The sequence below is a fragment of the Mytilus trossulus genome, chromosome 14, assembly GCF_036588685.1.
Source record: "Mytilus trossulus isolate FHL-02 chromosome 14, PNRI_Mtr1.1.1.hap1, whole genome shotgun sequence".
In the NCBI taxonomy this organism is placed as follows: Eukaryota; Metazoa; Mollusca; class Bivalvia; order Mytilida; family Mytilidae; genus Mytilus; species Mytilus trossulus.
The window spans coordinates 78,330,033-78,474,211 of NC_086386.1; the positions used below are offsets into that span (position 1 = coordinate 78,330,033).

Sequence of the window (144,179 nt, forward strand, 5' to 3'; positions counted from 1 at the left end):
GTTTGTTTACATTGTATCAGAACGGCAATAAAACGACTGTTTTGTTGCTTAAGTTTTCTCTGATGTGTCATAAGTACCATGCAAAGAATATTACAACAATATTATATTGCAAAAGTCGTGCAAGTTCGTTAAACGGAATTGTCCTGACGCTGTGCTGGTGATAAGAAAAACGGTCCTGGTTCTGTGCTCCTATGTCCTGGTTCTGTGCTTTTATATTTTAGTTAAAAGTGGCATATATTCAAGATCATTGATGCTGTACTGTTATTGACTTATTAGCTGTTGTCTGCTTTCTTGAAATTCCCATTGTTGTGAATCTGTTTACTGTTATTATGAGACAAAAATTCCCCTATTTTTTAATATTTTTGTTAAACTAACTGTAATCTTATTTATTGGCCTGTTAATGGAACCCTTCTTGCCCCCTTTTAAAATAAGAAAATATGTTTACGATTTTCAGGATTACGATCATTTTGCAAGATCACCAAAATACGTTGTAATTTATACATTACTTATATAAAGTAGATGATGTGGTATGTTTGTTGTCAATGGACAAATTTCCATAAGAAACCAAAGGAAGTATGTGTCAACAACCATACGTCATCATACGACCTTCAACAATAACCCATAAAAATAAAAATGTAAAAGGTTTTGCATAAAAATGGAGAGCAAAAATATAGAACAAAGGACTTTCTGAGCGTTTGAAACATGTCTTTAGCAGCTTTAAAAAACACATTTGTTTGTGAATGTTGACTATAAGAATGACAATAGTATTGCGGGTTTGTTTGTTTTGGTGTTTTTTTTTGGGGGGAGGGGGAGGGGGGATAAGTTAGAGCGGGGTTACAGTGAAAGCTTGGAATAGTTTCCCGTAAGATTTAAAAGTTGTATTGTAAGAGAAAAATGTATCTTATAGCTATTAAGAATCACTTGCTGTAAGATTTTTCCAACACATTTTTTTTTGGTCTAAGCGGTTATCAGGTGGTTTTTTTTTTTCGAAAGTTCGATATAGAACACTAAAAAAATCACTTTTTTATGAAAAGGGCAGGTTAGAATATGTCAGTGAATGAAGACGAGATACCCTAGAGAACACTAATAAAATTAAGATTTCTTAGCTTTTTTCATTTTAAAATAAATATTTTTGATAAAAATAAAATGTGCCTTGATTATAATTAAAAATGAGTATATGGAAAAAATACCCAACTAAAATACACTTTTATTTTAATATTGGTAATATCACTAAGCTTTTAAGTTTTGTGTGTCAAACACACCATCTCTGTAGTAATGACTCCTTACTAAGATATTTCACTTCATTCATTTTTTTTCTGCATTTTTTTTATATTGTAAATTCATAGAATTATTATATTAAAATGTAGTCTTAATTTATATTTAAAAAAACCTGAATCTAAAGCCAGATATTTCAAACATTTTTGTTTCCATTTATCCGTTTTCAGGACTTTAACAATCAACAATAACACGCCTGGAAGGTAAAATGCGTACTCGACTGTCTGTAATCGACCATTTTAGACACCCCAGGCTCCTAAAAAAAACAAGCCGTGGTGGGGGTTCAAAGATGCAAATTAAGTACTTATATCAATATTTTATCTTTTCGTGTACGGTTTATGACCCTTCCTGTGGCCTGTCAATTCCGAAATGTACAAACTGCAATAGTATCAAAACAGCACAGACAATGAATAATAGATATATAATTTTGTACATATATCAAGGGGAAACTTCTTGCTTCAGCATTATTATTCATAATTCATTATTGTATTTAATAGAAAAAGAGAATTAAGTGAAAATAAAACCACTATTTTTGTAGAAAATTCACAGACCTTTGTACAGAGATTTTTGTTATGTTTAGCATGGGATCAACACAATGGTTCCTTACCGACGGTAAAAAAAATCAAAATGTCTATCTACCTTGCACATTTCAATAAATTCAGATCAGATAACGGAACTGGTTCCAGCAACATTTATATGCAATTTAAGATTGTGACCCTCACAGTTTCCATTCACCACAAATATTCTCGTTACAACGAATCATTTTAAATACAAAAATACGTGTTGCATGCAGCCTTTTGTTTATCTATTAATATGTGTATACGGATAAATTTATGAAAGGCAGCAGGGTCATCAGGGTGAGAAGTCCATGTCATCTGAAATAAATGCTAAGCATAGATTTAGAAAGCGACATATAATCATGACATTAAAAAAAGTCTCTTCTTTTCGACTTTTTTCGAACAAATTGACACATAAAACGAATTATATAGTATTGTTGAATTTTTAACTTAGTTTAGATACTATATAGTAATTGTTATCTGATATTGGACGAAAGATGTTGCCCTTTTATGTTATCATGTAATACACGTTCAGATCATTTGAAAACACATATTAAACAGCCAAATGGATGCACAAGAGCTAAAATAGGAGTCATAGATCCTGTTGGCAACAATTATCTGGCTAATTTTATTGATTTTGTAACATTTGTTTCAAATATGACCAACTTCTTATCCAAAATTACTAGCACCGTATCAGGACCTACCAGCACAATGACAGGACCCACCAGCACAGTATCAGGACATGAACAAATTGAGAACATGCTAAATTTTAATAAATTGCAATGTTTTTTCGCAAAATTGTTTTGTCGTGTGGATTGCGGTATAGAAAGCGGACTCTATGAGCATTTTTGTTTTATTTTTTCAGTTCGAGATTTTCTGAAAATGAGCATTTTTGTGTTACGCTTACTGAAACAGTTTAGAGGGACATTTTTTTAATGGTTTATATATGAACCCCTAAGAAACGAAATTGAAAAATCTCAACTGTTTTCTTCCATTTTGTATGAGTGAAAACGTCAAAAATCATCATTTTCGTCTTTGTTAACATTTTTTCATTGATCACCAGCACCCGTCAGGACCAAATCACCAGCACAGTACGTTCTCTCGCAGGACAACCATACCCACTGTGAATTAAAAGGCCCATGAAGACCAAATTAATGTATTACAATGATTTAGATTTGTAAATGTATCATACACAGGAAACAACGTTCATGCAACAAAAGATCACTTTTTGCACACTTTTCTTTGTCCGTTGAATATGAATCAGTTTATAAATAATCAAAGTTATTTAAAAACAATACAGATATTCCAAAAAGGTATGCACAGTGATATGTAAAGTAGATGCTGCGTAACTATTTCATCACATTTCTTGATTCTGAACAGTTTTTAATTATGATAACATAAAACCACTTTTACTCTAATGCACCAGAAACAATAGTTGTAAATCTACTTATGAATAAACATAATGTGGGAAGGAGGAGGGAGTTAAGATCAACTAACTGCCGAATATCTATGTGCCTGTCAAAATGCATGATCCTTGTCAATAGTTGTTTTAAATTATTTCAAGAATGTGTTTTGATAGAAGATCTTTGTTTTCGATTTATTCACATTGTTGATGTGTCCAGACAATTAGAACGAGATGATAGTAAATATCAGAATTATTTTTTCGTTTTTGTTTCCTTTGTATGAATGATAGTGTAGGCCTTTTAAGCACTTTTTAATATAATCATGGTAATATTTATAGAGCTATATGTAAGATGTATATTATATGTATACATGTATTACGACTTTCAATTTGATGAATGTTTTGAATGGTTTTAATAGTTTTTACACATTCAACATTCCTATATTAAGTTATTATGATTCTTTTGCGAGTCTTGTTTGATATGTTGTTATGTCTCACATGATCTGTGGTTTCGTATTGATATATCCGGCTTTCGGGCCTTTTGCTGTTTCTTCCGTATATGTGTCTATCCGGTGGGACATTTTGTGCTGAAATGTTGCCTTTTTATTTCGTTTTTTTGGTTTGAACTCTGTATTTTCAACAATTGTTTCATTGTTTTATCTGTCACTATAGTCGAGTTACTCTAAGTTTGTCTACATGGTTTTGTTTTATTTTGTTTGCTTTCATATGTGTTTAATGTTTTAACTACCAAGATCTTGCAGGTTTTTTTTCATTTCTATGTGCATGTAAAAGTTAAGATAAACTATAATTTAAATCACCATTATCACAATCACAATTTAATATTCTGGTATGTCTATAAATAAAACAGATCAATAATTTTATTTTGTGATCAACGTAAGGTGCAACGATCATTTTGGGAAGCAGTATATTTCTCGCTATCACAGTCGTGTCCTTGTGTGCTGTCATAAATTCATGGTAGGTGTCTATCTATTCATGTTAATATTTATGCTGTCTGTTCTGAGGTTTTTGTGTACTGTAATCATGTCACATATTGTTGTATTTCAAGGGTATATTTAACATTGCAAAATAAGCAGGACGTTTGGTAAACCAAAAAAACTAGATTTAACCCGCAATTATTTTTTTTCTTAAAATGTTATATACCAAGTCATGAATATAGCAGTTGTTAGTGTCAGTGTTTGTGGTCTAGTGTTTTTTGTATTCACGCTGTTTATCCCTTATAGTTGATATGTTTCTCTCAGTTTTAATTTTTGTCACGGATTTATTTTTGCTGATTCGAATTACAACTATTGAACAGCGGTATAGTACTGTTACCTTTATCTTTTCGTTCTGATCACCAAATATTCTTCTCGTTGGGGTGAGTTTGTATTTTAAAAATATATATTTTTTATTGAGAATTTTGCTGTTACAAATATCCGCTTTTGGAATTGTAGGTATTATCTGTGTGGATTAGGTATGTAATTGTCAAATTTTAGATAGAGTATGGAGGCTACTCTTACGGTGATAGTCGTTTAGATTTCTTGGCATGATTATGTACAGATCGAAAATAACTGCAAACTATATTGTGCATTTTAAACTCATAAAGACATGTTTAATGTGGAAGCCTTAATTCAAACCTAAAGATGAAATTATCCAAAGTATAATTAAAAATATTGTGTTTTTAGAAAATACAACCGTAAACATGATAAAAAACATATAGTTTTTTCTCTTATCATAGAAAGTCTTACACATGACTGTGTTGTTAAGGTATGGTATTTTCTGCACATAATCATGCCAAGAAACCGAAATGACTCTTACCGTAAGAATAGTCTGCAAACTTATATCTATAATTTTGAAATATGTTGTTCGGTGTGAGCCAAGGCTCCGTGTTGAAGGCCGTACTTTAACCTACAATGATTTACTTTTTAAATTGTTATTTGGATGGAGAGTTGTCTCATTTGGCACTCACACCATATCTTCCTATATCTATTCTCATATTTGCATAAATTATTTCATTAATGATCTCTACCAATTGCTACATTGTATCTGCTATTTCAAAATCTAAGATGGAGGAAAACACTTATGTCAGTTTCAGTAGAATCCAAGTACTCATATTTTCTTCTTAACACTCTCGTAATTTCACACTCCCTTTTTTATTACCAATATATTTTTATCATTGATTTTGCTCTCTGCAGACATTGACAAAATAAAATCACCGAAACCTATTCGTTCATAAAAGGGTCTTCAAAAAAATCTTTAGAACACAATACAATTATAGTATTAGTGTTTTGAACAGCCTGCGAAGAAAGATTAAATCAAGATATGCCGGCTTTAAAATCACGTTCTGGCATGCACACGCTGTAACCCCTGTCTTCAAGAGAACTTATGATTCCGTTTTCAGTTATAAAATAGTTATCATTTTCGGTAGACAATATAAACAAATCATACTTGCAATGAAATATGCAATTTTTCCATGAGAAGCATTGCCACTTTTGGCAGAACAATTTGCTTGCCCGATACAGTATCTGAATATTTCCGTTAACATGTGTTTATCTAACAGACAGGTAAAGCAATTACACAGTTTAAAAAGATACAAAAAATCACCGCTAACTGTGCTACTTCAATGTTTTGCCTAATTAACAATACCCTTACCTCGACTAACACATCTGACATTTCAACGTTGTCCTTTAAACGTGTAGTTTGATATTTGTCATATGTTATATTATGAATATTATTATATGACTCAGCCGGAAATAAATTTAACACAGAACCGTAGTAGATTTGTTACATTTTGAATCTGTTGTTGCTTTGTTATACAATTTGCGTGTAATCGTGTAATGTAAATTGAATGTCTCCCATATAGCAATTCAGAGGTACATATAAACATGATAAAAGACTGTAATTCTATTTTTGTATTTGACATCATTGTTAATTTTGGCTTGTTAATATCATAGTTCGGATTAACAAATGCCACTGCTGTTGTCAATAAAATGCATCCATTGAACAATATTTCTGATTTTTTTTCTAATGACGTTGGTCCAACGAGTTTGTTTTTGACTTTATTTTTCCAAACTTATACATCAGTTTCAAACAAATAATTAACTTCGTAAATCACAATAAACCCAATTCAGGCTGGAGCGTAAATTTTACTTACAAAATCGTCTAGATAATAGACATTAATGCTACTATATAACTAGTTTTGTGTCATTTTGAGGCATGATCGTCAGCTGTAATGCTTGAGATCCACAGCTGGTATTCTCCAAAGTCGTTTTCATCGATAAAAAAAATTCAAAGAGTTTCAACATAAATGTTTTTGTCCCGAGTAGAAGAAATTTTGGTTTAGTCAGAATTCACTATTGCTTGACCATTTAATGTCGAATTTGATTCATTATATATCATGTACATAGCGTAGTCATTTGTATGCCATTTGCATTGGATTTCTACGTCTTCACCAATGTATCGTTCAAAGGTACGTCGACATATTCGAAATTTTCTATCATTTATCGATACACGTCTATCGTCACCGAGGTCACATTGAACGGTATTTATCACATATTCATTCTGTGTTTGTTTTAAATCAATATCCGACTTGAACCTGGATAGTTTTGCATCGTTTTTATCAACGCTAGAGATTAAACCCTGATGGTTATATAATTCAACGGTTCTAAGAAAACGTGAATGCACCCTCCTAACAGACAGAAAATCATAAGCCAAATACATGATAGCAGAACACGTCGAAATAATTTAATATGCTTACGATTAAGGTATACGGAAATATTTCTCCAAGAGTTATCGTAGAAATTCCAAAATTTGGTCCATGAAACGACAAATGCAAAGAATCTGAGATCGTTGTTACTTGGTAGGACGCCAGGGATATATACGAACAAAATGGCAACTGAAATGCATACAACATTTTGGATTCTAGCAATTGAGATTATCTTGTGAACGTTCACTCCAAATATAACAGAGACAATCGATGCAAATGTTTTTATTGCATTTGATATGTTGCAGTTATCCCTACATACGGCGCTTTCTCCAATGAAATTAAATACAAACGGAATGAAATATTGAAATACAAAAACACCTTTAACTGACATTTCAAAAATGGTAGTAAAATATCGTTAACAGAGTGTTCAGTGTTAATCAATTCACAAGATACAATCGATTGTATATGCAAAACAATTCCAAACAATAGGGAAAGCTATGCAAAGCATTAATTGAACCGATGCATACTAGTCCTATATACTGACGTGTTCGATGTCGATTTAAATGTTTATATTGTTTATATGAAGTTAACAACCGCTTCATTTTAGCCGTGTTTTTTTTAATCACTTGACCTTCAAATTGTTTTAGTCAAATAATAAGAAATAAGAAAAGTGTGAATAGTAGATATAATTAAAAAGCAGTACAGCAGAGGTTACCATAAACATGAGAAAAAGAGATGCAGGTGATTATTTGCGACCTTACAAATTATGTAAATTCTTGTTCACAATTTTCACTTTATAATTAATAGGTTTTTGTCGAATGGATCAGATAAACTTTTTAAACGTACAACCTTGCTGTCAAACATATACAACACATATCTATAACCATGTACATATTATAATATACATAATAATGTTCAATCGACTTACATTGGTAGGTACTTTTAATTTTAGTCGTGGATTTGTACAAAATGTATTGGTGTTTGTACGCCTTAATAAAATGTTTATGTTATGTGGTTGCGATTCAAATGCACCTATATATAAATTATAAGTTCACAGCATAAAAAACATGGCCTAGGATATCAAGAGTTTCAAATCCTATCAAAAGATTTTCAGATATGTTGACGTGTAACTTAAAGTGTCCCTGTTCAAAAACAAAAGGTAAAAGAATAGACGGTGTTGGCTAGACATTCCTGATCATTCAATTTTTATAGAATTAGACAAATCGGTCTAAAGAGAAAAACAATTTACCGAGATGGACATTTATCTTTGATGTATTCAGAATTATCTATGTTTTTTTTTAATTACTTGACCTTCAAATTGTTTTAGTCAAAATAAGAAAAGTTTAAATAGTAGATATAATGATAAAAAAAGAATATGTACAGCAAAAGTAAAAATGAGAAAAAAAAGAAATGTAGGTAATCATTTTGACACAATCATTTAATAATTTAAAGGTCGTTACGAATAACATCAGATCTATTTTGAAAACGTATAATCTTGCTGTAAAAACATATACAAAACATATATATGTATATATTACTATGTACATATCATGATATACATTATAAGGTTCAATCGACTTACATTTGTAGGTAATTTTGATTGTAGTCGTGTATTGGTACAGGTGTTTGTACGCTCAAATAGAATGTTTATGTTATGTGTTTGCGATTCATATGCACGTATATATAATTTTAGAGTTCACAGCGTAAACAACAGAGGATATTTAGATTTTCAAATCCTATCATAAGATTTTTAGATATGTTCACGTGTAACTTAAAGTGTCCCTGTTCAAAAACGAAAGGTAAAAGAATAGACGGTGTTGGCTATACATTCCTGATCTATCAATTTTCGCAGAATTAGACAAATAAGTCTAAATAGAAAAACAACGCATTGAGATGGACATTTACCTTTGATGTATTCAGAATTATGTGTGTGTCAGTTTGATATTCAAAGTATACCCCGAAAGACGATAGGAGATCACTAAAATGACTGTGTAGCTTTCTTTGTTTATCAAATTTAAATTGGTTTACAGATAGACTATTTAAATTCCACTTGATGGCACTCCAAATGCGTCTAATTATAAAACCATTTCAATGGCGATGAAAATATCAGATTTGTCCTTTGACCTTTACAGTTTATTTATTATATCCATTACACTATTATAAGACCTTTGTTTCCACGAAACGATTTTAATAGATTCTGAATTTATACATAGCCTTTATCAAACACCAAATTTTAAGGAGATTGAAAGACAATACATACATCACTAAAACGATCGAAATTAATATTTTGCAATATATATATTGAATATCAAGCCGGTACTTTGATTCATCCTTTCAAACCGAATACGTAAAATTTCCAAATATTCCTATTAACAGTATGTGTATGTTTGTATTATGTAGCTCTAGGACACATGTAATGACGATTAAGATATCAGGAAGGACTAGCAAAGGCCGTAAGCCTTTTACCTAGATGTTTGGAGATTTATAATGACAAACAGACACTTCCATTCTGAATTCTACTTGAACATCAGGAAGTTTTCTAGTTTTGTTTTAAATACTTCGATTACTAAGGAGAATTTAAAACATTCATTTATGGTAAGGTGTGTTTCACTTGTACCGCATTATCCAAGTTGTTTTGTGTCATTAGGAAGTATGTGTTGAAACATGTTTAATAACAATAAAGTTGACAACAGAGTTTAGAAGAATTACTTTTACGAATGATATAATGACTAACCTGAAAAGTCGATGCTGCGAGAACAACGAAAACAATTATCAGTTTGATAAACGTTGGTAAGATATAACTTATATCAATCAATATTGTGTAATAATTATATATATGTCGTGTTTCATACAAGTGAGAGGTTTAGCTAGCAATAAACCAGGTTAAATCCACCATTTTTACTATAAGCAAAATGCCAAGTCAGGGGCATCTGGCCTTGGCTATTCTTGTATTATTTTTAATTTTAGTTTCTTGTATACAATTTGGAGTTAAGTATGGCGTTCATTATCACTGTACTAGTATATATATTTGTTCAGGAGCAAGTTAACATTGAAAACCTGTTGGTGACTTTCTGTTGGTGTCTGTTCTATGGTTGGGTTGTTGCCTCTATGACAGATTTCCCATTTCCATTCTCAATTTTATTGTAACAAGTCAGAAATATGACAGTTTTTATCCTTCAGTTGGATGTGTTTGAGCTTTTGATTAGGCATTTTCCTTTTGAATTTTCATTTGCAGCAGTGGCATCAACCCAGTGGTGTAAATATATATTGAAAGTAGCAGGATTATAATTTAGGACGCCAGACGCGCGTTTCGTAAGACTCATCAGTGACACTCATATCAAAATGTTTAGAAAGCCAAACAAGTACTCATGGTTGATATTTCATAAAAAAACGTTTTTAAAATCTTTTGATAAGTAGTCTGGATCAGTCATTTTTGTTTGATATAAATTCATTCATTTTTATATCTTGTTATCTGTATCCGAGATGTCCATCGTTTCATATTTTATTGTGAAATTTTCCGTTTTTGTTTTGATGATTTTTTTTAAATCAAGAATTTGAGGCTTTAAAATCACAAAGAAAATTCTGGAAAAAAAATTGTTTGCATTTACTAAATAAAGGCAACAGTAGTATACTGCTGTTCAAAACTCATAAATCCATGAACCAAAAACAAAATCGGGGTAACAAACTAAAACCGAGGGAAACGCATTGAATATAAGAGGAGAACAACGACACAACACCGAAACGCTACACACACAGAAACGGACAAAGCATCAGACAAAACACCACGAGACTAACAAATATAACATGAAAACCAAATACATGAATTTGGGATAGACAAGTACCGTGCCACGTCTTATCTCAATATCTCAAAAATAAGAGAAAACACAAACGACTCAACGCTAAAATGCAACACACACATAAACGAACAATAATGTAACAATGGCCATCTTCCTGACTTGGTACAGGACACTTTTAAAGGGGAATAAAAGTGGTGGGTTGAACCTGGTTGTGTGGCATGCCAAACCTCGCACTTTAATGGCAAAGTTAAATATAACATTGAAATGACAACATAATATTACAGGATTACCGATAACACTCAAAAAATTTGCTTAGCTTTACAAGTATATACTTTCTGATGATACAACAATACATTTGCAAGTAATAAGGTATCTAAGATATAAGAAAAAGAAGAATGTTTGTTTCCCATCTAAGAAATTATTGTCCTTGAATACCTGAATAAACATTCTAATCGTCATTCGTATGTTCAGTTTTTATATATACTATATATACTAAATACAAGAGAAACAGTCAAATTCATAAATAAAAAAAAACTGACAACACCATGGCTTAAAATAAAAAAGACAAAAAGACAATGTTGATACAAAAGAACACTAAAGACACATCAACACAAACCCCACTAATATTGGAGGTGATATCAGGTGCTCTGGAAGGGTAAGCAGTTCCTGCTACACATGTGGCATCTGTCGTGTATAAAATAAAATCACAAAAAAAAACTGAATTCCCGATTCAAAGTCAAAACGAAAGTCCCTAATTCAAAACCAAAACCAAAAGCTCAAACACATAGATAGGATTAATAACAACTGTCATATTGCTGACTTGGTACATACATTTTACTACGTAGAGAATGGTTGAAGAAACCCTAAAATTGTCACTTGTACGACAGTGATATCAAATTCCGTTATATCGACAACGATGCATAAACAAAATAAACAGCCCAAATAGGTAAAATTGTCACAAATAGCGGTACAACCGCAACATTAAACCCACAAAAAAACTGCGGGAATGCAGGTGCACCTGAAGGGTACATGTATAATGTAGTTCATTGTATATCCACAGTATAGAAACACTGTTTTTAACCCTGAATGGAATAAATATCATAAACTTGAACATTATCCGTGCAGGCGTATAACGAATATCATATTATAACATACTTGTTTTTTGGTAAATGCAGTCCTCAAATTTAGAGAAAAATACATTTGACCTCTATAAGAGTCAATATAAGGCGCTCAAATTAACCCACATATACCCCAAAGTTTACCTGGGAATTTAAATAGTCCATATTTAATATATATCCAGACAGAATATTTTGAACCTATCTCGCTGTAGTCATTATTGTTGAACATGTTTGACATTTAAGATAAACATCTTTACTATACACGAAGTACTACTACTTTAGAGAAAAATACATTTGACCTCTATAAGAGTCAATATAAGGCGCTCAAATTAACCCACATATACCCCAAAGTTTACCTGGGAATTTAAATAGTCCATATTTAATATATATCCAGACAGAATATTTTGAACCTATCTCGCTGTAGTCATTATTGTTGAACATGTTTGACATTTAAGATAAACATCTTTACTATACACGAAGTACTACTACTTTATTCTTCATAATCCCCATTTAATTTTAAACTATACATTGATGGTTTTCATTTTAAATCAGCTTAAATAAAACACATATTAAAGATCATGTAAGATACATATCGTCACAATAAATGAAGTTCTGATGAAAGAAGGAGACATTTTTTTGTGTCATATTAATTAATTTGACCTGAACATACACAGCATGAATTACCAATCACAAAAGTAAAAAAAGGAATAAAAAAATATATTAAAATTTTAAAAAAAATGAATTTCCAAGTAAGCATTAGTAATTTAACATGATGTGTTTCTGTATTAACATCATCTTATTCTTTTTTGGTACTTTTATGAGCTCTATACTTCAGACTTAAGATATACATAAAAATATCCAAGACAGTTATGCTATCTTCGAATTTAAAAAAATTATAAAAATGATCATTATATTTGAAATAACACAATGTTTACAATTTGTAAATACCTTCCAAATATTAAGTAAAAGACTCCTGTTTCGGTTGCATTTTTTTATTTTTTTATGGAAACATTCGCATTTACTGCATTTCCTGATACGTTCATAATACCTAAAATGTCAATAGAACATTACGAGATAAGCATAATGAATTAAATGTGTAGTGGTACTTCTATATTGCCAAAGAAGCAACCAATCAAGGAAAATATCAAACACAAACTGTGTGTAAAATTAATTTAATAGAATTGAGAATGGATATAGGGTATGTGTCAAAGAGACAATCACCCGACCAGACAACAGCAGAAGGCCACCAATGGATCTTCAATGCCGCGAGAATTCCCGCACCCGGAATGAATATCTCAATGTATTATGCACTGTCATTCTGGTGATTTATACATATATAAATTAATGCTTTGATAAAAACAAATCAATACATTCCTATATTGTTCAGCATGTTCAAATTTATCATTTATTCGTATAAATTGCGGTCCAATAAAACGAACATCGATTAAACAAATAATATGTTATAAATCACGACCATGTTTTTCTTTTTAGATTACATTTAAAATGTTGTTATCTTTGAATGAGAAAATATATTTTCAACTTATGTTCAAAATGGCGACGACAAACGTTTTTCTATTTCAAGTGTTTATTCCATTTGTGTTATTTTTGATTGGAGAATGGATTGGTTGCAGAGAACACTTAAAGATATTAACATCTATAAAAACTTTCGGATGGATTTTTAGTATTATAATTGCATTGTATATACACAGACAAATCACACGTAATGAAATCAAAACATGTACGTTCATCACTTTCGCTATTTGTGTCATGTATAAATCTTGTTTGACAGCAAGCACAGACGATTATAAAACTTCATTAAATAGTTATGTCAACATTTGTGTTTGTATATTATGGACTCAGTTTTGGAACTTTTTTAATAACTCTTGGCTAAAATTTAGCATATACTTTAAACGTAAATGGATTTCAGTATTTGTGATGTTCTATTTATGGTGCATGTGTTTTATAGGTCTTTTTGTTTTAGGATGTTTCATCCTAATTATTTTCAAAGCTCACAGTACCGTTATTTTACAGAGTAAACATACTTATGTAACTTTCAATGAAGCAGAATTTATACCACTAAACTTAAATGTTGAACTAAAACAAGCAAATCCTGGAGATTCAATTCGAATCAACACAGAATATAATCAAAGTTTGTATAAAAATGACAAAAGATTTCCGATATGCAAGCGTTTATTTCGAAGATATTTTGGAGAAGACGTGAAAATGGAATGCAACTGGCCCATCGAATTTGTAAAGATACTGAACTATGAAACAAAATGGACACATAATGGCAAAGACATTGCCCATTCAAACAGAAAGAAAACAACATCTTTAAGTGGAAACAATAGATCTGATACTCTAAGTATATTTATCATTTCCAAAAGCGACTATGGTAAATATCAGTTTTGGGTTTCTGGCCAATCGAATGAAAACTATATACAGAAATATAGGAAGATTAATTACATGATAGCGTTCATGGTTCTGACCCCAATTTACAAAATAATAAGCTATGTTTATGTTCCTGTTGGCAATGGACTTGTTTTGGATTATCAAGTTGATTATTCGTTTGAGACCAATGTAACAGGTTGGGAGTACAAAATCGAAAACAGTCTTACAGGGACTTCGGCATTTAGAGAAAAATATGACAGATTGTTTGATGGATGTAGCCTACTTTCATATTTACTTATGCAATTATTAATAGCAATGGTTGGTCGCAATGATACCATAAACAAGCCTACAATATCACAGATGACTAATACAGAAATCAATGTGATTGCAATTCTCTGCACCACTGAAGTGTTATATGGAAAACATTATATTCAGATATCAAGGGAATTTTATAATGAAACGTCAAATACTAAACAAAATGTTACAACGGCATTAAATTTTGTTTATATAGTACTACCGGCGGAATCGATTAATATCTATAATATGAATTACGATAAATATAATACTACGTTAAAAGTAGAAGACATTGAAAGTTCCGATATATTATACGAGGGTAGAATGTGGTTAATAAGACAAATCATTGAAGTCATATTGTTTTCTTTGAGTGCTTATTATATTTTACAACTTTGTAAATATTATACTAATCAATTCGACAGGCAATGGCTATCGACAGTATTGCTTAAAAGCTGCGGTGTGAAATATTCAAGCCGTAATAGTCTTGGAAATATATTCAATGAAAACGAATGGCATATTTATGAATATGATGTTTTGTTAATATCAACCGAAAACGACAATGACTTTGCAAAATCGATTATAACGTGTCTTGAAGATAAAAGATACAAAGTGTGCGTTCCTGACCGGGATTTCAAAGCTGGAATGTCTATCTTTAGTCTTCATTCCACAGCCGTCCAAACTAGTTATACAATAGTAGTTGTATGTTCTGAAGACTTTTTAAAAGACTCTTTCCTTAATGGAATAGTTTTCGGTGACTTCATTATGTCAATGTCGATGGATGGTAAAATTAATGACAAAAATATACTGCTTGTTATCAAAGATAACTGCTCTATTCCTAATGCGTTCAAGAGAAAATATGAATTCCTAGATACTTTACGAACTTTTCCCTTATCAAGAAGCATTAAAAGGCAATTATATAACTGGATCGAAAGTAGAATACCTCTTATTAGATATAAAACTACATTTGTTATTTTCTGTGTTATTAGCTTATTCTTGAACAGATTTTCACTTGTATTACTTGCAAATATTATAGTTCTACTCATTTTAGAAAAATATTCAGAATTAACATTACTTTCGTCAGAATTTATGTCAAATGCCTTTTATTTCGTTTTGTTCAGTATTTTTTGTTCACAATGGGCAGTCATGAAATATGGCCGTCGAATAAAACTTTAAATGCACGTTATTTTAAAATAGTTACAAAATGTACATATTGTAGTAAAACTTTACAACTATATATCATAAAACAGTAATTTATTGCAGCTTACTTGTATTGAACTGTGTCTCTTTGCTTTAAAAACACGTACATCACTAAACATATCAAATCGCGTACAGCAAAACTTTTTAAATATGTATTACTCTACCTATTGTGTCTAATATATTTGATTTTAATATTTAGTACCATATTAATAACTGTTTATAAACATTTATAGATTCATAAAAAGTGCAAATTGGATAACGCTATTTATCAATTCCAGTTATTTAATTTCATTAAACCATGTTATTATTTCAAATAAGCTTTTGACTAGTACATGAGTTTTTAAATTGATTTATCCTCTGGTTGTTAATTTTATTGTGTAAAAAATACATTTTTCGGGACTTATTGATTTAGTCATTTGCATAAACCATTTTAAAATCATCTGTCCTGTCATCGTCAATTTTTAGCATTCGACATGATTCATACGCCTCAGAATGTAATAAACTATGACAAAACGAAACAAAGTGAAACTGTTTTGTGCATCATTAAATACATATATCCGTTGCCATGGGCATAATGTACATCGTCGTAAACAATGATTGCTTTGTCTTCCGTTTTCTTTGTTGTGTATTGTGTATTTTTATTTGTTTCTTTAAAATTGAGAATGGAAATAGGGAATGTGTCAAAGAGACCAAATAAAAAACTTTGTCTTTTTTTCCTAGCCATTGTGTTGTCAGTTTATTTTCTATCTATGATTTTGATTGTCCCGCTGGTATCTTTTGTTCCTTTTTTGAATTACAATAATGACCTAGCGAATAGCCAATGTAAATGTTGGTTTATAATTGCAGGATAATGGATTAACTAATGAAATCTACGCAGATTCCATAAACGGCTTTGTATCACAATCCGTGCAGTGTGAAACAAGAAATGTTTCTTCATGCCAAACATTTATAACATGCTGCAACTATAGAAGAAACAGAAAAACACACCAATAACGTACTTGATAAAAAACTTTATATTCCGTAGTAAGATCGTGATCCTGTATAAGTAATGTCAGTTAATATTTTATATTCTATAACGTGATGAACATGGAACACTGTGCAAGTATGGATAAACAACGTATCAGCTATTTGATAAAATTGAAGACAGAAGAACTGATGATGGCTAGCGATTGTATTAATTTAATCTAATTTTGAATGAATCAAATCTTCTTAATGGTTGAGGAAATTTTGTTAATTATGTTGTCATGTTACTGTGACTGCATCGACATTTGTTTTTATAATTTTCTCCTTGCAAATCGAATTTAGAATTAAAATAGAGGGACGAAAGATACCAGAGGGACAGTCAAACTCATTAATCGAAAATAAACTGACAACACCTGGCTAAAAATAAAAGAAGACAAACAGACCAACAATAGAACACATGACACAACATAGAAAACTAAAGAATAAGCAACACGAACGCCAACAATTATTTTAGTATAAGAAATCATTGCAATGTTTTGAATTGCCTATACGAAATAAAAAAACGTGCGTTATTCATTTTGTACCAAATTGCTCGTGCTATTTCTTCACACACAGACAAAATAACACAGTCGTTTCTAAGTTAAATACAGTTTGAAAACTAGTGAGGGTAATGTAAATATATTATATCAATCGACATTGAATATGACACTCCTTAATATATAAATATTGCTATCAGGGAAAAGCTACGAAATCCTTTAGTAATTCATATGACCTCCCCCTTGACAAAATCGGGCTGCTCCCAACCTTATGCAGTAATTCATTTATTACACACTCAAAAAATTAGTACTTATTGTGAGTCAAACAGGTACACATTACTGAGTAAAAAGAACATAAAACAGCACTCATTATATAGTGTATGTTCGAAGCGCTTTTTTGGATTAACCTTCATACGGAATGCTCATTGTCGAATATTTAAGAGTAGTAAAGGATCAAGAACCAAAACCTTTGAAGATATGAGGGTCAACAAAAGCCTAAAATAAAACCCATATCCATCTAGGTTTAATTTTGATAGAGGGAGTTGACACCTTAGTCTCCTGATTATTGATATTTTTACAATATGTGTCAGGAAATGCAGTGGAACTACAAAGAACTGTCATATACGTGGAAAATAATGCTAGCTATAAAACTAGGGTTATCCAACTACTATCTTTGTATTTTTGTTCGAAAAGTGTTACTTTTGAACCTGTCTTTTCATTAATGATTATACCTTGCATCTTTTTTTTTTTAAAGAAACTCATAATACTACTACTTTAATTACATAAAATGATTTTCAGAATGTATATCAAACACGGTGACTGCAATCGTACAATGTATAGCCTAATTTTTCCAACAGTTAAATTTTCTTTCTATGATGTTGACATAGATATAGGAAGATGTGGTGTGAGTGCCAATGAGACAACTCTCCATCCAAATAACAATTTAAAAGTAAACCATTATAGGTTAAAGTACGGCCTTCAACACGGAACATTGGCTCACACCGAACAACAAGCTATAAAGGGCCCCAAAATTACTGGTGTAAAACCATTCAAACGGGAAAACCAACGGTCTAATCTATATAAACAAAACGAGAAACGAGAAACACGTATATATTACATAAACAAACGACAACTACTGTACATCAGATTCCTGACTTAGGATACCTGTATCAATGTATATATTCCACATTTGCATGATCACACTTCAAGAAACTCATGGCTCATTTAAAAACAACTTGATAAAGAAAAAATAGCTTGTCAATGAATAGTTTGTTTATAATTATTGTAATGGTATAACTAACACGTTTTGTTTACCATGTTATATATGTTAACGTCATTATCATTTTGTCTTTAGCGAAGAGTTGTTTGATTAGCACCGTATCGTCTTTTTTATTATATATATTTTGTCCTATTATGTTTTATTCAAATGTCATTTGCCAGACTTTCCAAACATCACATTTCCTGCTTTAAATCAATACCAATTATACCACATCTTCTGATCCTCATATATTAAATTCTCCCCCGCCCTGCTCGTCCGACTTTAAAGTATTTAATCTCTAAATTCGATAGGCTATTAACAAGACAAACACTGATATATGATTAGTTGCTCGCATTAACATCTTATTTTCTCTTGCAATACAATTTTATTTTTATTTTATTGTACATATCTCTTCGATCGAAACAGTATATAAATACATGACATACAACATTGTTCCTTTTTCGCAGCGTTTCCTTTTGCTCGACTAATACCTCCAACACCTGTACATACAATAAACACAGCAGCAACTGCATATATACCTATGTGACCAACTTCAATTCGACGTAACTGCGAGCACCTTCAATAATAATACATTTAGATTCCAAACTTTATGTAGTATCATTAAACCCCACCCGTAAAAATCGCCAAGACTTTCCTCGTACCTTATGCACCTAACATCAAATTTATAAATAGTACATACTGTTACAAAACCAGTATCCCAACTAGTTCAAGTTAAACTAGTTTCCATCTGTAAATAATTACTACAATTGTATAATGGAAATGTAAAGCAAAATTCACGACTTTTTATTTGCAGTTTATATAAGCTTTTATACCATGAAAAAGGAATAGAAGCAGAACATATTTAATGCATTAGAAAACTCATATATGAAGGTTCCACTAAAGTCAATATATAGGACACTTCATAAACATCTAAACTTTGCCTGTATTTTTCAACCTATAATGAATAAAGTCATAAACTATGAGAACATATGTTCATTTAAACATACTTTACATATACACATTGTGTTTACAAATTGTAAATAAACTTGAAATTGTTATGTTGTGGCCAAACCGGTTCTTGGGGTGAACACTAAATTTTCAAAAAAATCTGCAGGCCTGAAAGACGACTTAATTTGCTTAAAATTGGTATGGACGAATACTGTTACATGTAATGCAGGGCAAGCCAATGCTGATTTGTCACATACATATGTGTTAATGGCATATTTGTCCAATTTCTGTATTGTACCTTCGATTTTCGTTCACTTAGATACATGAAATTAACTGAAACTCGAAAATCAATACATTTTATAAAAAATCAACATTCGCTTGCCCTGCATTATATGTAATAGTATTCGTCCATACCAATTTTAAGCAAATAAGTCGTCTTGCAGGCCTGCAGATTTTTTTGAAAATTAAGTGTTCACCCCAAGAACCGGTTTGGCCACAACATAACAATTTCAAGTTTATTTACAATTTACACAATGTGTATATGTAAAGTATGTTTATTCATTATAGGTTGAAAAATACAGGCAAAGTTTAGATGTTTATGAAGTGTCCTATATTTTGACTTTAGTGGAACCTTAACGGGAATGTAAAGATTTAGCCATGTGTGTGGCTACTGGCGAACAAGGTTCTACTGGAGTGATACGAGATAGTCTTGCGATAGATCGAAGTGGCGCGATACGAGGTACTTCTGGAGTGACGTGATGTACAACTCGCGTGATAAGAGATACTCGTGGATTGAATCAACCTGACGTGTAGTGACGTACATCATGTGGCACCTGGTACTAAAAAGGTTCATTTGGAAGGATTCAAAGTACTACTGCATTTGAACTTGGTACTACTGGAGTAAGAAAATACCGATATATTGTTCAGTCAATTTAAAGTAGTGATTAGGTCCAGCTGAAAAAGGTAAAAAATTAGCACTTCGGAAGCTGTCAAAAGATTGCAAGACCCCCTTAACATAAAATTGTCCATATTTTGAGTTAGAGCTGATGAAGTTTTCTATAATTTTGATATAATTTGTCCCAAAAGTAGTACAACACACTGTAAAAATATTATTGAGAAAGCGCAGGTGGGATTTTTTTTTATTTTCATTTATTGTCTAAAAGAAATGCTATACGAAATAACTGTGTACTCGGACCTAAGAGGTGAAATCAGGAAATATAGAATTTGTACTTTGGCAACTTCCCTGAATGTTTGGATGGTGTCAATTTGTCAAATAGCATAAAACTAAAGGATTTAAACTTTTATTTGATAGAATTTCTGCAAAAATGACCAATTTTGGCATTATATGGTCAATATAAGCATTTCATAGCTTTTTCAATGTAAATGCATAAGTGGTATTCTGACTTTTTATCTGACATGTTTTCATGTGTCAATTTTTGTGTTTCTATGCTTTAATCCAGTTGTATCACTCATTTGTGAACTCTGAATCTATAAAAAAGAAGTTTATCTCAGACAATATGATCAAAATGTGTTGCATAAATGACCCTCGTCTAACGCCCTGTTTGGATCAGGTTAAATGTGAGGAGCATAACACATAAAAGTTGAAGTCCATAATAAAGACCTCATTCAATTTGTATAAAAAGCACTTAACAATGTCTTTTGCACCTGTTTCATTTCACATAATATGTTTCTTTACTTCTGTAGGGTAGCATGTTGTTCAAATATAAGCCTGTTGAGACTAAAATTGCATACAAGTTTTTCACTAAAAAGTGAAAAATATTTGTATCAGACCATACTGTCTTTAAAAAAGTTGACTGTAAGAGTCTCTTTGTGCTCAGATTTATTGTATCATGTCACCTGAGTATAGAAAAGATAGAAAAGACGCAATTTTTTATTTCCTATAGCTTCAATATGCATTTTTAAATGTAAATATGTGCTACGGCCTAAATCGACCCATAATTATTCTCAGTCTTACTTGGCCTAAGACCCTTTTAAACTAATATGATATGTTATTTGTAAGTTTTCTTTCCATTTAAAGTACATTAAATATATATGTAGGGATTATTTTTAATCAAAAAGCTTCACAAATTTAAAATTGCTGGAAAATATTACATCTTCATGTAAGGCCCACCTTCATTTGAAAACCTCCATTTTTAGGCACAGGCTCAGATAAATTTGACTTTTGATTAATTATGCTAAGTCTGATATATCAAATGAGTACTCCATTTCTTTTAATACATGATATAGTATATATCAAGGCATTTTAAAAGTATTTTTTTGCAATGTTCTAATTTTTAAAGCCCTAAATGTTGATAGTTGAAATTTCTTAATTTTAACGTCTAAATTTAACACGCAAAGTTGAAAATAGAATTAATCATATTGTCTATAATATATATCCTATTGCTATGAAACTTTGTAAGCAGTCTTATATTATATTAAGCTTTAGTCATATCAAGTTTTATTAAGATTGGTCAACTTTTTCTATCCTATTAGGTCCGAGTACACAGTTATCGTCCTTTGATTTTCGTTGTCCACGAATATAGTCCTTAGTGTGGACAGTGTGTTACTTGCCAATTTATTTTATACCCCTTTCAAAGTTATTTCTCCCTGTTTAATGCCTCATATAGCAAGTAGGGGGTGAAATGACACTGTAAAAACATTTTGGTCATAAATATCAATTTAAAGTAGTGATTAGGTCCAGCTGAAAAAGGTAAAAAATTAGCACTTCGGAAGCTGTCATTTCAAGACCCCCTTAACAGAAAATTGTCCATATTTTGAGTTAGAGCTGATGAAGTTTTCTATAATTTTTATATAGTTTGTCCCAAAAGTAGTACAACACACTGTAAAAATATTATTGAGAAAGCGCAGGTGGGATTTTTTTAATTTTCATTTATTGTCTAAAAGAAATGCGATACGAAATAACTGTGTACTCGGACCTTATATCTAATAGATTCTCGACGTTTACACTGAAATCACTAGTTTAATTAGTTGCTGTCTTAGTTGCGCACTCAACATAATTAATATAGGAAATAAAAACAACTGAGGAACAAATGAAAGCTTAGCTAAGCATTGACATGCCTGTACCGAGCTAGGAGTATGACATTTTTTTTTCTTTTTTCATTGGTTGATGCCGGTTTCTTTTTTTCAAATTCTTCTTTAATTTTAAAATAATTGTTACATTTTTGGACTTTATCTTTTCTATGTTTTTCTTCTGTTTCAATACCCATATTATTTTAAATATCTGTTTTGTTTGCCGAAACTATCAATTTATTAATCCGGATACCAATCAATTAAGAATTTAGACAATAGTAAACTGTTCTTTGAATCAACTCAAACAAAAGCGTTAAGGAGACAAGCGGGCTTAAATAAAAAAAAAATAATTTAATATAAGATTTCGCTATATTTTACTATAAATGAACTTAATATTATACTTAATAGAAAAATGAAATAAAATAATGGGATCAACGGTTATTTAAGCTCACAATCTGCCTTCGAAAAAGCATACATTTTTGTAAGTGTCCTTTTTTTCTGTTGAACTAATGGGAGAAAAAGCGGTAATATCGAAATAAAAAGAACTAAATTACAGAAATCGCTTACATTATACAATTATTTAGTTTATGTACAGCTTATTCGAAAACAACAATAAAAAATATAGGTCACCGATAAGTTAAAAAAGATATTTCAATTTTAATGCCAAAAATGTTTTTTTTTCATCAAAGGGAGATCATTTGGAGCTTTTTCAAAGGTGTCTACATTTTAAACAGTCTTCTGGGGCCAACACGAATTGCTTTTCGGAACTCTTTGTGTATCATATGATAAAGTAACAACTTCTTAAGGTACTTTATAAAATTTGTAATGAAAAATAGATGTTTTTTTCTCTCCGAAAATCTTAAACCCGCGAGCCTCTTTAAGTATCTGTCTTGTTTTACGAATTTAACTTTCATTATCTAGTGACATAAAAAATATATAATTTCAAAATTGAGTATTTATTTACAATTATAACATTGTATCGCTTTAGAAAATATAGGAGTATGTATTTCTATCTGGTAACCATAAGTGATAGAAACCAAGGATCCTATGATTTGAGGTCCTTGATCTCCCAAAAAAGAAAATTTCATCAAGGTCAGAGATGAGGGTCATATTTTAAGTTTTGATTTTGGCTCAATTTTACTTTTTTTCAAACACCGTAAAAGATCATGAAGATATCGACAAATATTTTTACCAAAAAATAAGTTGCGACATGTCGTAACACATGATGTTTGGTTGAAAGGATACGCTTACATAAACATGATAAATTGGAGTTTTCTTCCTTCTTATATTAAAAATTAGGCATAAAGTGATATAACTCATTAACTATATACATGTACAATTAAGACATATGGTCTTTTAATTTAAGGCCCTTGGTTAATGACCATAAAATTGAACCCAATGTCATAAGTTAAATTGACGATCTAGATATTGACCTTGATTTTACCTCATATGTATTCGTAATAAATCCAGGGTATTTTTGCATTACGTTGCAAGACACTTGACAAAGGAAAAACCAATCTGAAATGACCTTTTGTTAACCAGAGGTAGCTATGTTTTGTACTTATTTAATCTTAAGTATATTAAACAATATGATTTTGAAATCATTATCAAGTAACCTATCAAATAAACCAGAAGTGACATAGTTCAAACCGGAAGTAGCAATTTATCTCCCTTTATTTAGAAAAAAATGTATAGAAACCATATATTTTTGGGAATCAGTGTTTAATAAGCTAACATTTGACACTGGATATGATAATTCAAACTGATTTTTATAAGTTCTATATCAAAATTGATTTTTATGGTTGTAAAGACCTTTAATTAGTTTTTAAATTTTTGTTTCGCAATATGACGCTTAAATATTCCATATAAAGTATCATACAATTTATGCGCTTTTTATTTTTAACCATTCTTATACGATTTGTTGTTGTAAGAATTATTTCCCTATTCATTGCAAATTTTAACAATTGTGTGCATCTTCTTCGTAACAAAAATTAAAAAAAAAGTTATCGACAAAATCCTGTTTCTAAATCGCTCGTTACATCCTATGTAATGTTTGACTTATTTGGATCGAATTGTCGGTATGTTTTTTAACTCATAAACTGTTAACCGTCAAACCCTAGAATTTTTGTATTTGAAGTTCTTATGTCCTAACTTAAAAAAGGAAACAAACTTTCCTTGTTTTTGCACTTTTTGCAACACTTTCAAAGATTTATAAGAAATTAAAAATTGTTAGCTTGATTGTAATGAAGCTATGTTACATTTGGTCTTGTTTAATGGCATCTTATAGGAGTTATTGCCTTTGAACTGTTTAGTTATAAGGTAAAATGATTATTTCTTCAACTTGGTTCGTTATATAGCCTTATGACCTTTAACAAAGGCGTGGGATGACATATGACATTGAAAAGAGATAATCGAAAGTGACTTTGAGTAATACTGATGAAGCAATATTTTCATTTTATCATCTAACAAGACTCGGAATCCATATATTTTGTAAAAAAGATTAATTAACTTTTCTAAAGACAAGAAGTGACCTTCTTGAACCGCAAGTGACCAATAATCTCCTTGTTTACAGGCAAACGTATATAAACATTAAATAATTTTTGAATCAGTTTTTTTTAAGAAGCTATGATATGAGACCAGAACTGACATTTTCGTAACCGGAAGTAGCACAGTATCTCCCTTTTTCACACAAAAGTATGTAAAAACTTTTAATTTATCGCATCAGTATGAAGAAACTTATCATTGGGTGCCAGTTTTAACTTTGAACAAACCAGAACTATCTACTTTCACTAACTTTTTAATCATTATTTTTTTGATTTATTTTAATAAAAAATATCATTGAATTTATCAAACAAGAAACAAGACAAAGGTAACATAATGAAGGAATCGGATACGGATTCAACTGCTACAAATTCAGTATACCGTGGTTCAAAGTGACTTTTTTTTTTAGGAAATATCATCTTTAACATTAAAAGTTCTTTTAAAATAGAATGTTATTTTTTTCACTTATATCCTATAAAATAGATATGAATGATATCTATTGCAGTACATTGCAAACAACGGCGTCTAATCAACAATAGCTTGGCATGTTGTGTTTTTTGTAACAATTTCCGAAAATTGACAATTAATTGAAATATATCACTTATTAAGTTCAGATTTAGATTTGGCTGTGTATATAATTGCAATAAGTATACGGAAGATATGATAACATAAATTGTTTTCCCTATTTTGATATTCGGTGTGAGCCAAGGCTCCGTGTTGAAGGCCTTATACTGACCTATAATGGTTAACTTACATAAATTGTTACTTGGATGGAGAGTTGTCTACTACCACATCTTCCTATATCTATAACCGACATACACCAACGACAACCACTGAATTGAATGCTCCTGGCTTGGGATCGATAGATATATACTGACCTTTATAAGAAACGCAAGATTATTTTGTGTTATTTTTGAATGAATGTGTCACCGTCAAAAGCGATGACTGCCCGTTACAAACGCCAAAATATTTGTCAAAAAGGTCAACAAATTTGTCTGACATGTTTTTGGGTTCTGATTTACACCTTCTGATTTTAAAATTGAGAATGGAAATGCAAAATTGCATTTGTTCAACCTATTAATTGTGTTTGGCAATTATGCGGTTAGAATTTGAGGGCTTTAAAGGTTTCCTTCAGTCGACTTTTTTGGCAATTCGAATGATGGAAAACATTTATGGCATGAATCTGTACTCAATGGCATTCGGTTATTTGATAAGAAGTTGACGATGCGGCCGAAAACATGTATGGCAAATGACTTGGTAAAATCAAATTCTGTTGACGTTTCATTGTCACTACACGTTGATCTGTTTATTGATGGCTAGCAACACATCTTGTCTACACGCATGACTTGTATCGTTGTCGGAAGGACAGTGAGATGAGTTTCTGGAGCCATAGAGTATGGTTGCAGCACGTTTATGTTTTCATTTTTTGCAGTATTCTTAAGGGCTTATTCAGTTGTGTTTTTTTTTCTCAGTCTTGGTAAAATGGAGATGCAACATTTTAAAACTGATAAAAGTAACTGTTTCACAAAGCAAAAAAAAAACTGAAACAATCTGTCATTGGTCCAAAATTTTGCTTTAAGAAATCCATGCGACTTCCAAAATTCGGAATGTTCAATAATCACAGGTAGTTCAGCTTTTGTTTTTTTGGTAAGGAGAAAGAAGCATGATAAACATGAAAAGTAGTTGTAAGTGAATCAAACAATATTTGAAAAAAAAATCAACAAAAATTATTGTTGCGTTGATAGAGTCGTTTAGTATATTATTGATATACAACACTTTCATTTCATTTACAACTGACTATCCTGAAACTTTTAAGAATTGTATAAGTAGAACAACTTCTATAATATACTTTCTGCTGTTGAAAAATCTGAGAAAAAAGTATCGACACTGGTATTTGATATCTGCAAATTGTACAACCCGAATTAGGTTCTCTCACTTTATTTCACGGTTCATTCTGAGGACCTAAATGAGTTTTGTTTGCAACACTTTTAGGAAATGTTATCCTCAATGCTCATCATCTTCGTACTTTGTTTGGTCTTTTTTACTTTTTTCTTATTTGAGCGTTTCTAGTGGGTCGTATGTAGACGACACATGAGTGAAAAAAACAATCCTGGTATCTAAGATGAGTTTATGTATATATATATACCTAAGGTACATCTAAAAATGGCATTCCCAAGACAGTATACGCGGAATTCACAATTGACGAGCGTGACATGGCCCTGAGGTGTGTTCTTTAATGTCTTACTTTGATGATAGAATGTTGCAATACAATGGGAGGTTTGCTTTGTCAATATAAGACATTAAACCTTTTTGATTTCATAAATATAAATGTTTGTATTATAATAAATTATTGCATATATTATATATAAGACATAATTATATCAATATGCAGATTTTTTTCTTAACTTTTGTTTATTATGTTTTAATTTTGTCGGCTATAGTAAACAAAGCGACTAATATTCAGTTAATTTTGTAATGTACGAGTTAGTTGAACAAATTCTCCTCAACCCTTTCCAACCTTACAAATTTGATAAAAGGCCAAAACACAAAACCACTTTAGCAAACTGAACTGTTCATCCGAAACTTAACGATACCGATATATTATAGATTAAATTACAAATGTATATACAGGTAAATAAATGTAATGCTAAAGAAATCAATACACCTGCTTGTAATATAAATCTCATACATGTCGTATTTAAAAAGACGTCTTTCGTGTTTTTGTCATATGAATCGTTTTGATCCGTTTACATGTGGATAATTACCAAAAAAAAATGTGTTTTATTCATCTGGGATGCAGTTAACCAAAAATAATATTTTACAAAGTTTCCTACAAATGTCTTTCCACAATGTACACAGGCATTTTCGTGTTTCAATTGTTAATTCCGTTCGTTTTCAATTGGATGTTCGTCTACGGAAATGTTTCTACCGTTTCAACTTCAATGATGATATCCGGTTGGATGTCAAGTATTTTGCTTGTATTAAATGTTCACAAGAGGATAACGGCGGCTAGTAACAGAATAGTTGCAATCATATTCTTCATTTTGTTTATAATCTTTGCGACTGGTTTAATTCGTAATATTGACAGAAAGATAGCTTTCCAATGTATTTTGAACACTTTCTGTGTTGTACTATGGATTAAGTTGAGGATTTTTTTCGATAATTCTTGGAAATACATTTTTATTTTCCTAAAACGTAAGTTGAAAAAAATATTTCTTAAATTCTTCCATTTATGTTTAATGTGCGTGCGTTTTTTTATATTTGCTATATATAGTTATAACATTCTAGCACTGGCTTACAGAACCTTACCACTTCTACTTCCGGATTACATTACTGAACTCAATGAAACATTTCCTAGGTCAAAGGCTAATGGTAATCTAGACCAAAGAGTGGATATAGATTGGATGCATACTGTTCGACTTGACACAAAAGGCAATCAAAGTATGTATGAACATAACAGAAAAATTCCGTTCTGCCAACGATCATTTCACAGATTTATCGGCGAAGATGTCAAAATGGAATGCAAATGGCCCAAAAAACAGGTTCCAGTAATAGATTATGAAATTAAATGGACGCTCAATGACAATGAAATACATAATTCAGGAAAGAGGAACATAACCTCAACTCATGGAGACTTCAATGTTGAAACGCTTAGCGTTTTCCTTATTGATAAAAAGGACTATGGTAAATACGAGTGTTGGGTCTCGATAAATCCTACTAAAAAACATATTGGAAGATATAGCAGAATAAGTTACATGATAGCATCGATGGTTATAATTCAAATTGACGATATTGAAAAGTTAATTTATAGTCCTGTTGGAAATGTTTTAGATTTGGATTATCAAATTGAGATTTCGTTTCAAACTAAAGTCTTAAGGTGGGATTATCAAATCAAGAGTAAACTCATAGGGACAACAACATTGGAGAAAATTTCAAAAACATTGTTCAATGGATGCAGCTTCTTTTCATGTATAGCATTTATGGGTCGTAATTATACTATTAACAATATAACTTTAACGTGGATATCAAACACAACAATAAATGTACATGTTACCCTTTGCACCTTTGCAGCTATGTACGGAAAACATTCATTTTCCATTAAGAGGGAGTTCTATAACGAAACAACAAGTCAAATCCAACATGTAACAACGCCATTACGACTCTATTATACAGTATTACCGACTGGTTATAAGATTTATGATAAAAGATACGACACATATGAAAATATACGTTTAAAAGACATAAAAAAGTCCAATTTAGTAGAAGAGGTTATCGAGTTGGTGATGAGACAAATAATGGAAGTCTTTCTGATTACTTTTGCTCTTTATATATTTTGGAAACTTTGCAAATATTCTTTTTATCTATTTGACAAACACGTGTTATCAACAATATGTAAGTGTATCATGAAACTAGTAAGCCTTGGCACTGACTGATTTAATATTGCTAGTCTCATTGATACGTTCATGGCCTACTCGTTTGACTATGAATATGATGTTTTAATACTGTCAACAGAAAACGACAATGATTTTATAACAGAACATTTGATTATCACTAGCCTTGAGGAAAGAGAATATACAGTATGCTTTCCAGATCGTGATTTTGATGCAGGCCAACCCGTATTTGCTCTCTTTTCGAAGGCCCTTCAAAGCAGTCACACTATAATCGTAGTGTGTTCGAAACAGTTCTTTGAAGATCACATTATGAATGCAGTAGTATTCGAAATTTCGAATATGTCATCTGAAGACGGAAAACTCAAAAACAAAAACATACTGTTTATAAAAACTGATGCATGTGAAGTTTCTATGGTGAAGAAAAGATACGAGGTACTTGATATACCACAGTTATGTGCAACAAGCTGTTTGAACAAAAAGTTATGTGCATGGCTTCAAGCTAGAATCCCTCGATTGGATATCAAATATTTAAAAGTGAAGTTCGTAGTTTACGTTTTCTCTATTTTTCTTTTAACGATAGGTTTAATAACCACTGGAATTGTTAAAAATGTCGAAATATTTTCTGATTCACCACTTTCGACATATGAACCGTTTATTTTATTCTGTTATCAATGTTGTCTAATATTCATAATCAATAGTCTTTTTCTAATCGGCAGACTATTGAATGATAAACTAAAACGTAGGCAGAGAAAACTGTTGTCAGTGAATTAAACTAAATGACATTAAATTCAATTTAAATGTTAACATTTTTCACATATAACAGTTGCTCATGATAATGGCAAATGTATTAATATGATCACGGTACTCAGATAGTGTGTATATCTATTATACATCTAATACTGTAAAGTAGTTTCTGTCATGTAGTTTAAGATTTCCAAAAGCAACAATGTGTCCTCTTTTTTTATTTTTGTTTTAAATTTGATGAGTTATCTTTTAATTTTTTTTTTTAATTCTTTATTTCAAAGCAGGCGAAAACAAATAATCAAATTTTATTATACTGTACCGTAAATATTTGCCTGTGAAACTGTGTTTCTTATTTTCATTAGAAGTTTCTAGTAAAATAGAGAAGCATTATTGTACATTGTTGTATTGATACTTTGAGTGGGAAAACCATTGGTAAAAAACAACATAAGTTGAACATAGTTTACATGTATGTTATGAATCTCCTCTTTAAAGAATTGATTTGTGTTATTGCTGGAAAAGGCTGATTCGGACTTTCAACTTATATTTGTATTCACTGTGATATTATTTTGTCTAAAATCGAATAGAAAGAAATCTATAGTATTTCTTTTTTTATGAGATATTCAAGTCTTGTCTGAAAAGAAAAAAATGGTGTTATAAGGCAAACTAATGTACACTATATCGTAGAACAACAACCAAAGATATACACATCTAAACCTGACCGAGGTTCATCCTTAAGTAGACTTAGGAATATATTTTTTTAAAATAGATTGTCAATCTGTTTAAATAAAGCTTTATTAGAAACTTGAATTACAAGACACATTATCATGTACCTGAAAAATGCGTTCTCTTTTTGGTTATTATTATAGTAATTTCTTTCTTTTAGATCAAGCGAGATTGAAATAATGTTTGATCTTTTTAAACTTTCTGTCCGTACTTCATTATATTAATATTTCAAAATATTGCTTGAAGTGACTTGTCTATTATGAACGATAGTTTGATAAGATTATATTGTCTTTTTGATATCCATGATAATAATTCATTATCGAATATCAGTACGCAAATTTTAGATAACGTATGTAAGGTTTATATGTTACAGGTAGATCATGGTTAAATCATATTGGTAAATGCAAAGTAACAGACACAAGAATACAACACGAAAGAATACAATTATTACATGTTTCGTCATGTTAACAATTTTACTTGATATTAACTCGAGATATTCATACAAAAAAAAACATATGAATCTGTCAGGACGCATTAAATAGTTATCAAAGGTACCAGGATTAAAATTTAGTATGCCAGACGCGCGTGTCGTCTATTTGTCTATATAAGATTCATTAGTGACGCTCAAAATAGTCATGAAGCCAAACAAGAACAAAGTTAAAGAGCATTGATGATCTAAATTCCTATACTGTGTCAAATACGGCTAAGGTAATACTTGCCTGGGATAAGAAAATCGTCAGTTTTTCGATAAATTCAAAGTTGTGTAAACCGGATATTTTTTTACAAAATGACCACATTGTTGATATTCTGGTCAACACCGCAGTGATGACTACTGGGCTGGTGATACCCTTGGGGACGAAACGTTCACCAGCAGTGGAATCAACCCAGTGTTGTAAATAGTCATCAAAGGCACCAGAATTATAATTTAGTACAACAGACGCCCGTTTCGTCAACATAAGACTCATCAGTTACGCTCATATCAGAATACTTATAAAGCCAAACTAGTAAAAAGTTGAAGAGTATTGAGGATCCAAAATTCCTAAAAGTTGTGCCAAACTATAAGTCACCGTACGACCTTCAACAAGGAGTAACGCATATACCACATAGTCAGCTACAAAAGATTCCGATATCACAAATGTAAAACAACTCAAAACGAGAAAATTAACGATTTCAACAACGAACTATAAAGGCCAATTGAAAAGGGCTTAACTCAACAAGATGATCAAATAGAAATACATATAACATACCATGATGAAGTGACAGGGAACTAGTGCATCCAAACAAAAAAAAAGATTATTTACATTAATTATTGATTGGCTTGCATTACAAAGGAGTTCTTTCTCTAAGTAGTTAAAATATGTACGCTTCTTTCGGATTTTTAAAACAATTGTTCTGTCTATGTGTCTTTTGTTTTTAATAGATTGCCTGAATATAGTACGACTAATATCTAATGTAATTTATGAGAAAAAAAGTTCTGAAAAAAGAGAAATTAAAGATCCTATGTATCATGGTTATTTTTTATACTACAGCTGAACAAAATTATACGCAAAGAACACCTTTGGTAAGTTTTCATCATGGTTAGGTCGATCAATATTGTACAGATAATAACATCGAATAGATCAATTGTTTGATGGAATTTTGTTTCCCTCCTCATATCCCTTATAATCAATTTTAGCCTTACCAAGATACCAAAAATGTTTACCTTGAATTATAAACACCCAAAAACTAAGACTAAGGTATCTTAGAATATATCCCTGGTAAGGTTAACATCGAGATATCAAGAGTGGACTAGTACTTTGAATATCAACACAGAAACTTGTACTGACTTGCGATAGGTACACGAAGTTTCGTCATGCAAAACTATTCGTCTTATTTAATATAGCTAAATTAAGACAACAATATTTTAAAGGGTACAAAAACTGTAAATTAATTAGAAAGATATGAAGGTAATCAAAAACATCGCAATCGATTACATTATAGATTAGACGGATTTTCTGGAATCTATAGTTTTTGGACCGTGAAAACAATTAAAATGTAAACACGCTTTTAAAAAACATTGCGAGCAGAATGTGTTAAATACATTATGCATTGTATCCAAGATTAATAGTACGCCATTTTGAATAATATACAAAAATTAAATTAATTTTATTTATTTTATATTCAATGATGTGTATATTTTGTCGTGTATTAAAATGTGTATTACTTATGTCCTTTACTGCTTTAGTCCGTATAGTTGCTCCAGAACTCATTAGACTCAGTTCATTGGTGTTTTGTTAAGCATATCATGCATGAATGGTAATTTTCTACCTTTTCATCCACATCATTAAAAAAAAATGTTCTTCAGATAATGTTTTGGTGGTGTCAAACATGTACATGTTTGACACCACCAAAACATTAAACTGAAGAACTTACTGGATCTGTCTGCATCATTCTCGAGGCCAAATGTAAACAACATAAATGATTGATCACTGTTTAATCAACTGTTATGTTAAAACGCACTAATGACTTTCAAAACATTCTGTTTCACAGCAAAAATCAAATTAACGTACCTTTCAAAAATATCAATCAACTCGTGATTGTGTAAGTATTATTAACGAAGGGATGGTTCTAACGTCAGCTCTGGAAAAACTTGATTTGATAGCATTCTGTTGTGCAGCACCCCACTACCAAGAAAAAATTACAGGAACAGAAAAATCAGGAATTGCTTAAACACCAATTTGAGAGAATCGGGATCGTTGACAGAATTGTGATTGTCCTACTGCTGACCACAATGACTCAAGCAGAACGACATGTTACAGAAAGAGACAAACTATACAACAATATAAATCAAATACATATGATTTTATTTTAAATTGTGAACAATCTTCAATTTTTGGATGATAAGACATATAACTGTCAGTGTTGTTGCACTTGTCCTCATCTGTAGTCGAAAAATACATATGATACAAATTGTCTTCTTTTCAAAACATGTTTTTCAAAAATAACATCAAATATTGAGTGTATCATAATCAGGCAATCTTTTGAAAATAAAAGACAAACAGACAAAACAACTGTTCGATGAATATACAAAAAACAATAATTTACTTAAATTACAAAGTAAAAGAATTATGATGTCATGCTGTCCTAAGTAATTATTAATGGAAATGAACAGGTATACATTGAAAACGATTTATTTTTATTTATCGCATTTGATTCATATCATTATTGACAGCTATTATTCCCGATTTGCGACCGCTTAAAAAGTGCATGAATATGCGTCTTGCATTTACAATGTTTGATATAGCTTTTGAAAAACAGATTACAAATATATTAAAACTGTATTCCCAATAGATGTACTTAAGGGTGCACTTGGGTCAGGTTGAGAAATTTGTTTCAGATGTTCAGACTCATTGAATATTACTATACACGGTAAAATATTTCACCTCATAACTCCCATTCATTTTACATATCATCACAAAAGCTCATTTATAAAAATTTACAAATCAACAGTATATGTTAACATATACGCCATCATCATTACTCACGAAAAAAATACAGAACAATGTTATCAACTTTATTAATCTGAGAGTAACTGAATTTATTCTACATTTTAGTTACTCTAAAATTATAACATTCTTCTTCACACGATGATTCGTCATTCATCACTATGAAGATATGATTTATTTTTTTAAGACATTAAATTCATTTATTGAAAATCACCTGAATATAACTTACCTTGTATAATCAAGAAAAGTATACACAAGGGGCCCTGTGTTAATACAAAAAAGCTTATCTATCAGAAAAAATAAACAACATGTACGGTAGAAGAAAATATATTGCCTATATGGCGTCATTGGTGAATCAGAAAACCTGTCAACATTTTCCAGAATTCCAGCTGTTATACAACCTATTATTGAAATACAACTCATAAAAAAGTTTAAAAAAAAACAAGCTTCAAATAAAAATATTTTCTATCAATTCGAGGGATTCTAGCTTGAAGCCAAGCACATAATTCCTTATGCAACGTTTCATTGCTAATAATTTTGATATATCCAGTACCTCGTATCTTTGTTTGAACCTAGAAATTTCACATGCATCAGTTTTCATTAACAGTATATTTTTGTTTTGAAGTTTACCGTCTTCAGATGACAAATTCGAAATTTCAAATACTACTGCATTCATAATGTGATCTTCAATGAAATCTCGCGAACACAGTACGATTATAGTGTGACTGCTTTGGAGGGCCTGCGAATACAGATTAAAGACGGGTATGCCTGCATCAAAATCACGTTCTAAAAAGCACACTTTGTATTCTCTATCTTCGAGGCATAATCGATTTTTTTACTTTAAAATCTTTGTCGTTTTCTGTTGACTGTATTAAGACATCATATTCATAGTCAAACGAGAATGCCAAGAACGTATTAATTAGACAAGCAATAATAAAACTGTCTGCTCCAAGGTTTACTAGCTTTATGAAACATTTACATATTGGTGATAACATGTGCTTGTCAAAAAGATAAAAAGAATGTTTGCAAAGTTTCCAAAAAAAAATAAAATGCCAAAAAAATCTGAAAGACTTCAAATATTTGTGTGATCAGTAAATTGATAACATCATCTACTAAATTGAAATTGTTTAGGTCTTTTACACGTATATTCAGATATTTTGCGTATATGTTTTCCAAAGAATAATCGATAAAATTCTTCAACTTAATCCATATTACAACACAAGTAGTATTCAAACTACATTGGAAAGATATATCTTTGTCAATATTTCGAATTAAACCAGTGGCAAAGATTATAAACCAAAATGAAAAATATGATTGCAACTATTTTGTTACTAGCCGCCGTTATCCTCTTGTGAACATATAATACAAACCACATACTGAAAATCCAACCGGATATCATCATTGAAGTTGAAACGGTAGAACAACTTCTGTAGACAAAAATCATATTGCAAACGAAAGGAATTAACAATTGAAACACAAAAATGCCTTTGTACAATGTTGCAAGACATTTGGAGGAGACTTGTTAAATAATTTTACATATTTAACTGCATTCTCAATGAATTTTAAATTAGATATCCCCCTTTATAACGGATCAACACGATTCAATTGACTTAATTGCTACAAATATAAGACGTCATTTTAAAAACGACATGTTTTAGGTTGATATTACAAGCAAGTTTATTGATATTTTATCTTTTCATATAGTAACATGTACCTACATAATTTATACATTTGTAATTGAATCTGGTCTATCGATACAGTTTGTTTGAACATTTCAGTTTGCTAAAATAAAGTGGTTGTAGGCCGTACTTTGACATGTTTGAACTAAAATTGTTTACTTTTTATACATTGTGAGTTTTTTCATTGGCATTCATACCACATCTTCGTATTTAGAAGAAAGTTTTCTACACCAAAACAGATATAAAATTCTAATATGAAACGAAATCCGTAAAATTTACATGTAATAAACGCGAACCTCGAGGAAAACGCCTTTACCCGATAATTTGTTATCACATAGGTCGCACTAAGATATGAAAAAAAACATATGTAAATTACTTTTAACTCATCATGTTCTCTTAATACTTTACTGTGATTAATTTAGGATCATGTAAAACACTACTAACAATGTTCGTTTTGGGAGGGAAATTTCAGGAACTCAATTTTCGGCTCTCCCTTGACACCATCTGCGAGTATGGTCTAAGGAAACAATGATAGTCCATCGGAAGGGAACGATAATGGCTGACCCGTATTAAGAGAGAGCCATATCTCTTGCACGTAAAAGACTTCCTTGTAGATTTCGAAAAAGAGGAGGCTTATGCCGCTACAAGGCAGCACTCGCACCCGCAAAGTGGAAAGGGATTAATATAAGTTGCAAAACTTGTTTCCCAATCCACTATAAATAAATATGTTTAAACTAGTGTTCGTTTTTTTAACAGGTAAAAATAAATCGTATGAGAAGTTGCCAGTATCTATACCAGTGAATAAACATGTTATTGATGATGATTAAGATAAACTCAATGACAGATAACGAAACAGTTCGTCGAATCAAACCGTTTCAACATATGTTTAAGATATATCAAACACTGTAAAATTATCATTCTAATGCAATTAGTTTGTAACGATAATTTTCATTGGACGTTGATAAATATTTTGAGGGGTTAGATTCCACGTTCTACCAGTCCGTAACTAAGAAAGCCACCATTTTGAATTCTGGGATATGTAATTTCTCAAAAATTAAAAAAAGATATTCACATTTTGAGCCTCAAAATCTTTTAGTCTATATTGAAACCATTTTGAAGCGTACGAAAAGTAAAAATATGTTTAGAATTCATGTTTGACATCCAGAGTAAACACATGACGTCACATTGTTTAGATGCTAAAGACAATGCAACAGTTTTGCGGGCTTTTTCATTTATGCCATTCTTTAATAAGCCAAAATATTTATTTAATGACATTTATTTTAATATGTGGCATTAGACAATGTTAGAATGGAGATAACGCGTCGCTAGGTAAACTCAATTTGCGACAGTAAAATCTACGTTTTACGAAGGCCAAGCTTAAAATACAATACAGTTATCTCCTAATTCAAAATTTAATATGAAAAAAAAGCCAACAACAGAGGAATATTCTGAAACTCATTAAAAAACAAATGCACATCAGCAATTAATTTCTAAAATAATTTCTAAATTAGTATCGTATCACCCCGTATATAATGTAATAAAAAAAAACGGTAGAGGAAGGACATAGTTCAAGTTCAATCATCTATATATAGTAAGAAATCTCATATTAAAAATGCTGACAACTAAAATGTGTCCTGTTGTTCATCACTTAATGTTAATATATTTTTTTTATATAGGTAACACGTACTGAGTAAATTTAGGTCGTGTTTCTCAACAATAATGAAATTTCAATGTTATTAAACTTGACTATTTACCAATAATAGAATCAAAGAATATAAAATTATTTTCTTATTCAATGTTTTTATTTATTTTTTTTAATTTGAACAAAAAAGCTTTACCACAATTGTCTTGCGATTTGTTTAATATGTTAGAAAATGCATAGCATTTCAAACTATTTTTTACTTTACTTAATGACTACGACGACAACATGAATAATGAAGATATAAAAAACAATAACTATCATGCACATATAAAGCTGATATCATGGGTTCACGTAATGCATATCTAGCAGAGCGGGGATCGAAAAAAATATTAGCACTTCGGACATCTTTATTGCTGACAGAATGAAAGATAAAATGAATTTAGTAGACAGGTTCTCAAAGGTAGTTTAGTCAAAATCTAAGGACTAGAAATTTAAACACCACTATACAAACGGATGAAGCCCAATAGTTAGCTTTAAATATGGCCACTAATATACGCTGCATTTTTTTTTAAACAAAAGAGTATTTCCCCACCGGACATCGTATTTTTCATCGTAAAGTTTCAATTGAACCGAATGCAGTTTATGTTACTATGATAGGAAAATGGTTTTATATTCTTAGATTTTCAGTCGCATTTTCATTTTCCTTCTCCTGTAAAACATTTTGAAGATTTGAACTCCAAATTGATTACGCATGTTTCGGAAAGAATATTATTTTTTTAACAACTAGACTATAATGGTAAACAAGACTTTCCTATTGGTTTATGACATATATGAAATGCTATAAAAACTTCTTTGATGTATTATCTATCGCAAAACACTACTTTTTTATCTATATTGTTAGTCTACATCGATCATTACATGTTAGCTTGCATTAACACTGGTATCAATAACCTACCCATGACAAATTATATTTTTAAAGCTTCCTTCCCTAATTCGAATTATCATATTTCATGACCTCATACCAAACATTGGCATACATTGAATACTGATCAATATCGTTTTAATTGTGTGTACGACGAAGGTTTTGTATTTGGCTGGGTACTAAAAGACTCAATACATAGATATAGTTTATCACTTCCTATTTCCCGTCATACGACTGATTTTATTTTCGTATAAATTAGAAAACATTTAAACAGAAACGAAAGTGGGTGTTCCGAATTGTCAATGAACATATCCGGGTAGATTAAATCAAACGCTACAGAAAAATGACAGGTAATGATAATTTAATGACAATATTGATATGTTCCTCACGTTATACTAAACAACGTTTATTTTGTAAATGAAATACAAGAAATATTTTGAAAATATATACATAGTTGTACATGTTTTAGTCAAACAAGACGATTTAATAGGTATCTCTAACATAACAAATACTGTCATCAATATATTTTTGGTAATTTATTACAGCTTCTATATTGAATAACTAAAAGACATTTTCCTTATCTAAGTGATTATCGACACCATTTAACCTGACTACGGTTGCAATAAAACTAATTTTAGCCTCCCCAAAATACCTTGAAAACAATTTAGATCCTATTGACGGAAACCTTTAGACGGTTTGTCAATAACAAAAATTAAAAAAGAACAACACTATCTTTTAAAAACTATTATTCTAATGGTTGCAAATTTACTAAACTTCATCCATAAATGTACTTAATAAAAACAAGCTTCAAAGATTTTCATTTAAGTTTTTTGAACGACCCATGTTGTGTTTTTTTATTAGTCCTTAACGATTGTATACATTAGTTCCATGAGTGTTTTACCAATACCATAGCGCACGATAACAGCTATATGAGTCTTAATTTTTTTGCAAGTTCTGAAAGATTTAAACATTGTTTTGAATTTTTCTGGTGATGTTTTTGATTTTTTTGTGATACCGATTTAATTATTATTTACTTTTGAAGGGGCATCGGCTGTCAAATTTGAGTTTACTGATTAGACTCAAATTCTGATATTCCATTTATAACATTACAAAACGTATATTCAAATTATAGAAAAAGTATGAAATAAACAATTTACAATAGATAAACTCGTTTCGTCGTTTCGTGTGTATTTCAGTCTAGACGCAAAATAATTAATCATCGAGTCGACCTACGAAATATACCGGCTTTCTTATACATTTTTAAGTAATATAAACATAGATAGATAGATAAAAATAGATAATAGATAAATCATGCATTTGGATATTGATAGGTTTGTTTAATTTCATTTCATAGGTAAAAATAAATGTTAATCGTCGTTTATGAGTTTTTTTGTGGATCCAATCATTCAAACAAATGATTTACCTTTATTTTACTTTTAATGTTGACATTCTTTTCATTTGATTAACTGGACACGCCCAATGCATGCGTAATTCATCTCTATTTAATGGGTTAAATTAAAATTCACATGAATACGGATCCTATGAGGTCAATCATCAGCGATGTGTTTTTAGCTTATTTTTTTCCAAATTGAACAATACTGGCTGCTTAAATCGACTAAGTATTTCACCATTTAACTTTCATTAATGATTGCACAGAAACATATTCTATGTTAGGTTATATATCTCGTAGTAAGTGATTGAGATTACGTTGATTGTCTGTTTAAAAAAAAAGGTTCAGAAACGAAAATCCGTGGATATGTGTTTTAATTGTTATTAAACAAAATAAATATTGTAAATGTTCAGAATTGTCAAGGTATTTGCATTTTATGATACATTGCTCACATAAAACTTCTTATACAAGTGTTAATAAAGGCAACTCATTATTTGTTTATTTTACAATATATTATTTTTATCAGGAGGTTGTAAGGTATTCGAAACCCTTTTATGTACAAAGGATTGAACATTTCTCTAAACACGACAAAATAATAAGTAATTAGAGAATTATCAAAAGTAAGAAACCACGCCTACAACGTTTGTAGCACAAACTGCAACCAAAACCATATAGTAATAATATTACGTATTCATTTTGTGGTTTTGTTACGCATACTCAGAGCTATTTATATTCAAAATTGTAAGTTTCATTTAATGGCCAATATTGAAGTTGTATTGATATAAAGTACGATATGTAGCGTAGCCAGGTCACAAACATATAGGTTATACAAAAATGGCAGGAAATAATTATCAAATAACTATATTTTGTTTCCTTTTTCTTTTCAATCGAAACTCTTTTCTATATGAAATAAAAAAAAAATTGATTTCTTTGTTTGAACGAAACAAATTATGATTTTAAATACCTGTAACAATTTGAGATAACAGCTATTCCATTGCACTAGCAATGTTTTAAAGTTAATTTTACCCTTTATCAAAAATAAAAAAAAATCTAAAAAATTAAACCAACCGTTTTATCAGAAAAATTACACTGGCTACATATCATTTTGACCAAAACTTATTATGATCAATGAGTAGCTTAATATTCTCTCAACAACACAACGTAATTAAAACGTTAAGCTGATTTTACAAACTTATCTCCCTGTGGTGTAAGGTACCACCTTAAGCATAACTATGGTTAAAGATTCCACCCGTAAAACATTAAGTTAAGGATACGATATACAGAATTTGTTTTTTTTTATTTTATTCTTCATTTATACAATCAATTAAAATCATTAAATTTAATATATTACAGAATCAGCAACACAAAATGCTTCAGTAGACTTATACCAGTATTTGTGTTCGATTGCTGGAACGGAAGAGCACGTAAAAACAATAAGATTCATGAATACCATCAGAGATAATTTATCGAGCGACACTAATTTCGTAGAAATCACTAGCGGCAGTTTTGGTGAAGGACTTGAGATGCAAGGCAGTGATTTCGATTTAATGAAAATAATCAAATCAATAGAAATTTGTGAAAACCCAAACATTCCTTTTTTTAGTGATAAAACATATTTTGCAATTGACAGAGATGATACACAGCCAGGCTTCACACAGTTGCGTCTACTGTACAGTAATGATGAAGCTATTTTTGACCTCTGCATAGAAAGACAACGTGAGTTGTTCTTCTCAAGCAGCGCATTCAAACCTCAATTTTCTTCCAATATTCTACCAATTGTTCACGGACCTTGCTTGAGTGATAAACAAGGACTTTTCGACTTAGCATTATGCTGTCATAGTAAGTCATGGATAACACCTGCGACACAATGGATAACACGATCGAATAACTCATGGCCTGATGAAGTTGTTAAACAGTATATTGTTGAACACGGCACTCTCTTCGTACCCATAGGGGTTAAAGGGTCCACAAATGAAGAAGTAGAATGGCGAATATCGTTTTCTGTTGGCGAAAAGTTTTTGATCTATACCTTTACACATACACAAATACTTTGCTATGCTCTACTGAAAATCCTTTTAAAAGACGTTATACAAATGAAATTAGAATGTGAAGAATTGCTATGTTCATATTTTATGAAAACAATTTTATTTTGGATTTCTGAGGAATATCCGCCGTCAGTATGGAGACCAGAAAACTTGATATGTAACTTTATGAGATGTTTTAGGAGACTTATTTATTGTGTCGAAAACTCAGTTTGTCCGCATTACTTTATTCCTGACAATAATCTATTTGAGAACAAGATTAAAGGACGCGAAAAGCAAATACTCTTGAATAGGCTGTATGTGTTAAACAGTTGTAATTGGCAATGTGTTTTATTTTCCCACCAGCTGTCGCATTTTCGTAGAGAAGTATTACTTTCGCCCATTGAACCAACTTTTTTACATATCTACGAAATTGAAAAATTCTTATTTTCAATGATAAATGTGTCAGGTTGTACGACTCTATATCTTACAACGAAACAGAGAATTTGCATGGCATTGTCGTTTGAAAATTCTAAAATAAAACAGATTTACTGGTATTATATATCAAAATTTTGTCGTCAAAGTGTGCAATATCTACCATTTGAGGATCCGTTTATTTCCTGTAATAAATCTAATTACAAACACTACAAGATCTGCATAAGTACTCTGTTAGAAAATTTACGTCATGATGCTGTATCTGGGTGGCTGTTGTTAGCATCATTTTTCTATAAATCAAAACTGTATAGTTCTGCTGTTCACATACTCAAATATTCTTTATCAAAATGTACATCAGACAAAATGCTTCCTTTACAGATTTTATCAATTGAGAATTATAAATTATTAAACTTGAAATTATTTAGGAAGATGACTATTGTTCAGTTGTGGAAATTTCTGCTGTTAGATTGCGTGATTTTTTATCCAAACTCTACGTTGATACCACATGAATTACAAATTGAGGTTATGTCGAACATACGCAGAATACCACCATTGGTGTATGCTCATTTCCTTCTTGTTCTGTGTCATCATCGTCTCAACAATGTACACTTATGTCGTGATTCTCTTCAGGATCTGAATTTAACTATTGAAGAAAACTATTTAATTCCGCAGCCCATGGGCAAATTTTTCTCTTATGAAATTCTTGGTATAGCTTTCCAGTTAACAGGAGACATAGAATCAGCCAAGTCAGCATTTATTCAATCTATAGCATTAGAACCAAATACTGCCAAAAACAATTCTTTATGGAGATTGTCATCGATGTGCTCGAGGTTTCTATAAAAATAAATCATATCAGAAGGAGATTCCAGTGTGTTGATGTTTTCCCTATGTTTGCTCATATTGTATTGTGTATTTTTATATATATTTTTATTTTTATAAATAAATTTACAATCACTGTGTAAAATGTATAGTTCACTCTTAATGTTGATGTACTGTCAATATTTTATCTGTTAGATATAATGAACAAGGTTTCTTAATCAATTGGTTTACAATTTATGACAAATAAAGTTATAAAATATATGTCAAACAATTAAGTTACACTTGTGTTTGTTTCCTATACATTGATTTAGTGGTCTGAGACGTTGCAACTAATCATCTTGATACTCATCTCAAAACTTTTCATGCATCAACAGCTGAATTTCCAATTTTTAGAAATGATCAGTGTATACATGTTAATTTAACATTAACTGTTGCGCTGAAGTAAAGAAGTAAATTGAACAAATTATTGAGCTGTTATTCCACATGTATGCCAACCATATGTTATTTTAGCCTTACTGGTGTACCTAGGTGAGGTTTAGGAATTTGTATCAGATGTTCGGACTATTTTTCTGCAATACAGGGTAACTGGTTTTGCCAACATAGACATGATAGAGAAATCGCACTTTTCTCTGAAAGGGTTACAACTTTCGTACTGTACACGCAAATGTAGACTTTATCAGAACCAGGAAATCAAATATCCACGACAATAACCCTCAGTCGAAGAGTATTTGTCCTCTGAATCACAAGTATTACCTGTTGTGCTGCGACTATAGACGTAGCATCTTAACCTACAACAAAGTACAATCAAACCGAGTGCTATACGAATCAATGCGACTGAGATAATTCCATTTTGTGTTTTACTTGTAATGCTGACACATTGTTCATTACGCCTTTATCTCTGAAACAACTTCAACTGGAGTCTTGTTCAAAACTGTTTGCTGACATAAACGACAAAAACACCTTATTATCTGATTTAGTCTATATTTTAATTGATAAATGTATAGCCTTGGTTCTCAAATGTTTGGGTTTAAGCATTTCTGACAAAGGTAAAAAAAAAGGGCTATTTGGAAAGGTGTATGTATTCAAATAAACTTTTCTACTTAGTAAGAATGTTGTCAAATTGATGTGATCAAAGTATTAACATGAAACGTTCTACACAGCAACCTACTACTCGAACACATATGATTCTTCACTGAAATGAATCATTTCATTGTCGTGTTCCGTCATTATTGCTCAGTCGCATATATTAATACATGTAGTAACATGCCAATAGCCGTATCACATAAATATATATTCTTTAAAATTACGTTACCACATATCTGATGTCTTTTTTCCAAACAATAATTTTAATAGTATTATCAACATTTGTTGTATGTTTTTGCGAATCATAACCATTTATTGGTAATTCGTATGTTTTCCCTTTCATCTTACTGCCTAATATTTTCGAGAATCAACGCACTGGCTGTATCACTGAAAATATGAGGCAATACATTGCGTGACGTCATAATTACCGATAAACAGAATAATAGGTAGTTGAGTTTTTGATACTGACTACATCATGCTGAATATCTTTACTCGCCCTAATGGGCTCGTCTAGATATTCCACATGATATAGTCGATATCAAAAACACAACTACCTATTATTCTATATATATCTAAGTTAGGTAAATTTTATATTTACACTAATTATAGATACATTTCTATTCAATTAAAGACAGGTCGATTATTGATTTAGAAACAATATCATATATAATACAAAAAAGGAGGATTATAAAAATCAGACATTTACACACAGAATCACATAAATTGAAGAAGAAGAATGCGGGTTCATAAATTTCCGTTGAATACTAATTTTCGTGGATTTCGTAGGTACATGGGAAACCGCGAATCTAAATGTTCCAAGAATAACAAAGGAGTAGGTCCGGTAAGACCCCTTTTCGGCCCCAAAATATGGCAGTTTTACAAAATTGTTAAAATGTAAACTTTTAGTTATTTATTGGACAGTTGAATGCTTCTGCTACATACATATGGGCTGCTTTTGACAATACAATGCACACATATCGGGTTGTAGCACCATTAAGTCATGCTAAATTACTGAAATCTTCAAAATTCTATCATTTTAGTTAAAATTTTAGACGGTTTCCGTGTAAAACGAAAGTGGCCGCATTCTTGTTCATCAATAATATTGAAATGTAAGTTGTATTTCATAATAATACATAACATATATAAAATTTGTGGATGAACACGGATGCGGCCACTTTCATTTTAGACAAAAAACATCTGAAAAGTGTCGTTTTTTGGAATATTTGAGAGATTTTTCATATTTGAGCTTGAATCGGATCGTTTTTAATGACTTAATTAGTTAAAATCTTTCACAAAAACTAATTGAATCAAGTGAAATAGACATTTAAGTGTTTAAAATGTGGTAAAAATCTTACGTCAGATGAAATTGAAATTTGAGGCCAAAATGAGTCCTTACCGGACCTACTCCTTTGTGAAAGGAATGTATGCAGAATATACCAAAATAACACCATTAAATATCCACAAAAGTGCAAGTTTTACTCAATCCAAGAAAATATGTACCCTCGATAGTTGTCTGATTGACATTTATACCAAATATCTATTTTCTTATATCATATCTATTGTCTTATTTTTTCCAAGGATCACACAATCAGTAAATACATTCAAGAAGTTTCTCATTAAGTTAACTTTTCTTAACGAAAAGAAAAGGCAATTGGCCAGGTACTTTGCGGAAAATTATAATGTACTTGTTCACAGGCACGTAATTAAAAACAAACGGAAAGTAAAACTGCAGATTTATACAATATGCGCAAATGTAAAACATCCTTCTATTTAAATCAGATCAAATAGTAATACAAGTCAATATGTAAGTGACAGAGTAGGGCTGTCACTTCGACTTGATGACAACTACTGAGACCGCTACTGCTTTAACCTCTGATTTGATTTCAGCTTACCTGATGCTTTTCAAATGGATCTTCATTTATTTTTACTTTGTGAATATATAATTATATTCATATTTTCTGTAATTCATATTGTATTTCGAACTGTTTGTATTAATGATATCAAGTCCAAATTAAGAAATAATTCGTATCTTTATAAAACAAGAGCTATAAAATTTTATCTATAGATGTCATTAAAGTAAAACAGGAAACATTTTTTTCTTTAAGTCTTCATGTGTATTTGGGCTAAGGTCTTCATGCGTATTTGGGCTTATACAATTTCAATATATGTTAAAAATCACAATTATTAGAAACAAATCGCATTTACTTTAAATCGTGCAAACATTTATGTCGTTATATAGTATATATTAAAAAAACGTTTTAACTGTTCGAAATAAATGGAATTACTTGTTGTATATAATACTCAGAAATCAACTGTTTCACTGGTTCATAACACTATGATAATTTAGATTAAATGATATTTATCACCTATTTTCTCCGTTATCATGTATACAAAAAGTATCTACAAAACTACCTGAAAAAAAGTAAAAACACAAAAATACTGAACTCCGAGGATAATTCAAAAAGGAAAATCCAAAATCAAAAGTCCAAACACATCAAACGAATGGATAACAACTGTCATATTCCTGACTTGGTACAGGCATTTTCTAAAGTAGAAAATGGTGGATTGAACCTGGTTTTATAACTAGCTAAACCTCTCACTTGTATGACAGTCGTATCAAATTCCATTACATTGTCAACGGTGTATAAACAAAACAAACATACTCAGAGAGTAAAAATGTCAAAAATAGGGGTACAGCAGTCAAAATTGTGTATCATCTTAATATCACTTTAAAAAAGAGGGACGAAAGATACCAGAAGGACAATCAACCTCAAAAGGCGAAAATAAACTAACAACAGCATGGCTGAAAAGGAAAAGACAAACAGACAACCAATAGTACACACGACACAACATAGAAAACTAAAGAATGAGCAACACGAACCCCATCACAAACTAGGGGTAATCTCATGTACTCCGGAAGGGAAAGCAGATCCTGCTTCACATGTGGCACCCGTCGTGTTACTCGTGTTATAACAAATCCTGTAAATACTCTTATTCGGTAGGTCACATTCATGAAAGGGAAGGAGATTGTAGTTACGACGTAGGGAAAAAATCCACTCTCATCTGTGAAACGGTTATTCCATAACGGTCAACCAACTCGTGATGGCGTCCGTAAAATTTACGAAGGCATGATTTTAACTATACAGACTATAACAACCTATGAAAACAAATGGAAACAACTGACATATTTCTGACTTGTGAATTGTGACGTGTGACTGTATATCATTATCGTTGTATATACATATTGTCTCTATATATTGTGTCTATATATATATATGTCATAAGTTGATGAGAATGAAATTCATTCATTCACTTCTAAAAATGTTAAGCTCGGATTCCTTGCCAAACTTTGGCCAAACGTTTTGACAAAAATTGGGTGAGCACCCAAAACGGCCATGATAAGGTATTTGACATAATTGGTATATGCATCAGCCAAAACTATGATAAAATACGTCACAGACATACAACACGACTGAGTAACGACAAACAAACATACAAATTAATCTGACAAAGATTTTTTTTAAATTATTGATGAAAATAAATCTGATAGAGACGCTTACTAGATGTAGTACATACAGTATATCCAAACATAACGCTGTACTACTTTTAACTTTCCAGAAAAGTATAACATAAGTTAAATAATTACAACGGTTGACACAATCAACACTGTAAGATTATCTTATGTCCGACTCGTACCACTGCCACCAACTGTAACAGGAACGTACAAAGTCAAACAATTGATTACTTGATGCAGATACAGGTCAAGAATTATACGATCCAAAGAAACACAATAACTCAAAGACAAAAAAGAGACAACTATAAAGTAAGTAAAAAAGATACTCTCCAGAAACTATGATCTATAAGTCATCACTAAAGACCATCTTGTTTAATTTGTGAGGGAGAGACTGACTAGATATCTATTTGGTATTGGTAAGTTGAATTAATTCTTTTGAAAAGAATGCAACGTTTTTGTGTTTTTTCAATATAAAAACCTGCCTCATCAATTATTTGCTAAGACACCAACGACGATTTAACTTAAGTTACTAACTGGTGCAATCTCTTGAACAGGTGAAAACAGATAACGAAGTAGTAACTTGGAGTTAATCGACGAAGATTGGAGTCTGATTAAATGTTTACACTCTATTATTTTTTTAGTTTTCGTAACTTGTATAATCATAACTCAGACTGATAGATATTTAAGTAAGTCAAGTCATTTGTTTTTCAGCAAGTCCAGCAATATGTAATATTTGACGATGGGAGAGTACTTCGGCCTGAAATTAATTGTATGAAACGAATTCCCAACACTTTAATAAACGGACTACTGGCGCTGAAAAAACAGACAATACAAATTGTAAAAAGAATATAGAATATTTATTTCTAATAATACAACAAGTATATGTACAGAATATGTATGTGTAGATATTTAATAGGCCGCAGATATAATGTTTAACCAGTTCCAGGGAGACAAACAAACGGATAGCCAAAGGATTGAAAAGATCATATCGGTGACCCTATAACATAAGTGTCAAAACATCTATCCTACGTGCAAGAGTGGACTGGACGGAGAACCCCCCTCTGTTTACACAGACCACTGAAAACAACAGTCTCTCCGATTTTTTAAATGCAAACAACCTGAATTACGTGTACTGCGGATATGACACCTCCCTTCTGATACCAGAAGTGGAGGGGATTCCTCTTGATGACAAGAGTGAACCCTAGGAAATTAATTGTATAAAACGAATTCCCAACACTTTACATGCGATAAACGCGATCCTCGACAAAGAAATCTTTACCAGATAATTTCCATTCATTTCGGTCGCATTGACATAGAAAAATAAATATAAATCACTTTTAACTTAATACCTGATACTTTTATCTTATAATTTATAAATAATATCACTGTAGCATTATGACACGCCTGAAACATCTGCATCACTTAAAAGCAACAATTCGTTATCAGGAACAGAACACTTTCGCTGCATTTTACAAACCGATATGAATTCGAGGTCCTAAATGCTCTTTAACTTTTTTTGTCCTTTTAACCTAAGAACGTCACCGTAGAGTCTTTTGTAGATTAGCTCAATCGTAGGCATATTATCTATGATGTGTTTAAGATCATTCAAAGTCATTACATTTTCGTTTTTTTTTAATACTGACCTTTCTTAGTCTTGTATGATTTTTAATTTTACTTTCTTGTGTATAATTCGGAGTTATGTATAACGTCCATTATCACTGAACTAGTATATATATTTTTTTAAGGGCCAGCTGAAGGACACCTCTGGTTGCGGGAGTTTCTCGCTCCATTGAAGACCCATCGGTGGCCTTTTGGCTGTTGTCTGCTCTATGGTCGGGTTGTTGTCTACTTTTTAAGCGAGAAAAGCAGCGGCTTGATTAATGTATAGAATAATGAACAAAAAACAAATATGAATTACAGCAACAAACGACAACTACTGAATTATAGGCTCCTGACTTGAAACAAGCTCACATAAATTATTAAGAGTGGGACGACAAGAGCGTAAAATTAAAAAAAGGATTTAAAATAAAAATTTCACTTCATAAGAAACAGTTATTTTTGTCATCATCATCATCATCTTCAATGCAAGGAATTATCAGATGATATGTGATCGTCGACAGTTATGCGAAAAATTTTAAGAAATCACTTGTGAACATTATAAGATTATAATGTTTACACGTAAAAGGAAAGGATGTCGTAGTTTGAAGTGTGACACACGAATATCTAATCAAACGGAAGAACCACATATGACTAAAATTATGATACCTGTGAAAGGGAAATCTGGATTATAATATGAAGTCGCACTTTTAGTTTCGTATGTTGGCAGGAAGTGTAAAGAAAAAGAAATACATCTTCCTGCTTTCGTTTACATTAAAAGGAGATCGAAGTAACTGATTATACATGCAGACTTCTTGTTTTCTATACATGACCATGCATGAGAAAGTATAACAAATCCCAACATACCCGACTTTAAATTTAAAAATCACAAAGTATAACTCATCAATTTCATCATATTCGTCAAATTTCCATAATACATTTGTGTGATAAGTATCAGTTTCGACAGTTATCACTTTTGTGTTACATATTTGGATTGAAACTTTAAATCAGTAAAATTAAATGCCAAATAGCAATCACTAATAAGATTCTATTGTTTTCTTTGTGAGTCTTATTTCATTAAGAACGAATTGGCAAATTTACTAATTTCTTTTCACTAATGGAATTATTTTAAAAACTTACACTTATTTTTTGTAAATTCTGTATGCCTTCACTGGGAATCAAACCCGTCAATGAATTCTGTCACGTGTGACTAACATCAACATATCGACGAAACCTCTCGGCCATCAATAGATTACGATTCAAACGTCTGATTTATATATATAAATGAATATATGATATACATCGGTACAACGGACACACAGGGGTTGTACGTTTATTTATACAATAATATGCAATCGTATAGTATGAGTTGGTAGCCGCGAGGTTTCATAGTTAAGCTCACTGAGTTAGAACTTTTCGGTTTAGGTTCGAATCCTTGTGTTCTTTCTGTTGTCTCTTTTCTCTAGTTTTCCTGTTATTGTTTCTTATTTTGTAAGTTATTGTGGCTATTTTGTTTAATAAAAGCGAGTTTGGTCGTTTATTATCGGATCATTGTTGGCTATTCCACGTGTTTAAAACAAAAATGTTTACATTCTAGGTGTCCAGTTTTGTTTTATAAATTAATATAGTATGATTTTATCTGTTTATCTGTAAATTCCTATGCTAGAAAATCGTGATGTGCCTAGAATAAGGCTTCTTGTTAGAAAATTCGGACAAATGCTTTAAATGTATAATTATATCATGTATATACTAATACATTTGTTCTTCGTCAAGTTGTTGTCTTAGAAATAAGATCGAGTATGCTGAAGGACACCTACGGGTGCGGGAATTCTCGCTACATTGAAGACTCATTGGTTGCCTCGGCTGTTGTCTGCTCTATGGTCGGGTGGTTGTTGCTTTGACATATTCACCATTTCCTTTCTCAATTTTATGTCTCATTTCGTCAAAACAGATTATATTCAGATGCCTGATGAATAAAGATATTTAAGGGCAGACGTGTTTCTGTAATATTTGTATTGTTTTGACCATTTATTTGGGATATAAAATTTATTGATATGCATCGTTTGTCACGATAACATGGTTATTTAAACTCACTTACAATACCTTCTAATTAAAAATAGGCTTTCATTTTGAAAAGACATTAACACAATAGTTTAAGTTATAGATACAATGGATAAGCTCATGGTTTCTTTTTCAAGAATCAACGCTAATCCATTGTATCTATATCACATAAAGTAGCTAGTTTGGATCATAAAGTCAATGTCAATAAGTCTTTGACGTCTTAAAAAAATTACAGGTTGCCATCTTTTACTTAACTACCCAGATTGCGTTAACCTGTCCGTTAATCAATAAAATAACCAATAGTTTGAAAGTCTTAACTTCTTTTTATCATTTCGGGAATGAAATAAAATACAACTATTGCTCGTTGAAAAGATGAATTTCCAAAATTGTCAACACGAAAAGGTTACTACTCTGAGGCTCAGCCCGACGTGAGATAATATTTTAGGGTTGACAATTTTGGATATTCATCGCTTCTATGGAGACACAATTATTTTATTTAACGAACTCACAGTGGAAGGGATTTACTACCTTAGTTAAAACACAAACACATTTTTTTGAAAATAATGTGTCTTTGAATTTTTGTATGTACACCACAGGAAGAATCTTTTTGAAAATATTGATGGCCCTTAAAGGACCGTTTATAAAATATATCATCAGCACTTGATGCAAGTCAAAAGCCTTGTTTCCTCGTCACTCCATGGGCGTCCTGTACAACGTTTACATTCTTATTCCAGGCATAGATTACCTTAGCCGTATTTGGCACAACTTTTCGGAATTTTTGATCCTCAATGCTCTTCAACTTTTTAATTGTTTGGCTTTTTAACTACTTCGATCTGAGCGTCACTGATGAGTCTTATGTAGACGAAACGCGCGTCTGGCGTACTAAATTATAATCCTGGTACCTTTGATAACTATTTACACCACTGGGTCGATGCCACTGTTGGTGGACGTTTCGTCCCCGAGGATATCACCAGCCCAGTAGTCAACACTTCGGTGTTGACATGAATATCAATAATGTGGTCATTTTAATAAATTTCCTGTTACAAAACTTTGATTTTTTTCCAAAAACTAAGGATTTTCTTATTCCAGGCATAGATTACCTTAGCCGTATTTGGCACAACTTTTCGGAATTTTGGATCCTCAATGCTCTTCAACTTTGTAATTGTTTGGCTTTATAAATATTTTGATATGAGCGTCACTGATGAGTCTTATGTAGACGAAACGCGCGTCTGGCGTACTAAATTATAATCCTGGTACCTTTGATAACTATGTGCATTGCCATTTTGTTTACTTACGTCTGTGACGTCATTTTTATGAGAGATATTATTTAAACTCGTGAATAAATCAAGAAATTAAAAATTTTATTCACCGCTGTTGAAAATAATTAGGGTAATTCGCCCTTACTTGTAAATAAATGAACTTCAACTGAATTATTCCTTGTAACGTGGTAACGTTTTACCTAATAGGGTTCCTCATAATATATGTTAGGTATAAACATAACACTCCATACCTTCTCTGTTCCAGATATTAACATCATTAACAGGGAGTAATAAATAACTAATATGGAAGATATGTACGAAAGGAAGAGATACTATTTAAGGTAGAAGAATGTGTAGTTAATTCAATTAGCAATACATTAATTCGAAGGAAGGTTAGACATTTTGTTTTATTATATAGATTATATCTCGTCTTATCTTGTCTTGAATAATACATTTCATTTGAAGAGGGAAAATGGAAACATGTGATTTATACAGGATACTTTATCTAACTGGGTTCCAAATTAATCTGCTTTCAAAACGATTTCCGTGATAGAGGGATGCTGCACAAAAAAACTCTATTTAACCAAGAGTTCTACATGGTGAAGTTAAAGGCATCCCTTCGTAGTTTTACGTACGTTATTACAACGATGACAGTATGATAGAACTATTATTTGAGACCACATTTATCCCATTCACTATATTTTTTAACCCGTCAAGTAATAAAACCTAACGGATAGCATCTGTCAACAATGAAAGCATGAATACATCAATTTAAGGGTACATCATACACATATAATTGTGCATTTATTAACGTTGATTTATAATTCCCTCCTTGGTGTAATTTTTATCATTAATGATTAGAGCTATCGGTCCTAGCATTAGCTATGAAACATTTCTGGTTTGGGGCGGTAATCTTTTAAATAAAAACATACCATGAAATATCTTGCCGAAGAAGATGCTAAAAAGATTTGTTTTCCTTTGAAAAAAAAAGATTTAGTTGTCTTTCGCTGAAGTGTAATGAAAAAGTCACTAGAAATAATAGGGATATGACTTTACGAGCCTACAATATCAATCAATTCATTTAAGGATCAGCTGTATCCTATGACGATACAACTACTGGTGTTGAAACAGCTTTTTAACCGTATCCCAGTTAAATGATTTGAATGTTGATGTTGCTAATTTTTTTTTAGATTTTTGCATGTTTGATATTGTTCGTTTATGCTATTATGTTGTTTGTTATTATTTGCCATTTATAAAGATATCTTGTTTAATGTTTTAAGGACGCAATCATGATGTCGTTGACTGAAATACAACATTTAAGTCCTATTTCTATGGATACATGACCGTTGATGAAGCTTCAATATCATCATTCATTACTGCGCATGCGGCATCGACGAAATTGATTAAACACTTGCTATTCATTAATTTGAAATTAAATGAAGTACTCTAGCATGTTACTAATGTTTTACTCCGGTTTATTATTAGTAAAAAAAAACTATCTTAGTTTTATGGTCTGTGTTTTGTGAAATTTTGTTTGTTTGTCTCGTTTGGCTTCATAACTTTTTGAAACTTTTGGTCCTCGGCGATCTTCAACTTGGTAGTTGTTATGGCTTTCAAATTTTTTATATCTGAGCATAGTTTTGTGTGGACATAGCGCGCGTCTGGTTCATAAAGATATTTTTAACCTGTTACCTTTGGATGGCTATCATTCGTTTGTTTCTCTGTCCTATATTTTCTCCTTATTATCTGTTTATTTATTGTAACCCTGTCGTGTAATGTTGTCATTTTAATGTTATAATTAACACTGCCATTATAGCGGGAGGTTTGGCATGCCACAAAACCAGCTTCAATTCACTATTTTTTCATAAAATGTCCTGTACCAAGTCAGGAAAAATGCCATTGTTACATTATAGTTCGTTTCTCTGTGTGTTATGTTTCGGAGTTGTGTCTCTGTTGTGTCGTAGTTCTCTTATATTTGATACGTTTACCTCAGTTTTAGTTTGTAACCCTTTTTTTTTCTCTGTCGATTTATGGATTTTGAACAGCGGTATACCACTGTTGCCTTTATTTGGCATGCATGCTTGCTGACTTTTGTTCTTCAAATGCTTTTCGACTGCTGCCCTTTTATACAGCCTATGATCTTTTTTTTCTTATAATTTTAGTTTTATAAATTTGGTCATGGTTCTGTTATGCCTTTATCTTTTATCAACCATTGAAATTGTTAACTTTCAATTGTATTAAACCTCATTCATTGTTTCATCAGGTATTGAACAGACAGTAAAAACTCAAGTACTTGCAAACTTATAGGAAAGTCAGACTGCATTTATTTTGTGGGGACAAATCCTTGATGGTTTGTATGGTTTGTCACGTTTGCTGTTTATCTTTGAGAGCCAGTGAGAGTGTCTCATTGGGACTCACACCATTGGCGCCCATCTTCTTAAATCTAAGAATTGTAACACCTATATGTTTATAACATGTGTATATCCTGAATAAACTGATCCTCGTATATTTAAGCAACATCTCTTTGCATTCAATGTATTTAAAATTTGAGCTGTTATTAAAATGGGAGGTGTAGTCGAAGACAATGACGAAATTCATCCTAGATGTAGTTTATTCAACAAATACTTCATGAAAGACAATGGTTATGATTATCATAATGCGTATAAATTGTCACAGTCAATGGTAAAATGATACTACTTTGTGAATTCATGAATGTTCTCAAATTGTCACAGTCAATGGTCACATGATACAACTATGTGAAGTCATGAATGTTCTCCTATTGTTAATAGTACACTGGTTCTTTTGAATTCTGCTCTGCGTTTTGCATTTGCTTTTTCCCTTTCTAATCGTCTTCTCATTCTGCGCCTGAATATCCTTTCGCCTGCAAGTAGTTCTCTGTAAAAAATAATACGTGTAAATGAAAATGAAAGCTTTCAATACTGTTATAAGATATATAAGTGTATTGGAATTGTTTCTTTCAGAAAAACCAAGGCTAACTATAAGAGAGGTTATAACCTCGATTTTTCATGTTCTTGGTTTACGATCTTTAAAACAGATGAAATTTACGCGATTTTATTATACAGTGTAGAAGTATTTGATTCAAGTTTTAACGAAAAATCCTTTTAGACTTAATCATAAATTAATCGGAACCATCTTACTAAAGATTTAGAAAAAAACAAACTTTTCGGATACTAGTACTTAATAAGGAACTTTCGTTGCCAAATGAATGAACCGAAACAGATTCCCAAAAGACCTAAAAAGAATAGCCAAAATACACGCCAATTCAACTATGCCTGCGCAAATGAAACCCTTGTTTCTTAGTCTTTATTTCTAATCTATTAACGGACAATTTTAGAAAAGTTTCCCAGTATTATAAATCATGTTAGAACCGAAGTCACCTACACCTAAACTGGTAAAATACTCGGGGATTGATTTGTCACCAGCAATGGTATTGGCCAATTGGTGTCAAAAGCATATCAATCGCTTTTCAAGATCAACCTTCATCAGGAACGCTCAGTGTCGAAGGTTTAAATATATAAAAGTATCCAAAACGTTGATAAATGTGACCAAACATTATAACAGTATCGATTTAAGATGAACTTTGTTAAAGGGAGTTGAACCTATAGTTTCCTGTCAATTTTTAAGTTAATAAATGGAAAATTTTAGAAAGGTTACATGTATTAGTCCTGAGGTATTGAACAAAGCTTTGTCAATGTACATTTAAATGATTAAACAAGACACTAGACGTTTATTCTGATCATAACCTTATCTGGGCTTTTTTTTCTCTACATACTTACCATCTAACCTAATTTTAAATACAACGTAGACAAAAGTGTTGTTTAAAACATATATGTTATGAGATTCAATAGAATATGCTCTTGGTTCTCCATAAAATATGTTTATGCATTTCGAATCCACGAACATGTTCAATCACAACATTGAAACTGAAAGTTTGATGCATCGATGCAACATTTCTTGATGCATCCCAATGAACAAATATATGGATCGAAAATAAAGTATTCAATAATAACCCAAACAAAACTAGTTCTGCAATAGTTTTTGCAATAATAAATGTCACAAATAAGGTCTGAAATACAGTACATTTCAAGTCAACTGGTATAATAGGGCAGTCTAACTGAAATCTGCAGTTATAAAGTATTGAATGCATAATTGAAATCACAGCGACTAAGTATATGTTTGGACGCGCGTCTGGCGTATATACTAAATTTAGTCTTGGTATCTATGATGAGTTTATTTGGACTGAGTTCTTAAAAGTGAATGTTGAGTGGACATTTTGATTTCAATATCATCTGTAGAGACTGAATCTAGAACCGTACAGTCTTGACATTTCGGTAGTTACTTTAGGACTGTTCAGACATTTGTCTTGCAGTCAATTTAGCTCTTTTACGCATGTGGTTCGTTTTTTAATGTCTAATAAAAATAACAGCAATAAGAACCACTGCTGTATAGACTATTGCAAAATCAGAACCTCTATTGTACAAATATCAATTGTCTGTAAGCGAATTATTTGGATTGTTCTAAATTTCCAACAGTCGATAAGTAAAGATATTTTCTGATTGAAACATGAATCAATAGCCTAAGATTAAAATCCACGCAGTTGGTTTTTTTTCTAGCTAAAACTTAATGTCCATTGCCACAATGTATTCTAATCAAATGAATTACTAGATACGAAATATAACAGGTTAGATAAATTAGTGTATTTGTTGTTCCTTCATGACTATATTTCAAAGTTTAAACTTGTTCAGTTTCGACTCAATTTGTCTCTGGGAATGAACAATGCATTATGAATTTTGAACAGCGGTATACTACTGTTGCCTTTATTTGTCAACAAAACAGGTATTTTTTAATACAACCCATGTGAATGGTTCATTTAGTATTAGAAACCTTCAAAAACAATATCCTGCAATTAGCCAACTATTGTACAAATAACAGGTATACAAATAATGTTTTGCTTTATTTGTACATGTATAAGATTATATTTTGAAGTGTTTGAAGAAATTTCAGGATAAACACAATAAAAGCCTCACTGTTCTTCCTGTTTCTAAAGCTCATACAAATAAATTTCATATTTTTCGACAACATACATATATTGCATATATACATGTTCTTTCAAATATATAAATCACAACGTGCTACGCCACTGCACGTTATGTCTTGGAAGAAGGTACTTGTGTATGAGAGTTGAAATCATAGCGTTACCAAGCATTCTATTTTTGAAATGTGTGTGCAGTTTGGCTGTCAAATATAATGAATAAAATAAAACGACCATATTTTAATTCAAAACTAGCATTGTTTAGCATAACACTCATGTGCTTACTGGTTTAACTGTCACCACTAAAATGGATAAGCAAGATCTAGCTTCTGCATTGTATACCAAACCATATGCATAATCTAAATACCTACCGAACATCTTTTCTAATTTTCTGAGAATTCGAATAAAAACAAACATTAAGATTTAAAATTATTGCAAAATCTCAAATAGTTGAGTAGTTTTTGAACGTGCGTCAATAAACAATTGCTGATTTAATAATTCCTGCAATCTCCTTGGCTTCTTAAACTGAGGGGTGTTTAGTTAAAAGTGCAAAAAACAAAAGGTATTGAAATGGAATCGGCTTTAACCTTTCTACATATGGACCAGATTCATTGCATACTAATTTTCGCTGTACATTTAATTGATACGCATTTAAGTGAACAAATGCGGTACGGGCTTTCAAAATACTCATTTTGATGAAAAAAGAATATGTTAGTTTTCCCAATATGTGGATTAATGTTAAGGCTGTCAGTTTTTGTTTGCTAACAGTGTGTAAAGGGAAATAACCCATATATACATTTGTGTATAAATACTTACGAGAAATCAACTTCGCCATCACCATCCATGTCTAGTTCGTCCACCATTTTGTCTAACTGAAATTCTGTCAGTGGAAACTGGGCTGTCTACAAGATAAAAAATATTAGAAATTATAGTGTGTAGAATAATGTTACTCTATAGTTAGTATATAGATTTATACATATAAAGACTATACTTTTACCTATAATGGTTTACTTTTACTAATTGGGACTGAGGTGGAGAGTTCTCCCATTGGCACTCATACCACATCTTCCTACATCTTTATATGTGTATATGTTTGTGTTTTGTTTTTTGTGTATATGTGTTTGATGTGTTGCACGAAGTTTGTATATTTTCCCTTTTTCACATTAAAACGGATAGTTCCTACTATGTGACTCTAAAAACGAATTTGTAAGCAAAGATTGTAAGTTTTCCATTCGTGACATTACAACACATAGTTCATACTACATGTATTTGACTTGAAACTCATAATATGCAAATAATGTGCTACATGTAATATTTATCTTACCTCTACGTTTGGTTTCGTCATATTTTCTCTAGTATTTTTCAGATATACTTGTATCGTATTATGGCTAATTTTAAACACGGCTTTTGCATTTTGACAAAATGTCTTTTAATGATAGGGCGACGAGAACGTGATAAACACACACCGATCATAATTATGTGCTGTTATAACGAAGGGAAACAATAAAAGTATCACTACACCGACTAACTTTGTTTTAACCAGTGAAAACAGGTTCAAATAGATATCAAAGGTACCAGGATTAAAACCCGTTTACAATCTCATAAAGGAACACGAATAAAATAAACAAAAAAACGGTTTTGACCTGTCGTTTGTCACTGTTTGTGTTGCTCCTTGTTTGTTTTTTTTTTGTGGTGGGGATTCGCAGTTTGTACGATATTGTTCGAGGGTGATGCACAGGAGAAATAAAATAGATAAGCAACGAAAGTTGTAAGATACAAACTTACTTTCATCCCTTGTTTAAACTCGTCCCTACTAACACTCATGCTGCCATCTTTGTCCAGCCATTTCATTAGATCTATCACTCGGTAATTATTTTCATGCATATATTTAAAAAGTTCGTCAACCATGTTCACATTATAGTCTATTCCTTCAACTTCCCGTTTTTGTAAGCCGCCATGTTTTAACACATTTGAATATAATACTTCAAAGGGTCGATACATTGTTATATCATCAACAACGGACACAAAATCTTCGTTGACGTCAATGTCCTGGAAATAAAATTTGAAAATAGATTAAGGTGGTTCGGGCCTATTTGAAGTTTCTATCTTTCTTCTTAAGTTTAATTTTCGCGTAAAAAAGGTTAAAGCAATTCAAAACAAGGTGTCTACGGTGTTCCGGAATAAAGTGTGAATTAACTTGATTTTAGCAAACATTTAACAACAAATCGTTCAAATCCTTTAATCATTGTTATACTTACCCCCATGTCCAACTGTTGTATCCGGCAATTCTCGGACTCTTGTATTACTTTTATTATGGCAAGTGCTAGTTCCGGTGAAACGGGATTACCTCGTATCTGTAAATGAAAATTATAATCAAAAACATTATTATAATGAAGTGAATAATTATGATTATACCCCATTTCATATGATTATATTATGCAAAGTTGATACTGAAGGTTTTTAGAGTACCATTAACGGTTCTTATTTTGTTACATAAGATGTCAGGATGTCGAAAATTATTATTTCTGTAGTGATCCTCATGAAGATGAAGAATTGATATATCTAATTGAACCAAAGTAAAGTTAAATCAGGACAACAATTCAGAACAAGGCTATGGTATTGGTATTAACAGTTGTTCGCACTAATACATTTAAATCATTGAGTATTTTAAATGCCAAGGACACACTGTTATCTAGAGATATATTTTGAAGCATATAACTTGTTAAAAGGACTATTGAAAGTCATGCAGGGTGTTTCAAATGAATTTTCGTACGCCTCTGCTTATATAACCCTGTGAACTCAATTCAAAACGAGAGTTCCTGAAAAGCACTTTGCAAATTATAGTAAAAGTTCCTGAAGTCACTTTTCTTCCGGTTATATAAATATTCAAAACGAGAGTTCATATAAGTATTCAATTCAAAACGAGAGTTCATGTAAATATTCAATTCAAAACGAGAGCTCCTGAAAAGCACTTTGCAAAATTTTAATTATAGTAAAAGTTCCTAAAGTCACTTTTCTTCCGGTTATATTTACTTTAACAGTTAACTCTGGGCATATCGTTATTCATAAAATATATTCATATCTTTTAACTTTATGTTATAAATAAAAGTTTAAAATAATGTTCAGTGTTTTGTAACGTCTTCAAAGGGAAATATTTCTCAGCCTTTTCTAGTACGAATCCCCACGTACGATTTTTGCTGTTTCATTTCCGTTTATCAATCATCAAAACGCAGACGATATCTAGAGCAACAATAGTTGAACTGTCTGATTTATTCTTCCAAGCCACCTTATATTTGCCAGAGAAAATGAATTGTAATAGCATAATACTAAGTATTTGGAGAAGAAATCAAATATTACGTATGACGATGTTAACAAATATTAAATGGATGTAAATGCGTAAAGACAAGTTCAGATATGGTATTCTGTATCCTCTTCGCGGTAAGTTTCTTAAAATAACTCTAATTATAACCATTTATATCAGTAAAAAAAGTGTTATGAACTCAGTGGCGGATCCAGAAAAGTGGGGGCCAGTTGACTGCCAAAGGGGGTCCGCTCCGGTCAGGCTTCAGTAATTCCCTCTATAAGCAACCAAGGTTTTTTTCCAGAAACAGGGGGCGGGGGGCTGGCTGTTTCTATATTGTCCCTGTTATAGATTCGTGGTTAGTTGTATTGTACCCGGGACTCGAAACAGCTAACATCGAATTTATAACAGGTCTACAGCAGAAACAGCCAGTTAAAAACACAAACAATATTGTTACAGGTGCCTGTTTCTAGGCTTGACTAGTGGATGGATCATGTAAAACCCGTGTTTTTTTTCAATTATAAAAATGACAAAACATCTTACACGTAGAGTTTCCAGACCGTCTCCATTCTCTATTCCATCTAAAAGGTGTTTTATGGCTTCCTTATTCAGTCGGTTATTGGATATATCAAGTTCCTTCAGTGTTGTATTTTCTTGCAGCGCATGACTCAGAATAAAACATTCATCTTTGCCATAACCATTCCAGGAAATATCCAGTTTGCGTAGACCAATATTTTTCTGAAATATGAGAGAGCTTCCGAATATACAATTTTGCTTCTGATACTTAACGAAAATAAACAATGCCAATGACAAACTAAATAAAACAATGGGGTTATGTGTAAAATATTAAATTTCTGAAATGAAACTAGTCGTATATAATATTATTTAGCACTGTAACATGTGTAACAACCGATAGTTATATTCCTTTTATTCTATTTAAGGGTTCTCGTTATATTTTATGTTCACTAAATTTTAACGAAAACAATAATTGAGCGTATTTCCTATGCAAAATAATTATGATATTAAAAATTACCTGTAATGCTGCTACTATGGCCATGGCACCTTTACCTCTAAGATGATTCCAACTCAAATCTAAAAGTCTTAAGGTATCGTTCATAGCTGTAAAGAATTATTAAAAGAAGATTATGTTCAGGGAAAAAAACATCAGACGATTGTTTATTTGCAACAATTTGCCAGTTTCACGTATTAATTAGTCAAAAGGTTTTGCCACTGAAATATAGAATTTTGAAGATTTTTCTTTGGCGAAGCACACGATATATCATTTATAAAATAACTAATCGAAGAATTCAAATAGAGAAAAAAATATTCAACAAGTGACCGAACAACACATTAATTCACGAATGCGCGTAGCGCATGAGTTAATTATCAGTGTTGCTCGGTCACGAGTTGAATATTTTACGATATTTGAATTCTTTCATTAATTATTTTTTTATTACATTGGCAAATAACTTTTTTATAAGAAATTAATATAAAACATGAAAGGAACTATATTTTTTTTTCTACGCATTCACAATTTATTTTGATCCGCCGTTAACGACATCTCGACAACGCCTATTGTCGTTTACGTCAGAGAGTGAAATAACCACGTTTATTTCACATGTGAAATTATCGGTTTTTACTTAACTCATGTAACTGGGAAATCAATGTAATTCATTGCAACCAATGTACTAAACAAATATAGTATCATGCTAACAAGCTTGGGGTACAAATGTAATTCCCATGTCTTTGGTTGGCTGCATTGTTGGGATTGCTGCCTCCATTGACCTGATATTACGCGTCTATATTTTTTCAAAAACAGATCTCTCGGAGGACGTACCTAGCTAAAACAGGGTATGCTTTTCAATATTTCTATTCAGAACAGGGTATGTCTTTCAATATTTCTATTTAGAACAGGGTATGTTTTTTCAATATTTTCTGGTTAGAACAGGGTATGATTTTGCAAATGCTTTTGGCACAGTTATACCAGAAAGGATAGTCAGTACCCCCCCCCCCCCCTTTCCCCGGGTTTGAATCTGCTTATTAAAGTAATATCCACGTCACAAATCAGCGTACAGCTCCGACGTACCTCGGGCCTGGTAAAAATTATATTAGACTGAAAATACGCTAGCAATTTTAAATGCATTATTATCTGTCAATTACATGTATATCTGTATAGTGTGTATAACGAGCTTTACGCGTGTATTGGATGTACAAAAAGTGTACCTCAGCGTTTCTTGGGCGTTCAAGTCACGTATGTTGGCGTAAACCTGGCGTTTGTCTACTGTAGACGGAATGCACGCTACGAAGGTAAAAAGTCTCTAGAACGTATTTTAAACGCGTCCCTGGCGTATCTAGGACGACAATCCGTGCTTCCAGCCCTAAACGTGTCTTAAACGTATCTGTAGTGTTTTCAACGCGCTTGTAGCGTGTGTATTACGTGTGTGTAGCGCACATGTTTACGCTAGACAAAACGCTTGCGCAGGATGAAAATTGTTATGCTGCTTAAAAATTTCCTGGAGTTAAAGCGTTCACCGAGCGTATACCTTTGAATTAAGACGTACTTCTCTAAAAAAAAAAGCGTTTAACGGTTGCTTAGCGTTTCTATGGCGTGCAACTAACGTATATCGACTTTGGAAATTTTCGCTGTACGTCTGGTGCACGCAGGTCTATGCGCCATTGTATGACGCCGTCATTAATGAAATAGGGATGTGAACGCTGTTTTACTATATCCACAAAGTCATAGAAATAATGGTATGCCTGTCAATAAGACAAATCTCCATCCAAGTCGCAATGTGTAATAAGTCAACAAGTATAGGTCAAAGTGCGGCCTTCAACACGGAGCCACAGGTTAATTCAGAATGTAACGAGCGAATTACTTCTTAATAACAACAACAGTTCTTACTCATCATTTCACATGCATGCTTAGTTAATTTAACATGATTGTCACCTATATATATTGTGACGTCAATAACAATGTAAAGATTCTTTATAAACTAACCTATAGCTGATCCTAAAATCATCCCTCCTTCACCGCAAAACTTATTATGGCTTAGAATTAATTCACGTAAACATGGGGCGTTCTGAAAAAACAATTGCCAAAAACTAATATGTTTCATTTTGCAAAACGAATATACAAATAAGGAGATATGGTATAATAGCTCATAAAACAACTATTCATTAAAGTTCAAATGAAGAAAAAAAAGCAATTACTAGTACATGTATAGGCAATATACAATTAACGGTACCGATTTTTATGCACCCGATATTCATTTCGTCTATAAATGTCTATTTAGTAATATTCGAGATACTAGTATTACAAATTCAAAGCTTTTTGTCGAGCCTTCGACTTTAGTCGAAAAAGCGAGACTAAGCGATCCTCCATTCCGTCGTCGGCGGCGTCAACAAATATTCACACTGTGGTTAAAGTTTTTGAAATTTTAATAACTTTCTTAAACTATACTGGATTTCTACCAAACTTGGACAGAAGCTTCTTTATAATCATTAGATAATATCCAGAAGTAAATTTTGTAAATAAAATTCCATTTTTTCCGAATTTTACTTATAAATGGACTTATTTTAAAATCTAATAAGCAGTACGGCTACAACAGTGAGAAATTATATAATCGACTATCTTGGTGTTTACAATGTGTGTTAAGAAACAATGCCTATAAATTGACGAAGAATTGAAAAATTATAAAATTTCTCTCTTCTTACTTGCAAAATATCCGCTAAAACTAGTGCATCTGTATCTACTAAACCACTTCCTAAAAGAAAAAAAGAAAAAAAATCTTCAAAGATATACATGAACTAATCAAACAAGTCAACAATTTCAAACGTTGTTGTCAATATAATTGAATTTTATGCGAAAGTCATACAAGTGAGAGGTTAAGCTAGCTATAAAACCAGGTTCAATCCACCATTTTCAAATACAGATCTGCCTAAACCAAGTCAGGAATATGACAGTTGTTATCTATTCGTTTAATGTGTTTAAACTTCAGTCAATTTTTTCTATTTGATTATGGACTTTCCGTTTTGAATTTTCCTCGCGGTATTTTTTTATATTTAACCTTTTTCTAAATATCTTCCGTGTTGTGTTTTGTGTAATGTTGCTTGTCTGTTGCTTAGTTTTTCGTGTTTTATTTCGTGTCATTGTCACCTTGATTTTGACTTACATGTATGTCCCTTGTGTATCTCAAGTTTCGTCTCTCTTTTACATTCTCATCGTGTTTTATTAAGTATAACGAAATTCGATTAATTGCATGATTTATTGATGTTTGCTTAACGGTCAGCAGAAACTATTTCATACATGTTCAGCCGTGTAACAGCTTAACTTCGGACCCCAAAGAGTTGTTGCAAGGGGTCTCAACGAGTAGATATCGTAAAACTCTCTCTACAGTGGGATATGGATTTCGCGTCACCACTCTGACCAGACGGGACCGTGAATGTATGTATGCCTAACAACCAAACGGATACAATTTGTTGGTTAGCGTTTCGTGCAAGTCGGAAAAGGACCAAGGCAAGACCATTTCTCTATAATCTAGGTCAACTTTCAGGTAGAATACCAAAGGGACATTCTAAGTCTTCATCGAAAATAAACTAACAACGCTACGCCTAAAAAAGAAAAAGACAAACAAACAAACAATAGAAAACCCCCCAAAACTGGGGGTAATCTCAGGTGCTCCGGAAAGTAGGCAGATCCTGTTCCAGATGTTGCACCCGTTGTGTTGTTCATATGTTGCTCATTTTAGTACAAGCTCGGTAATGAATTCTTTTTCTTACGTCATTCGTATTCAATATTGTCTTACCTGATATATCTAATGAGGTAATTTTATGATTAACATGTAATACATCTGCTATTGCACGAACTCCTTCTGTACCAATTAAATTCTCCGCTATATTCTAAAATTAATACAAAATTTAAATTAGTGTTTTAAGAAAAAAATACACAGTGGTGTTTTGTCTTGTTTTAAAATTAAAGAATAGACAATTTAAACGTGAAAAGGGCTTAAAGGACTAAGGAGCAGAGAGCACTATCACTGGATCTTCAACAGAGAAAAGCCGGAATTCTTCACACAGGCGGGCTGCATCTGTTCCATATACAATAATGTATACTTTAAGTAAAAAGAACGCCAAACTGAACTCATATACATACAAATGAAACAAAAATTGAACAAAAGCCTAAGACATTGAAAATGTAAAAAAGGAGATGTGGTATGATTGCCAATGAGACAACTATCCACAAAAGACCAAAATGACACAGACATTAACAACTAAAGGTCACCGTACGGCCTTCAACAATGAGCAAAGCCCATACAGTATAGTCAGCTATAAAAGGCCCCGATAAGACAATGTAAAACAAGGCCAGAGGTTTCTGGATACCGACAGGTTCAAATGCGGCGGGGTTAAGTGTCAGTGTGTTTCGTGAGATCTCTCATATTAGTATGTTTTTAATTTGTAATGAAATTCAAAGCCAAATTTGACAGAGGAGACAGGACTTCGGACAATCACAAACAGAATACGACGGAGTTAAAAGTGTATATTTACTGACATACTTACGAGATCGATGATAGTTCTATTTTTATGGAGCATTTCTGCGATATATTTAGCACCATCTGTAAACAGACCATTGTCTTCTAAATCTAAACTAGTTACTACTTGATTATCCTGAAAACAAAGGCATCAAAAGAAATCAAAAGATACATGTATGCTACAATGAAACATCTTTAATACTTTTTTGAATACATATACAAGTATCGTGGTACTTAAAATATAAGAAATGATATATAGATAGATATAGATAACTCGTATTAACATCAGCCCAACAATGATAGATCTGTAAATTTGCTTTCGCAATTTTTTTTTGTTCTTCTCTGGCCGGGATTCGAACTCATGCTTCTGAGATATCGTGACACCAATTCGCCTGCACTGTTTCCGACGCGTTTGACCACTCGACCACTTTAGCTCCACAAAATTAAAGCTTTCGTAGATATAAATATACTGTAGTACGCCGCTAGATTAAAACTGACGTGGAAAGGTAACACATGCCCACCGAAAGCTCTTTTTTGAGAGCCCAGGTGGTCGTGTGGTCTAGCGGGACGGCTGCAGTGCAGGCGATTTGGTGTCACGATATCACAGTAGCATGGGTTCGAATCCCGGCGAGGGAAGAACCAAAAATTTGCGAAAGCAAATTTACAGATCTAACATTGTTGGGTTGATGTTTAGACGAGTTGTATATACATTATGTACACAGCCATGTATCACCATCATTGATGGCGATCCGATGGATACATCTGTTGTAGGGTTGTCACTGACTCAGACGTACTTATGATATAATTATATATATGTAATTCTTTTCTGTGACTGTATCTTACATTAATTTGTAGGATCCTTTACTATAGATAATTTAGCTGATCTGTAACAATAACATCTTCATGCCTTATATATCATGTACTGTAGTACGCCGCTAGATTAAAACTGACGTGGAAAGGTAACATATGGCCACCGAAAGCTCTTTTTTTGAGAGCCCAGGTGGTCGTGTGGTCTAGCGGGACGTCTGCAGTGCAGGCGATTTGGTGTCACGATATCACAGTAGCATGGGTTCGAATCCCGGCGAGGGAAGAACCAAAAATTTGCGAAAGCAAATTTACAGATCTAACATTGTTGGGTTGATGTTTAGACGAGTTGTATATACATATATATATAGTACACAAAAAAAAATTCTTTTCAAGCGGTATACAGAACTATATATTAAATATTAAATACACAATAAGAGTTTTTAAAGCAGCATTATCTAGCGCTTTCATCCATCTTGGGACGACGTTCATAGTCTGGAAAAGTCCCAAGATGGATGAAAGCGCTAGACAATGCTGCTTTTAAAACTCTTTTTATGTATTTTAATATGTATATGTATATATACATGTATAACACACGGTATTAGATGTTCGGTTGGCAGTTGTGGTACCATGTACATGTATGTCCTACTATAATCATGAGAAATAAAACATAAAAGAATTGTTTAATCAAATTAGAGAATCAAGTGTTATGTGTTCTCCAATAAGAATATTTATTGATCAATGCCAGAAGATAAGTATTTGATATATATTATGTTACAAAATGTAATTGAAATAATGCACTAGTATACCCAATGGAGCTGATGGCATACATGAAATTTAACAAAATACCACATTTCATAATACACCACAAAGTCCTGTTGTTCGTTGATGTGGTTGGTAAGTGTTTCTCGTTTTTTATATAGATTATACCGTTGCATTTCCCGTTTGAATCGTTTATTAGACTAGTCAATTCTGGGGCCCTTTACACTGGCACTTGTCTCAGATAAAAATTCCTAAATGCCATTTTATTACACACTTGTGTTATATAAAGGTTTATAGGAGAGAGAAAAAATTGAGACAAGTGCATGTGCTCTCTTAGCTTGTTCTTCGGTGAAAGTCAAGGCTTCGTGTTGAAGACCGTACTTTGACCTATATGATTTACTTTTAAATTAGCAAATTGTGACTTGGATGGAGAGGTGTCTCATTGGCACTCGTGCCACATCTTCTTATATCTATGAATTTAAATATGTACATACAATTAGAATCTATAATGCAGTTGTTGAATCCAAACTATCCTGAGAAAGGCACAAAAATACCAATACGCAGAAGAAGAATACTGGCATGATTAGAATCGGATTAATAATAATTAAAAAAATAGCTGGTAAATATTTGCCATATAAAAGAATCACTACTTACAACTAATGCAATTGCCATCGCTCTGACTCCGGCAGGTCCGGTCGGATGACTTCTCATGGTAATAGCTGGTGTCGCCACCTGGTTTTTAAATGAGGATGCAGGTGTAACACCTAGCATTTTACATGTGTTACGATATGTGCTTTTAATCTGACGAGTGTCGTCGTCATCGTCTTCGTCATCGTCTGAACACTCTGGTGAAGCAACTAAAAAAACGTATGGTGAAAATATAAAATAAGATTGTGGGTGGAGGATTACGGAATAGATAGTTTATAATGGGCAAAAGAGTATGGAGTATTGAGGTGCTTACATGATAAGAAGAGAGAATAATGGGCAAAAAGCATAAAATAAGTTGAACAACATAAAAAAAAAAGAACTATCTTTAAAAAAGATATCCGACGTATTTGAATTTGAGTATATGTTTAAAACTATTAATTCGATAACCTTTCGACTTAATGATGCAGGACATCTTTAATTTTATGAATAACGTTTTCTCTGTTTATGTTCAGTATGCTCGGTCCTCGTATCTTTCTGTTTACATTCACCAAAACCCCGCGGAAATCTCACATGCGTAGGTGCATTTTAAAATGCATGTACGTTCGTATAACAAAGTTTGCATTAAAAATTATATAATTGTCCCGATTCAACAGCTGTCATGGATGCAAAGAGCTATTGGAGAAACAATTATTTTAATAAAAATATAAATCTTTGTAAGATCTAGATCAAATTTAATATTTATAGCTTAACACTTGCTTTCCATCACGATATAATTAATGAGACTTTTTTTTCAAACACAACCAAATCACCCACCATGACAGCATTTTGTCCAATCACAGAAAAGATTTTCGAGCATGCTTATTCTGTTGCCATAGTTAAGCGTCCCTTAGTTCAAAGGGCACAAACCGAAACCATACCGACTACGTCGGAAAAATGAAGAATACTAAAATGAAAGACCCCCAACCCATTCCACTATATAGCTAGACCCTATAATATCAGTTCAAGATAACATAACTTAATTTCCAGGAATTTCTTCAAACTGTTATTCAGTACACCGGATACTGGTCATGATGTACCGTATTTAAACCGGGGTATAGTGAATTTAGACAGCTGATGAATCATGCAGTATATCGGGACAGTGATTGGATTTCATTCTTTTGTTGGGTTTATTTGAATAACATTAACGGTACCAATTTTTTCTGCATCAGATGCGCATTTCGACAAAACATGTCTCTTCAGTGATGCTCGTGGCCAAAACATTTGAAATCCAAAGTTGTAATAGATTTTAATTGGTATTTCGCCCACGGTTCTATTAAAAATTAAAGTTTATCTTTCCCTGTTCATCAATACAACGCATTTTTTTTTTAATTTATCGAATTTTGTTTAACTTGAAGGTGAAAATCGTTATTTCGCGAAGGTTTCCGTAGTTTCCCAAAAGTTTGCGTTATAACTTTCAAAGTTTTGTGTTATTTCGCAAAGGGTTGCGTTTTGCGTTATATATAATGCAAAGGTTTGCATTGTTTCGTAATTGCTTGCGTGATGATAAATATTAAGTCAAATATACAAGAAATATAAAAACAGAATGTGTGACGTAAAAACAGTTCCGTTATTTGGAGATCTAATGTTTACAGGGAAAAATCTCGAAGTTCCTGTACCGCTAATGCATGCTTGTCAGCATTTGCTTGTCTTTCAAAAATCACCTGCTTTTCGTGATCTTTGAAAGACATTCATAGACCACGATATGATTTTAGTATAATATGTATCTGCATTTTCAATAAAATCATAAAAATCTCAAAAATAATATCAGCGTGGTAGCCATTTTTTTTTTATTTCAGGTTTCTGTTTCTACATTAACTTGAAATATGTTTATCAAAGCATTGTATAATTCCTCAGTAAGCAGTTTCTTAGATACAAATATTTATAAAACAAAACTTTCAAAATGCTTTGTTACCCATAATGCAACATGACACTTTTTGCATAAACAATATCTTACCTTCAGTGATAAAAGAGCTCTTCGATTTCCGTCTTACGAATTTTAGTTTCAACATTATTCCACTTATGGAGAAACTGTGGCGTAATTCATATTTTAAAATTTGATATTGAATTAGTCAGTAAACATTGTAACCCAACCCATGGTTTTTGTGCATTAATCTTTGACAAGTACCACTTTCCTTCGGCCAACAGGTCAATCGTAATAGCTGCATTTGTTATCAAATGATCTGATTTATAGGATTAGTAAGCTTTGATATAAAAGGCCTACGTGTATTTTACGTAAATAACAATCGAATTTAAATACACCTGGTGCCAATCGTATTATCTCAAATTTGTAAATATAGAAGTTTGCAGGTCAGTGCATTTGAAGTGTGTGAACCACCTGCATGTACATGGTGTATACAGTCGTTGTCGTTTTAATTGAAACACAGGGCAAAAAGGCTTTTTATTTAATTGACATGCGCTATAATCTAAAGTTTAAAAAAAAAATGCATGACAAGGGTACTAGTAATTACTTAAAATATTGGACCATCCAAAAGGATACATCAATCGACAGGGACTGATAGCGACTTAACTTTTTTTTTTACATTTTACAGTTTATTGAAAATAATCATTAGGCAATATCATACCACAGTGAAATTGATGAAATACATTTCTGTGTCAATTTGGTCTCTTTGGAGAGTTGTCTCATTGGCAATCATATCATATCTTCTTTTTTTTTTTATATAGAAACTGTTTTACAAAATAAGGCTATGCTGTATTTTTGTTGATTTTTCCTGTCCTATTTGCATGGTTTTTATTTAATTGACAACGCTCGCATCAAAAGGTGTATGTTTATTGTGCGGTTTACCATCTACATGTATATCTCTTTTCTTAAACATCATGATCAACTGTAACATATGGTATAGATAGTCTATGAGGTTCTATAAAAGTTGGACTGAAGCATGGTTATCGAGAGCAAAAAAATGCATGCATAAAAAGAATGCTAAAACCAATGTCGCTTCAGTTTGTTTTTCAAATACACCGCATTTGAAAAAAAAACTGTTCATTTATCTTAATTAAAAGTAGTTCAACACATTTCTACGCGCTTCTGCAGTAAAAGTAGAGACTAAGGGTAAAATATACATAAGTTGTTAGTTGTTATTCATCTTTATTTAATTAGCTAAGATTTCAATTGTATTTTCAAATAAAATGCTTTTTTCACAATATTCAAGACATGTTCAAAAGTGATTTTTTATAAATTTTCAATCGTGATTTAGATATCTTAAGGTTCCACTAAAGTCAAAATATAGGACACTTCATAAACATCTAAACTTTGCCTGTATTTTTCAACCTATAATGAATAAAGTCATAAACTATGAGATCATATGTTCATTTAAACAAACTTTATATATACACATTGTGTAAGTTGTAAATAAACTTGAAATTGTTATGTTGTGGCCAAACCGGTTCTTTGGGTGAACACTAAATTTTCCAAAAAATCTGCAGGCCTGCAAGACGACTTAATTTGCTTAAAATTGGTATGGACGAATACTGTTACATGTAATGCAGGGCAAGCGGATGCTGATTTGTCACATACATATGTTTTAATGGCATATTTGTCCAATTTCTGTATTGAACCTTCGATATTCGTTCACTTAGATACATGAAATTAACTGAAACTAGAAAATCAATACATTTTATAAAAAATCAACATGCGCTTGCCCTGCATTACATGTATTAGTATTCGTTCATACCAAATTTAAGCAAATTAAGACGTCTTGCAGGCCTCCAGATTTTTTTGAAAATGTATTGTTCACCCAAGAACCGGTTTGGCCACAACATAACAATTTCAAGTTTATTTACAATTTATACAGTGTGTATATATAAAGTATGTTTAAATAATTACATTAGATGTATGTTTCATTATAATACGTTATTCTAATTGGCTAATTGCACATCACATGTTATTCCGTAAGCAGTTGCATGAGACAATAACATTTCATTCATGATGACACGAGGTCCCACAATAAAGTGCACGGGTGAATCTAAAAAATTAACTTAATGAAAATCGTGTTTTTATAATCCTAGCTAAAAAATGTAATTATAAGTATTGAATGCTTCTTTTTGTAACTTTATAGGGTTGTAAAAGCGTTGACCGTGCGTACATTTTTAGAATGAAGCGCTTCCGCGCTTCATACAAAATGTACTTCGGTCAACGCTTTTACAACCCTATAAAGTTACAAAAAGAAGCATTCAATACTTATAATTACATTTTTGCATATTTAAACATACTTTATATATACACACTGTATAAATTGTAAATAAACTTGAAATTGTTATGTTGTGGCCAAACCGGTTCTTGGGTGAACAATACATTTTCAAAAAAATCTGGAGGCCTGCAAGACGTCTTAATTTGCTTAAATTTGGTATGAACGAAATTTAATTGGACCGTGCGTACATTTTTAGAATGAAGCGCTTCCGCGCTTCATACAAAATGTACTTCGGTCAACGCTTTTACACCCCAATAAATTTACAAAAAGAAGCATTCAATTCTTAAATGAACATATGTTTTCATAGTTTATGACTTTATTCCTTATAGGTTGAAAAATACAGGCAACGTTTAGATGTTTATGAAGAGTCCTTTATTTTGACTTTAGTGGAACCTTAAGGAACATTTATACTCGATTTGCAATTAATAAGCAAATGCAGCTTGATAAAGGTATCATTCAAAAGCATTATCAATGAGGCACTCTACACCAGAGACCAAAAGACATAAAAGTTGACAACGAAGACCTTCAACATTGAGCATTACATTACAGATTGCTTTGTTCATTGGTAAACAAAGTATTAAATAAAATAGACAAATACATATGAATATAGAAATAAAAGGTGATGGGAAGACTAACAGAAAGAAATTTGAAATGAAGCCTCTTACCGTCAGCCATTATATCATAGCCAGTGAAAGTAAATTCCCTTTTTGGTCTGATCTGTAGCATTTCATCCGGAATCAATCGGGATTTTTCCCGTTTTGTCTTCGTAGTCTGTCGTGAGATTGGCTCAGGCGTAGTTGATGGTGATTGTTTTGCATTGTTAGTGTCTTTTGGTATGGCTTTTGAAAGATTGATGGATGCCGAACTCAAAAATAATGAAGCACTTCGATTTCCAATTTGAACTGTCTGTATTTCCCTTTTCGAGTCCGATGTATTTTGAACCGGAACATTTTGATTTTCATCATGTTTTGAATTTGCATCCTGATTACCAATGTCGTCTGTTTCTCGTCCGTCAAGTTGTTGTTGGGCCGCCTTCATTGCCATTAACTAAAATGAACAAAGACATTTATTTTAATTTAATTGCTGCAAAATTCGATTAGCTAATATACAATGATATTACATGTACTTGTGTTTTGTTTATGACGAGAACGACTTTTATGTCTTCGAATGATGATAATTCATTCGGAAGAAATTTCTAACTGCATTAAATGGTTTATGTTGTTTCTCGGGTAATGTGAAAATTATACTTCATTATGGGACCAGTATCGCGCATGACACTGCCATTGTTTTCATAGATGCAAATCTAATCAATTTTATCAAATTATCGTAAATATCTGGAAGATTTTTCAGATCAAAATTATTACTGTCAATGACAAATATGAAATATTGAATTATTGATAATAGATTTCAGTGCTTGAAAGCACAAATCCTGTGATACAGATATAAATCTCAAGACATTTGAAATGTACATGTCAACGGCATCACGAGATGAAATTTGATTTACCGTAATAATAGAACGATTCAAACAATAACCGAAGAATTAGTATCAATTAAAGAATGCAGAAAAATCTAAATAAATAATTACTTATCAGATCTTATGTTAAATGTCACATTATTGTCCAAGACACGGTTGTATTATAATGGGTTAAGTTGAATTATTTTCTAGATGAACATAACGATAAATAACTTGCAATAGAATTATGATATTTCTTTTCAAAAATATGTCTGAATAAAAACGATCTAATAAATATTAATCTGAGTTAATACAAGCTATTGTTTTTGGTTTGAATTTTTGTTTTTTAAATGTTTTTCTTTTTGTGATAAATATGTGCCTCTTTTACAAAGGTCACTAAAACAATTAAAGACATGAATAAACTTTTAGGAATGTGTACTCTGGAAAGCTGTATTTTCCATGCAACTGTCTTTTACTCCTATTAACAACGATAGCATGTAGATATTATCTGTTAAAATATATGCAATTTTTGATCACTCACCGAATTATTTTAAGAACAAAACAAAAAACAGAAAAAAAACAATAACACGAAAATAGAAAATTTAAAGGAAAAAAAAAGGAAAATGTTATTCTGTAATACCTTCATTAATATAATAATCCAAATAATGGCAATATTACCAGACGATCTCCTACTTATCTCCGATCGCTATACACTAAACTTGATTAGGCCGCTAGAATTAGTATGTCATGTTTTATCAGTATTGTTCTTGCTATTTTCATGTTCATTATAAGTGTTGCCATTATTTTTATGTGTTTTTAAAAATATTTTATATTTGTGTATTTGTTTGTATCTAACGAGGAAAAGTTGCACAATATATGTGAAATAAGACATTATTTAAAGAATTTATAATTTATTTAAAAGCCCCTAAACCCTATAATGTAAACCTATTGAACTATTTTTATGAAGCGGTGAAACTAAATTAGTAAAGGAAATATTTTGATATTTTTGCTAAAATCGCTAAAATATTGTGTACACAATAAGGTCACCACACCCATATCTTATTATATAGGTCAATAATTGGAGTGAAAAATAGTAGCAACTAATGAAGTTATGACAAGTTCTTTTAGGCATTAAAAAGCTGAGGTCAATTTTAACAATAATTGTTAAATACGTCGAACAACATTTATTAAATTTTGACAGGAAGAGGGAATTTAGCATAAAAGAGCGAATTTGAATTACGTTTATAAGCTAGGAAAACGAATACCGATGAAAATACATTGTAAGCACTTAAACGGTTATTTGAAATATGTTTCGGAGATTTGCCCTCGGTTTTAATTATTACCTAATAAATAACACTTTATTGGGTGTATCGACAATACCTACGAATTTTCAGATACATGTACACCCTGATTCAAAGAAGGACAAGTCAATGCTTAACCCCGCCACATTATTTATGTATGTGCCTGTCCCAAGTCAGGAGCCTGTAATTCAATGGTTATCGTTTGTTTATGTGTTACATATTTGTTTTTCGTTCAGTTTTTTTACATAAATAAGGCGGTGCTTTGCCTTTGCGCCAATTGGCATTTTATTTGCGCCAAAAAAATCTTTCATTTGCGCCACAAACTATATTTCATTTGCGCCAATATTACAATAAGGCCGTTAGTTTTCTCGTTTGAATTGTTTTACATTGTCTTATCGGGGCCTTTTAAAGCTGACTATGCGGTATGGACTTTGCTCAGTGTTGAAGGCCGTACGGTGACCTATAGTTGTTAATGTTTTAGTCGTTTTGGTCTTTTGTGGATAAATATCTCTTTGGCAATCATACCACATCTTCTTTTTATACACTGGGTATCATCATTTTATAATGTATAATGTAAAACTTTTTATAAGTATGATAACACTGAAATTAAATTGTAAGTTTAGCAGTATTTAACGTACATAACAAAAAAGAATCTGTAAATAGTATAAACTTTTAGGGCGGATCCAGTAATTTTAAAAGGGGGTTCTAACCCAGGATATAGAGGGTTTCCAAATACATGTTCTTTTTTTTAATACATTGATCACTCGGAAAGGATGTACCAACTATCCCCTGCCCATGGATCCGCCACTGCCCTATGTCGTTCCCATTTCATGTCACTGATATCAATCTATATTTGTAATGATCGAAATATCTAGAGTATTTATGAAGTCCTATGCACACCCGGTGATGGGATTCTGAGGACGAGGCATTTTGTTTATGTACAACCACATCAACGTTCAGTATAGTTCAACAATTGTAATCGACCAGTATAAATGCAGTGGGATCGGTACCTTTAAATGAATTAAGAAAATATCACAAAATCTTTAAATAAATATTTTGATTTTGACGTAAACTGATTTTCTTTCATTACTAAGAATATACTTTGTTTACATTAATTTATATAAATATTTTATTTCATTAAGTATGAAGTCAAGAAATAGTGTGAAAAGTAAGCATTCTTAAGTTTTAACATGCGATAAAATATGATATATATGCCGAATTTTAATAGGATTTAAAGAAACATCATATAGCCTTAAAACATTGTATTGTTACATTAATATTGCATGTCATTTTACAAAAAGAAAATTTTTAATTTCAATTGAGCTTTTATTTACGTATAATCTACTCCGTGCTTTGATAACTGAAAAACATTGACAACGTCAAATTTTCAAGTTAACCTTCAACTATTTTATACTGTCAAATCTGTTTGTAAAAATTGACAACGAAGGCCTAGTGAAAATTGATCTTATAAGAGATGTACATGTACCTTAAAATGGGGAGGGGGGGGGGAGAGTTGTGTAAAATATTGAGACTGTTTGCGTAGGTGAATTACCCTGTCAAAGCAGGTCTTTTCTTATCTCCAAGACCTTACAGAAACATTACAAATGCTAATCCAACTTAAGTGGTATGTTTAGACAAAAACACAGTTTGATACGTTATGGTAATAAATAAAATTGAGAAAGGAAATGGTGAATATGTCAAAGCGACAACCACCCGACCATAGAGCAGATAACAGCCGAAGGCAACCAGTATGGTGTATTATTTAAGTGCTGGATGCACATGCTATCATATCTTTTCATTGGATTTTTTCGGGTACAAAAAGGAGAGACACAGATATGTTTATTATATATTTGCGTTGTATTTAACCTGAAGTGGACGCTTTATCATACATATAGACAAGTTATGCCTCTGCTTACAGCTTTAAGTTGTCTGCAAAACACTTTTTTCTTTTTCTGCATGTATTTTTTAATGATTTTTTATTCTGAGCATTTTTTTTTAAAACAAATTATAAACAATACCCCGTCGCAAAGTACTATTGCAGCCTTCTTGGTTAATTGCAACTATCCGTAGCTGTTTCATCAGAAAGTGCAAGTGTATCTGTTATTTTGATATTGTTAGGGAGCAACGATTTGACTTCAAGGGGGTTATTGGTTTTTCAGAAATTTGTTAGGCGCAAAAGCGAACATTTTCATTTATAGTTGTTCGACTCTATCAATCATTTTTTTCTTCTTCAAAATTTAACGCTATACATGCAATGTATGGGGAGAATATTTGTTATTGTCATCTGCTTGACCAGAATATTTTTTGTTTATCAAGAATAAAAAAAAAACAATATCCCCTTTTTTAAGTTAATATCGTTCTTCCCTTATTACATACACACATATTGTCAAGTTACTTACTAGTAACTGTTTAAACATTTGATTTGCACTAACAACAGAAGGGATTGTACACAAGATATGATAAGTCAACATAAGAGACGTCCTCTCTTAAAACAAATATAAACAAAACACATTTAATATTTACAACAAGAAGTCAAGTTACTATGGGTAGCATGACTCGAAAACTATTAATTGGTATACCTTCAATTTAAGCAAAATCCACTCTCTCCCTAAACATTTTAAGAAAGACTTGGATTTAGTAATTAGATATCTTTTTTTCTAAATGTAATATCATGTAGATAACATTAGCAGATTTAAAAGCCTGAAGACAGCTTTATATCACTTTTCGAAGTATGGTCAAACTAAGAAATAAACAAATTGTTTACCTTATTTCCCATCTTGATACTTTTCCTGATCCGAAACTTCGGATATATGAATTCGATATCTTCTTTTCTTCCTAATGCACTGTCGATGATTGTCGTCTGCAGTGTATAGTTTACATAAACTACCCTAATCAAATTTGAATGTTAACTTGTTGATCAAGGGATTTAACCGGTTAAATCACTCCTCTTCTACTTTGAGTAGTCGAATTACATTGTAAAAGTCACAATTTTGATATTAGCTTTAGATTTAAAAAAAGTAACGAGGTCTTTATTTTCAGATAATTGGTTTGAATGGCAATTGAATGCACTACAAAATCATTTTTTTAAATTCAAGATGTAACGGGAGATATTTAAAAGTGTTATTTTTGATAATGATTTAGATATTACTAATATGACACGACAGCTTTTATGAATGACATGATACTTTAATGGCTGTTGAATAGGTAAATTTCAATATACTTATGTTTTTATCATTTTGGGAGAAAAGGTAGGTACCATATTTGTACAAACTTACATAGTCTGATTATAAATATACCACATTGACTGAAAAAATAAACTAGTGTGTCTAGCCCCCCGCTTTTGCCATGGGGTTGTAATGCATATAGAGGGCTCCAGGGGTCTTGAAGATCCACCCACCCCTTTTGTGGGGAAAAAAACTTGGTTGATTGTACTGTTTGAGAAACGTTTGCGTAAAATACAAGAGTCAGTCGTAAATCGGTGGGAGGCAACGTAAAGTCTATACCACCTTCTCTCTTTGCTCACCAGAAAAAAAAATGAATATCATTTATTTATGATTATCAAACGATTTTTGCAGCATCAAATCGTCCAAATTTTGTACAAATCGCTTTGCTCGACGGAATACAATCATTTTGAATACATCTTTCACCCCTTGAAAAAAATCCTTGATCAGCCACTGAATGATCTCCCTCGTTTTCCCAAAGAACTTTTTATTTTGTTTTATTTTTCATGTAAATACGTCACATATAATCACTTTTGCTTTTTCACATGTTACATTTGGTGTACTGAAAAATCACGGATTTAAAGGCTGCAGGTATAATATAGAAAGCCATGTTGGACAAACTATGAACTTATGCAAATTCCGTGTCTGAAGACAATTTTGAACAAGCTATGTTGGCAAATGGAAGCTTCAGCAAAATGTAAATGTATTGGCATTTTAAGTTGAAACCATTGTCCTATATATGCATCATTTATTTATCGCTATTTAGTCCAATCCGGAAAAAAAACAGTTACAAATATGTCAAGTGTCACAAACCAAAAGGTCTTCAGCAATGAACTGGTGTAGAAAAAGTTTGGAAAATGGACATTTTAAAACTTTGATCTTTTAAGAAGCAAAATACTATAAGGCAATTGACAGTCATTGAAAATGTTTTATTTGATGTGTTTACGATGGTTTAAATATATCTCTACAAAAAGTTGTATGCACAATACAATATTTGAAAAAGGTCCCAGATAATATTGACTGGTTTAAAAGTTGTATAACTTATTCGGAAAAGAATAAATTGCTGTAAGGTGTATTATATCTATCTAGCTGTTTTCGCCATATTACCGAATATATGTTTTGAGATAAAAAGATGATAAGAGATTTGCATTAAATTTTGTTATTTCATTTAAACTTTGTTGATTTTTTGATCTTATCCAATATTGTATTCTTATATAAATTGTATTGATCAGCATTTACCAGAACAATACCGTAAATTATAAATATGCTAGATTATTAAGTGGATAAAGAAGCATTAGTGTCTGAATTAGGACATATTTAAATATACAGTGAAACCTGACTAAACCGAATCCTGTATAAAACGAAACTATGTATAACCCAAACATGTTCGCAAGCACTGTTATCAAATACGTTGTGCGTTTTGAACTTGATTAAATCGAAAAATCGGTTAAAACCGAACAAAATCTCAAGTCCCGAAGAGGTTCGGTTTAAACAGGTTTCACTGTATTAAGTAACCTAAATACTCTTTGACAAGAATGATTAAATAACAAGATTAACGTCTGCTACAATGGGTCACTTTTTGTCAGTGTTTATTTATAATTATCCAACTATTTGAGAAAATCTAACAACAAACACATTTTCGATTAACAAGAAAAGTATCAGTGGTAATATGCTAGTATGATCGCTTTGAAATTATGCTTGAAGAAGTAAGTTCGTGTGTAGAAAGCTAAAGAAGCTGTAATACTACCAAACATGATACATCACATCCGCTTTCATACAAAAAAGGGTCGAAAAGTATACTTCCTTGAAACGAAAACTCATCTTGTCGGTCTCATACAAAGCATATGGTATATGTGTAGCTAACTCGCATGTTTCGGACTAAATATGTGTGTACTATTTGCCGCTTGACATTACGAGTTCATCTTTCAAGCAATAATAAACTTGTTAATTATCTGCATGGAAATAACTATTAGTATTAGTAACTTCTGTTTACTTCCGAGGTATCTTATAGTGCAATCGACTTTTCAAAAGCCCAAAAAGAACCTTAATCTGAACAAAACGCACTGTATTTCGAATCAGATTCATTTTCTCCTTTGTTGAGAACAAAGCGACCATTCAATGATCTAAACTAAACATCAAAATAATGATATCAGTTTTTTTTTTGTATTCTTTTTAAACATAATACGTTGAGTCGGTATGATTCTATCTCGACCGTTTTCGTGATACTAGTAATTAAACAGTTTGAACTTTGTGATACACTTTTGTATATTTTGTTACCTTTTTAGAAGCTTATCTTATCAGTTGTCAATATACTTACCAATAAGATCTAGACCATATTAGTTTTCCATGTTTTAGAAGTTATTTCACTTTTAAAGAAAATACAAAGCGGACTATCTGATTTTATATTTTATTCAATTTTGTAAGAAAATATACTATTTACCTTAAATCGTTTATTACAAATTTAATTCAAACACCTAATTACAGGTGCGAAATAGAATGCACATTAATTAATACTTTAAACAGACTGGTGCAATTTAGTTTGACGTATCTCATGACGTACATTGTATATGAGGTGAATAACACGCCTCTCGGGGACGTGGGTTATAAGAAATACAATGTTAGAATGTGGGTTATATAGGGTAAAAGAATTAAAATTTCGGAAATATTGGAAAACAAGTTGGATCTAAGGAAAAGAAAAAGGGGAAGGTGAGAGATTCAAGCAATGAAATACCCTTAAAAGCGAGATTGAAAACCCCGGGTCAACCCCCCCCCCCCCCCCTTCCCCCACCCCCTCGTCTTCGGAAAAAAACAAAAAGTTAAAAAGACAGGTCTTGTTAAAGTATCAATTACATACATGTACATGTATGCTATCATTAAACGTTCGTAGGTGTAAATGAACATCTCAATACCTATACAAATATTGACTTGAACAAAAATCTAAACTGTCGTCATTCAAATTAAATATTTAAATACATTTTATCGGTTTGAGATGTACATGGGTTACAAATTGCACTTTAAATACAATAAAATCAAATATACCTTTGAAAAGGTATACTCGAGAGTGTGTTGAGGTACTTATCTTTTTCAAGTATACTGTAATTCAGTGAGTTATTCATCGAGATGACAGTGATTAAAATAAGAGGTAAACACTTCCGTGGGACTAAATAGGGGGGTCCTTCATGTCTGTAAACTTTATGTGACGAATTACCATTATCTTTTTTTCTTTGTGCCATAGAGACTTAGAAGACAGGACAATTTTTTGCCCTCCCTTTTTTTTCCAAAATCCATTTTTCTTGTTTTATTAATTTCAATGATTTTCGCATTTTCTTTATTATAACAACATAGATATACTGCAAATAAATTATATTTGCTATTTACTATCAATTCCACAGTCGTCACTAATATATAGTAAATAGAAATATATAGATGGAAAAGGGGGAGGGCAAACAAAAATTGTACTGTCCCAAAGTACCTATACATTGTGCAAACTGTTCTCTTTTCTTTATAACTTGCCCATTATCTATTTTCTATTCTTCATTTTGTGTAACACACTAATATTCCCTATTGTTTGATTTCGAATTCTTGCCGTATTTTTTTCTATTCTCATTTTTTGGGGGTCCATTTTCTGTACATTTGGCCCATTTTTACATATTCTGTTAACCCCATCAAAACCCTCACGTGTTAATTACAAAATATATCAACTTAAAAGAGAAAGCTAATGTTTGTTTGGCAATGGATAAGATATGTTTTCGTGTTCATTGCCTAGCAGTAGATTTGTTTGTAGGAATGAAGCACAAAAAGATTGCGTGCCTGTTCCTGTTACGAAAATGTGCATCATAAAGTGATATCAGACATTGGCTACAAAATGAACATGCGGGTACTATATTTCGTTATCTTTAGTCCTTCAACAAAGACTAACTTCAAGATGACCTTTTCGGTTACGGGTTAATAAGAAGATATCATACTTCTGAAAGTCATAGAGCTGTGCAAAATAAAAAGAAGGGAATAAAACACTTGATTTTGTCAGGTTCTTATATTGACACCCCTTTTTAAATTTTCTGAATAAAACTTAAAGAAAAATTTCCTTTCATATATAATACGTTTTTTTTTATACGAAAATGGAGGAAACACTTCAAAGGGATTAAACAAATGCAATTCAAAGATAAACAGCGTTTTGAATCCACCCCCCCCCCCCCCCAAAAAAAAATCCCCTTCTCCCTCAAAAACTACCCACCAAACTCCCAACAGAAATAAAACAAAAAAATGCGCATTATGGCTCTTACCAATAATTAAAAGGGTAAGTAATTCCTGCTTTTCAATTTTCATTTGTGCATTTGTAATTTAGCTTTAAATTTGATTATTGTTTTTTTTATTGTGGACCGATATATTACGACAATAGCAGTTAAGTTTTGAAATCTTTGAAATTCTTGAAAGCAAAAATATCATAAAAAAAATAAAGAAAAGAAAGACGCTTCAATGTCTAAATCATTCAGTAATAGTTGTAAAATTAGGTAATACTTATGCACCCAATATTAGACTTGATTGTGCGTTTAATTATTTTTGGGTTAAAGGATTATATTAACACATGTTACAAAACGATTATAGGTCAAGAGGATTTATTAGAATTATCCAGTTAAATCATTATTTTTATTGAACACGTAAATTATCTACTACAAAATTATACATCTGCATGTTTAAATGGACAAAAACGTAAAATATTCAAAAGGAATAAAAAGAGAGGCGTTGCTTTATGTATCTCAAACTATTAATGGTGCAAAGTCGAAAATTATTGAGTAGAATAAATTTATCTGAATCTATTAAAATTATAAGGTTATCCATCTATATACATGTTGTTGTTGACTTCTCGAACATTAAATTTTGGTCTCTGGTGGAGAGTTGTTTCATTGGGTTGTTTCATTGGCAGTATACCACATCTTCTTATTTTAAGATTAATTCCTTTAACGCTAATCTCTCCATTACAATGAGTATTCAGATACAAAAAACACTCTATCACGAGATTCATGACTATAAGGACAGGTTTAAGAATAATTATGTTTGAGTGAACTGTTTTGAACCAATATACATATCTTCTTTTTTCCTTTTTTCCTTTCTTTTTCAAATCTCTCAAAACCTTTACATTGAGTCGTTTCGATAAACAGTGATTTGGAAATTTCTGGGGTATCTACTCATCTTGTTTGTTAAACAATTATCGACTTTTCGTTTGGGTTTTTTTTTGGGGAGGAGTGGTGTTTTTTTTTCTTCATTCATACTTTTTAGCAAACATCAGTAAAAAGACATGACCGAATAGTTATCACAAAACTACTTTTTAAGATGCATACAAAGTTTAATAAATAATGAGAAACAAATTAACATGTGGCCTTGTTTACTGTATTTAGAATATTAAAAAGTATAATCACAAAAATAATGAACTCAGAGTAAAATCTAATCGGAAAGTCCATAATCACATGGCAAAATCAAATGACAAAACACATCAAAAACGAATGGAGAAGAACTGACATATTTCTGACTTCGTACAGGCATTTTCAAATGTAGAAAACATTCTGTTTAGTTCAACTTTTTTTCATGACAAAAACATTTTTGAAATACAATTAAGACTATATAATTTAACAGAATATATTAGAATAATAATATGTAAACTTACCGCAAATAAGAGATTCCCGAAATACGGATTACAGTGACCACCAAAATTCAAACTGCACGAATAATTCAAGAAGTATCCAATCCAAATTCTATATCTATAAATTTTATCATGTATGTTTAAGTCACTATGAAAAATTGTTTTACATAAATCTCTTGAACAAATGGTCTTTGATAAATTAAAATCACCGATAATTCTATTTATTAACTTAGATTAAATTCAAAGTGGGCAGTCGGACAGATTAATTTTTTATATGTATTTAACGGTAAACAATAGTATTTGTTAAGGCTAAGCTAAGTGTACCGTATTGGACATTTAAAACATGATGGAATAACTACAAGAATACATAATTGGTATGTGAAGAAGACATTTTAATTTTATTTCTATGCTCCAATCAAGCGTCAAAAAAATGTAATCTAATTTATTTTAAATTACTTTAAAACAGAAAAAGGAATTCAAATTTAAATTAAATTGCCGGAAGCTTTAGTAGGATAATACTACATGTATCTCTAAAAAGACACATTATTTTTAATGTAATTTTAAAGATTTAGACCTCACTAGTCCTGTTTGACATTTTTTAACAACTTTTTATGATTTTAAACAAGAAAGCATTTATATTTTTTTTATATATTCGTCATTATCGGAAATAACAATTTAAAATGTTGTTAAGATTTTGAACAAATTATTTACTCTTATCAACACGTTAACATTTTAAATCACAGACATATTATGATGAACTTTAAAAACTTGTTCTCTTTTTCGAATGGATGGTGAAAATTTAGCAGAAATAAGTTAAACTGTAATAATTATAATTCATTCTCGCTATTTTACCTATGACGATGTTGTTAATTTCATTGACAATGCAACGTGCGCCCTTACTTTCTACCAATAATTTTTCATATCACTCCACTGTGCTGAGAAAGGAAATTAGTAGTCAGGAATGATCAACAGAAAATTTCGTAAAAAAAGAAAATTTTAATTATTTGTTCTTATGAGAATCGGAAGCCGAATCGTCTAAAATGTCCAACTACTGTATCACTAGCCCGACAACACTGCGAAGGCTGTTTGGCCACAAACATGACAGGTGCGTTCAACTTCAATCACATTCGGCAATCTTCGGTAGAATCCGCTACTCTCTTTCTATCCTTCGGCTGAAATACAGTATGTGATATGTGTCTTCGCCTTACATTTCTTCGCCGGAAGAAGAACGGTTTACTGCTCGTGCTAATATTTTTAATACTCTCTTTCCCTCCTTTAATACAGGAGATCAGTAATGGAAACCTTCGAATCACGGACGAGGTAAGATGATTGTACGGAATCGGCCTAGTTGAGACGAATGAGAGTGTCAGTTTCCTGCCGAGGGTTGGTGATTCTCTCCGAGTATTTCCGTGTTCTTCCACCCAAAGAAAGTGACCACTTTGCAATATCCAATAATGCCGAAAGTGGCGCTTAGAACCAATAATTCAAATTATTATTATTATTTTATACATGAATTCAGGAATACATGAAAAATATACGACTTAATTCCTAACATTTACGGTAACATTTTTGAATAATGAATATTTGATCACCACATAAACAGTTACAATCAAACCAAGTACCAACAGTGTGTTTATCTTTTCTTAAGTAAATTTAAAGTTACCAAAAGAAAATAAACTCGGTCCACAGAAAATTACACGTTTGAATGTAATATCTTTCGTCTGATATTAAATTAAGTTCAATTCTTTTCAGTTTGTTGTTTGATCATAACAAAAATGATGAACAAAGTTATACTAGGTTTAAATTCCTTCATGTTAATAAAGGACTTTAGTATTTGCAGATTGCATTGTTATCACGCAATAATACGAGTTGCAATTTTTCTATAGATCCTTTTATTGCAACTATATATACAATGTACAATCCGAATAGATACATTACAACTGTATAAAAATCTGATATGTTTAAGATAAACATATAGCGCACGCACTTATTAACATGAACATTCATATATGTCAAAGAATTTTGATTTCGGTATTACAGAATTATTATCTCTATTAATTAAAGATTTCCTGATTCTTGGTTTACACTAAAATATCAAGATTAATATAATTCTACAAAAAAAACTTTCTGCATTGACCAAGATTCGTTTTTGCCCCACCTACGATAGTAGGGGGTGTATTATGTTTTCTAGTCTGTGGGTCCGTTCGTCCGTCTGTTCGTTCGTCCGTCCGTTCGTCCCGCTTCAGGTTAAAGTTTTTTAGTCAAGGTAGTTTTTGATGAAGTTGAAATCCAATCAACTTGAAACTTAGTACACATGTTCCCTATGATATGATCTTTCTAATTTCAATGCCAAATTAGACATTCCCCCCCCCCATTTCATGGTCCACTGAACATAGAAAATGATAGTGGGAGGGGGGCATCTGTGTATTTGGACACATTTTTGTTTCTTAATATATTGATAATATTTGTATAGGGGAAACCTACGAAGAGGCAAAACACAAAATTAGGTACAATGTTGTGCTACTAGACTAAGTATAAAAAAAGAACGACTACTAGATTCAGTGTTGACCCCCATCGAAAAAGGGAGCCATAATTGAGAATAATGAAGAACGTACCTTTTTCATTTTCTTGAAGATTTATGCATTAAAATTACGAAACTTAACGTTGTATGTTACCTTCAGGCTTGCAACTGTTAAGTATTGTTTATCCTAATGCATATCACACAATTATTCCGGAGCATGTATCGTGCGAACACCTTTAAAAGCTTGAATTCATTTTCTTTTCTATTTCTCCAAAACGAGTTTTCGAAAAATATGTCAGTGGCAAATATGTCATGCATATCCAGAACAGGAACAACGTACCTATACTCATTAGTTACACTGCACGAGTGATCTAATACGATGTATATGATGTCATCTAATTTCATATTTGACTCAAGCGAAGTGTGCTAGTGATCTAATACGATGTATATGATGTCATTTAATTTCATATTTGACTCGAGCGAAGTGTGCTAGTGATCTAATACGATGTATATAATGTCATTTAATTTCATATTTGACTCGAGCGAAGTGTGCTAGTGATCTAGTACGATGTATATAATGTCATTTAATTTCATATTTGACTCAAGCGAAGTGTGCTAGTGATCTAATACGATGTATATGATGTCATTTAATTTAATATTTGACTCGAGCGAAGTGTGCTAGTGATTTAATACGATGTATAAGATGTCATTTAATTTCATATTTGACTCGAGCGAAGTGTGCTAGTGATCTAATACGATGTATATGATGTCATTTAATTTCATATTTGACTCAAGCGAAGTGTGCTAGTGATCTAATACGATGTATATGATGTCATTTAATTTCATATTTGACTCGAGCGAAGTGTGCTAGTGATCTAGTACGATGTATATAATGTCATTTAATTTCATATTTGACTCAAGCGAAGTGTGCTAGTGATCTAATACGATGTATATGATGTCATTTAATTTCATATTTGACTCGAGCGAAGTGTGCTAGTGATCTAATACGATGTATATGATGTCATTTAATTTCATATTTGACTCGAGCGAAGTGTGCTAGTGATCTAATACGATGTATATAATGTCATTTAATTGCATATTTGACTCAAGCGAAGTGTGCTAGTGATCTAATACGATGTATATGATGTCATTTAATTTCATATTTGACTCAAGCGAAGTGTGCTAGTGATCTAATACGATGTATATGATGTCATTTAATTTCATATTTGACTCGAGCGAAGTGTGCTAGTGATCTAATACGATGTATATGATGTCATTTAATTTCATATTTGACTCGAGCGAAGTGTGCTAGTAATCTAATACGATGTATATGATGTCATTTAATTTCATATTTGACTCGAGCGAAGTGTGCTAGTGATTTAATATACGATATATATGATGTCATTTAATTTCATATTTGACTCGAGCGAAGTGTGCTAGTAATCTAATACGATGTATATGATGTCATTTAATTTCATATTTGACTCGAGCGAAGTGTGCTAGTGATTTAATATACGATATATATGATGTCATTTAATTACATATTTGACTCGAGCGAAGTGTGCTAGTGATCTAATACGATGTATATGATGTCATTTAATTTCATATTTGACTCGAGCGAAGTGTGCTAGTGATTTAATATACGATATATATGATGTCATTTAATTTCATATTTGACTCGAGCGAAGTGTGCTAGTAATCTAATACGATGTATATGATGTCATTTAATTTCATATTTGACTCGAGCGAAGTGTGCTAGTGATTTAATATACGATATATATGATGTCATTTAATTTCATATTTGACTCGAGCGAAGTGTGCTAGTAATCTAATACGATGTATATGATGTCATTTAATTTCATATTTGACTCGAGCGAAGTGTGCTAGTGATTTAATATACGATATATATGATGTCATTTAATTACATATTTGACTCGAGCGAAGTGTGCTAGTGATCTAATACGATGTATATGATGTCATTTAATTTCATATTTGACTCGAGCGAAGTGTGCTAGTGATTTAATACGATGTATATGATGTCATTTAATTTCATATTTGACTCGAGCGAAGTGTGCTAGTGATCTAATACGATGTATATGATGTCATTTAATTTCATATTTGACTCAAGCGAAGTGTGCTAGTGATCTAATATACGATATATATGATGTCATTTAATTTCATATTTGACTCAAGCGAAGTGTGCTAGTGATGTAATACGATGTATATGATGTCATTTAATTTCATATTTGACTCAAGCGAAGTGTGCTAGTGATCTAATACGATGTATATGATGTCATTTAATTTCATATTGGGTTCGAGCAAAGTGTGCTAGTGATCTAATATACGATATATATGATGTCATTCAATTTCATATTGGGTTCGAGCAAAGTGTGTTAGTGATCTAATATACGATATATATGATTTGTTTAACAATCATTATGCTATGAAATGTTCGATCTATACCAAATGAAAAAAGTCTACATCTTTTGTCCGAGTGGGACTTTCATTTGTTTCTCTCCAAGGACCAGGTGTTTGCTTATTAGAAAGATATGTATTTAGGTAGAAAAAAGGAGGGGATAATAATTCATTGACAGGTCATAAGAAATCCAGTGTTACATATAATTACAAGCGTGTTGTGTTACACAGTTTTTAGACCTTAACGTTATATACAATATTTTTAATTGATAAAAGGTAAAATATAGTTAATACATTTCTTGATCATATATATTTTTATCATATGAAAAATATACAGTATCTCAAAACAAGGTGAAAATATCAGTCTACTATACTACTAACATATGAGTAATGTAAATTTGACGTCAGTATTTAAATGTTCCGGCTAAAAATAGTATTTCATATCGGTATAGGGTATATCATAGTCTATTTTAAGTTATTACATGTATATTTTAATTCTATTTTTATACATAACCGATGAGAAATCTCCATTTGGTATTGTTTGATAATAATGATTAAGAGTAAATACAAGCTTACTAACGCTTTTTCTGCTAATTCAATCCGAGTTCTTGGAAAAAGTCTTCCATGGGTATAAATAGGACTAATTTTTAAAATTGTTATTAGAATAAAATTGGACACGAGATATTTCACAAAGATACATAAACAAGTAAGTTATTTGATAATATTATATGCCTGGGCTTATATGCATTAAACAACTAAGTTTAAGATAACAAATTGTAGACTAGTACAGTACTTATTTATCGAAGGACATGTAGAAAATCCGTCCGTTCGGAAGTTGTTTTATGCATATCAACCCTGTTGTTGTGTCCTTTGCTATATATAAAGGTTAGAAAAATACTTTTTGAAGAAATGGATGTTGTCTGCGTTTAGTTTATAAATAGTATAAACTAGTAAGTACTTTGTTTTAATCAGTCTAAAACAGAAAACATAGGAAAAGGTACAGTTTTAACATGGTTCTTTATATTTGTATTTATGTACATGTATAATAAACAAGATCTTACTTTCCCGCATTTTTTTAAATGAACATATTTTAGCAAATCTGAATAACGCACTATCGCAAATTCTCATTTGTAGATATCACTAGAAATAAAAAGACAAAATGAGTTTCAACGAAGACATCACTGCAGTTATAATTGACAATGGTTCCGGAATGGTTAAGGCTGGATTTGCAGGAGACGATGCTCCAAGAGCCGTGTTCCCTGCAGTTACTGGACGACCAAGATATCAAGTAAGCGTCTGTTATTTTAAATGACTATCATACATTTGATTTACAATATTAAAATTTAATTTTTAAAGCTGAACATAAATTTCAGTATGTTAAGTTTACTATGAGTATGAAATGTGATTTTATATTTCCTCTAATGATATTCTGTATCACAATTCAAGCAATCGCTGAAACGCCATGAAGTTCGTTTTTTATGGCCCCGCAACGAAGTTGTCGGTGCCATATAGTTTTACCCTTGTCCGAAATTCCGATATTCTGTCATTCCAAAATCCCGTCATTCCGCAACAAACCATTATACGGAGTTTTTTTTCTAAACGCCTTCAGATATTGGGCTGATTTTTTGTTTGTGATTTAACCATGATGAGTTACAGATCAAGTTTAAGTTTTTTTCCGCTCCTCTAATTTTTGCTGAAATTACGTATGGCTTTGGACTTTGATAAATTGTTGAAAATCACAGTTATACGGAGTTTATTTTCTAATCGCCTTCAGATATTGGGCGGATTTTTGGTTTGTAAGTTAACCATGACGAGTTACAGATCAAGTGTAAGTTTTGTACCTCTTCATTAAAATTTGCCAAAATTAAGGGTTTACAACATTGAAAATTTATACGGATTTTTTTCTAAACGCTTTCAGATACAATGATGATCATTGTTGTATACCTCAGCCAACCCTATCAGAGCCAAACATAAAATAATAGAACAATTAAATAAATGGCCATTTTGTGTACAAATAAAATACATATTGTTTTTAATCTTTCAGATGGTAATGGCGGGAATGGGAGGAAAAGATTGTTACGTTGGGGACGAGGCCCAAAGTAAACGAGGCATACTGTCTATGAAATATCCCATCGAACATGGAATAGTGACTAATTGGGATGACATGGAGAAGATCTGGCATCATACGTTCTATAATGAACTGAGAGTGGCACCAGAAGAACATCCGGTTATGTTGACTGAAGCACCGATGAATCCGAAAGCCAACAGGGAGCGAATGACACAGGTAAAATACGTTCATTTTTCCGAATGCACGTCATGGAAAACACGTTCTCCTTCGAGACGAAAGGTTAAACCCCCTTTCCAAACAAAAACAAAATGTTTGGTTCCTTTAAAAGTAGAAGTAGAGAAATGTGTATACAATGATTTTAAGATTCACAGATTAAAAACGAGAAATGTAACGTTTGTTTGTGCAATATGAAAATAACTCTTTCCTGATATTTGGGGAAATGACTTGAATCAAAAAATACAGGGCATAACGTAATGTGTCAGACAAAAAGATGTTTGAGAGTTTTGCTAGACTTGTTTTTTCTAAATGATACTTTAACATTTTGATGGAATGAACCAATCGTACGAGAAAAAAGAATTGGACATGCAATGTTGCAAATAAATATAAAATTCATGTTTGTTTTCACGATAGCTATTTTACATTACTTATTTCAGAAACAAAACATTCTTATATATTGTCACCGACTTTTAACCCCGCCACATTATTTATGTATGTGCCTGTCCCAAGCCAGGAGCCTATAATTCAGTGGTTGTCGTTTGTTTATGTGTTACATATTTGTTTTTCGTTTATTTTTAAATAAGGTCGTTAGTTTTCTCGTTTGAATTGTTTTACATTGTCTTTTCGGGGCCTTCTATAGCTGACTATGCGGTATGGGCTTTGCTCATTGTTGAAGGCCGTACGGTGACCTATAGTTGTTAATGTTTGTGTCATTTTGGTCTTTTGTGGATAGTTGTCTCATTGGTAATCATACCACATCTTCTTTTTTTATATCATCTCTTTGATTTGAATGCTAATAATCATTTATCATTTTTTTTCAATTTCAGACAATGTTTGAGACTTTCAATACACCAGCATTTTACGTCGGTATCCAGGCTGTTTTATCCCTGTATGCATCAGGACGAACAACAGGAATCGTGTTTGATGCAGGAGATGGAGTTTCTCATGTTGTTCCTATATATGAAGGTAAACAGACTACAAATATATTATATTATTTAATGATTTGTGTGATACTTGTGATCATGAAAAGACAGTCCTTAATTGTAAAATGCTAGATGGACTTTAAAAAATGTAAAAAAAAATAATTTCATACACATATTATACATGATTTATTTACAAAACAAATAATTGAAGCCTTTAAGTTATTTTTGCAATTTCTAAACTTATATTGTTAAGACGCCTTCTTTTCAAAAGTTAAATTCTTTGTATGAGGTCTTTTAGATTTTTTTATTTAAACTTTGTTTTTATGATTTGCTGTAAAAGCTTTCAATGCAAATGCATTATTGGGATTGCCAAACTTTTTCAAACCATTAGAATATTTCAGAGGCGGATTTAGGGGGTTTTAACCCCCCCCCCCTTTTTTTTTGGAAAAAAAATTCGTTGATTATTTAGGGAATCACTGAAACATGACTGGAGCGGCCCCCATCTTAGGCAGTCAGTGGTCTTCCTTTTGAAAATTTCTAGATTCGTCACTGTATTTATATATAATAATTGTAGGTTAATATTGAACATGTACATTTTTGTATAAATTGAATATTGTTTATACTCTTAGGGTACGCTTTACCCCATGCCATCAAGAGACTAGATCTCGCCGGACGAGACTTAACAGACTACCTACAGAGGATACTTCTTGAAAGAGGATACAGATTTACCAGTTCTTGTTAGTAGTTTTCCTCTTTTATACAAACATTTTGTACATTAATACATTTAACAGAGCATTTATCATTTTTTAACATTTATATGTGCATTTTTTATTTGTTGTTATCTTTTATTTAACAGATAATTATCTAAAAGAAGTAACGATTCAACGAGTTAATAATTTGAACAAAAAAATAAACAAACAAGAAAAGGTAAAGAAATAGAAATCTATTTATTTTTTAAAAAGTTAATAGTACCAAAATTAAGACTAATAGATAGATAGATAGTTTATTCTCATAAAAGCATGTAAGTACAAAGGTTACAGAGAAGATTAAAAAAAATACACCAATGTATTCCTGTTTTTGCATTGTGATTTAGACACGATGTGTTCACCTTCATTTATTTTTTCTTTAAATTAGCTGAATGGGAAATTGTTCGGGATATTAAAGAAAAAATGTGCTACGTTGCCCTCGATTTCGAAAAAGAACTTGATTCATCTGTCAAATCATCTCAAGTAGAAAAAAGCTACGAGCTACCAGATGGCGGTGTCATTACTGTTGGAAACGAGCGATTCCGGTGTCCGGAAGTCCTGTTTCAACCATCTTTTACTGGAATGGAGGCTGCCGGTATACATGAGATGTTGCATAACTCAATCACGTCAACAGATATTGACATCAGACGAGACCTGTATAATAACATAGTTTTGTCTGGAGGGTCAACAATGTATCAAGGTGAGAATATATTTATATAAAAAATTGAAAGCAACACGTTAATGATTTCTTGCGTCCGAAACTATAATAGCAAAACAATCTCCGCCACAGAAAACATATCCGTTCCGTACCTGCTACGCAGTACTTAAAATATTTAGTTTTAGTCTGACATTGTACATGCATGTACTTCTTTTGAACGGAAAGGATATAATTTTGAATCAGTATATTAAATAAACCAATATTTCAGATTCTTTACATTGTATAATGCTTTCTTTAGATTAACCACTTTGTCATGCGTATCTTTAAATGTTCCACGCTACAAAATAAAACATCCATTGGCAAGTGGAACTTTATTTAATAATTTCAAAATGAAATTAAAATAAATGCTTACTCATTATTTTGAATATGATTATAACATTTTAAGCCCATTATAAAGAGTTTTTTTCTTGTCTTCAGGAATTGCAGATAGACTGAAAAAAGAGTTGGACGCGATCATTCCAAATTCCATGAAAACAAAAATAATTGCCGCCCCAGAACGGAAGTACTCAGTGTGGATTGGGGGATCTATTTTAGGATCACTTGCTACTTTTGGACAAATGTGGATTTCTAAACAGGAATATGACGAATGTGGACCTAGTATTGTTCACAGGAAATGCTTTTGATGTTGATGTAAACATATTTTGACAATATATATAGTTGTACATGTATGTGCAATAATATTACGTATCTCACAGATTGGTCTTTCTTGTTAATAGACGTATGTGCTAATTTTGGACACACGTGGATTTCTAAACAGGAATATGACGAATGTGGACCTCGTTATGTTCGCAAGCAATGTGTTTATTGTTGACAATAGTGTGTTCAATCACATTGGACCATTGGGCTTTCATGTTAATTAAACGTGTGTGATATGATCATTCTCAATTTTATTACGTTACCATGGTTATTTCCATTGTTGTCATCATTATTATAGGCATTTGAAATATCGTTGTTTGTCTCGTCATACATGTAATCATCTATTTTATACTCATTGTTAATATCTAGTATCATTGTTATTTTTAACTTTATATATTTGTTTATAAATAATAAAAGTGTTATTATCATATGATTTTGTTTAGTACGCCTGAAAATTGGATCAAAAATTTGGAAAGACATTATGATCGATGTTCATATAAGTAGATGTGTATTGAGTGCCAATGAGACAACTCTCCATGACCAGACAAGTCACAATTTGTAAAAAGTAAATCAACACGCAGTCTTGGCTCACACAGAACAACAAGCTATGAACCTCCAAAATGACAAGTGTAAAACCTTTCAAACAGGGAAACCACATGAACGGTATAATCTTATAAAGAAATAACATAAAAAATGTGCTGCACACTGAATAACCTACGTAGCGGGTTATTTTAAAGTGTGCATGGCATTTTAAATGTTATTTTGAATAAACATGAAAAAAAGTTGATGACGGCACGGTCACATGACTAAATTATGTCTGTGAGCTGATAAACAAAACAACGTCAGCCATTCAGAAGACGCGATACATCCAAAATTGAATTATATAATTCTAACGATAAACGCTTATGAACCAAACTACCGACCGTGCAAGGGCTGTATAGCCAGGCAAGGTCGTTAAAAACTTCCATTTTTTTTTATTGATGAACCACCTCAACAAACGGATGGATTCATAACCACAATTAAAATCCAAACACGCATTTGTCAAAACTTAAAACGAAAAAAAACAGTACGTTGATTTGTGTTTTAATATCACAAAAGAGCAAACACTCATCGGATTGGGATCGACCGATACATGTACATCTGTGTAAAATAAAAAATGAATGAAATAAAAAAAAAGTAGGTTGTTATCGAGAACATTTATTATTCAAATATAGTCAAATCAATAACTGTGATGAATCACAGGTTTAAGAAATTTTCAAATATTTCGGGTTTTTATCATCGATCGAAATTTCTTTGTTGAAATAGCTGTTTGCGTTTATACTAATTAACTAACTTAAGGCTAAATTCCAATGTTGATTACTGTTTTTTGCTTACATTTTTACATATTATTTTGTTTTGCTCTCACCTTGTTTTCAATATACTTGTGGAATTCTGTACGTGTCAAACAAGTGAGAGGTTTGGCTAGCTATAAAATCAGGTTCAGTCCGCCATTTTTATTCCAAGAAATGCCTGTACAAAGTCAGGCATATGAAAGTTGTTTTTCATTCTTTTAATGTGGGTGTGCTTTTGATTTGACTGTTTAATAAACGACTTGTCGTTTTGAATTTCAATAGAAGTTCAGTATTTTTGTTATTTTACTTTATTTCGAAAACTAGTTAACATAAGTATTAGGTTTTTTTTTTCATGTTTTATGTAGATAATAATGACGATTTGGCAAACATACTATGTCCTTTTCTATCAAAATAGATGTTGGAAACATTATTAAACTGGGACCCCTCTTCAAAGACCTTCAAAACGTCTCTATTTATAATCTCTCCCAACAAACTCGTCTCCCAGTATTCTTGAAATAAACTAAAGTGCAGATATGTTGTTGAAAAGGTTCTGGGTCCGCCACTGGCATGTTTATTTAAGTAAAATCATGCCTCGAGCCTGTCGGCTCTTGCCTGGCTGGTATCATGACCTAGGACTAATTAAGGCTCTGAAAAAAAGGCCATGTTTATTAGTTAAATTTTAATTGTCAGCTGTTTGATGTGACTTTTGTTATCAACCGCTTCCGGTTATTATTGCATGCCTTTCTGTCAAGTTATCGTGCTCATGACATTTTGACGTCATTTGACAAATGCCTGAAAAAACACGTCAATGTTACGTTTTTAATAAAAAAAATAACTAAGTTGGATAAGAAAATGATTTACAAAAAAACGTTAGAATCATTATAACATATTATGAAAAAATGAAAAAAAGCAAGTGGTTCGTTCGTTCTTTCGTTCGTTCGTTCGAGCGTGCATATATTCGTGCGTTCATTCACTAACTTATTTATTCATTGTGTTCATTCATTGAATAATTTTGAATTCAAATCATACATACCTTCATTCATTTGTTTCTGCATTAGAAATAGATAAAATATAGGTGGATAAAACATCCTATTACAACGTTTGTTAGAAAAAAAAGAAGCCGAAACGTTTTATTTGTATCATTTGTTTCTTCTTTTTCTTAATCACGCAGTAGTAAAATACTTTAATTTCATAAGTTCATGAATAGTCATTCGGCGGAGTGGTTAGATGACCAAGTTGACCAAAAACAGTTTAATATAATCGACTGACTCTTTATCTCATTTTGCCATCTAACATTCACATGTGAAAATATGTGGTATAAAAGCCAATGACACATACATGTAGCAACTGTCCACAAGAGACCAAAATGACACAGAAAATAATAAACTATTGTAGGTCACTGTACGGCCTTCAACAATGAGCAGAGCCAATACCGCATAGTCAGCTAAATTACAGATTCCTGACTTAGAACAGACACATAAATAATGTGGGAGGGGGGGGACTTGTTAGTATGTACCCAACCCTCCCTCTAACAATGATGAAACAGTACAACATTAGAACAAATTGTCAAAATCAGAGTAAAAAGGCTCGACTCATCAGACGGATGCTAATTGAAATACATCTCACAAAAAATAAGCTCAGAATAGACGTGGACGGTTAATTTTACATCCCAGCAACAAAAACAAGTACAGATCTGCGAGTACTCGTAGTTACTGACAGCTAGTGAAGCCTATAACAACAAAGGAAAGAAATCATGCATTAAAGACTAAATAGTTACTATTAGTAGTATTTTTGGTGGTTTTTTTTTTTATTGTTGCTAGGTTGTTGTCTAATTGGCGTTCAACGTTTATATTTTGAAAGGCAAACATCATGCACATAGTTAAGTTTTGGTTATTTATATCGCTAGGTTGCTGTCTTATTTGCGTATAATTTTGTATTTTATTGATGAACACATATGTTTGGATATACAGTTGATGTATTGTTTCATTTCATTCTGATTCAAACCAATCCCCACTATCAACTTCCGTTAAGCGCATTTGAATAGTGTGGACTGGTTTAAATCAGACTGATTTCATGTGTACATGTACGCTAAAATAAAGCGCACAAAAGAAGATCAGAGAAGGAAATAGAGCCGAAAAAATAAGAAACATTGATTAGTTTTATTACTGACTTGTTTGGTACATAAACACCATATACAATTTTTTTTTGTAAATAGGAACTTTTATTTAGACTTATTTTTAGTCAAATTAGACAAAGTTTGCCCCCCTGAAAAAAGACTTTGTTAACCTATTGCGGTCATTTTATTTTTCTTGTCATTTGGTTGCTGTTTAATTTGCGTATGGTCAATTTGAAAAATAATAGATGTACACTCCTTCATCTAATAAGACAAACATTTTTAAGCTAATTCTACTTCGCAATTATTACCAAAAAGACCGCACGCAATCGTTTCATACTTGCTACTATGGCAATAATGGCGGATCACATGCTTTTTTATTTGTACTTTCTATCTAAACCATTTCAAACATCAACCATCAAGGAAAATAACAATATCAATTCAATAAAACTTTACTAATTTATTAACAAGTGTATAAATATTATATACAAAATAATGATATTATCAACAATGAATCAATGAAAATGAAATAACAAACATAATGTATCACAGACGAATATATTTACATGAAAGCCCATTTTTTTCCAATATACAAAAGGTATCACTGTATTATTATTATTGCACATAATTTCATAATGTAAAGTTATTCACATCCAGATCAAAAGCACTTCCTGTGAACAATACTGGGTCCACATTCGTCATATTCATGTTTAGATATCCACATCTGTCCGAAAGTAGACAATGATCCTAAAATAGATCCTCCAATCCACACTGAGTACTTCCGTTCTGGGGCAGCAATTATTTTGGTTTTCGTTGAATTTGGGATGATTGCGTCCATTTCCTTTTTCAGCCTATCTGCAATACCTGAAACAAAAAAAACAAAAATATATCACTCATAGTTTTACATTCATAATTATTCAATTCTACCTGTAATTAAAAAAAACTGTGTATGCATTTTCCATATCCTTTAATTTTTACTATTTATATTGGGTTTTATTCTAGGTTCTTAAAGAGATCTATTTTTTTCTACATATTTTGTATTCTTTACGCAAAAAGGAGTATCGAATTGCTATATACATCAAGAAAATGGTTGCGATAACATTAAGCCCTGTCCGCATTATGTACATTTCAATTGTTCAATGAACCATTAAATAAGGTCTTAACTGTTAATTAAATGGCATAGCATTTTAAGTTCCATTAGCATACTGATAAAAAGCAACGTGTCAGTGCTTTTTTTCTTTATAATTTTTTCTACTTTTTTTGTATTTTTCATTTATGTATGTATTTCATGACATGAATGTTTTTTTTTTAATTCTTGAGCGTCCGAGCACATACGCCTCTCCATTCTTTAACGACCTCTCTGATTGGTTAAGTTACTCACCTGGATACATTGTAGAACCTCCAGACAGTACAATATTATTATACAGATCTCGTCTAATATCAATATCTGTTGACGTGATTGAGTTATGGAGCATCTCATGTATACCGGCAGCCTCCATTCCAGTAAAAGATGGTTGAAACAGGACTTCCGGACATCGGAATCGTTCATTTCCGATTGTGATGACAGCGCCATCTGGTAGCTCGTAGCTCTTTTCTATTTGAGATGATTTGGCAGATGCATCTAGGTCTTGTTCGAAATCAAGTGCAACATAACACATTTTCTCTTTGATATCTCGGACGATTTCACATTCAGCTAAAATAACAAAAAATAAAAAAATAAAAAAATCATGTCGAAATTTATAAAATGTGGAAAAGTCAAATTGTTGCTTCATAGATTTTTGAAAAACTTATCTCATGAGCCTTGATGTCTGGGTGTTTCTCCTGTTGATTAATATTTTTTATTAGAAAAGTTATTTTTTAATTTTCAACCCATCTATATAATATGTAGTTTTCCTTTGTATTCATTAAATATTTGCCACTGGACGTTAATCATAGAGAAAAATCTATAAATATACTAGAAAACTAATAACGCGTTTTTAACAAATCAAAAGAAAGCTACTTACAGGAACTATTAAAACAATATCCTCTTTCACGCAGTATCTTTTGAAGGTAGGCTGTCAAGTCTCGTCCCGCGAGATCTAGTCTCTTAATGGCATGAGGTAGAGCATATCCTAAAATCACAAACGACATGATTATGTTTCATTGTTTTTGAGAGATTTGTGAATTTTAAGCTCAAAGTCATACTTTTTTTCAGTCTGAATGTAAAGGACGAAAGTTATCATTGAAAGGCCGGAATGCCCGGGAATAACAAATTATAAATAAAAAGAGGAGCCTGCATTGGAACTTTGACTGTAATTAAAAAGGATAGACAATTGATTAATAAAAGAAATATTCTAAAATTTAAAATGATATATAATGTTTAAATGTGTTTACCTTCATATATAGGAACAACATGAGAAACTCCATCTCCTGCATCAAACACGATTCCTGTTGTTCGTCCTGATGCATACAAGGATAAAACAGCCTGGATACCCACGTAAAAAGCTGGTGTGTTGAAAGTCTCGAACATTGTCTGGAATTAAAACGATACATCATAAAAAACGAATAAAATTGAAAAGGAACACCGGTTACAAAATTTGCAATAATTTAACGGTTTTCAATAAGGATTGATTGAAACTAAATGTTATCAATTTAAAAATAATACTTATAAAAGAATAAACAACTTGATATTAAACATTGTATATCTCATTTGTTGCCGAATTTTGTAATCAGATTCAGTGGCTCAAAATATGGACACTGAAAATGCAAGAATATCCAATAGTTCTAAAAGTGGCGTTAAATGAAAATTATTATACGATTTAGTTATTAGTTACATGTAGCCGGAGTGTCCAGAGAGAAGATAGAACCACTGACCCTCGGCAGGAAACCAGACTTAATGTTTTAATTATATGATTAGTCTTTCTTTTTTTCACATAATAGAAAATCATTATCTTATATCTTTACTTATACATCACTTGTATATCTATATATCTATATTTTTTAGTTTTTTTCTTGACTCTGAAGAATATATAATTACTCTGTTGTACGTTTTTTTGTAACCTACATTTCTATTTTTTCTTTGCGTCTAAAGGATAATTATACTACTGTACCTGTGTCATTCGTTCTCTGTTTGCCTTTGGATTCATCGGTGCTTCTGTCAACATAACCGGATGTTCTTCGGGTGCCACTCTCAGCTCATTATAGAACGTATGATGCCAGATCTTCTCCATGTCGTCCCAATTAGTCACTATTCCGTGTTCGATTGGATATTTCATAGACAGTATACCTCGTTTACTTTGGGCCTCGTCCCCAACATAACAGTCTTTTCCTCCCATACCCGCCATTACAATCTGAAAACATAAATATGGTTAGTTTTCTTGATACGTTTAGTTTAAGGATATAATATGTTTCATCAAAGGCATTACAAGCAGCAGGATTGCAACTCCAAACATGTATAAGTTAGAATTTTATACTAGTAGTTGAAGACTTAAATAAGAAGGATCAAAGGGAAAACAAATGACTTTTACAAGTTTGAATGTTATGTCTTTTGTTTTTTTGTAGTCCTAGATTACTCCTTGCTTATATTTTTCGAGAGAAACATGTAAAATGTAAAATGAAACTACACTTACTTGATATTTTGGTCTTCCAGTAACTGCGGGGAAGATGGATCTTGGTGCATCATCTCCAGCAAATCCAGCCTTAACCATTCCGGAACCGTTGTCAATAATTACTGCGCTGATGTCTTCGTTGAAACTCATTGTTACTTTTTAATAGTCACGTGTGCTCTACAATTACAAAAAAATAACCGGTCTAATTTAAAAATGATAACAGATAGTTGTTGATTGCGAAGAAGACATCATTTCGCTATTGTGCATACAAAAATACGATTTGCAACCTTTGAAAGTAAGATGATTTCAATTAACAGTTGGCAATTACATTTCATTACATTGCAACGGACTTAAAGCATTTACCAACATCTTACGAAAGTTGAGAAATTAAAAAGTCAATAATTGCAACTGTTGCTTGTTCATTTTTAGACTTACAAAATAGCTGTACTTAGGTAAAATAATTTTTACAACAAATTTCTTATTTTGGATGAAAAAAATCAAATAACTCTTTATACATTGTATACAAAGGGAAAATTGTACTTACTTGTGCGATCTCTTTCGTGTCTAAATTTGTTATGATTATAATTTGAAAATATGGTCCTATTTATATCTAGGTAACACTTTTTCCGAGAACTCAGATTAGATTAGAAGAAACACGTTAGTAAGCTTGTATTTAGTGTTAGTCATCGAAATCAAACAATACCAAAGGAGATTTCTCATCGGTTATGTATAAAAATAGATTAAGATCAACAATACCTGTCGTTTAAAGGTACCTGTAATAGCTTTAAATAGACAATGATTTACCCAATATAAAATCCTATTTTTAGAAAGGACATTTAAATAAAAGTCGAACTAGAATTACTCATAAGTTATATTGCAACCTTAATTAGGACGTATGTCCAATGGTTTTTTTTCTTAAGCATCGGTCACACCTTACCGGATAGCTCAAACGGACGCATAACGGATAAAAAAAAGTTATCTGTTGACAAATTTTTTATCCGTTGGGAGTCCGCTGGTGTACTAACGGACATGTAACGAATGCCTAACGGACACACAACGGAAATTGGACGTACGTGAAACGGATACATACCGGACAGAACGGACGTCGAACGTACATCCAACAAACGAGTACCGGATAAAACGGACATTTAAAATGAAAATTAAAGGCAATAGACCATCTAAATATTAAAGGCAAGAAACCATGAGAAATTTCAATTGGCATTTGTCCGTTTTACATCCGGTAGACATCCGTTTTATCCGTTATCCTTCCGCTAATGTCCGTTTCACATCCGTTTCACATTCGTTTTATCCATTAGGCGACCGTTAGGCGTCCGTTAGGCGTCCGGTAGACGTCCGTTGGTGAATTGGTCTACCGGATCTCCAACGGATGCATAACGGATACAAAACGGACGAGTACCGTACAAAACAGAAGTCTAACGGACGCCTAACGGACGTTCAACGGACATTTTATCCGTTGGACGTCCGTTCAAAGTTTTGAACATGCTCAAAATTTTCCACCGGACAGAACGGACGTCAACGGATAAAACGGACGCTTAACGGACGCCTAACGGATAAGAACGGACGTCTAACGGACATGAACGGATTGAAAAAAAGTTATCCGTTAGGCGTCCGTTCGAGCTATCCGGTAAGGTGTGACCGAGGCTTAAATTTTTGTGAGCTTGTAAAAAAACCAAGACAAATATATATATATATAGTATGATTTTTCATGGTATTAGTTTATTTACATGTACACAGTGTGGGAACGGAATTCTGCGGTTTTCTAATGATTTGGTCATTCGGGAGACTATTAAGCGAGTCTCCGATATTTTCAATAACGAGGTGCTTGATGACTCTTATGTTACTATATAACGTTTCTGCTTCAAGTTTTGGTAGCTAAAACATTCTTTATGCAAATATGAACCATTAAAATGATAAGAATGATATATGCATCCAAACGTTTTCCTTAGAATGGTGGAGCTTCGTGTAAAACGATCAAAATTGTAACACAACAGCGATCAAAAATGTATATAAGAACTTGTAACCTTTAGAACTTTTAAAGAACTGCTATAAATGCAACTTTTCATATTAAGCTGATTTTCACTACAACATGAAGGAAGTATATCTAACATGTTTAATATAATAGTTTAAAGTTTATTCTGTAAATAGATTTTTTTCACATTACAGAAAAAAAAGTGATTTTCATCTTCCACCGATTTATAGACGACATCAAAAGTTCATTGTAGGATTATTTTTATATATTTTTTCACCTATCCCCTACACCACCACCCTCTTTTTAATTTGATTGGGGGAAATTGATTGGCCAATAAGGATATATATAAAATCAATGTCAACTACACAAAAAATATAGCCCCCCCCCCCCCCCTCAACCTATTTTAATTAACATTTTTTGTTATCATGCCTTGCTTTTTTGATGTCGTCCCTTGCATACATTACAAAATCGTGCATCTGTGAGTAAACCAATTTCGCCCTCCTTCAATAGCAAGATTGTGTTCATTCAATCTTATTTCTACACATAAGAATATTGGTTTTCATTGATCTCTTATGACAAATGTGACCGACGTATTTGTTATATTTTTAATAATTTTATTTAAAACATCTACATCTGAAAGCTTAACCATAGTTATATGTTTATTTTGCATCATAATCTATTTGCTAAAATCTTTACAGATTATTCTCTATTAAACAATGTTTGTAAATATCAGCGCCTGTCTGCATATATATTTTGCTGGAAACAGTTACTGCTGGCAGAGACATATAAGAAATATTACACAATTACTGTCTTTTGATGCGGTAAATTTGTGGTGGTTTTATCAACTTTTGAAAAAGTCATATTTACTGAGACCAACGAGAGGCATATACTATTAGTTCAATTTATTCCATATTGATAACAATTTAGAAGGATCTCTATATGAATGGGATTTTGAATAAATAAGCATCATACACAATTTTTCACCTGGTACATGTATATTCACCACGCAAAACGTCGCGTCTTTTTACCTACACAATTATGGTAAACAAAAACGTTTGATGTACAATTGTTTTTTTTTACTTAATTGCCATTACATACATTTGGAATATAGAATAAAACACTTACTGTCTGTTGTTTTGTTAAATATGTGGTTTATTTGACTTTTGAAAAACGGATAATCACTCTATTTTTGTAAGATGTATTTCTATCTCATCCATCTGATGAGTTCAGTCTTTTTCAACTGAGTTCTGTAGTTCGTTCTTATGTTACTATAACACCACTGTTCCAGGTTGAGGGGAGGGTTGGGATCCCTGTTACATGATTAACCCCGCACACATTTTATATGTTTGTGCCTGTCCCAAGTCACGAGCCTGCAATTTAGTTGTTGTCGCTGGTTGATGTGTTTCATATTTGTTTATCGTTCATTTTTATTTACATAAATTAGGCTGTTTTTCTCGTTTGAATTGTTTTGCATTTGTCATTTTGGGGACTTTAAAAGCTGACTATGAGGTATGGGCTTTGCTCATTCGTTGGCGTCGTACAGTGACCTGTAATAGTTTGTTAATTTCTGTTTCATTTGGTCTATTGCAGAGAGTTGTCTCATTGGCAATCAAATCACATGTTCTTCTATTTGTTTTAAGTTATTTACAGTTGACACATTTTTTTTTGGTATTTCCATAAAATGATGATACATCAAACAAAATAATATTTTGTTGCCTTAAATCATGTTCCTTTATGATTTATGATAATCTATATTTTTTTAAGGATTTTCGTTCCTCTAGTTTTTGAATTTTTTGCCAGATATTTGGAATCCTCTGGCTTTATCCATGTACATGTAGCGCCATTAAAGAAATTTGCCCACTAACTTCTACTTTGCTTTCCATTATTTGATTGAAAAAAAATTAAATATCTTCTTTGAAAGTCTTCTAAAATCCTTGTTATTTTTCATTGTTTTTAAAAAAAAATGAAAGTCTTCTAAAATCCTTGTTATTTTTCATCGTTTTTAAAAAAAAAAAGGTATCATTGTTTAATATATGAGAAGTTTAGAGAGAATTATTTCCCGCCAAATGTTCAATAGCATACATGTATATCTCGAAAAAACGAACACACTTACATGTACAGTGTATGCATACTTTGTTTTTATTATTGTTATTTCTTTATTTATATATCAAAATAGAATAGTCTTTTTAAAAGCTTGTTATTTTGGAGATTACAAATATCCTTAAAAGGCATTTCTATGTTGTTTTTTTTTTTAAGCTGTTTGGACAATTTCGTATTTCACAACGTTGTTATATGGTACAACTGAGCATACGTCCCAATTAGGGTTGCTACACAATTAATGCGTAATTCTGATTCTACTTTTATTTAAATGTCCTTTCTAAAAATAGGATTTTGTATTTGATAAATCATTGTCTATTTTAAGCTATTACTGTTACAGGTCCCTTTAAACGACAGGTTATATTTGTCTTAATCTATGTTTATACACATAAACCAATATAAAATCTCCTTTGGTATTGTTAAATTTCGATGACTAACACTAAATACAAGCTTACTAACGTTTTTCTTCTAATTGATTCTGAGTTCTCGGAAAAGTCTTACCTAGGTATAAATATGACAAAACTTTCAAATTATAATCATAACAAAATTAAACACGAAAGAGATCGGAAAAGAAATAAAAACAAGTAAGTTCTATTTTATTTCTTTTGATTATTGAGTAATTCTTTCATAAAGTTTACTTTTACAAAAAATACGAATTACGAAAAATCAAAAAAAATGTTTTTAGCATAATTAAAATAAAATTGAGAATGGAAATGGGGAATGTGTCAACAACCCGACCATAGAAAAAAAAACAACAGCAGAAGGTCACCAACAGGTCTTCAATGTAGCTTTAATAATATTAACATGTTGCATTTGTTGCCAAAAATAATTCTTCGGATTTTGTTAAATGTTAGAAGTTGGTAAAGAATTTAAGTCTATGCAATTTGCAAAGTAATTGCCTATTAGCACCAAACGTGTTCCTAAGTTGTATTTAAATTGCTTGGTCTTATATTGTCCTATTGATATCATCTTGCTTTAAGAGGTTGCAAATCGTATGTTTTCATGTACAATAAAGCAGAAATAAATTGTTCTTTGCAAAAAAAAAAATACATTGAGAAATCATAGAATCACTTTTAAATTGATAAATAGCTTTTATCATAATTAGGGTTTAAAATTATCGTAATTTTATATTTTAATTTCTTTTTTTAAAAATTACAGTTAATAAAAAGTAACAATGAGTTTTAACGAAGACATCAGCGCAGTTATAATTGACAACGGTTCCGGAATGGTTAAGGCTGGATTTGCCGGAGATGATGCACCAAGATCCGTCTTTCCCGCAGTTACTGGAAGACCAAAATATCAGGTAAATAATGTATAATTTATTTACCTTTGAATCTTTTTTTCTAACACTTTTTGGATATAATACAGTACGGCCAAACGTTTGATTTTTCTGATAGATTTTTTTTTAAAGACAACTCGAGCAGTCAAAGAAGTAAAGGATCTTAAAATCATTTTTTTGCGTTGTATTTATTGAATTTAGATTTCTTCAAACAAAATTCTAATTACTGTTTGGTGTTAAGTTGCAACGTTGAAATCCAATAATAGATTGAAACCGATGTCATTCGCTAAAATTTACGTATATAAATCAAACCAACCATATTTATTTTGTCAGATTGTAATGGCGGGTATGGGAGGAAAAGACTGTTATGTTGGGGACGAGGCCCAAAGTAAACGAGGTATACTGTCTATGAAATATCCAATCGAACATGGAATAGTGACTAATTGGGACGACATGGAGAAGATCTGGCATCATACGTTCTATAATGAACTGAGAGTGGCACCCGAAGAACATCCGATTATGTTGACTGAAGCACCGATGAATCCAAAGGCAAACAGAGAACGAATGACTCAGGTACAGTAGTATAATTATTTTTTAAAACCATAGAAAAAGAAATGTTAGGTTACAACCTTACATTATATACATATTTTCTAGTATAATAAGTGATGTTTAGCTTAAAATATATTTATCTGTTCTGTCAGAAACTTTAAGAAAGGCACATAAAATATACATTCTTTTAATTTTCCTGCCGATAGCTTGTAATCCTTTATGGTCACTCCGGCTTACTGCACCAAAAGCCATAAGTTCTAAAAGTGGCATCAATTAAGTATTTGCGCTAGTGATTTCCCTAGCTGGTTCGTCCCTCTACTTACACCAAAACCATGTACATGTACAGTATACGAATTAGCTATAGGCTTAACACATGTGATAAAGTAAAAACAAGCTGAACTTGTGGAAATATGTTTTCAAACAATCACAAGGGGAACAATTGACTGTCGTAGCCTTTTCTCTAATTTCCAAAGCATATTCGCACTGTTGTTTAGGTTTTGTATGTTTCGTTTGTCTCTTTCGGTTAAACTTGTTTAAAGGGAGAAAATTCAATTTAATTGTTTTTGTCTATAAAATAAAATGTGAAATAATTATTAATTCCAGACAATGTTTGAGACTTTCAATACGCCAGCATTTTACGTCGGTATCCAGGCTGTGTTATCCCTGTATGCATCAGGACGAACAACAGGAATCGTGTTTGATGCAGGAGATGGAGTTTCTCATGTTGTTCCTATATATGAAGGTAAAAAAATATTGAAATATGATTTGACAACATTTTGAAAAACATTTTTTTTATATAATTGTTTTCAATTGTTGATAATTTGTTGTGTTATACACTTATATAAAAGTATACAATATCTATTTTTTATCAATAATTCATACGATATTTTATTTCATTTCGTTGTTTGCTATTGGGGAACAGGATAAAACTCATTCTTCAATAGATAATTTCCGATACCAGCTACTCTTGTTTCTTTAATTTCAAATCCTTCCTCGCATTATTGTCAACTTGCCTCCTTTTGTTTGCAATACTATATAATTCAAACTAATGAAGCTAAACAATCATAAGATACACATTTACGTATTTATGTTGTTTACATTTTAGGATATGCTCTACCTCATGCCATTAAAAGACTAGATCTCGCTGGACGAGATTTGACAGCCTACCTACAGAAGATACTTCGTGAAAGAGGATACTGTTTTAACACTTCTTGTAAGTAGTTTAATTTGATTTGTCATAACATGCTTTTTTAAAAGCAAAACACAAAAAATGTCCAGTGATAAACAGATCAAGAATATTTAGGAACCCCAGATACTGTTAATACAGACTAATATTCATGTGTAGAAATCAATGATCTTCCCTGATTAAAAGTGAAATTGAAGTCCAGTTACAACTATTTCATGAATATATAGGAAATCCACATATGCTATTGATGGATTTAATATAAATAGAACACATTTCAAATAAAAAATCGACAGGAAACAAGAACTAAATGCACTCAGATAATCGAAAGTCTACAAGTATTTAAAACAATGCATTGCAAGTATTTGAAAATTTGTACATTTCATAACTTTGAATGAAATGGATTTATAAAATTTTATATCTTTTATTTTAGCTGAACGGGAAATTGTTCGGGATATCAAGGAGAAAATGTGCTATGTTGCTCTTGATTTCGAACAAGAACTAGATTCCTCTGCCAAATCTTCTCAAATAGAAAAGAGCTACGAACTTCCAGATGGTGGTGTAATCACTATTGGCAACGAAAGATTCAGATGCCCGGAAGTTCTGTTCCAGCCATCTTTTACTGGAATGGAGGCTGCTGGTATACACGAGATGCTCCATAACTCAATCACGTCCACAGATATTGACATCAGACGAGATCTGTATAATAATATTGTACTGTCTGGAGGATCTACAATGTATCCAGGTTAGTAGCTTAACCAATCGAAGAGAGGCGTGAAAGAATTCTGTGTGTTTGTGGAAAGGGGGAATGCCATGAACTGAACGGTTCATTGAACATTGATAAATAATGACAGCGGGATTTGGACTCCTTCGACACAGATTCTTGATTTGTTTATGTAGCAATTTTATAGTATTTTCGTAGGGAGAAATATTAGGGGGGACCAGATACTGAAGATACTGAAGAACCTAAAGAAACTATATTGATAAAATACTTATTAAGGGACTTGAAAAGTGCATCTTACACTAGTCATTTTTATGGTCTGTTATAGCTTGCTGTTCGGTGTGAGCAAATACTCCGTGTTGAAGAACTTACTATACTGTACTTTTACAAACTGTGACTTTGATGGAGAGCTGTCTCAAGCGGATTGGCACTTATACCACATCTTTTTATATCTATGTCCAGTTGTTTATGCATATACGTAGACATAAATAATTATAGAAATGTAAAATTATTGGTAATAACGTTAAATGATTTTTATGTTTTTTCTTTGTTTCAGGAATTGCAGATAGGCTGAAAAAAGAAATGGACGCAATCATTCCGAATTCAATGAAAACAAAAATAATTGCCGCTCCAGAACGGAAGTACTCGGTGTGGATTGGAGGATCTATTTTAGGATCACTATCTACTTTCGGACAGATGTGGATTTCTAAACAGGAATATGACGAATGTGGACCTAGTATTGTCCACAGGAAGTGCTTTTGATGAACATGTGGATGATATGACACTATTTAATTATGTGCAATAACAATATTTAAAGGGGCACATTTCATATATTGAACAAATGGGCTTTCATGTAAATATATTCGTCTGTGATACGTTATTTTTGTTATTTCATTTTTGTTACTTTTGTTATTTCATTCATGATTTTCTGTGATATAATTGTCATTTGTTATAATATATATACAGTTGTTATTAGATAAACGATTTATTGAATTCATAATTTATTTTTTCTTGTGGCTGATATTTCGATCAATTTAGACAGGAAGCGTATACAAAAGACATAAAACAAACTGGTGATTTACGAGAGAGTTATAGAACTGCATTGACAGTGCAAAAAAACCTTGCTCGACTTGAGCCCGTATTTTCCTGTTTAATGTTACCCTAATACAGCTCATTCAATATTCTGCTCAGTGCTTCGAGTTAATACAAAGCAGGGTACATGTTTGCGTCGCTCTAACATGTTCTCGTCACAATCTGCAAGTTTGAACATAACATGCTTTAATATAACGCTCAGCATACATGTAGGTATACTTATAGTACAGATTATCACAAATCATTCATTTAAATATTACCAGTATTCCTAGAGCTGCTTGAATGATACTATATATATTATTTGAAAGTTGACAATTAAAAAATTGGAGAAGGTCTGGTAAAGGGACTAGTGTCAGTGATTTTCATATGATGAAGACATAATATTCTGATAATTTTAGTCATGCTAATTGATATATGGAGATAGCATTTCAGTAACTGTTAGTAGTCCTATGTTAATCTATGCTGATCACTGGCATCTTGTTTAGTTTTTGCCTATTTAGCTGTGCGTGTTTTTTTCGACAATGTGTAGATGTATAGGTTTTGGGGTCATTTAAAGATGTTAAATGTAGCGATCATTCGCTGTTAGTATTCGTTATCGTTTTGGGGTCAGCTAAAGCCCGCCTCCGCCCCATTGGTGGCCTTTGATTTACCTGCTCGTTATATGGAATGTTGTTCATTTGCTTCATTCCCCAATTATCGATTATTCTTAAACGTAAAATGACAATATACCCCAAAAAATTCCTGTCGTTTAATTTTTCTTAATTTTTTTTCATTGATAAACTAGGCCAACTTTAACATCTTGTAAAAATTTTAAAAGATTTGAACCATAGGTTTAAAAGATTTGGCAATTCAAATATGGCATCTTTTACATACTAGTATCGGCCAAAATTGGAAGTTTCTGAAATATGGGTATAGGGTTGAATTTGTAAAAAAAAAAATTTAATCCTAAATTGACAATAGCATAGCTAATAATGATAGAATAATGCCCGAAGAGTATATTGATCGCATAGAGTAACACAAATCTATAGTTTGGTTGCATGTTGGTTTTCGATTATCAATTTAGCAAAATAATATGTTGTTTGGTTGAATATTTTCAATTTGTTAAAAAATAAAAAGACTTCTCAACCATGTTTGATATCTATTATTGGATCCACTCATTCCTAAATATAAACAAGCAATACAAAACCTATACACTTGATATTTCGACAGACCATATTTTATTTTTTAGTCTAATTGTTCTATTGTTGAACAGGAAAGTATAACAAACATGCCATTGGTCCAATCATTTTGATATCCTGTAATACTTTGAAATATAAAAATGTTTCCTGCTGAAACCAATTAATCGTCAAAAGATTTTACTAGTATTACATTGACTCAACTATGGTAATACTTCAGTTACTAACTCTGCTAGTTTTATCATACGGAGTAGGTTCGTATCCAATAGGACAATGTGAGAAAATAGACAGGTAAACTATTATTTCTATAATAATTTCTATTACATGTAGTTCCATTTATAATTCTAATGCAACTCATTTGAAGCGTTCATTTTGATTGGATAACGTCACATATTTACATGGCATCAATTGACAATTGATGCTATGGGACGTACGCGCAAGCGCAGACGGCATATGGCAAACTTTAAATACATGTTTTAACGTTGTTTTTTCAGTCGTCAGTTTCCTTAGAATGGAGATAACAATATTGTATTTTAAGCTCCGACAGCATCAATTGGGGATTTGATGGTCGCAAATACCCGTTTACTGTCTCCCCTAACGCGTCTCCAGTAAACTTAATTTGCGACCATCAAATCCCCAATGGATGCCGTCGGACCTTAAAATACAGTACAGTTATCTCCTAATTAGATAATTTTATACTGCAACTAGTTGTATAAAAAAGAAGATGTGGTATGATTGCCAATGAGACAACTATCCACAAAAGAATAAAATGACACAGACATTAAAAACTATAGATCACCGTAAAGCCTTCAACAATGAGCAAAGCCCATACCGCATAGTCAGCTATAAAAGGCCCCGATAAGACAATGTAAATCAATTCAAACGAATAAACTAATGGCCTTATTTATGTAAAAAAATGAACGAAAAACAAATATGTAAAGTGTACCCTGCGTCATTGACTTTTCAATATTAAGTGATGAAAACACACTTATTAAGGGCGCCTCAGAAAAAAACCCAACCTATTTTACTTATCATTAACAAATTTAGAGAATTTCAAGGATAATTAAAACAGGGCATGCAGCAACAAAATGGTTTTTGGAATACGATTGCTTTCAAGCAATCTGTAGACTTATACGATTGGCCCAGGGGCCATGCCCTCACGTCAACCGTTTTATTCTAAACATTAAGGAACATCTAAGATTCTTATGATTGTCTTGGTTTAAAAGGTAAAAACAAACAAATGGATTCAACTTAAACAACTTTCCTATAATGTTCTTTTCATAATCTTCATGATTGATATTTTCCTTGACTTATATGCATGTTTTTAACAACACGGAACATCCGAGATAAGCAGTATTTATATTTAGTGTTTTTATCAATTTTGAAACACGTCAGAGGGAATTCCCCAGTTGTGAAAAAAATACGAGAGTTCTCTGAATTCCGATAAATCTATTTCTGTCATATATAAGAACTGAAGTGGAGTTTTTCTTATATGTCTCTGTTATGAAACTGATATTTGATAATGTACTTCCATAAGGAAATAGAGAACCATCTAGGTCGTTTAATTTATGTACGTTCTTGCTCCAGGGTTTGTTTGGGTAATTATGCGCATGCGTATAGTTTTCTTTACTTCAAGGGGTATTAGATTGAATGGTTGCTCTGAATTCCCCACTCAATTGATTAATTTATAACTCTTGGGATCCTTCTATGTATTTCTGCTATTGAGGGTTATTGTTGTTGCATAATTTTAAATCATATGCATGATTTAAATTAAAATAAATGTAGTCCACATCGTAAAAGTAACTACAACACCCCTTCATGCGAAATGGAGTCTTCCATATTATGGTTTCGAGTTGTCTCCCTTACGGAAGTAACTTCCGTGAATTCTGAATCAAAACAAGACGTTGAGAAAAATTAACTCGATCTGTCGATAAACGTCGTATTATATTAAAAACGATCGCAATTTAAACCGAGGAATGTGTACGGAAAGGAGTCATGATCACTGACCCAGAGGAAATTAAATATTTAAAGAGTTAGGAATGGGGTTCCTCCTATAATTTATGTAGGAAAATAGGTGATACATGTAAGATACGAAGTGAAATACCTTCTTTCACTCGAGACTCAGTGACTGCTGAGGAAAGTAAACTTAGAATTGATAGTACATAACTAAAACACAATAGGCCTAAGTATATTGTTCATTCACTTTTATCCGGGATTGGCTATTTTGTAACTATTCAGATTACGTATATTACATTTTAAATGTGCAGTTGAATTAGTTTTGAAAATAATATTATCCAGCTACATGTATACATGTGTCAATGAAAACAATGGCAATCGTATCCCTCAGAACAATCTGCTCTTTGATTGAATAAATGCTACCCAAAGAATAAACCACCTTAGCCTGTATTTGTCAAAACAAAATTTTAGTCCTAAATGCTCACGAACTTTGTACTTTTATTTGCATTTTTCACTTTCTAAATCGAGCGTCCCTGATTGGTCCTTAGTAGACGAAAAGAACGTCTAGCGTACATAAATTTTAAACTGTTATATATAATTGATATATAGCAGTTTACAAGCAGTGGTTACATGTATAACCGAGAACTAGAAAATGAAAATACCAAATACTAACTTTGGTATGTCCGAAACTAAATATAGCACTCCACTGGCAGCGGTGTCGACCAATCACTTGATAAAATAACATTGTTCATTGTAGGTATAGTGTCCGGCTCGGATCGTGGTTTTTCGAGTGATTTGATTGGGCTTTATCGAGGGTGACCACTTTTTTCGAGTAAATATGATTAAAAAATGTAAACAAACAGACTTCTTTTCTAACAAGACGTAGTATAGAAGCTTGAGTTTGATAAACAAGGTTGTACATGATATGTTAGTATTTGAGATATAAAGATAGTATCATTCTGACATTGCTTTTCGTTTAAAAAGTTAAATTTAGCCTTAAAATGCTTTTATTCTAAAATACCGAATAAAGCCATTTTCTTACACATACCAATGCAAATGTCGACGGAAATGCATACATGGAATCTATATATCCTTAGAAATACAGACACTTTACAAAAACTATTGTTATTGCATTGAAAACAACATTTTGAGAGTAAATTCAGTTTTTCATGTCCGGGTTTTTTCGAGAGCAGTCCGGGTTTTTTCGAGTGTGCCCTTTTTTATCGAGTGATTATACACATTTCTTATAGCTTAAAATCTGATGTGTTTACGTTTAAAAACTATAAAATAAAAACACTTGCATTTTATCATGGAACAAGTATCGTTCATTTGTATATATTCTTTTTCTCACATCTTATAAATTGCATGTACAGTATATATCCGTGATGTCAATAATCTTATTTGAGTGTTCAGGACCATATAAGTATTTGGACCTCATGGGATGACTATTACTGTACAGCAAAATGTCGACTTGGAAGATTACTTCCAAAAATGTCTTAATAAACTTTTAAACAAGAGTTCAACTTTTTTACTAACTGACAAAAAAAAATCGATATGATATAGAGTCTGATAATTGATACTAGAGACGGACAGAAAACAGATACACACAACTTAGACAATTAATTGAAAGACAATGGGTTTCAACTTGTAACTTGTGCTGTTTTGGGTAGCCTTTGTACTATAAAATTAATACATTTAATGTAACCGTTATTGTTATGGATAAGTTTATTGTTTTATTGAATCGTTTCTAATGTATAAAATTGAGAATGGGGAATGTGTCAAAGAGACAACAACCCGACCATAGAACAGACAACAGCAGAAGGTCACCAACAGGTCTTCAATGCAGCGAGAAATTCCCACACCCGGAGGCGTCCTTCAGCTGGCCCCTAAACAAAAATATATACTAGGTCAGTGATAATGAACGCCATACTAAACTCCAAATTGTACACAAGAGACTAAAATTAAAAATAATACAAGACTAACAAAGGCAAGAGGCTCCTGACTTGGGATAGGCGCAAACATGGGGTTAAACATGTTTATGAGATCTCAACCCTCCCCTTTACCTCTAGCCAATGTAGAAAAGTAAACGCATAACAATACGCACATTAAAAATTTAGTTAAAGAGAAGTCCGAGTTTGATGTCAGAAGATGTAACCAAAGAAAATAATCAAAATCAAAATAATACATAAATAACAACAGACTTCTAGCAGTTAACTGACATGCCAGCTCCAGACTCCAATTAAACTGATTGAAAGATAATGTATTCATCATATGAATATCAGGCACACTCCTTCACGTTAGTGGTTTAGTTTCATACCATCATAACATATATGAGAAGATATACCTAATATGGTTCCAAATTTGGTTTCCGCTTGGGCACTTATTTTTCACCACCTCTTTCGCCACAACAATATATTTTTCGCCACTTTATTACATTTTTCGGCAAGTAACATAACTATACCTTTCGTTTATTTTTTTTTCTCTACCCCACCCCACCCCATAACCGTTAATTTTCCCGTTTGAATTGTTTTGAACTAGTTATTTAAGGGGCCCGTCATAGCTTGTTGTTCGGTGTGAGCCAAGGCCCCGTGTTGAAGGCCGTACCTTGGCCTATATAATGGTTAACCTTTATTAATTGTTATTTGGATGATGAGTTGTCTCATCGGCACTCATACCACATCTTCCTATATCTATCATATGGTCCGACCATACGCGTACAGTTTGACCATATGAAAATACGCATATGGTCGTGACCATACGCGTATGGTCCTAATACTCATATGGTCCGGAACATAAGCATAGACAACTCGAATTGAGACGTACATACATATATTGTAGAAGATGAGATGGATGTTCTTAAAAGAGTATATATCTTAGATATTTCATGAATCTTGTATTATTTATTTTATTGTTTAAGAAGTGGAAACCGAAAATAACTAAATGCTACGTACAACTGTGAGGAGGAGTCTGATTATACAAATATAATAATTGGTCATGCAGCAACTAAACACTATGATAACTTACTTGTTATAAAAGAAAAGTGTCTAAAAAGTGGAAAGTATGAATATTATTCAAGTCAGACATTAAAATGTTGTTCCCGGTGTCGTTCGATAACGCTCTCCAAACAGAATATTTGCATTAAATTGAAAAAAAATATTCATTTTGGTATGTTTTTGATGACTTATTGGGAATATATGATATTATCCTTCACTTAATTACAGTTATAAACTAGAAAAAAGTATTTTTTTAAAGCCAAATATACCTTCAAATTTTCTGTAAAAAACCCGCACCATGTGTCTTAAAACCCTGACGAATTCACAGTTGCTCTCGAAAAAACCCGGACAATAACAAACGCTGATATATTTAATAAATTATACAAGGAAATTGAGCTTCTTTGTTGATCAAAACATATATATTATTCAATTTAAGATGGGTAGTAATGTTAATAACTGTTATAATTACGATATATCCCTTCATTGAACTTATTGCATGTTTTATCACTCGAAAAAGCCCGAACTACACTCGAAAAAATTGGATCAAATCACTCGAAAAACGATCCTTGCCGGACACTTTACCTACCGTGTTGTTTGCATTCCAAAAATATGCTGAATGTACTCTCATTAAGAATATTGTTTTTTTCTCACATGTTTTTTTTTTTTTTTCAACATAAATAAATATTCATTTCAAATATTGGCTTGTTACAATATCATTCTAGAGTCCAAGCTCCTGATGTTCCCTGTTACAATTTACCTTTAAAATCAGTATTACTTCTTAATTTTGAAGCCATAATTTCCACAGATAAAACAAATAATGAGGCAGATAAAGGACACCCTTGACGTATACTCCTTTTGTTTTTAAAGACCTCAGATATCCAACCATTATTCATTACACATTATTGAATATCGCTATATAAAGTCTTAACCCATCTTATAAAAGATTCATTAAATCCAAAATGTTTTAAAACTGAAAACATAAAATTCCATTCTAGAGAGTCAAACGCTTTAGAAAAATCAACAAAGACTATAGCCCCCTCAATTTTGTATAAATCAGTAAAGTCAATAATATCTTGTATCCGTCTAAAATTAAAACCAATAAATCTATTTTTAACATATCCAGTCTGATCTTCTTTTTTTTTGGTAAGATTTTTTTCAATTATTGTGCTAGATAGAAGTTTCATGTCAATATTTAAAAGAGAAATAGAACGGTAATTATCTAGTGACAGGATTTAATTTTTATTAAAGATTTTAAACTATTTACTGATTGGACATTTTTTTTACCTCTAAACGAGTATTTTCCCTGTCTATCGCTTTCATCGTATCATTGAAATCTCCCCCCATTATCGTAATTCCTATCCTTTGTTCTTTTAATACATTATTTACTTTTTTGAAAAATATATTTCTATTACTTTAACAATTAGGTGCATATATACACATTAGTGTAAAAACGCTTTCATAAATTTCTACATTTAAAAGAATTAATCGTCCATCTACATCGTTATGTTTATTTATCAACTTATAATTCAGTGACTTTTTAATGAGAATAGCCACACCCCTACTAGAGGTCGTTCCGTGACTGCAAAATATATCAAATTCTGAATTGTTTCTTATTTCTGTTTCTATGTTTTCATCAAAATGAGTTTCTTTAAAAAAACAAATAGAACTATTTTGACATTTAATCCATTCAGTTACTCTGTCTCTTTTAACTTTTTTTTTAGTACCATTTACATTTAAACTACTTAAGTTTATTAGAAATGTGGATGCCATTTCAAAGTATAGTTTCATATAATTGTATTATTTCCTTATAAAACTGCCCATGCCTGCAAACAATACAATTAAAACACATGTATATAACATTCATATAGAAATCAACAATGTATATCACTCTATTTCTATAAACATAAAAAGTACAATTCATCAAGCTACCTAAAATTATAGGTAGCAAATAAAACATGCTACCTGTGAATACGGCATTTAATTTACTGGCCTGATTTGACCTTGTTTTGTAAAAATCAATTGACAATAAAATTGACTCTGAAATAATCAACATCCACATGTGATTGGTTACAGCCGTACAATGACTATTCGAATGGATATATATGTTTGATATACGTGTCTTATTCACATAATGTGTGTATATACTTTTATTTGAATAAGTGAAATGGAGAATGTAAACAAATTTAGGATGATAACGTAAGTCAACTTCATCGTTTGCTTTTAAAATTGTGTTGGTTATGCTTACTGAAAAAGATATTTTACTTGTATCTATTAGGAAGTGTAAAGGAATATTCAATAGTGCATTTCGTGGATCTATTTTTTTTTAATAAAAGCGACTTACAATTAAAGAAGCTCAGAGGAAAATAAATAAATATTTGTAATTATAAACCACACGGAACAGTGTCATAAGGAATATTAGTGATACCGTTCATTGTGTTTCAAATAGAAGGACAGATACATAATATGTCAAATCGATCGATATTGTATTTGTTACATACATGACATATGACCGGTAAAATAGGAATGTCACAGGGCAAATCATTCTGCTCTCTAAACATAAATAAAATAAGAAAATGTCTAGTATGTGTCACCATAAGGTTTCCAGCATGCCGGATGTCAAATGTCTATTTCGAACATAAAATAAATAGCTTCTGATATAGATTTAAAAAATCTGTCTTAAACGTACGTCGCATTTTGTATGCATGGTTCGATAAATTAAATTCAAAGTAACAAAAATCATTATCTATATACTGTAAACCATCTTTTTTTGTACTTTATATCATGTTTCGCAGCCATTTAATATCGCTATTTCCTAATGTATTAAAATAGGGCAAAATCTAAGGTTAACATATCTTTCAAGACTACAAATTACCATTTTTTACAAGCGAATCTCGAAAATTAGTTAGTTTACAGTGCCTACACTAAAATGCTAAATGCATTGAACATAAGAATTTTAACACCAAATTGGTATTAGAGACTTTTAACTGCGTACTGGAAACACACTAGTCATTTCTTTTTTTCAAGACGCCGGATGTTGCTGATGGTCCATTGATGCCTCTCAAATGCAATTATGATGTTGATCAAGCAAACACATTTTCTCACAATATTCTATATGCAAAAACTGCAATTCCAGCATATAAACCTCAAATCTTTTCAGAAGAATTAAAAAATTATAAAGATACAATGCACATACTCAATATTATTTTTCTTATTTAAAGACAACACATAACTTCGTCTTCAAGATGTCCAACAAACCATTTTCGAAAGTAAATAGAAGAAATTTTACAGATTCTCCAATCTGAATTGACTTTGATTGTCTGTTTTCCTACCGAGGGTCTGTGGGTTTCTCTGTGAAGTCTGGCTTCTTCCAGCAATAAAACTGACCACCACGAAATAGATCAATAGTGTTGAAAATGGCACCAATAGCAAATGAATCAATCACTTAATCCTGGTTTATTTATTTACAGTAAAAAATGTACCCTTCAGAAATATTGTAATGCTGTTTATTTAAACAGCAATGCCACTCCAAATTGTAATCTTTACAATTTTGCTGTATAATGTGACTCTTAGAAATATTTCACGTCATCTTGCTCAGAAGGTGTTTTAATGATATACTTACTACCAATTATAAGTTTCCTGATAAGTTTCAGGAGCATTGGAACATGAAGATCATACACTGTATACACATTATTATATTTTTATTTTAGTTCTGGACAAAATACATGGTTTTGTTGTAACAACCATGAAGAGGTAAATGGCAATTGTCTCAGTAAGTTTAAATTTCTGTCTAAACTTATGTACCCTTAAACACATATGTAAGAATGGTTAATGGCAATGCTGTGTCTTGTTTACCTAGAAATTTTACACCTTTTAATAAATTTACAGAAGTGAGGAAGAAGATGCAATCTTGATATGTAAAAAGTATATCCCAAAGGTGAAATAGTACAACAAAACATACAAAACATACAAAACATTCGCTGTATAATTCATTGTAGATTTGATTGTACTTTTTTTCGGGTACTACTTATGAAGTACAATAATTTTCTAGAGCACCCGAATTTTCTCCAAGATTTAGGTTTTACCACAAATATATTATCATAGATTTTTATAATTAAAAATACGAAGGTGGTATAATTATTGAAATATTTGAGTACTGTTCTGGTACGCCATTTAGAAATATTTTATTCGACTTGAGTGTTCCAACTTGACTATTATTTCGACGATCATGATTATATAACACAATAACATGATACACTAGAAAATCGCTTAATTTTCTGAGCTAGGTTATGTTCCTGCATGAAACTTTTGCAGACTGCTCATTTGTATTCTGCCTTTGCAAAGATTATTCGCTTTATTAATTTTGATAACAGAATATCAAATACTCTTCATCTCACATTAATTTTCCATAAAAACAAATTATAGGACAACCCTTTAAATATTTAGCATTGCAATGTTATTCAATTTATTTGTATCATGTAATTTTACAAGAGCTTTCATTGTGTAAATTATTTAATTGTTGTTGAATAAAGAGTGTTACCTTTTTATAAAAGTAATAACAACATAGACGTTAAGCTTAAAACATACATTTCGGTTAAAATTAAAATTTCGTTTCTAACAGAATGTCGTGACGGATTTGATTCGGTAGATGGCAGTCCTTGCATGCCCTGTCCAGACGGACTGTGGGGAAAAGACTGCTTCAACATATGTAGGTGTACAAAATCCCAGATGTAAGTATATGGAAAAAAAAGAAGTTGTTGAATGATTGCAGGTATTTCAACTTCATAACTTTTTCGTTTCCTATAGGTTATCATTTAATATATTGCTAGTTAGTCCATTCATATGACTTAATGAAGTAGAAGTAGTTTGTTATTAGGTAAAATGTTACATTAGTAGTCCAATTATACTCTGCATACACAGCCAATTTTGCATAGGTAAAATTTTGTACTTAAAATCTGTAGTACTGAAAATTTACTTTTGATATTTAGTACTATTTCTTTACTTTAAAATTATTGTACTATTTACGTACCTGTATTTTACAGTACTTGATTTGTACTTAAAATTTTGGTACAGAAATAATACCAAAAGCGATCACAATATTCAATGTTTAAAAGTCATAATATTAAGAGATTTGAAGTAGACATACTATCAAAATGCTTAAAATGTAACGTTGTAACCAAAAGTATGTAGTACTTAAATTTTCAAGTACAAATCAAGTACTGTAAAATACAGGTACCTAAATATTACAATACTTTTGGAGTAACAAAATAGTACTGAATATGAAAAGTAGATTTCCAGTACTACAGATTTTTGGTACAGACATAGTACCTTTGCAAAATTGGCTGTGTATTCTATCATCTATTTTGCTATACTTTTTTTCTCTGATTTGTGGCATTTAACTTCTACCGTTACTGACAATAGACTTTATTTTTTACGTATTCTTTTGTGTTATTGTGAACTATTTCATGTTTTCACAGATGCTGTTGCAATGTGTTTATGCTACTGAAGCTAACATCAAATCTAAATTTCAAATTTTCAAAACTGTAATATTTCTATTATTTTATGAGTCAATACTCTTCGTAGCCAATAACAAGATTTGCATATTTTTTATTTTTTATATTTTCAGCTTATTGTGTGAAGAAACGTATAAAGTGTTACATGCAAACTGTCTCCTTTTACTTTCATATGGTCTAAATTTCTTGATTAGCTAATGTATGTAAATAACTTTTGTATGCGATGTAATTACATAGCAGATCAAGTGAATAAGCATGTATGTTAACGTTGTGACAACGATGGATTTCAGATAATAAAAACTCATATTAGGTACCAGTCACTTTATCAACACCGGTACCTTTGTTGGGATCTTTTTCACTGATTTTTCAATACATTATTATGTCTACACCATCCCTGCACAACAGAATTTCGTCAGGTTCGGGTTGCCTTTTCTCAAGATCAATCCTTTGGAACTGTTATGAAAGATTTCTTTACTCAATTATGTTTCTGTTTAAAGTTACAATCAAATTATCAATATTCAATACATGTATTTATGGAGCAGTAACTTTACTAAAATACCACATGATCGCTGCCGACCACACGAACCATTATTCGTAACAGTTAAGTTTGACCAATATCTTGACTTAACCCTAGAAATTAACAAAATGTAGAAAATGGTGGATTAAAAGCTAAATTTCTTACTAACATGACAGTTGCATACAGTTCCATTATATTTCACAAGGATGTGTGAACAAAACAAACAGACATAATAGATAAAATTGTCAACAATTATAGAAATACAGGACCTGGAGTCAACTTTGTGTAATCATTTTTATCACTTAAATACAAACATTGTCCCGAGCTCTGGCCTTTGCTAGTCTTGTATGATTTTAAAGTTTGTTTCTTGCGTATAATTCAGAGTTTAGTATGACGTCCATTATCACTGAACTAGTATACAGATTTGTTTAGGGGCCAGCTAAAGGACGCCTCCGGGAGCGGGAGTTTCTAGCTACATTGAAGATCCATTGGTGGCCTTCGGCTGCTTTATATTGTCGGGTTGTTGTCGGTTTGACACATTCCCCATTTCCTATCCCAATTTTTAATATATTAAGCAACATTAGCCAATTATGGGATGCATAAAAACAGAGCCAAGTCATATATAAGAAAGAAACACAAAAAAGGCAACCAGACAAAGCAGATTAGCAAAAATGAAAGACAATGATACAAAACTTATCAAAGTATAATATCACAATTACGGGATGTATAAGTATAAGTATAGAGCCAAGTCAAATTGATACCACCATAAACAGATTCAACTGTAAAAATAATATTAATGAGGACAAATAAAAGAAAAACTATAACACGTTATTAAGATGATAAACAACATCAGTTCCTAGAATCTATACTTCAAAACCATTGTGTATTATTTGTGAAGTCGATAACGAATGTTTCTTAACTAGGTCTTGGTACCTTCTGATGAACGTTTTTACTTCTTACCGGTTTATTCTTACATGAGCAAACAAACCGGACGAAACGTGATACATGATCTGTTTTACCTTCTGGAACACATTATGTCATGCATTATGTGCTTGGATGGAGAGCTGTCTTACTGACACTCATACCTCATCTTATCTATTAAAATGATCAGTCTTTTTTTTCGTAAGTTTCTTTTTTTTCATAAGTTTTTGTGTATTTTTTGGTACTATCATAGCCTTTGGATTTTTCGTTTTTATTGAAATAGATTAACCTGTTTTGTTTTCAAATAATGAGTTTGAATATCCTTTTGTCATATTTCGTTTTGATCCTCGTTTACGTCCCAATTACGCAAACAATGAGAACCAGTCAAAAGAAAATTGATAACTTTTGAAACATAATGTTTTCAACAGTATTTCGAACATTCCACTGGAAAGTGTTAAGACCTAAGTAACAACCAAAACTTAATTTATATACAATAAGTATATCTGTTAAAGATGTGATCATATATTAGGCTGGTGTTAAGATATAAGTAACAACCAAAACTTAATTTTTTTACAATAAGTATATCTGTTACAGATGTGATCATATATCAGGATGTGTCAACATTCATATAGGCAAGCCAGAAGAATCTACAGGTAATAGTGATGTTGGAATTAAAACGTATGTTTCTATTGATTGATACCAAATAGTTATCAAACTTGGAACCAAGATCAGCCAACTGCTGCGTGTTGAATATTTTAATTGAATTTTCATTGTATTCGTTCGTCTCCAATTTCGAACAATATCATTATCAGTATACCTCTCATACTGAAAGGTCGTTGAAAATAATTAGTATTCATTATTATCATATACTTAGCATTGATATGATAGCTTTTGCATATGTGTAAAGAGCGGAAGTACACAGGCCCTAACCCATATCATGGGCATCTCGTGCACAAAACCCATAACAGTGCCTCTCGTGCAAGTTACTTCAGGTATTTCCAGTATCGGTTGTTTTTCCATTGTGACGTCAGATATTTCTTATGACGACGTCAAAATTTACGGGAACTTTAGTGGGGATAGTTTAGTACTTGCTAACAAATGCCATTAACAATTATGAATCATTTTATAGTACAGCAAACTTTAAATAATAATGATCATAAAACTCTTCCAAATTTTCAATGTTTCAAAATGCCTCTATAGGAAATAGGAACATAAATGAATAAAGAGGTAGTGATGTTAGTGTATTTGTTGGATTATATAAAGTTTTTGACTATTTAAGTTATTTCATTTGTTAATTTGCCATACATAAATCAACTGTCGGAAGTATATGATAAAGAGATTGATACATGGCCTTTTCCATATAGGCCCGGGTATCATCCCTCGACCCATATCAGCACATCGACTACGTCTCGGGCTGATATGGGGGTCTCGGGAGGATACCTGGGCCGATATGGAAAAGGCTATGTATTACTCTCTATTTAATGCACTGTCAACGTTTCTTTATTTGTCAAACCGATATGAAATCATCCAAAGTATACAATGGTATAAACGATCCCAATTATACTTAGTTGTACACATGCAGTATGTTATTCGTCACAGCAGAAAAAATATCTAGCGCAAACACTATTGTACGTAGTGGTATACATATTAAGAGATTAATTCAATTAAAAAATGATCTATCAAAAACCAAAATAATGTATATTCAAGCATCAATAAACATAATGCCCTTCAACAAATCATAAAACAGGTATAGTAAGTTTATAACGTCTAGAGATTTTATATATTCAATCAAAGTGAGTTGGGTAGAATAGCTATAATAGTAGTTCACATATTAAAGAGACTATGTCAATAACTCTGGCTACCTTTACAAAGTAAAGATCCACAAGAAAACATACTTTCAAATTGCAATAATGACATAATGTCAATAAATGTCCTTAGGGAAAAACATTCCTCACATAACGCTATCAATCATATTTCTACTTGTATATATCACCTGAATACGTCAATTTACCGTATACATTTAAAGGTCAAAGAATAACCGATATGCCCTAAAAATTTAACCGTTTTTTATTTTATTTCACCAGGCAGCAGTCTAATTCTTATGTATATTATTTAAAAAAAAAAAAGATATTGCGAATACAACCTTTAAACCGCATATGACTATTATAAAAAACTAAATGACTTCTTTTGATATTGATTTGAAAATTTAAAAATATAAAGTTCACCTATATCAAAAAGCCGGTGTACACGAGTTGCAGTTTCTACACAATTCGAAAGATCTTATCCGAATCTTGAATAACAATCTTTACAATGTAGCAGTACTATTAAACTTTTGATTTTTACACGCTCTAAAATACTGATTCGAATGATTCCTTTGCGATCTACTAATTTTTCACATTTAACAGAGTTTTTTGGAATGGGAATTAGAGATTCAAATTTTCTGTTTTAACATGTTTTACTCTGTGTTTTTTTTTAATATCAAGCAGAGCTCATACAAAACCGCCTCAAACAGACAGACAACGATATCTTCTAAAGTTATTTTATTTATGAGTATCAGATATATTTATTGATGATGCATTGTCACTAAAAACCCGTAATTCAGTAGGTACTTGCATCTAATATTGACAACTTAAAGATAGTATCTTGGACAAACAGGAGGATTTCACATTTCACATGTATTACTTACTTAGGCCCAGGAAGCTTAAGGCATTGTCGAAATTAAACCTTTCTTATTAAAGACTTTCCATATTTATCAGTAACCTTTACCATCTTCCAAGAAGTAAAATCACAAAAATACTGAACTGAGACATTGTTAGAGGAAAATCTAATCGGAAAGTCCATAATCACATGGCAAAATCAAATAACAAAACACATCAGAAACAAATGGACAAGAACTGCCAATGTTTACATGGCTTAATTAGTACACTATACCCACTGAATGACTCTTTAAAATTGTTAGTATGAGAAAGGCAATTATTATTAACACCATCACTAATCGATAGACAGATATGGTGTATATTTTGTTCAATCTACACTATTATGTAACCTGTAGATTTCAGAATACTCGGTAATATTATTCGGATCTATAAATTTTCCCATTGTATCCTTTCCCTATTTGCTAATTTTGTAATAAAAGAGTATAAGTATCACCAGAACTGCATTCATAGTTAAAATTGATTCTATCACAATGCATTATATCTTGTTCATTTTAGCCAATGCAATTTCATAAATATTTTACTGTTAACCTTAATTCCTATCGCCCAATGTATTTATCTTGATAAAGTATCCACATGATCAAATTGTTTGCATAATAAATTGCACTGCTTAGCTAGAAGATCACTATGTGCTCTTTTACGAATTGGTTAATACTCTAACTGTTCCGATACGAGTACATGTCAAATCAACGAGAACAGTCCATTGTCTCATATTCAACAAAATTCACAAGTTTCAGAAATAATAGAAACAGAAATGCGAACTTTACGCGAGCAAAAATATGAAATGTAATTTACGTAATTGTCAATTTTTTATCTGACAATTTCAGAACACACAGATAGATTGAAGTATACATCATTTGTGTCTAATACGATCGAACCATCAACGCTCAGAAGAAAACACTCAATTTTACAGGTAACAACAATAGGAACAACAACCACAGCTTCAAAGTCAGAAACAGACTATCTAGGTAAAAGTCTATAAAAAATTGAAAACAACACGTTTAATAATTTCTTGCGTCCGAGGCGTTTTTCTGGATTTACCATCATCAGGAACGCTCAAAGCCAAACATTTGAAAACCGAAGATGGATAAGTACCGAAACCGATGAAGAGCTATATGTCAAAAATACCTAAAATAAATAGCCAAAGGATACATATACAAGACAAGCTATATGACCAAAGATAACGTTGACATAACCGATATTTAAAAAAAGGATATTGCTAAATAGAGAATAAGCCATATGTCGATTAAACAAATGCCCATAGATGTGAAAAATACAACAACTTAAAAACTTTAAACAAGGACAAAACTCATTCAGTATGGTAAACTATATTTTTTACCAGAATGAACCAGTTTATACAATCGAAAATTATATATACACGATCTGATTATTACAATAACAATAAGCTTGACAGAGAGCAACTGAAAGGTTCCTGGATAGAAACTGACAAACATTAAACGTAGAATGTATGGTCAACTTTTTTAAGTCGATTGAAATTAAGTTATTTGTGACTTCTTTTTATGTAATTGGAGTTTATTCAATAAACATGATAGAAGTATGAAGTGAATCATGTCAGTGACTGAGCTTCTAATACCCTCGATACAAAAGTTTCCTCAATATAATTGAATTACTCAACATTTGGATATTCGGATTAAATCATGTGGTGAATATTATGATAAATAAATAAGATTAAATAATTTAAACTCATCATCCTTGGCAGTTTCAAATCATTAAATGGCCGATAAAATTGTTTCTTAAGAGGTCCCAATTATAAGTCATATCACACCTGTTAGCCATGTTCAATTTCAAAAGGATTTACCTTAATATATGCATACGGCTATTCCTTGTCATCTACCTTTATCCTTTTAATTGCTGTAAACTCTTTGCTTCAGTGAGGCTTATGTATTGCTATATGCACTAGCTTGTTTTCATTTACATTCTGTCAGAATCTGGACGCAACTTCGAACGCCTCTTTTATGTCACATATCACGTTCCTTGCACGATATACAATACTCTCAACACGCTTTGATCGTTTCCATAATGCCACTTTTCATAGATTTGAATAGATTTCTTGGGTATATTTACTTGTGGACGTTGATTTCGTTGGTATACTGAACCATGAATACAAATGTTTCAACAAAAAATGTAGTTCTCTTTTAGCTTGTTTGCAGTCTCCAAATAAACAACGAGATAAGATATCCACCAACATACATTTTTACCATATGCAACCATTGGTACCGAAGAAAATAAATGAATCCGTTTTAACTTCTCCCGGGTGAAAACAACGGTAACACCTGAACAAAAATGCATATATAATAGTCAATAGATCATCTTTTTTTATATATAATTAATATTCCCTATCTGTTTAATTTGTTTATTTCGTCTACGTTGAATTGCAGGATTTAGTAAAAGAGAAATAGTTGCCTATTGTATATGCCTCTTTCTGCTTGCTGTCTCAATAATGATGTGTATTGTATGTCAGCGTCGGTATAAACAAATATATAGCTCTTTCAGAATTTATCAGACAAGATATAGAAGCAGACATATTACAGATAACTTAGTTTCCGCAAATCCTGTGACAGAAATGCAAGTGATATATGAATTGATAGATGAATCGAATATGATTGAAAACATTGAGAACATTGGAAATAGCAATATCTCAATTACCGACACTAATGAAAGTGATGTTCAACCTGAAAGCAACGGTTACCTAACGCCGTATCAACCTGTTAATGAATATACAAATACTGGTAACTCATCTGGCAATCAATCTGAATCGTCAGTGTCATCAAAAGCAGATGATCACACAGCAACCGATTGCCTATCAAACTCGTCCTCGGACACAGAAGGGAGACCATCTAGCTATCTCAATCCGTATCAGCCAATTGTTTATTCTTTAGATATTCATGAGTATGCATCCACTGATAACACTTAGGATTCCGTTTTGTTTGGATCTTAATCACTAACGAAGGAATATGGCTAGTAGAATCAGTATCCAGATGGATTACTGTCAGGCATTTACATGATTGTCAATTATTTGTGTGTGTTCAGATGGAAAATGCTCCATTATAGAAATAGGAGTTAAATGTTGACATCTATTTTGTACATTGTGTTATAGTAATACAAATGATGTAAGCAGATTTGTTTTGGAAACATCAGTTGATCATCTATTCTCTTTTTAAAAGTGATAATATGATTTTGTAAAGCTGAGAGTGAATTCGCATGGATATAAGACGTGTCACGGTATTTTGCTATCCAAAACTCGTGTTTTTAGTTTTGATGTTATTTTTGTTATTGTTTAATGTGTTATCGTTTGTAGTTGTATATAGTTCTTACTTTTTTCTGTTATATTCGTATTTGAGGGTGAAGATAGTTCATCACCCTGTTCATTTATAAAAGTTTGGTTTGAGGCAACTAATCCTAAACTATGTATTTGGTTTTCAGTTTGATGTAGAAGAAAAACCGACATAGCTATTGATACAATTAATTATCTAACTAGTAACACAATTTTAAATTAATAAGTATTGTAATTTTCATTGTTATTAAAAACATGTACATGACGTATCAGTATTACAAACGTCACTTTTCGTGCGTCGATCTATTCGGCTGACATACAATGCGTTGTTTGTCTGTTTTATTGTATTAATCAAAGTCATTGATGAGCGCGGTGTTCATAAATGTAATCCTGGTTTCCATTGACAGTTTATTCATTTTATTTTAAAATCTCGTACTATAAACAACATATTTATCAATTTGGTAATTTTGTTTTTTTTTATTTCATTTACTTCTTACAAAAACAAATTATTTACCTGTGTTTATTATCTTATTTAACGCTATTGTGTCCCTTGTTGTGGATGCTTTACCATATTGACAGTTGTTATCCGTTCGTTTGATGTGTTTTAGCTTTTGATTTTCTGTTTTGATTAGGGACTTCCCGTTTTGAATTTTCCATCAGTATTTTTTTTTCTTTATTGAAGGTTTAAGCATGCAAAATATCATTAGACGGTCAAACCTCCGCCAAAGCGAAGAAAACAATAATTATGAATGCATTTCATGTTTTACCTATTGCTTGAAAAATTAACAAATACTGAATATTGTTTTTCGTCATAAGCATTTTAATCAATTTTAAAGTGGCAGATTAGTTGATATATATTTTTTTCCTTTACATACAAGTCATTGGATGTAAACTCACATATTGAACCGAAATAAAAATGAATATGAATATACACGTAAATAAACTAAACACTATATTGTCGGTGCACAAAAAGGTCCATGCACAAGTTAAAGATGGTCTAATAAAACACATGATATCATGCTTTATTCAGACTGTGTGTATATTTATTTCTACACGTAACAATTTTCTGATCATTGTTGAAGGCACTTCGATGATCTGCTATTATTTTCATCTTGTTCTTTAGTCTTTAATCCTTGTTCTTATTTGTACTACTGATGATCTATTAATGAGCTTTCGTCCTGATATGCATGTGATATTTGTTACTGAACTTTAAACACCCTTCAAAAATTAATACAATAAGAAAAGACATGTTAATTTACATCTATATGTTTCATTCTACTAGAGACAATACTGAGGATTGTTTTCTTCCAAACTGAAGCCTAATTTCCTTATAGTTTTAACAACTAAGGCAATGTTAGCATATTTTTCGAAGTATATTTGTATACGGATATTGTCGCTGTTTGATTTAATATTGTTCATTTGTTCTATATGCTTCTGAATGTGGGCTTCGATGTTCACAATAAAGTTTCCGTATCTATCAATATAATATAATAGCCGTCGATAAACTTCTGCATAATCTCCAATCGAAATCAAAGCATCATTAAGATTTGAGCTATTCACCGAGATCGTTTTTTTAATCATGTATGCAACGTTTGTTAAGTTGGACGTTATGGTACTCAATCGATAACTACCCTACATACATATATTTGTTGTAAAGTACAAGTAATTTCCTACCATCTAAAAATGCATTTGCAAGTTTTTCTTTGGATGTGTCTAAATGTCTTCTAATAATAAAAAATCCTGTAGCAGCCTGTAATTAAATGTTCAACCAGTATTATTGTATACCGGAAACATTGGTAAATCATTACATAATGTTAACAATAATCTCATCATAGATACCAGTACTAAATTTAGTATATACGCGCGTTTCGTCTAACGATTAAGTGAAATGATAAAAACAAAATAAAAACAATATAACCAGATACATGTATGGCATTATTAAGTTATAACGAGTACCACAAGATTTTGGTATTCTTGTGATTTTGCTTTTTATAGATATTAATGCAAAAAAAAATCCTCAATGCTCTTCAACTTTGTACTTGTTTGACTTTATAAAAATTTTGATATGAGCCTCACTGATGAGTCTTATGTAGACGAAACGTGCGTCTGGCGTACTAAATTATAATCCTGGTACCTTTGATAACTATCATCAGTGATGATCAGATCAAAATTTGAGGAAACGCGCGTCAATCGTACACAATTTTTATTCTTGAATCGATGATGAGTTAATTGTAGTTGTATAGCATGAATTTTTGATTGTTATTTTGTAAAGAAATCAGATAGTAAAGCCGTTAAATTTTCTTTTTTAAATATTTTTTTTTCATGTTCGGGTCGTATTGCTGATCTATTGTTGTTCATTTCTACATGTTCTATGACATTTGATATCTGGTGGAGAATTTTCCGATTGGCATCATACCATATCTTCTTATTCTTATTTTATGAAATATGTCAAAAAAACAATATGCTTACTTCTCGATAGATACACATCATTTTAATATCAAGATTACAATATTACGTTATTTGTCGAATATCAACAACCTGTGAAAATCTTTAAAAAAACTTGTATTCGAATTGATACAATACAAATCTTTTTTTTGTATTGTTTTCGTTTCACCAGCTTATTCAAAGATGATTTGATCAATGTGGGTAAAATCTATAGACACAATAGGACATATAAGGTAAGTCTAGGTGTAAAGAGACGAAAGATACTAAATGGATATTCAAATTCATAGGTCAAAAATAAACTCCCAATATCATAAAAAAAACACCAGAAAAAAGGACCAAAAGACGAACATTGGCTTATAAAACACAACAAAACAAAACTTAAATAACATGCATCTCACAAAAAAAACCATTGATAATCTTAGGTGATCCGGATGGGTTAGTTTAGTAGATCTTACTTCACATGGGATACCTGTATGAATACTGTTTTGAACGTATCGATATAAGTAAACAAAAAAGCGTCTTCAATGTTCGTAAGCTTTACTAGTCTAATGATATACAAGAGAGACGTCGCCAAGTGACGACGTTGCGGGCCTATTGTTACGTAAATGGCGGTAAAACGTTAAACAAATAAAAGAGTATAAAGAAACTATAACTAATTCACAACAAATACTCATAAACAATGCGTTGATAAACCAAGTGCTGAAGCATCAAACAATAGCTGTTTGGTAATTGACTTTTGTCTTGACCAAAGACATCACGAAACGGGAAAAGTAATGTGGCCCCTGACTGGTAAACATAATTGATGTCACAAAGCCGTGATGTGAAATTTGATAAACAACTAAACAGTATGATACATGCAGGTGGAAAGAGAAATATATACAAGTAACCTTATGTTGGCCAGCCGTTCTATGTTCACATTGGAATCATAAGCCTTCAATGTTATATAAAGTGAAAATTTAAGTACCATATCATACAGACATGGATAAGTCGTTACACGTGTTATATATTAAAGAATACAAATATATCATGTGTATATAGTATGTCATTGTTTGAAGGGTGATGACATTTGTTTAAAAATTCATAAGTGTTTTCCGTTTATTCCGTCATTCCTCCGTCACACTATCTTGATACCAATTGTCGTACTCTTGATAGCAATTGTCGTACTCTTGATAGCAATTGTCGTACTCTTGATAGCAATTGTCGTACTCTTGATAGCAATTGTCGTACTCTTGGTACCAATTGTCGTACTCTTGATACCAATTGTCGTACTCTTGATAGCAATTGTCGTACTCTTGATACCAATAGTCGTACTCTTGATACCAATTGTCGTACTGAAGTGTTTACGTACAACGATAAATAACTTTATTTCATTTTTATATTCCTTTTGGCTATTACAAAAATTATGGTATTCGAATTTTGAACATTTTGTACATGCATGCAATTAACGCATAGAACTCCACATGAGGGTGTTCACTACATAGATGGCCAACACCGCGCATATGTCCTGCTACACGGTGGTATTAATTTTATGTATTCTATAAAGCATTTAATTGAAATATGTTCTTCTTTACATTAAATTATGTTATTCATTATCAAAACAAATTCCCTGCGACTCTCAATCATAACTTATGCATGTGATGCGGTATTTAATATAATAGGCCTGATTTTGTAAACAATTAGAAGACTGTTATAATTAGTTACTTAGTTTGTTTAAAATTTTAACGCATCTGATCTGTAATTCCAATATTTTAATTGTTGTTAATGATGTTTATAATACTTCAGCATTAACGTTTCATTTGCCATTCAAATACACTGATAGCTATGAGGACGTACCATCTTTATGAATATCTACATATTTTGCTTTTGATTTACCTTGACAGCACAAAAATTATCAAGATGCAAGCTAATCTAAGAAAAACATTTTTCAGTTCCGGTATTTCCGGTTCTTAGATTTTAACGACTCATTTGACATATCAATTTCTCCTGTCTGATTTTGAATTTTTTTTTTTATTTTAAGTTAATCTTCATTTCAAATAACAAATTTTGTGTTTATCCTTTCTAAAGGTTACTAAAAATATTTCAATAATATTGTCTCAATTAGTACGATATTATTGTTTTTATTAATAGTTTTAGACTTCTTCATGTTCTTATGTCTGTTTCTCTTTCCGTTTGGTTAATCATTAGATATACGGGCGACAGATAGAAACTCATCAATCGAAAATAAACTGACAACGCCATGGCTAAAAATGTAAAAGACAAACAGTAGTACATATGACACAACATAGAAAACAAAAGAATAAGCAACACGAACCCCACCAAGAAATAGCGGTGATCCCAGGTGCTCTGGATGGGTAAGCAAATCCTGCTCCACATGTTGCACCCTTCGTGTTGTCAATTTTATAACAAATCCAGTAAACACTCTAATTCGGCAGGTGATATTTATGAACGGACAAGGGATTGTAGTTACAACGTAAGGAACATATCCGATGTCATCTCTGAAACGGTAATTCCATAGCGGTCAACCAAATCGTGACGGCGTCCGTAAAATTTACAAAGAAATGATATGAATTTCACCATTTGGAACTCTTGTTTTAATCGCTTCCTTTTGAGTAGCTATTGAGAATATCATGATAGGAATTGCAAGCATCATTGCATTTTTTTTTATAGCATCGCATTTTTTCCCTATCACTGTCATCATTATAGAACTGCTTTGTAGCATTCAGCATCTTCTTGACATGTTCATTATAGTATGTAGATTGAAATTTGTGTAAAAAAACTTTTACATACTTTTGGCACGTTAAAATTGGATATCATTATTGTTTATGCTGAGAAAACTGATCCTCTGTATGTGTATGATGTTTGTTCTGCATTGCATCAGTTTTTATTTTTTGTATTTTATCCGATCCTCGTTAACAATCGTGCTAGTTTATGTGGGTAGTAATTTTTCCTATATTTTTTTGGCTGTTTAAGTGATTCACTTATAAAACCGGAAACATAGATATTTAAGTTCTCACGAGTTTTAAACTTGATTGTAAATGCCATGGATATGCACACGCATTTAAATTAAACAGTGAATATTATGTATGAGATGTGGTCGTTATGTAAGGTAAGCACCAGAAAAAATAACTTAATTTGATGTTTGCCAATAAAGTAACTATGATTCAACATTGATACCTTGTTTTATTTAAATTTGCCTTCAATACTTGTCTGTACTTTGTAACACTTTAGGTCTTGCTTAGTTCAACAGTTCCTCCTCCTCCTTGCATGAGATTTGGATAGTCAAATATTTTGGGATCATTGAAAAGACATTACATGATTAAATGGTTAGCAAATTTGTGGATATTTGTTTTGTTTTTATTTCAGTATTTCTATCGCAAATGGTTATTCATCAAAAAAATATGTTTTGCGATAGAAATACTGAAATAAAAACCTCATACAAGGAGGAGGAGCTGTTGAACTAAGCAAGACCTAAAGTGTTACAAAGTTATTGATTTTTAGCTATATTAGTTCTTAATTCAATCCATTAGTGGTTAGTAATTTTTTGATTTATTTGGAAATCAGCGGTGATATATAATTTGTTTAATTTTCATACAGCGTTTCATTTGAATAAATGATGTATGATTTACAAGTCGACTGATTAAAGACCGAATGAAAATATAAGTAAATATTTCCATACTTTCTTTGAAAGATTGTAGGATGAGTGAATCAATTTTATAAAACAAACATCCATGCAAAGTTTAAAAATATTTACACAATTAAGGTTAAAAAATATTGAAGTCTACAAGTTTATCACGGTCTTCCCATGGTCATATAGGCACATGCAACTCCAATGTTCAATTCCATATTGAATCACATCAACGAAAATACTGTATTTATCAAAAATGTTCAGAAAAGATGTTTTTTTTTACTCACAGGATTAAAACTTAATTTACGTCATTTGCTAGTAACTTAATATAGATATAAAATTTAAACAAATGCGAACAAAATTATAAGTGTTTCCCGTTAATCTACTTTGACATCAAATTGCTATTGATAGACTGAGAACTAAGTGTCGTACTAAGGTATGTGTGTGAAAATGATACTTAATTGAATGATATTTCTCCTTTTTTTCGTAGGCAACTACAAAAACGATAGTATTGGAATTTTGAAATTGCATCAATTGATCTTTATATTTAATGTATTCAATAAAACAATAAATTGAAATATGTTCTTCTTCACATTAAGTTAACGTTGTTTTGCTTATTATTAAATCTGATTCACCGCCATGGTGAGGTATACTTTATACATTTATACATTTGATGCCGCATATTTTTGTTAACAACTGGAAAACTGTTATACTTTTCATGTATACTTGGTAGAGCAATACATCATTTCATAATACAGTTCAAATTTACGCAAATTCTTTAAAATGATTAATGAAACAAGATTTACCCAGCAACCCAAGTTTTTCTTCGAAAAGCGTCATTTTTTTTATAGATTTATTATGTTTTATAGTATTAGTTCGTAATTCTAGATTGAACATTTAACAGAGTACAAGAAGCTGTTAACGTTGTTTAAGGTTAAAACAGAAACGTTATTTGACATTTGCATGCTAATTTGCTTTAACGTAACAATAATACATGTGATATGCAGATGCGGATATAGTTTTTGATTGACATTAGCTCTGACTGGTTATACTTGAGAACTTATCATTTAAATAGTTCTTCAACGTTTGTATTAGTTTTTGGATATTCAAATATTTGGACTGGAGAATCACTGAAGAAATATAAGATATCGTTATGCGCTCTGATGCAGTTGAATTGGTACCGTTGACATGTATATTCCTTTTAGACTTACATGTCCAATAAGTTCTGAATTAAGTTCACACGCAATAAGCTATATTGATGATGTGTTCAGTAATCAGCGGTGATATGATGAAACATTTTGTCATTTGATTGCATTGTTTTTAATCTACTAGGTCCTATAATGGAATACTGATTAAAAAAGTAAAGTCCTTTGAAATATTATAAAGACTTCGGTATGTTCTTTGAAATAGTGTAGGGAGTGTGCATTAGTTTTATTATGTTCATATAAGATAGAAATGCAAAGTATACAAGTATTAAATGATTTTAATTCTAGAAGAATATCTTGTTCAACTTTTTGGTACCTACAATTCGATTAACTAATATCACTGAATGTGATTTACCAATACAACTGTCCTTGCCATTATCAGTACATCGAAAGCCAATGAAAGGATTAACACTGGCTATTCTTTCGATGCATATACACATGTTGTTAGTTTATGTGTCGTTTGTTGGTTGGTATATGTGCTGTTCTTTTTTATTTCAATATCAGTTATTTTATTTAAATAGTTGAAGGTTTTGATTGTCTTTTCATTTCGTAACAAAGGTTTTTTTTCAAAACGGATTGTTAAAGAATGTCATGGTACTGATGGTTTATGAATTTAGGTAATATCTTATGGATACATGAAAGGGTCCACCATTTTTAGAGCAAGTAATCATCAAATTGAATGTAACATTGTTCTCCTTTTGAATATTCATTGAACCTTGGCAGCATACCTTTATAAGCAATCAGTGACCAATCAATGAATTTAAGATTTATCAAAAAAGCATTCAAATTAAATCAAATCTATTATCTTAACAATTTAATGTTTATTGGGTTAGGATTAAGGTGAGGGTTAGGGTTAGAAATCTTATAGGTTGACAAAAAAAAATGTTTGATTTTGAGGTGTTGACATGACATAGTCAGTTATTCAGAATTAATATATAATCTGCAAATCTACTGAGTGATTTTAAGATTTCAATGAATTGATAAACCAATATGTATTGGCAATCGAATATTCATATTTATTTACTCTGGTTAAATTATTATTTGGTAATCTTGTTTCAGTTATTGTCTTGTTTATCTTTGAATAAACTTTAATAATTACAAGTGTTAAATTAAATTTAATGTTATATAACACTTATTTATTATTAAAATCATTAAGTAAGAGCAGTTGTGTCCCTTTATCCGGTAAACCAACATGCTATATAAAGTTTAATATAAAAAAGCTACAAAATATAAAAACAAACACCTTAAAAAAAAATAGAAAGAAACTAAAAAAATTAATTGATAACTCAAAAAAAATCAGGATTTCTATGTAAAACTCTGTAGTTTTAAGCATTTGTCACTATTTTGATAAAACATTATTCCATGTCATTGGCCGAAGTCCATTGATCCTAATATAGATAGATAATGCGTACAGTGATTCCCGTTAATCGACTTATATTTATTCTGTTTTGTTTTATTTTGTTTCCGAAATGTTTATTGTTGTCTTTTTTTCTAAAAAAAAATCCTCATTTTTGTGTGACCGTGTTTTGGATACATTCTGTTTTGTAATCAAATACCAGAGCATCATTATGCGTTTACACTTGAGATAAAGGATACAACAGGTACCCAACACTTGCACTAAAATTAATTTGGTTCATATAATTTTCATAAAATTGTGTCAAAGCACTTACTTTGACCCTTTAACAAAAATATAAAAATTTCAAAACTTTTGAACCAACGGTTTTGTCAGAAAAATTACACTGGTTATATATCATTTTCATGAACACCAATTTTGACCATTGAGAAGCTTAATATTCCTTTTACAACACAACGTAATTAAAACGTTTAGCTGACTTTACAGAGTTATCTCCATGTAGTACCACATTAAGTCTGCATCATATCTTTACTTATATCTTACAATTTACAATGAATGTCGGATAATAAGAAAACTTTACGACAAAAGAGGTCATTTCAGCTTCAAAAGTGTGAATTGTCCATTTCTTTGTGAACAATCCAGCACCGCCTGTATGCAGATTATGTATCTCTCAGTTGATAACATATTTTGGGGCTTGTATTTTCTAATCATCATAGCTATATATACGATATAGCGGTAGCTGATCACAAGGAAACAATAAAAACTAAATCATCCATTCGTAACTTTTACACCTCACGAGTTTGTTGACAATTATATAGTATCCGTTTCACATATCATAGAACATGTAACATATAACAGGAATAATAATATATATGTTCCGGACCATATGAAAAATTGGACTATACGCGTATAGTCATTGATTGATTGATTGTTGGTTGCTTTACGCCGCATTAGCACAAAAAGGCTATATCGCGGCGAGAGCTTATTCGAATATTTTTACAATTTAAAGCATATTTTAAAATAAGACAAAAAGTCCTTCAATATACTAAAATTATTGACTAAAGCAAATTGAGTATATACAAATAAAAATAAACAGTAAAATAACGTGATAAAAATTAAAATCGATTTAAATATAATAACATTTTTATATTTTATAATAAATTCCAATTTCTTTTAAAAAAGCAACAATATTTGTAAATGGAACATCATTAAATAAATCATACATATTATTGACATTGAAATGCTTCTTACGAATATCAGCAAAGTCAATACAGTTAATTAAAACATGTTTAATAGTATACTTGCAGTTGCAAGGAACACATTGTGGTTCATCTTCATTTTTTAAAAGATACTCGTGTGTAATTCTAGTATGACCAATACGACATCTAGTAATAACACACTGATCTTTTCTGCACATAATATTATCAAAAGGTTTGCCTAAACTAGGTTTAATTTCATGCAATTTATTATCATCTTTTTTACTCCATTTATTTTTCAATATATTAAAAACATATTCTCTAATATTAGATTTAAAATCAGTATATGGTATATCACAGTTAGATAGAGGGTCACCCAGGGCATTCTTTGCCTCAAGGTCTACAGCTGTGTTTCCAAGGATTCCAACATGACTCGGAACCCATAAAAATATTATTTCTTTCAGAAGAATTTTTAAATTCCTCATTACATATAAAATTTTCAGGATTGTTGGGTTTTTAATTTTAGTATTTCGTATAGCTTGTAAACATGAAAGTGAATCCGAACATATAATAAATTTGGATTTATCTGAAGAAGCAATAAATTTCAAAGTCAAAACTATTGCTTCTGCTTCAGCAGTAAATATGGATGCATCAGATGGTAAACGGAGGGTTGCAGCTCTGTCCCTGAAGACAGCAGCAGATGCAACTCTATCACCATCTTTTGATCCATCAGTATATACAGTTGAAAAATCTAGATAATCGGCTTTAATTTCAGCATAGTGTTGCTGAATTAAAAGAGGATTTGTTTTATTTTTATTGTGTTCACGGAGATCAAATATCATTTTTGGTTTGGGAAGTTCCCATGGAGGACATTTGCAAGTTTGAACTTGAGCAACAGATTTTAAATCAAAAGAAGCTAAATGTGGTTTTAAACGTAAACCTAACGGCGGAATTTTATTTTCATGTTTTGCAAAAATATCTTCATAAATCGGATTAAAAACACAGCTGTAGGCAGGATTATCTGAATGGGCTTTTAGTTTGACAGCATATTGAAGTCCAAGCTTCAAACGTCTGTCAGTGAGTGAGTGCTCATCAGCCTCTACATACAGACTCTCAACTGGTGAGGTTTTAAATGCGCCAAGACAGAGACGCAAACCTTGGTGATGCACAGCATCGAGAATCTGTATGTAGGACTTCCTTGCAGAGCCATACACTATAGAGCCATAATCTAGTTTCGATCTAACAAGAGATCTATATAAATTAAGTAAAATGTTGCGATCAGCACCCCAGTCAGTGCTGCCGACAACTTTTAAAATATCTAAAGCTTTTAAACATCTCGCTTTTAACATTTTGATATGGGGTAGAAAGGTTAACTTTTTATCGAAAAGTAAACCAAGAAATTTGGTTTCATCAACCATTTTAATTGGGTTGCCGTACAAAGTAAGTTCTGGATCAAGATGCAATTTTCTTTTGTTACAAAAATGCATCCCGACCGTTTTTGACGTGGAAAATTTAAAACCATTTTCCGAGGCCCATTTTTCAATTCTTCCAAGACATAGTTGTAATTGTCTTTCTATGTTATTCATATTTTTGCCTCTGTAACATATTAAAAAATCATCAACGTACAATGAACCTTCAATATTACTTTTTAAAACTTCAACAAGGCTGTTAATTTTAAGACTAAATAATGTTACAGATAAAATACTGCCCTGAGGGACACCCATCTCTTGATCATACAGATCAGACATGGTCGAATTAACTCTAACATTAAATTGTCTGTTAGAGAGAAAATTAGAAATAAAATTAGGCATATTGCCTTTCAACCCCATATCAAATAAATCTTTTAAAATACCATATTTCCATGCAGTATCATAGGCCTTCTCAAGGTCGAAAAAGACCGACACCACATGCTCATTTTTCGCAAAACCATTACGGACAAATGATTCGAATCGAACAAGATGATCAAGAGTACTGCGACCCTGTCGGAATCCACACTGGATATTGGCTAATAGCCCATTGGATTCCAGGAACCAAACAAGTCGATCATTGACCATCCGTTCGAGTGTTTTACAGACACAACTGGTAAGAGCAATTGGTCGATAATTAATAGGATCCGTATGATCTTTACTTGGTTTTGGAATAGGCACGACGGTTGCAAGCTTCCAGATTGATGGTAAATCACCAGATTTCCAGATGTTATTCATGAGCTGCAAGAGAGCTTCTAGCGAGGAATCTGGCAAGTGTTTTAAGAGTTGGTAGTGAATATTATCAGGCCCACAAGCTGTATCATGGGCTTTTGACAGAGATGTTTTAAGTTCTTCAAGAGAAAATAGTTTATTATAATTTTCACCATTTTTTGATTTAAAGTTTAATTTAATTTTTTCTTTTTGTTTTTTAACTTTTTTAAAGTCTTCCCTGTAGTTGTTACAAGAAGAAGACTTTGCAAAAGTTTCACCAAGTTTGTTGGCAATATCCTTTTCAGATGTTAATAAATTATTGCCGTCTTTCAAATGTTTTACAGTGGCTTTAGAATTTTTTCCTTTTATTTTATTTACCATATTCCAAACTTTTGTCATCGGAGTGCGAGATGTAATCCCCGAGACAAATTTTTTCCAGGATGTTCGTCGGGCTTGCCTACAAGTCCGCCGTGCCTTAGCGCGAAAAATACGGAAATTACTCAAGTTTTCCGTCGTTGGTTGTTGATTGAACCGTCTTTCAGATTTTTTACGGTCACCTATGGCTTGATCACATGCGTCATCAAACCATGGTTTACTGGGATGTTTTGGATTTGCCGAGGTCTTAGGAATAGTTTTGTCAGCAATTGACGTTAGAACTGTATTAAAAGTTAAAATTGGATCTTGCACAGTCTCAAACATCTTTGACTGAAGTTCTGCTCGACAGAGATTCTCAAACAAGGACCAGTCCGCCTTGTCAAGTTTCCAACGTGGAACTCTCTGTTGGGCAGAATTAAAAAGATGTTCAAGTACTATTGGAAAATGATCACTTCCACATAGATCATCATGAACACGCCATGAATAATCCAGAAGCAGAGAGGGATCGCAGATAGTGATATCAATAGAAGAATAAGACCCGTTTCCAGGATGAAGATACGTATTAGATCCATCATTAAAAATGCATAATCCTTCTTGAGAGACAAAGTCCTCAATGATCTTACCTTTGGCATTATGATTCTTGCTACCCCATAATGGATTGTGGGCATTGAAGTCGCCCATAAGTATAAATGGTGAGGGTAATTGATCAGTGAGGTTTTTGAGTTTTGCTTTATCGATAATTGAATTAGGTGGAATATATATCGAACATAATGTAATTGTTTTGTCTAATGATAAACGAATTGCAACTGCTTGCAGATCCGTTGTGAGTTGGACTGTGCTATGAATGACGTTGTCCTTCACAAAAATGGATGATCCGCCTGCAGCACGTTCATCTACCTTAGAAAATGTACTATACATGTTGTATCCTTTTAAAGATACGTTGTCACTTTCTTTTAGATGAGTTTCTTGAAGACAAAATGCAATAGGTAAAAAAGACTGAACTAGAAGTGTTAACTCGAGAAGATTTATTTTAAGACCTCGGCAATTCCATTGGATTATATTTGTCATTATTTAATAAAAGAAGGGCGAATGCTGTCGAGTTTGCCAGCATTCTTATTTCGCTCACCCTGAGATCGTGATCTTTCGGGTGGCGGAACACTTTCAGTTTCCATTTCAGTTTCGATGATAAGTGTTGAAAATCTGTTGTGCGAGGAGAGTCGTCGATCTCCAGGACTACGCGCAGCTGGTGTTACTCCGCCTCGACCCCTACCCCGCGACCTCGAATCAGAAGACTTCTGAGAGGATGTATTTCCTGGCTTCTTTTGGACATCCTTCTTTTCTTGAGAACGAAGAGGAGATGGGGCTCTGGTAGACTGTGTACTGGACGAAGAAGATACCTTCTTGGATGCAGATGAAGGAAGACTTTTGGAGGTGGAAGAATCATCTATGTCACTGGGAAGATCCCAGACAGATTCACCGCTCCAATTGTGTATTTCTACTGTTTCTTTTTTCTTTTTATTTTTTTTCTCATTTTTTTTTGGTGATGATAGTGAGCTCTGTAGGGAAGATTGAGTTGACTGAGTACTGGTTTTGGAATATATTGGTTTTCTTGGAATTAATATTCTATCGGTAGGTTCTGTTTCAACAGGCAGCATTTTAAAATTGTCCGCATCAATTGGCCAAGTCATGCGAGTTTGTGTATTCTCGTGACTGAATGAGCGGACAACTTTGCTGGCGTACGATGGTCTGTTTGAAACAAGGAGATCATTCGAAACAGAAGCTATCTGTTTAGCTTCTGGGTAACTAATGTTT

The 144,179-nt window shown here is 31.7% G+C and overlaps 6 protein-coding genes across 10 annotated transcripts in view; 3 read left to right on the forward strand and 3 right to left on the reverse strand.

Annotated features, from left to right (window-relative positions):
- Positions 1–38,884: 38,884 nt before the first annotated feature.
- LOC134698107 (uncharacterized) lies at positions 38,885–43,279 on the forward strand. Its single transcript, XM_063560397.1, has 3 exons — positions 38,885–38,943; positions 41,337–42,468; positions 42,865–43,279. The coding sequence occupies exons 1-3, from the start codon at positions 38,937–38,939 to the stop codon at positions 43,277–43,279; spliced, it is 1,554 nt and encodes a 517-aa protein (XP_063416467.1). The 5' UTR covers positions 38,885–38,936.
- A 12,096-nt stretch (positions 43,280–55,375) lies between these two features.
- LOC134697023 (leucine-rich repeat-containing protein 74A-like) lies at positions 55,376–84,980 on the reverse strand. 4 transcript variants are annotated; one of them, XM_063559040.1, is made up of 14 exons: positions 78,630–78,875; positions 73,777–74,158; positions 68,874–69,076; positions 66,682–66,789; positions 65,931–66,024; positions 64,840–64,889; positions 64,124–64,205; positions 62,159–62,244; positions 61,669–61,863; positions 60,083–60,178; positions 59,610–59,873; positions 58,641–58,726; positions 58,196–58,215; positions 55,376–55,666 (listed from the first exon to the last, which is right to left on the reverse strand). In XM_063559040.1, the coding sequence occupies exons 1-14, from the start codon at positions 78,639–78,641 to the stop codon at positions 55,626–55,628; spliced, it is 1,719 nt and encodes a 572-aa protein (XP_063415110.1). In that variant the 5' UTR covers positions 78,642–78,875; the 3' UTR covers positions 55,376–55,625. The 4 variants fall into 4 exon arrangements, with proteins under 4 accessions (XP_063415110.1, XP_063415109.1, XP_063415107.1 ...); XM_063559039.1 differs by lacking the exons at positions 58,196–58,215; positions 78,630–78,875 and adding an exon at positions 84,749–84,980; XM_063559037.1 differs by lacking the exon at positions 58,196–58,215.
- Positions 84,981–90,209: 5,229 nt separating this feature from the next.
- On the forward strand, positions 90,210–95,321 carry LOC134697025 (uncharacterized). The gene is made up of 7 exons (XM_063559041.1): positions 90,210–90,366; positions 90,795–90,948; positions 91,705–91,944; positions 92,772–92,910; positions 93,497–93,604; positions 94,002–94,313; positions 94,749–95,321. Exons 2-7 carry the CDS (start codon positions 90,820–90,822, stop codon positions 94,952–94,954), a joined length of 1,134 nt encoding a protein of 377 aa, XP_063415111.1. The 5' UTR covers positions 90,210–90,366; positions 90,795–90,819; the 3' UTR covers positions 94,955–95,321.
- A 3,530-nt stretch (positions 95,322–98,851) lies between these two features.
- LOC134697030 (actin-5-like) lies at positions 98,852–102,665 on the reverse strand. The gene is made up of 7 exons (XM_063559049.1): positions 102,543–102,665; positions 102,020–102,175; positions 101,501–101,740; positions 100,785–100,923; positions 100,415–100,522; positions 99,793–100,104; positions 98,852–99,275 (listed from the first exon to the last, which is right to left on the reverse strand). Exons 2-7 carry the CDS (start codon positions 102,146–102,148, stop codon positions 99,070–99,072), a joined length of 1,134 nt encoding a protein of 377 aa, XP_063415119.1. The 5' UTR covers positions 102,149–102,175; positions 102,543–102,665; the 3' UTR covers positions 98,852–99,069.
- A 3,898-nt stretch (positions 102,666–106,563) lies between these two features.
- LOC134697029 (actin-5-like) lies at positions 106,564–110,751 on the forward strand. Of its 2 annotated transcripts, XM_063559047.1 has the most exons (7): positions 106,564–106,669; positions 107,244–107,388; positions 107,698–107,937; positions 108,517–108,655; positions 109,019–109,126; positions 109,530–109,841; positions 110,374–110,749. In XM_063559047.1, exons 2-7 carry the CDS (start codon positions 107,260–107,262, stop codon positions 110,577–110,579), a joined length of 1,134 nt encoding a protein of 377 aa, XP_063415117.1. In that variant the 5' UTR covers positions 106,564–106,669; positions 107,244–107,259; the 3' UTR covers positions 110,580–110,749. The 2 variants fall into 2 exon arrangements, with proteins under 2 accessions (XP_063415117.1, XP_063415118.1); XM_063559048.1 differs by lacking the exon at positions 106,564–106,669 and having other exon boundaries at positions 107,252–107,388; positions 110,374–110,751.
- A 32,683-nt stretch (positions 110,752–143,434) lies between these two features.
- LOC134698108 (uncharacterized) overlaps positions 143,435–144,179 on the reverse strand; it is a 1,521-nt gene continuing 776 nt past the window's right edge. The window contains exons 1-2 of the mRNA XM_063560399.1: positions 144,108–144,179; positions 143,435–143,846 (exon numbers count right to left, since the gene is read on the reverse strand). The exon at positions 144,108–144,179 is cut by the window's right edge and continues 776 nt beyond it. Coding sequence (XP_063416469.1) covers positions 143,435–143,846; positions 144,108–144,179 — 484 coding nt within the window. The remainder of the gene's footprint in view (positions 143,847–144,107) is intronic.

Bases quoted from the DNA above. Each gene is read 5' to 3' on its own strand.
- LOC134697025 (XM_063559041.1), top strand. From the start codon at position 90,820: ATGAGTTTCAACGAAGACATCACTGCAGTTATAATTGACAATGGTTCC. The intron at 92,911-93,496 runs GTAAACAGACTA...TTATACTCTTAG, and splicing joins TGTTGTTCCTATATATGAAG to GGTACGCTTTACCCCATGCC. The intron at 93,605-94,001 runs GTTAGTAGTTTT...TCTTTAAATTAG, and splicing joins ATACAGATTTACCAGTTCTT to CTGAATGGGAAATTGTTCGG.
- LOC134697029 (XM_063559047.1), top strand. From the start codon at position 107,260: ATGAGTTTTAACGAAGACATCAGCGCAGTTATAATTGACAACGGTTCC. The intron at 108,656-109,018 runs GTAAAAAAATAT...TTTACATTTTAG, and splicing joins TGTTGTTCCTATATATGAAG to GATATGCTCTACCTCATGCC. The intron at 109,842-110,373 runs GTTAGTAGCTTA...TCTTTGTTTCAG, and splicing joins AGGATCTACAATGTATCCAG to GAATTGCAGATAGGCTGAAA.
- LOC134697023 (XM_063559037.1), bottom strand. The intron at 64,890-65,930 runs GTAAGACAATAT...TTTTTCTTTTAG, and splicing joins TACCTCATTAGATATATCAG to GAAGTGGTTTAGTAGATACA. The intron at 62,245-64,123 runs GTTAGTTTATAA...AATTCTTTACAG, and splicing joins GATTTTAGGATCAGCTATAG to CTATGAACGATACCTTAAGA.
- LOC134698107 (XM_063560397.1), top strand. The intron at 42,469-42,864 runs GTCAGGTTGTAC...GAAATTATTTAG, and splicing joins TTATTTTCAATGATAAATGT to GAAGATGACTATTGTTCAGT.
- LOC134697030 (XM_063559049.1), bottom strand. From the start codon at position 102,148: ATGAGTTTCAACGAAGACATCAGCGCAGTAATTATTGACAACGGTTCC. The intron at 100,924-101,500 runs GTACAGTAGTAT...TTTTAATTCCAG, and splicing joins ACAGAGAACGAATGACACAG to ACAATGTTCGAGACTTTCAA. The intron at 100,523-100,784 runs GTAAACACATTT...TTGTGATTTTAG, and splicing joins TGTTGTTCCTATATATGAAG to GATATGCTCTACCTCATGCC.